The 144,179-nt window shown below is 35.9% G+C and overlaps 10 protein-coding genes across 19 annotated transcripts in view; 6 read left to right on the forward strand and 4 right to left on the reverse strand.

Moving 5' to 3' along the window:
- The first annotated feature begins 1,815 nt into the window (after positions 1 to 1,815).
- LOC306878658 (ectonucleoside triphosphate diphosphohydrolase 8-like) lies at positions 1,816 to 8,619 on the forward strand. The gene is made up of 10 exons (XM_079431126.1): positions 1,816 to 2,056; positions 2,320 to 2,454; positions 3,208 to 3,325; positions 3,654 to 3,804; positions 3,987 to 4,146; positions 4,867 to 5,097; positions 5,247 to 5,513; positions 6,057 to 6,167; positions 7,283 to 7,417; positions 7,777 to 8,619. The coding sequence occupies exons 2-10, from the start codon at positions 2,329 to 2,331 to the stop codon at positions 7,969 to 7,971; spliced, it is 1,494 nt and encodes a 497-aa protein (XP_079287252.1). The 5' UTR covers positions 1,816 to 2,056; positions 2,320 to 2,328; the 3' UTR covers positions 7,972 to 8,619.
- Positions 8,331 to 20,289, reverse strand: LOC306878640 (uncharacterized protein). Its single transcript, XM_079431096.1, has 10 exons — positions 20,220 to 20,289; positions 11,070 to 19,549; positions 10,896 to 10,966; positions 10,699 to 10,808; positions 10,489 to 10,611; positions 9,649 to 9,730; positions 9,452 to 9,566; positions 9,256 to 9,354; positions 9,094 to 9,170; positions 8,331 to 8,992 (listed from the first exon to the last, which is right to left on the reverse strand). The coding sequence occupies exons 2-10, from the start codon at positions 19,545 to 19,547 to the stop codon at positions 8,908 to 8,910; spliced, it is 9,240 nt and encodes a 3,079-aa protein (XP_079287222.1). The 5' UTR covers positions 19,548 to 19,549; positions 20,220 to 20,289; the 3' UTR covers positions 8,331 to 8,907.
- Positions 20,290 to 24,241: 3,952 nt separating this feature from the next.
- On the reverse strand, positions 24,242 to 28,391 carry LOC306878670 (serine/arginine-rich splicing factor 3-like). Of its 2 annotated transcripts, none has more exons than XM_079431150.1 (7): positions 28,195 to 28,391; positions 27,378 to 27,423; positions 27,031 to 27,241; positions 26,217 to 26,351; positions 25,032 to 25,070; positions 24,763 to 24,849; positions 24,242 to 24,680 (listed from the first exon to the last, which is right to left on the reverse strand). In XM_079431150.1, exons 2-7 carry the CDS (start codon positions 27,382 to 27,384, stop codon positions 24,653 to 24,655), a joined length of 507 nt encoding a protein of 168 aa, XP_079287276.1. In that variant the 5' UTR covers positions 27,385 to 27,423; positions 28,195 to 28,391; the 3' UTR covers positions 24,242 to 24,652. The 2 variants fall into 2 exon arrangements, with proteins under 2 accessions (XP_079287276.1, XP_079287275.1); XM_079431149.1 differs by lacking the exon at positions 28,195 to 28,391 and adding an exon at positions 27,897 to 28,013.
- A 2,562-nt stretch (positions 28,392 to 30,953) lies between these two features.
- Positions 30,954 to 48,125, forward strand: LOC306878659 (peptidyl-prolyl cis-trans isomerase FKBP5-like). Of its 4 annotated transcripts, none has more exons than XM_079431128.1 (11): positions 30,954 to 31,115; positions 40,896 to 41,028; positions 41,621 to 41,765; positions 43,217 to 43,359; positions 43,695 to 43,809; positions 43,927 to 44,083; positions 44,316 to 44,406; positions 45,125 to 45,208; positions 45,543 to 45,728; positions 45,812 to 46,051; positions 46,970 to 48,125. In XM_079431128.1, exons 2-11 carry the CDS (start codon positions 40,912 to 40,914, stop codon positions 47,063 to 47,065), a joined length of 1,374 nt encoding a protein of 457 aa, XP_079287254.1. In that variant the 5' UTR covers positions 30,954 to 31,115; positions 40,896 to 40,911; the 3' UTR covers positions 47,066 to 48,125. The 4 variants fall into 4 exon arrangements, with proteins under 4 accessions (XP_079287254.1, XP_079287256.1, XP_079287253.1 ...); XM_079431130.1 differs by having other exon boundaries at positions 40,988 to 41,028; XM_079431127.1 differs by lacking the exon at positions 30,954 to 31,115 and adding an exon at positions 37,718 to 38,085.
- A 2,548-nt stretch (positions 48,126 to 50,673) lies between these two features.
- On the reverse strand, positions 50,674 to 60,815 carry LOC306878653 (sodium- and chloride-dependent GABA transporter 2-like). Of its 2 annotated transcripts, XM_079431120.1 has the most exons (16): positions 60,593 to 60,813; positions 60,356 to 60,460; positions 58,164 to 58,363; positions 57,891 to 58,025; positions 56,914 to 57,054; positions 56,735 to 56,822; positions 55,488 to 55,620; positions 55,182 to 55,316; positions 54,464 to 54,567; positions 54,153 to 54,277; positions 53,955 to 54,067; positions 53,560 to 53,697; positions 53,288 to 53,390; positions 52,747 to 52,847; positions 52,448 to 52,618; positions 50,674 to 52,359 (listed from the first exon to the last, which is right to left on the reverse strand). In XM_079431120.1, the coding sequence occupies exons 2-16, from the start codon at positions 60,376 to 60,378 to the stop codon at positions 52,288 to 52,290; spliced, it is 1,782 nt and encodes a 593-aa protein (XP_079287246.1). In that variant the 5' UTR covers positions 60,379 to 60,460; positions 60,593 to 60,813; the 3' UTR covers positions 50,674 to 52,287. The 2 variants fall into 2 exon arrangements, with proteins under 2 accessions (XP_079287246.1, XP_079287247.1); XM_079431121.1 differs by lacking the exon at positions 58,164 to 58,363 and having other exon boundaries at positions 50,683 to 52,359; positions 60,593 to 60,815.
- A 1,886-nt stretch (positions 60,816 to 62,701) lies between these two features.
- On the forward strand, positions 62,702 to 71,607 carry LOC306878652 (sodium- and chloride-dependent GABA transporter 2-like). Its single transcript, XM_079431119.1, has 15 exons — positions 62,702 to 62,792; positions 63,596 to 63,786; positions 66,628 to 66,762; positions 67,257 to 67,397; positions 67,477 to 67,558; positions 67,702 to 67,834; positions 68,438 to 68,572; positions 68,668 to 68,771; positions 68,875 to 68,999; positions 69,282 to 69,394; positions 69,488 to 69,625; positions 69,755 to 69,857; positions 70,097 to 70,197; positions 70,495 to 70,665; positions 70,822 to 71,607. Exons 2-15 carry the CDS (start codon positions 63,597 to 63,599, stop codon positions 70,975 to 70,977), a joined length of 1,827 nt encoding a protein of 608 aa, XP_079287245.1. The 5' UTR covers positions 62,702 to 62,792; position 63,596; the 3' UTR covers positions 70,978 to 71,607.
- Positions 71,608 to 93,259: 21,652 nt separating this feature from the next.
- On the forward strand, positions 93,260 to 94,848 carry LOC306879430 (green-sensitive opsin-3; the record flags this gene model as incomplete). The annotated part of the gene is made up of 5 exons (XM_079432368.1): positions 93,260 to 93,620; positions 93,729 to 93,897; positions 94,118 to 94,283; positions 94,370 to 94,609; positions 94,735 to 94,848. The coding sequence occupies 5 exons, from the start codon at positions 93,260 to 93,262 to the stop codon at positions 94,846 to 94,848; spliced, it is 1,050 nt and encodes a 349-aa protein (XP_079288494.1).
- An 11,110-nt stretch (positions 94,849 to 105,958) lies between these two features.
- LOC306879429 (green-sensitive opsin-1-like) lies at positions 105,959 to 108,429 on the forward strand. Of its 2 annotated transcripts, none has more exons than XM_079432366.1 (5): positions 105,959 to 106,485; positions 106,629 to 106,797; positions 107,109 to 107,274; positions 107,364 to 107,603; positions 107,705 to 108,429. In XM_079432366.1, the coding sequence occupies exons 1-5, from the start codon at positions 106,125 to 106,127 to the stop codon at positions 107,816 to 107,818; spliced, it is 1,050 nt and encodes a 349-aa protein (XP_079288492.1). In that variant the 5' UTR covers positions 105,959 to 106,124; the 3' UTR covers positions 107,819 to 108,429. The 2 variants fall into 2 exon arrangements, with proteins under 2 accessions (XP_079288492.1, XP_079288493.1); XM_079432367.1 differs by having other exon boundaries at positions 106,037 to 106,485; positions 107,109 to 107,187; positions 107,705 to 108,145.
- A 6,690-nt stretch (positions 108,430 to 115,119) lies between these two features.
- Positions 115,120 to 120,819, reverse strand: LOC306878780 (synaptoporin-like; the record flags this gene model as incomplete). Its single annotated transcript, XM_079431305.1, has 5 exons — positions 115,120 to 115,431; positions 116,320 to 116,511; positions 116,647 to 116,845; positions 119,214 to 119,332; positions 120,796 to 120,819. The coding sequence occupies 5 exons, from the start codon at positions 120,817 to 120,819 to the stop codon at positions 115,120 to 115,122; spliced, it is 846 nt and encodes a 281-aa protein (XP_079287431.1).
- A 12,315-nt stretch (positions 120,820 to 133,134) lies between these two features.
- Positions 133,135 to 144,179, forward strand: part of LOC306879376 (calcium-dependent secretion activator 1-like) — a 77,102-nt gene continuing 66,057 nt past the window's right edge. For all 4 annotated transcript variants that reach the window (XM_079432251.1, XM_079432252.1, XM_079432253.1 and 1 more), the window contains exon 1: positions 133,135 to 133,714. In XM_079432251.1, the coding sequence (XP_079288377.1) occupies positions 133,376 to 133,714 (339 nt within the window). In that variant the 5' untranslated portion in view covers positions 133,135 to 133,375. The remainder of the gene's footprint in view (positions 133,715 to 144,179) is intronic.

Here is a 144,179-nt window from a genome sequence, read left to right on the forward strand (position 1 = left end):
ATTACAGCAAATAACAAGTCAGCAAAAAGTCACTAGTCATTCTACTTGTGGCAGCTGATTTTGCTGCTCATAATGAACTGAACTGAACTGAACATCATGTGGCTTAAGCAATGAGTCTCAAACCTGTTGACAATGTCTTGGTACCCACAGGATTATTGAACAGATATTTATGCACCTGCCATTTACTGCTATTACCTATCTCTATTGTTTGCAGGCTTGAATGTTCAAAATGTGAACATCTGAACACATAAGGGAGTGAGCAACAGGTGATTGCGTGATAGAGAACAACAGCTTATGACAGCAAAAGGTATTCATACCAGATTTAATTGGTGATTTACGATACGTCCTGACCGAACCATGTCTTTTTTCTCGCTAATTTAAAATTGAGCGTGACCATGAGCAATTAGTTTTCTTTGTGTGGAAATACATGGTTAGCTGCAAATCCCTCAATCAGGATGCTGAGGTGATTAAGCTAAAAGGACACACGAGAGTGTTTGTCACACGTGTTCTGAATCGAATCGGCCATTTCCATAGCAATGCACAGTTAAAGAGTTTGTTTATGCTAGTAATGTGGTTTCCACTTTAGATTATGCAACACTATTAGGTATTAACCAGTTGCTTTTCAGCATTACTAGCATATTGGTTGTTTATTAGTACTATTAGGACATATTAATGCCTTATTAATGACCATATTCTAGATCCCTTAACCCCACCTAAACATAACTACTACAACTACCTCATTGCCAATAAGAAGTATTTAGGAGTTTATTGAGGGAAAACTCTTGGAATATGTGTTCCAATCTACAAGAATATCAGTTTTTCCTTGTCAATTAAAGTATGTCTATAACAAATTAAAAGGTAACTTTTACATTACGTTTCTCATAGGAAAAAATGAATTCTAGACTGCATGCAAGTCAGTGAAGGAAATATCCATTCATCATCCAACTGCCGTTGAGTTTTCAATCATTTATTGATTTGTTTGTTTGTTTATTAAGAAAGAAAGAACTGATGAAAAAAAATTGACCAGTATATTTTAACATTAAGTCTGGAATTTACTGGTATTTATCAGTTTACCAGTATAACATAAAGTTATATTGAAGATTGTGTTTCGAATATCATCAAATATCATCTTTTGAGCCCCCGCAGAAAAATAAAGATCGTTATTTTTCCAGGGTTTTCACAGAAAAAAATCTTTGGTTTAGCAGTTTAGCACAAAAATAGTTAATGTCTAAGTTGAAAAGATGAGGTTTGAAAATAATATATTTATAACAGATAAACATAACTGTGACTTCATTAGAAATACCGGCTTTCATGTAACTGATTTGCAATGTATGCTGAGTCCTTTTGCTTCAACTTCTCTGAGTGGTATTCCCTCAAGTTTACTCAACTCTCTTGCTATTTTAAATACTTACTTAAACTTTTCTGTTTTAAATATGTTTATTCTAAGTCTAAATATAATATTTTAACCAGATTTCCTAACATTGTGAAAGAGATTCATCCAGTAACAATATTCTTCTAAAAAAAGTAATAAATAAACAATGGTGCTTTTCAGTAAAATCCGTCTGTGTAAATTTGCGAGTGCTCTATCTACAATGTTAAACCAAGGACTTTAACACAACAGAGTCAAAGAGAGATTAGTTATTAAGTAACAGTTGTGATTGGTGAATGAGGTTAGTGCATGCTTTCCGTTCTATTCAGATAAGGTTGTTTTTTAGTTCCCACATATCAGAGGACATCCTGTCAAATTCTTGAAGAAAACTTCCTGAAAATGATTCAACTTGTGACAAAAAAAATAAGAGAGGAATTTGGTCCAATGAAGCGTTAAGGTTGTAAACTTCAGGGTGTGTGTCTGAGTGTGGTGTAGTACCTAGTAACTGTGTGTTAAAGAGGAAAAGTTAGTGGATGTATTATGTATGTGTGTAATGAGCTGAAGATATACTGAGGAAGTGGGAGTATAACTTCAGTTCCCAGAGGTGTGAAGGTATCAACACACCAGTCTTCTGTATACGGGCACGTATAGCCACAGTGTGTTCAATAAGAAAGTTCATCCGGACAGGTAAAGCAGATCTGTTACTTTTATGTGTTTCTACCTGCCAATCAGCTTTAAAACGACAAAGATTAATTGAAGATCTTGGTTAATAATTGATTCTCTTGAACTTGTACAACTTGTAGACTTGAATGAGCATGTGAAGTGTACACAATGCTAAGACAAATTAATGTGTCTATGTGACTTTTAACTTTGGCATGCGTAAAATGAACTTCATATATTTGTGGAACATCCTTGTACCTGTAGTGCTTATTTGTTTTGTTTCTGGACAGATTGCAGATATGGCAATTCAGATGAAAGCTTTATTGCTGGGTGCTGCAATGGCAGCCGTAGCTTGTACAACCATCATCGCTTTGGTTCTTTCTCTTGCTGATCATCAGACTTTGGATCAGCCATACTCAACACAGGTGCAAAGATGTTCAACTCACAGTTACGATGTGCTTTTGTATAGATTTTAATGTGAGGAGTGTGTTTGTCTGTAAAAGAAATACTTCTCATGAATATTTTTCATGGCTGATTGCACTGCCTGTTTATTAAAAGTTGATCATCCAAAGCAGATGTCAATATTTGCTTATAAGAAAAAAACATGTTGGTAGAAGCTGATGACAGTTGTAGCTAGACCAGACTGCTGCCTTTGAAACATTTAAAATAAGTTCTTTTTTATGTTAAACTTTTCAAAGGTCACTGTTTGAGCTATGAATGTTTCATTTGTTAACATTAGTTAACTATATTTGTTAACATGAACTAACAATAAACCTTTGTATTTTTATTAACTAATGTTTAAGAAATATAAATAGGCCTACTGTAACAAACATATTGTTCATCATAGTTGAAGAATTAACTATGTTTTAAATAATCAGACATTACTGTAAAGTGTTAGCATAATTATGTAAAAGTATTGTTCATGATTACTTAATGATATCTAATGCATTAACTAATGTTTAGATGAGTTCATTCAATCATTTAGGACCACAATTATACCAAACAACAAAATAAATTCTACACAATTCCTCAACACAAACTATTTTTATGAATCCTATGGTATAATATAATTACAATAAAACATTTTCTCTCAGGATGTGTGTGTTTCTCTCAGCAAAGCACACCCACTAAATCAAGTTTCGTCCAAATTTATGGAACTCTTTGTTTGACTTCCTCAGTATGGGATTGTGTTTGATGCCGGCTCTACTCACACGGCCCTTTTCCTGTACCAGTGGCTGGGGAACAAAGAGAACAACACTGGAATAGTCTCTCAGAAACAGAGCTGCGATGTGGATGGTGAGTTGAGTACAGTGTGTTCTGTAACATTATAACACTTTGCAGCAATTAAATGATGTCTCATAAGATGTCCAAGCTGAATCTAATACATTAACAGTCAATCTAATGCCTTTATAGTCAATATTACTCCATTCTCTTTAAGTTTTTCAGAGGAATACAAATCAAATTGAAAGAAACTATAGCACATAGTTTCAATAGCACATCACAAAAAAATCTAAGTTTTTGTCTGCCAAATGACTAAATGTAAATGTAAGTTTTTATAGCTGGGTCCCCTGTCCCTGTGCTCAATGAGAATGCTCAACCGTCAAAACACTTTTATTGTTTTTAGGTGATGGCATATCTAGCTATGTCCAGAACCCTTCAGCAGCTGGAGAAAGTCTTAAGAAATGCTTGGATGTTGCCAAGGCAGCAGTACCCGAAGGACAGCGGAAAACTACACCTGTGTACCTTGGTGCCACCGCTGGCATGCGGCTTCTTAGGTGACTGTATTTATCAACAACTGACTGATGTGTCATATAAATGGAAAAATATTTGGCTATATTTGCAGAAATTATCAGTGTGCTGGATTACACCGATTTTAAAATGATCTTCCTAAGAAGTGTTTTGTCAATTTCAGACAACATGAATGAATAACTTTATTAAATTATGATTGGTTTCACAGCTTACAGAACAAAAGTCTAGCAGACAGCATCCTCGTAGAGGTCACCAAAACAATCCAAAGTTATCCATTTGATTTCCGAGGGGCCAGAATACTCTCTGGCACGGAGGAGGGGGCTTATGGCTGGATCACCATCAACTATCTCTTAGAGAGTTTAATTAAGGTGAATAATGGCATTCCAACATTGATGAAATTAGGATTGATTCGCTATTAATGCAGAGTTTTTCAAACGTAAAGATCAGTTAATTTTTTTACATTACAAACATACTTATTTTACAATAATAAAACAAATATTATTAATTAATTTATTTAAAAACTATAAATGTATTCCTAACAGACAATTCAATCGATTGTATAAAGATTTTAAACTTCTCATTTCAATATTTAATATTTACTAATATTTCTGTCTATATTATATAATATTTACTATTTTTTATATTTGTCTACTTTTGAAAACATTTAAAAATGCTTATTACACAAACATATATTTACTCATTTAGATTTCATTTTTGTATATACTTTTACAAAATGTTAAAAATGATTCAAATGTGTATACATGTATAGGACAATAGTTCATTACTTAATAATAAGTATTAAGTAATAAATACTAAATAAAACCAACATCAATTCGACATAAGTAATTTCAAAGTAAAGTTATTACCTTGTCATCTCAGATATCTTTATTTGTCATTCTTTCAAAGGACATTGAACATAGGTACGATGGAAGCTGTAATACTATATTCATTCTTGCTTTTCATGTTGTTTTGCCAACACAGACTCCATTAGGTCAATCAGTCAACAGTAGAAATGATACTTAATCACGCTTAATCGCTTTGCTTTTGTTAGAACATCCTGTGCCTCAACACTTTTCTTTTCCTTGCAGCACACATTTGAGGGCCAATGGATCCACCCTAAAGCAGGAAAGATCATTGGAGCTCTAGATCTTGGTGGCTCATCAACGCAGATCTCATTCACCCCGAAAGACCCAGTGAAAAACCCAGCTTCAGGTTTTAATCTCCAGCTCTATGGGTACAAGTATGAGGTGTACACACAGAGCTACTTGTGCTACGGCAAGGACCAGGCTTTGAGGAAACTTCAGGTCTACCTTCACAAGGTTGGTTTTTAAAGGGTTCACTTACATAATTCAATAGATTATGTAGGTTTTACCATACTAGTTTTAGCACAATGCATTTACTATATGTAGGTTTGAAAAGAAAGTGTCTACCAGTAAAAATACGGACACAGTGTCTTTGCTTTATCTAGACTGCTGGACCATCATCTGTTATCAGTCACCCATGCTACCATATTGGACATAAATCCAGTCTTACTTTGGATGACCTCTACAACTCACCTTGTGTGGTCAAACCAAACAATTTTAACTCCACAGCTACAGTCATTTTCTCAGGAACGGGTAATTCATCCCTCTGTCTTTCTCTAATGGAGAACATTGTTAACCTCACCGACTGTGCATTTTCACCAGAATGTGGCTTCAATGGTGCCTATCAGCCTCCGGTCAATGGCGAATTCTTCGTGAGTGTTTCTTACTTTATCAAATCATTTTTATTAATTACTAGTAGCATTAGATTTCAGTTAGAAAGAAAATAGTTAGCATTGAATTTCAGTTAGAAGAAAATAGAGAGGGAGATATGCAGTTAAATAAAAAACTTTTTTCATATGTGTTTTACATGGCCTAATGTGGACATGGAAAAACACAAACACTGCAACAAAATTTAATATACATTGCATAATTTCCTGCCACACCATAAAGATGTATATTCTACCTAGGTTGTGAATGTGAATTAGATATCTTAAAGGATTAGTTTTGTCATCATTTACTCAGCCTCATGTCATTTCAAACCAAAATATCTTCTTTTATGTCTTATTAAAAAAATTCAGCTTTGCTCAGCTGAATCTATCAGAGTGGTTACTGAATCAAAGCATACCGAAGTAGCTTACAAGTTACTATTTTATATGATATTCACATCAAAATCATCCGCTACTATCCTTTTTGCCTTAATTCATGTTTCCATGCCTCATAAGAAGTCTAACAGCTATATTTTATGTCCATCTCAGGCCTTTTCTGCATACTTTTACACCTTTGACTTCCTTGGACTTGTCCCAAAAGCTCCACTGACCCGGGTTCTTTCCACTATTGATACTCATTGCAACAAAACCTGGACCACTGTGAGTCCACAATTACTACAATACATTGTAATCTTACATTTTATAATAAAAAGCCTGGTGAGATGAGAAGTGATCAAGTGAATCACAATATGATTACATGTATTCAACACGGAAGTAAGCTGTTTTCTGTGAATGGGTGAGACTTCCGGCTAATTAGTTGTTGTAGGGAAATAATGACAAGAATAATAACGTGCATTAAACTGTAAAACTGTTTGCGCTTCATAGCAGTGTGTTCATAATTAAGATTACACATTAAATAAGGCAGCGGCTATTTGCACTAAGTGTAAATAGCAATGGATTCTATTTACCCCAAGTGAAATTAGCAGTATTTTTTAACGATATGCTATTTACACTAAGTGCAAATAGCTATAGATTCTATTTACACTATGTTAAAATAGCAAGATTTTCTGCTATTTATACTACTTATTGCAAATAGTGGCAATTATCTGCACCTCAGTATTGTAGTACATTATGAAACAGTACGCAATAATAATGTATTGAGTGTAAATTATAGTTTTAATTAAAATTATTAAATGGATGCCACTATATAGGGACAATAAAGCCCTCCCTACACCTACCCTAACCCTACCCGATACTTTTATTTTCAACTTTTTGATTATTTCCTTCATTTTTATTGAAAATAAATGCCTTTCCGATGCGATATAAGATTTGAAAAGGGCGAAAAAATGTTCGGCAAAAGGCAGATTCGAACTCGGGTCGATCGAGTCGAAAAGCATGATCCTTATCATCTATACCACTAAAACTGATGCTGAATAAGCGTTTTTTTTTTACTGTTGACTAATCCAATCACACATTGGTGGGCAGAGTTAGTGTAAATAGCCTTTGCCAACAAGGCCGGCTATTTGCACTTAGTGTAAATAGACACTCCGTTAAAGTAATATGGTAAGACACACCAGTTTGCAATATCAAGCAGCAGCGGTTTTGTACAGCTAAAAATAGCTTGAAGCGAAATCAGATACATAAAATTTACAAATAGCCACTCCCACTCTCAAGGGAAAAATAAGGTGGATAGTATATTTCATAATGCTGGTATATTCTTAAAACCATGTTCATGCCTTTTTTCTGCATTTTTTTTCTGTTATTTCGTTCTGCAGCTTACTGCTGAAAATCCAACCATCAAGCCAAAATACCTAAAAGATTATTGTGCTTCTGCTCATTATATTATGACTGTTCTCCTGAAAGGATATAAGTTCAATAACACGTGGGATCAAATCTCTTTTGAGAAACAGGTAAGAAACAGTTTCATCTCTTTAAATCCTTCCTTTACCACAATGAAGCTGTTCAGTAATATACATTTCATGCATACAGATCAATCCCATCCTTATTTAACAAATTGAATATGAATACTTAGTGATTCCTCATCAGAGACTATAATTTAACCCCAGGTTACTTGTACTGCTCAAGAGCACAGTGGAAGTAGCTCATAAACTGACATCATGTGCTCAACCTGATATAAATCAATATATCAGACGACCTCTGCTCCAGCAGTATGAGGAAACCTCTTACTTCTGGGAATCTCCCCGTATATGGCTTTTCCAACAGTATGATGTGGGGATTTGTACTCATATTTATTGTATGTTGGTTACAGGTAGCAGACACAGATGTTGGTTGGACATTGGGCTACATGTTGAACCTGACCAACATGATTCCCTCTGAACGGACCAGAGCGGTGACAGGGGTGCCACACAGTCAATGGGCAGCTCAGATTTTCTTCATCGTATCTGCCCTCTTCCTCAGTCTGCTTGTTATAGTCATCCTGTCTGTCTGTGATCTAAGCCACTGAGTTGTGTGTCATGAGTGTGTGTATACGTGAATATTTATTGCTTATATTTCAGGCAACAGATATTAAGATCGATAAGCAACTCTTTTGACTACTGTTTCAGATATGATTTGAGCTGAGACCTCACAAACAAGGAAGTAATCTATGCATTTTGACATTATGATGGCAAAATGAGATGGGGTGTCCTTTGTTTTTCTACCATTCTATACCATTTCTAGCAAAATGTAGCTTTTTGTGAGTTATTTAAGTAGTGTCTTGTTTTGAAGGCTGACTAGTACCTCAATGATTTAGTCTGTGCTAACTAATAATTCATGAAACTGAGTTACAGAGATTTTTTTCATTCATTCATAAACTCTTGAATTGTAAGAGTATAGTTTGTTTTATTTGTTTGTATTCATTTTAACTTCCACTCAGCACTTGAAGCACTTAACAGACATTAAATAAATGTACAATTATATTATGTGTGAAACCATTATTGTATTTTGTACATATTTATAAAATACAGAAATGACATTCTTCTTAAGCAACAATATATAAGTAGCTTTTTACAAAGTGTTTGTACATTACCTTCAAAAGTTAGGGTTGGTAAGATTTTTTTGAAAATATAAAGTCACATATAAAGTCATTTTTATGTCAAATAAATAATTTTTTAAAAGTTTTATTTATTCCTGTAAGGGGAAAGCTTCATTTATGAAAACTGTTTTAAACCATTTTTTCAGGATTCCTTGATAAACAGAAAATAAAAAAATAAAATAAAATAATCACTCATTTATAAATAGATAGTCTTATATATATATAGTTTTATATATAGTCTTTACTGTCACTTTTGATTAATTTAATGCGTACTTGCTGAATAATAGTATTAATTTCTACAAAGAAATATCTTACTAACCCAAAAGTTTGAATGGTCATGCATGTTGTGTGTGTGGGAGAGTGTTTTCAACAGCAACCAGATTTCTTCTGTGCCGGTTCTCTTCTCAATGTTGTGTGCTTCTGCTTCTGTGACTTGCGCTGCACTAACAACCTAGTAGCAATAAGAAATGAGTCTTTATGCATGGACAGAAAACACACATATATTTAACAAATAATAATTGGTGTGATGTTTTTTTTCGTTTTGAGTCTTACTCTGCAAGACTTCTCATGGATTCTGACACATTCGCCCCAGTTGCAGCACTGCACTCCATGAAATGTATGTTAAACTCCTAATGAAGGGAAAATACCAAACTTTTAGTAGAAATAAACTTAAGCAAAATAATTACTACTTTCGGGATCACAATGAACTCTTACTCTGGCCAGATCCGCCCCTTCCTGAATCTGGACTTCACGCTTTACAGCATCATTTTTGTTTCCAAGTAACATCATGATGGCATCATCAGGGGCCCTTTCCTGTGTAACATTGTCATAATACAATTTAGGGAAGGGGACGTTTCCATATATGTTGACTAAAATATAAGGAAAATTAAGAAATGAAAACATAAGCTACCCGAGCTTGAGAGATCCAATCTCGTACAGAAATAAAACTCTTTGAACATGCGATTTCATACATGAGCAGAATCCCATCAGCCTTGTGGAACACTTGTGTGGTGATGCTGTGAAACCTTATAAAGATTTTTTTGGGTTAAATAACACACCAAACAAACATCTTTTTCCATCATGTATTATTTTGTTCTGAGGTCTTACCTTTCTTGACCTGCTGTGTCCCATATTTGCAGTTTAACAGTTCTGTCAGGCAGCGCAACAGTCTGTTTACAGGTGTCAACACCTAGGTGCAAAAGAGTATTTACTATCTATGATACGCAAGTTTTTAACAAAGTATATAATATAAAATTGAACATATATAATATAGCTTTTAAAAAAATAGTTATTCTCTTTGCTAAATGCACACATTTATACACTTGGAACTGATCATTATAATTAGGCTGTCTGTTGCTGCATTTTTTCTTCCTAAAAATAATTTATATAGTATATATATTAATTTACTATATAGTAAATATGTATCTTAACACTTTTTACACTACTATTCCAAGTTTGAGGTCAATGTTTTTAAAAATATTTTTTAGAAATGAATATTTTTATATTTTCATTTCATTTTTATCTTTAAATGAATTTTAAAGATGCATTCAATTGGTCAAAAGTAATAATAAATACATTAATAAAGTAAAACAAAATCCTGAAAAAAAATATTAAGCAGCACAACTGTTTTCAATATTGATAATAATAAGAAATGTTTTTTGAGAATTAAATCAGCATATTAGAATAATTTCTAAAGGGTCATGTGACACTAAAGACTGGAGTAATGACTTTGCTATCACAGGAAAAGTGACATTTTAAATAAAACATACTAAAATAGAAAACAATTATTTGAAATTTAACAAGATTACTGTTAATACTGTGCAGTATTTTTGATCAGAGCATAAGAGACTTTTCTCAAAAACATAAAAAACTCTTGCTGACCCAAATTTTTGAATGATAGTGTATACCTGCTTTAGTATACAAGACAGCCTCCATCGCAACACTCACCAATAGTGGAGCGGTAATCCTCAGTGAACTGGCCTTCGTGGAAGCGTCTTATGAAGGAAGTCTTTCCCACACAGCTGTTTCCCACCATAACAACATTAAACTGAACTACTTCAGTATCTGAAACTATATTACAGAGTTTGTGTTTAGATGAGTATTAGATATTAAACTTTTAGGTATAATTACTTGACGATATTTTATCACTTTACTCACTCGTGTTCTTTAAATTCACTGTCTGCTTAGCTCCAGTGGTATCATGTTTTATGATTTGGTCCAAAGAAACGAGACCAGCACCAGTGCCTTTTGGAGCAGCTTCTTCATTTCTGGAAGGAAAAAGAAAAAAACTAAAAAAGTCAATTATTTTCTTATAACAAAGACATAAAGAACTCTTATTTAGCTCGGTGTCATACTTGGCTTCCATGTTCCTCTGCTCAGAAGCTGGTTGATTCTCTGTCTGTACGGTGAAGCACCGTTCACAAACCTTAACAAAACAGACATTTGTTAGTGATTTAAAGTAAGTACAATTTCCATTAAAAGCTGAAGTACAAAATATAAGGACATTTTCTAAACGAAGAGATACATACTGCTAAGTCATCACTGTGCAGCTTGTCCTTGACTTCAGAGCTGTCTGGTTTATGATCTCCATCTTCTAATTCAATCCCAAAATCAGAATCAGCCAACCGACCAAGGCCTTGTTTGCCCTTATTAGCACGTCTAGACCCAAACTTCCTTTTAGTTGATGGAGACGTCTTTTCTTGGCTAACAGGGTTATTCCTCTCTTCTAGCTGATTGCTACTTGTGTGTGCACTAGAGACATCGAGATACTCTTTATTCAGTCGGTTTTCAGAAATATTATGCACTACAGACACCTCAACTCTTTCAAGGTCCTTCTTTTCTTGCTTATTTGCCATTGAGTTCTCATCTATCTCCCCATCCTCTTTGTTTTCATCCTCCCTTTCTGCTTTGAGCTGCTGTCTGGGATTTTTGCGAGTTGAACCCATTTTTCTTCTTCGTCCTCCTGGTGAGTTCGGTTCACTGTGAGCCGATGGCACTGGCTGGAGAGATTTGATTTCTGAGTTTTCTGGCATATTGAGATCAGGAGCATTGGATAAGTCCTCTGGGTTTGGCTCTTTGAGAATTAATTCCCAATCACAACTCAATGAACTTTGAGATGTCTTATTTAATGCTCTCTCTATCTCACTGAGAAGTGAATCCTCTGACTGATTAGAGTAACCGTGAGTTGTTTGTTGTCCTACATTTTCTCTTACTAAGCTCATTTCAGAGTCCTGAGACATCTGCAGATTTGTGTCTTCAGTTTCTATGTCCTCATATCTATCTATTTTTCCTTGTATTTTTCCTTCTCTGAGATTCTTCCGAGTCGAGCCCATCTTTCTTCTCTTCTCAGTGGTAACAGTCTCTGACTGTGGATGTTTGGTAACATCAGCATTTACAAACTGATTATCACATATTTGAAGGGTATTTTCAGGTGTTGCAGGCACTCTTGGTCTAGAACTTTGAAGATGATCATTTTTAACTTTTAAATCAGTTGCACCAATGAGCATTTCTGATTCAAGATCTGTGGTACTGACTGAAGACACTTCCTTGGACTGATTGATGCTTAATGCTTCTTCCAAATCATCTGCTGCTCTCTTAGTCTCTCTATCCTCTGCCACACTAAGTACATCTTCATTATCAGCCATATTTTTCCCATGCATTGCTCGAGGATTCCTCCGGGTTGAGCCCATCTTTCGTCTCTTTTCTTGGGTGGCAGGTATTTTTCGAGAGTTGTTTTCATGAACAACATCATCCTGAGTGGCTCTTAGTTCTTGTGTGGGAATAACCTCATGTGTGTTTTCAGTTTGTTCAGGTTCTGACACAATCTGATGAGCATCTTCATGTCTAACTGTCAAGAAGAAAGTGTCCTTTGTCCCCTCATTGAGATTAATTGCCTCAGTCAGACTATTACTGTCATTTCCAGTATTGTCTATCCCCTTTTCCTCACTCACCTCAGATAGGTCATGGATATTCTGAGAAACTTCTTTCACTCCATGTTCTGGTTCAGGGAACATGTTTGAAGAAGCCATTGGATGAGAAAACTCAACTGGGAAGTTTTGTTCACCCTCTTCATTAAATTCAGTTTTTCTTGCACTAGATTCTAAATGTGGTTCTGTATCCTGTTCCTGTGTCATTCCTTCACTATCTCCATCCTTCTTTTTGAATTCTGCTATTCTTCCCTGCCCTTTGTTCCCTCTGAGCGTCTTACGTGTTGACCCCATTTTTCGTTTTTGAACAACTGGATTCAAGTTTGGTTGATCTTCTCTATGAGACTCTTTAGGAATGGAAGGTCCCAATGGAAGGTCTGAAACCATTTCAGCAGCAACATTTGAAGAACATTCAGATTCTATCAATAGTTTGGGATTTATGGTAGAGTTTGGATCGTTTTGTTCTGAGTTTTCTGCCAGCACATCTGATTTACAAACAATATCCTGAATGTCATGGCCTTCTTTATCAGCAGATGAACTGAACAGTTGCTGATGTACAGGAGATCCTGTAATGGCTTCTTCAAGTGTTAATTTCTCCTCTGACTTTGTGGTCTCACCAACAATTGTTGTATTTTCAGGTTCTCCCTCTTTCTCGTCAACCTCCTCGTCACTTACCATCCTCTTCCCTCTCTTCCGAGTTGACCCCATTTTTCTCTTCTGCATAGACTTTTTGGAGACTGGATTCATTTCAACCACCTCTGTTGGAGGAACATCATTAGATGACACATGAATTTGGATTTTCTTCATAAGCAGGGCATCAGACATGACCACATCAGAAAAACTATTATTGTCTCTCACAAAATCTGCAGTTCTTTCTTGGAATAAATGTGAGCCAGTATCATCCTGTGATGGACCAGTTTGTGTTTGAGATGCATCTGATCTTTGTTCCAAATCACATAGCTCCTGCACTGACATGTCCACTGTCTTCGTGGTCTTTCTCTCTTCATCTTCAACATCTCTTATATTAGTAATTTCTTGTGTCACATTGTAATCAACCACGTTATCCCGGTTTTGAATTTCTGTGTGTGTTTCTGTGTCTTCCTCTTCTGACACTCCTTCACTATCTCCATTATTTTCCTTGGATTCTACTCTCACTTTTCTCTGTTCTTTGTTCCCTCTGAGAGGTCTACGAGTTGAGCCCATTTTTCGCCTATGAACAGTAAGACTCAATTTTGAGTGTACCTCGTCTCCATGAAGATCTTTAGGAATGATGTTGGGAACACTTTGTTTGGAAATTGTGTCTGTTTTTGCTGAAATTTCATTCTCAGCAAATTCAGATATCAATGCTTCCGGTTTTACATCAGTGGAAGTGTAATTTTGAATCAAATCGGACCCTGTAGTCAAATCGGACCCTGCATCTCCAATAAACTCAACTTTTCTGTCTAAAGCACTAGCTACGCGGATGTTCTCTTCTGTTGCTTCTCCTTCAAATGCTGGCAAGTAAATTGTTTTGTTTTCTGAGTGTGATTCTGTGTCTCCCTCTGCTGGCGCTCTTTCAACATCTCCAGTATTTTCCTGGGACCCTGCATGAATTTTTGAGATGGTTTGTGAGTCTGAAATGTCACAGATGCTCACTTCAGTATATCTGGATTCATCTGGACTGGGTTCATCCTCCAAGGTGAAGATCTCTTTTTCATCATGACCTTTTCTTTGTCCTGTATTCCCTTTGAGAGGTCTACGAGTTGAGCCCATTTTTCTCTTGTGAATAACTGGACTTGATTTTGAGTGTGTCTCTTCTCTGTGAGAATCTGCAGGAATGATGCTGATGCCACTTTGTTCAGGAATTGTGTTCATTTGTCCTGAAACTTCTTTCTCAGAATTTTTAAATACTTTCAATGCTTCTATGTGTGCATCAGGAGAGGTTTGAAGATAATCAGACTCACTAGTCATATTACTCTCCACTGTAACTGTATCTCCAATAACTTCTACTTCTCTAATTAACGTCACACTAACATCTTGGATGTTTTCTTCTGTTTCTTCTGCTTCACTGGTTACTAAGTCATATGTTTTGTTATTTGAATCCATTTCTAATTGTAAGTCTTTGTCTTCCTCTGCTGCCACTCTTTCAGCATCTCCAGTATTTTCCTGGGACTCTACATTAATAATTGTTGGGGTTTGTGATTCTGTGATGTGACAGATACTTATTGCAGTGGATTCCTCAGACACTAAATCCGAACTACATGATGACTGCAAGAGAGCAGATTCAGACCCGTCAACAGGACCAACATCATTCTTCTCACATATTTCCATCTCCTGTTCTTTAACTTCATATTTTGTGCTTTGTAATGTAGATTCATCTGAAATGGGTTCATTCTCCAAACTAATTGTTTCTTTCTCTGCATCGATCACACTGTCACTGTCAAGTGTCTCATTTTCTTCATGATGTTCTAATTCTTTTCTTTGTCCATTTTTCCCTTTGAGAGGTCTACGTGTTGAACCCATTTTTCGTTTGTGAACAGCTGGACTTGATTTTGAGTGTGCCTTCTCTCCATGAGAATATTCAGGAATGATGTTGATATCACTTTGCTCAGGAAACGTGTCTGTCTGTCTTGATCTTTCAGTGACATCATCTTGCACAAGAAGGACAGAATCCGTCACAGCAGAAACACTCTCAGTGTTTTTAGATACTTTCAGTGCTTCCAGGTTTGCCTCATTTAAAGTGTCACTTTGAAGTAATTCTGACTCTGTAGTCATATTACTGTCCACTATAACCGTATCTACAGTAAATTCATCTTCTCTGACTGAAACACTAGCTTCAGAGATGGTATGTTCTGTTTTTTCTGCTTCAGATGTTAAGTCAATCATTTTGTTTTCTGGTTGAATTTCTGATTGTGAATTTCTGATTGTGTCACTTGAAAAGTCACTATCAGAATTTTCAGATACTTTCAACGTTTCCTTGTTTGCATCAGAAGTTTGATGAAAATCTGATTCAGTAGTCATATTACTGCCCACAGTATCTCCAATAACTTCAACTTCTCCTTCAAATGCTGTTGAGTCAAACACTTTGTTTTCTGAGTGTGATTCTGTGTCTCCCTCTGCTGGCGCTCTTTCAACATCTCCAGTATTTTCCTGGGTCACTGCATGAATTTTTGTGATGGTTTGTGAGTCTGAAATGTCACAGGTACTCACTTCAGTATATCTGGATTCATCTGGACTGGGTTCATCTTCTAAATTGAAGATTTCTTTTTCATTATGATCTTTTCTTCGTCCTGTATTCCCTTTGAGGGGTCTGCGAGTTGAGCCCATTTTTCTCTTGTGAATAACTGGACTTGATTTTGAGTGTGTCTCTTCTCTGTGAGAATCTGCAGGAATGATGCTGATGCCACTTTGTTCAGGAATTGTGTTTATTTCTCCTGAAACTTCTTTCTCAGCATTTTTAGATACATTCAATGCTTCCATGTGTGCATCAGGAGAGGTTTGAAGAAAACCAGACTCACTAGTCATATTACTCTCCACTGTAACTGTATCTCCAATAACTTCTACTTCTCTAATTAACGTCACACTAACATCTTGGATGTTTTCTTCTGTTTCTTCTGCTTCACTGGTTGCTAAGTCAAATGTTTTGTTCTGTGAGTCAATTTCTAATTGTAAGTCTTTGTCTTCCTCTGCTGCCACTCTTTCAGCATCTCCAGTATTTTCCTGGGACTCTACATTAATAATTGTTGGGGTTTGTGATTCTGTGATGTGACAGATACTTATTGCAGTGGATTCCTCAGACACTAAATCTGAACTACATGATGACTGCAAGAGAGCAGATTCAGACCCGTCAACAGGACCAACATCATTCTTCTCACATATTTCCATCTCCTGTTCTTTAACTTCATATTTTGTGCTTTGTAATGTAGATTCATCTGAACTTGGTTCATTCTCCAAACCAATTGTTTCTTTCTCTGCATCGATCACATTATCACTGTCAAGTGTCTCATTTTCTTCATGATGTTCTAATTCTTTTCTTTGTCCTTTGTTCCCTCTGAGAGGTCTACGTGTTGAGCCCATTTTTCTCTTGTGAGTAACTATGAATTTTGAGTGGGCCTCCTCTTTCTGAGTATCTTCAGGAATGATTGTGGTGTCCCTTTGCATGGGAATTTCATCTGTTTCTTCTAGAACTTCATGCACAGGATTGTCAGATACTTGTAATGCTTCCAGTTTTGCTTCAGAGGAAGTGTTATTTTGAAGAAAATCAGACTCAGTAGTCATATTACTCTCCACTGTAACTGTATCTCTAATAACTTCTACTTCTCTAATTAACATCACACTAACATCCTGGATGTTCTTTTCTGTTTCTTCTGCTTCACTGGTTGCTTTAGCTCCATCTTTTAAACTTTGTAATGTAGATTCATCTGAACTGGGTTCACTCTCCAATCTGAAAATTTCTTTCTCTACATTGATCATATCTTCACTGTCAAGTGTCTTATTTTCATCATGATGTTCTATTTCCATTTTTCGCTTTTGAACAATTGGACTTGATTTTGCGTGTGCCTCCTCTCCATGAAAAACTTCAGGAACGATGTTGATGTCATTTTGCTTGAGAATTGTTTCTCCTGAAACTTCTTTTTCAGCATTTTCAGATACATTCAATGCTTCCTTGTGTGCATCAGGAGAACTCTGAAGAAAATCTGACTCAGCAGACATGTTATGCTCCACTGTATTTCCAATAACTTTATTTTCTCTGACTAAAACACTAGCACCATTGATATTCTCTTCTGTTCCATCTGCTTCACTGTTTGTTGAGTCAAATGTTTTGTTCTGTGCTTCAATTTCTAAATGTTCTGCATCTCCCACATCTAATGTCAGGACTGGTGCTGCATCCATTTCCTTAATTCCATCTGTTACTTCACTTCTCTCATTGCCTCTATCAAAAGCTGCATTTTCTGATTCTACACTGAAAAGTATTTCTTCCTTTTCACTTTTCTCATTCACATTTTCTTGCAAGTCATAGCCTTCTTTATCAGGAGATTGCATAAACAGTTGTTGGTGTGCGTGAGATCCTCTATCTGTTGCTGAGTCTTCAAAACTAAACATTTCCTCTGACTTTGAGGTCACATCATTAACTGCAGTATTCTCAGTCTCTTTTTTGTCTTTTCTAACCTCCTCATTTTCTAGCATCTTCCCAGCATCATCTTGTGTTGGACTGTGTGTTAGAGATATATTTGATGAATAATTTTCTTGTCCTTTATATAGCTCCTTATTTTCAGTTGAAACATCACACGATTTCTGGTGTGAAATCCAAATAGTCTCTGTGCTTGTTTCAGTGTCTTTTTCATTATCTCTTACATCCATTATTATTTGTGTTACATTGTGATCTCTTACTTCACCCTGGTCTGTTGTTTCAAATGCATATTCTGTTTCAGATCCTCTTTCATCACCCATATTCTCCTTTTCTCTCGTTGCTAAAATGTGGGGATCTTCATCTTCTTTCGTAATAGACACTAAATCAGTCAGAGTATCACATGTTACTGAAGCAACATTACAAACATTAGTTTCATGTTTCATTTCTATACGAATCTCTTGCCTTTCTTCAACTGCATCCCTCATCTCATGTTGTAAATTGGTTGTTGTGGGTTCAACATGGCTAATATTAGACACAAGCATATCAAAACTTCTACTTCCTCCCACTATATGTTGATCCATAGAGCAATCATAGTTATTATCTAGAGTAGCTATGTCTTGCTGGCTTAATGAAGATTCTTGATCATGCAACGCAAGTTCCTCTAATTGTGGTTCCTCTTTCTGCTTTAGAACCACCTTCTTGGCTTCTGTGTCGTAAGATGGGTTTGTATCTTTTCTTGTATCAGACACATGTTGGCTGTTATCACTTAAATGACTTCCTGCTTCTTTCAAATCTTTGTTTAGAACATCTAAATCTTCAGTGTGTGAACCAAACTTAAAATTCAATGCCTCGTTCAGTAATGGAGTCCCATGGTGGCTAAATGTTTCGGGTAGGGGCTTTTCTGAATCAACAAGGGGAAAAGCAACTGATTGGTTCATTGTTTCAGTTCCAGCCGAAACATCAGGCTCTTTCAGCTCAGCTCCATCAGCCAGTAGAGACTGACTTAAAAGCAAAGCTGATTCTGTGTGGGACGATGGATCATCTCTTGCCACATCATCCCATGTTTGCACCATCTCTTCTGGCATTTTCAACTTTGCTTCGCCCATGACTTTTGCTTTACTTTCATTCCCTGTCATGTTTCGTGAATGTTCTTGCACACCTACATTTTCACCGTTTTTCCCTCCGAGAGGTCTGCGGGTTGAGCCCATTCTTCTTTTTTGTCCAGAGGTACTGGCTATTTGGGTTTCTTGGTGACTAGTTTTTGGTTCATTAAACATGACTGAATCCTCCCGCAAAAAATCACGTTCAGCTCCTGTGACTGCGATAGAATGGACAGATGGCCCCATTGCCTTGTCTATAGGAACATCACTTACTACCCCATGTGAATGAGAGGTTATTTCTTGATGGTGAATTGTATCTTTTTCTTTATTTTCTGAAACTGCAAACATAAGAGTTGTTCCAGACTCCTTTCCAAAACCAGAACTTTTGGTATGAAGGGATAAATCAGAAGGAAAACTTGATTGTTCTTCTTCTGTTAGAGAAGCATGTTGTTCCTCAGTGGTTGATGTGCTTGGTTGAGTTACATATTCTTCATCTAACTTTTCAGTGGTCCTCACGTCATCAAGTTTTCTCTCACCTTTAAACCTACCAGTACTCTTGCGTGTTGAACCCATTTTTCTTTTCCGTTCTGGAAGTTCAGTCTCCATGAGTGAATCCTTGTGACCCCTTGCATGTGGAGGACATTCTAAGGCAGATGTTTGTTGTTCAATACTTGAGCTTGGTGGATGATCAAACTGGGTTGCATGGTAATTACTGGTGGTGTGAAAATCATCTTGCCCAACCTCAGACTCCACAGTCTGCTGAAACCCATCATCATCATCATCATCTTTCTCAATATTTTTGTTAAGACCTTTAGGACCTCGTCGCGATGAACCAAGCCTCTGGTTCTTCTTGGATTTTCTGTCTGACATGGCTGTTAATGTTCATATGATGAAACAAATAATGGGGATAAGTCATTTCTAAACATCTTTGACACTTAGGAACATGATTAAAAAGGAAACTAGAGAGCATTAGTGATGCAGAAATGTATATGACTCATACTAACTGTCACACATGTGCTCTCAAATCATTGATTCCACTTGTGATGATAACGACAGTGAAAATCAGAGCACCCTAGCAAGCTGTTTTATACAGGCTAATAATAAAGGTCAAGAGTTTTATATATATAGCAAATGTGTTTATCAAAAACATGACACTTGCCATCAAACATTTCATTTGTCATCATGCCAATATACTTTACATCTCCCGTATAGATGAGTAATGACAGCATGCTTCCATCCACCCTAACATGTAATTATTTACAAACTGAAAATCAAAAAGTGCAAATACACGTTGTTGGATGGATGAAGGTTCTGTCATGACATTATCAGAAGAAAAAAATAATAATAATAATTTGAGACCAAGTCTTTACTCAGATGAACACAATGTGAATCAACATGACTAAGTAATCCAATGTTAATATGAATAATCTGAAGATGAAACTACATAATTTGCATGTAAAACTTTGCATTTCCAAATGCAAAATGACAGATGTGCCTACAACTTATGACACTAGGAAAGTACCATGAATAAACTGATGTTACCTTCCTGTGCCCTTTCAGGGATCCTTCCACTTCGCAGACTCGGGTGTTTTAGCAGAGCACAAAGCTGAACAGTTTTAGATGCCTGTGTTTCTCTTTTGAAGGAGGCTGAGCTCATGTAGCTTCCTTTTCGCTGCTACCCTCAACTTCCTGTGTTGTTGACACAAATTGCATCGTGAGTCAAGAGTGAACTTGAAGTAGATATTTCATGAAGAGCGCTGCTAATTGTTCTTGCTGTGTGAAAGACAAACAATTTTTTGTCTTACCAATGTTTTGATAGCACAGTCTAAGTGCATGTTTGAACCATGAGTAAAATGTTTTAGCTTTTTGACTCAAACATTTCACAAGCATGCCCAAAACAAACAGCACAGCCCTCTGTTGGCCCTTTAGTGCACATTTTAAAGCTACTAATGCAACCCAATTGCCCATGATATAATTTAAAACACAAAATGCTATATGACAGTCAAACGAACCAAAATAGGTTCATAGTAAGCAGCATTCTATTTTTACCTTGAAATAAAAGCATGAAACATTGTAATCATCAATGATTACAATGATCCCAAATACAGCAACAGAAACTGTTCAGGTGAAGAGTTAATGGTGAAATCAGCAATGTGTGAAGGAAGTCACAGCGTTTACAAAAGTCCATATTACGGCTATTAATTTTTTCTTTCTTTGATAATTAACTAATATTTTATTCAATAATACATTAAAAGATTGTTTTCAAGAATACTATCATATATTTCAGAGATAAAAAAAAATTATCTCGGGTAAGTGTATTTTTCCTTACTTCTCAGGCAGAATCAGGTAGGCGGTAATGTGTTTCCAATATATTCTTGCTCTCTCAACAACAATCTAACATAACATGCAGACAGCAACGCAATCAGGTGAACAGTTAATGTTAATTTAGTGACTTTATGAGAAGGATTACAATGAAATCTCAGAAGATGCAGAATTTAAATTCTCACATATTTCATGTAAACTTAATTTACAATCTCTCTCCGGGCCCAGAGTTGTCTATTATGTTGTCCACAAAGGGTGGATTATGTTGTTCATGCAGGTGAATCTCTAATATTTGATGTGGAATACGGGTGGAATAATATTTATGTGTAAGGTGTGGTGTGGGTTGGATGGTGACAAGCACGGGTGGGTTGCGGGTCCAATAACCTAGACTATTTTGACTCGGTCCAGTACACGCTGAGCAATGTAGCCAATCACGCTGCAACTGATTGACCGCTGCAGTGATTATATTAAAAGGAAGGGTCTTTGCTTGCTTTCTGTATTTAAATTTATTCACAATTTGAATAAAAGTTTTAATGAGTTTTGTCAACCTCATGTTGGAGATTTAATGCAGGTGCGGTTTGGGTCCCAGTTTTTATGTCAAATAGGTCAGGTATGGGATTAAATTAGTGTTGCTGTCAGATAACGTGTAGGGTTTTTCTGTTAATTACTGCGATTGTGGGAAGATCATTTCACCAGCCATGCAGGAAAGGTGAACAAAAATGCCTCTCTGGGATGTTGATAAGATTCAAACCAGTGGAGTGAAGATCCTGTAATGGTAGACAGGATAATCTGATGACTCACAGAGTCAAAAGTGGCAGATAGATCCAGCAGAAGAACTGATGATTTGGAATCAGCTTTCTCTATCTGCAGGACTGCAGTGGCCGACAGCAAAGTTGAATGGCCGCTGCAGACACCTGATTGGTTAAAGTTCAGTTGGTCATTCTGTGAAAGAAACAATGTAACTGTGTCTATAAAGGTGTGAACCAATTGGTCCATTCCATTAGAATAACAAAGGAACAGCATTCCTCAGGAACGTCTTTTAGACGGCAGGATCTCCAGCGGGAAGGTCCTGTTGTTTCTAGCCCTTTTTTTCCAGGTATAAAAGTCTATCCCACAGACAGAACTTTGTGAGAAGCTGGATTCATACAAGGGATTGTTTGGAGGAAGACTTGCTAACATTGCTATTGAAGAACTGCTATACTACCATCTTCAATAGATTCTTCTCCCCACAAAAATTTTGGTCAAGCCTACTTTTTTTTCTATTAGAGAAATCTAGTACATTGGTGAGCCACCCAAAAATACAGTAAAGATGATGATACATGGGGCAACTTTTTAGGTTAGAAGGGGTAGTATGCACTGGCTTGTCTAGACAGATATTGTCTTGACAAGAAGTTAAAGTGGATCATAAAGTGTCAGTTGCTGTATTTACATCCAGAGATGAGAAATGGGTGGGTGAGGGAAGAGAGGATGACACTACAGGGGAAAGATGGAAGGGTGAAAGAAAGAGTAGGTTTTGCCTAAAAGTAACTGGTAGAGAAATTGGTAGCACACAGATAGTAATATGTAGGTTAAATGTTATAAAGAAATGAGCAGAGATGTCTAGAGGTTTTACCAAATGTTGTCTGTGATACAATTGCATGTGTAAATTAAGTCAAGCTGGTTGCCTGATTTGTGCTTGTGGTGGTAAGCCATTTGAGATGAATCTAGGAGTGGAAGTGGAAGTCTGCAGTGTACGGCTTCTCCAGATGAATTTTTAAGTCACCAAAGACTACAAGTGGACTGCCATCCACAGAGAATGAGGACATCAGCCCATGCAGCTCCTCTATAAAGGATTATATATGACCAGGAAGGCGATAAATCATTACAATATGGAGTTTAACAGGAGCTGTTACCATAATAGCATGACATAATTTTTATTGCATAGGGAAGAGTGGGTTGAGTATTTCCAACTATTAGAAATGAGAAGACCAGTACCCTTCCAACCTGATGGGGCGTGTGAGAGAATGGGAAGTTGTTAGAGAGAACAGCAGTGGTTGAGTCTTCTGGACGAATCCAGGTCTCAGTCAAGCCCAAGATACTAAGAGTAGACTGAGAAGCAATGACCAGAATGAAGTTTGTGGACAGCTGACTGACAACTCCAGAGACCCAGAGAAAATGACAGAGGTGCAGATAGGATGCAGCTTAGCACGATTTCATTGCCGTCTGTGTGATGTTAGAGCATTGTTGAACAAGAATGTATTGGAAACATACTACCGCCTACCCAACTCTGCACTTAAAAAAATACACTTAAGATGATATTTGTTATATCTCTGAAATGTGACTGTATTCTTGAAAACAATATTTTATTGTACTATTGAACAAAGTATTAGTTAAGCTGGAGTGTGGTGGGCGTTCTGGCGCAATATGGCTGCAGTCGCATCATCCAGGTGGATGCTGCACATTGGTGGTAGTTGAGGAGATTCCCTCTTCCATGTAAAGCATTTTGAGTACCCAGGAAAGCGCCATTTAAATGCAACAAATCAATAATTATCATTTTTTTATTGTACTATTTAATAAAATATATTAATTATCAAAGAAAGAAAAAAATGAATAGCTATAATATGTACTTTTGTAAATGCTATGATACTCAGATACTGTGATTTCCTTCTCACATTGCTGATTTCACCATTAACTCTTCACCTGAACAGTTTATGTTTTTGTAAATGGTATCATTGACCATCAAAACACAGGGGTAGACATCACCTTTTCTGTGTTATCACTTATCATGTTTAGTTCAGGAGATATGACACAAAATACATAATTTGGTCATGGTGGAAAGTAAAATGGTCACCATGGCAACCACGAGGTGTTTTTGCAATGGCTCCATTTCTGAAAATGTTCGGGGCCCTAACCTGTATAACCGTACCAAGTTTCATGCTTTTATGAAAAAGTGAACATATCACCTCAAATTTTGCACATCACCTGGATTAAAATGCCTTTCTTCAAAAAAAAAGCCTCTACAATAAGGTTTAACATTTGTTGCATTACAGGTTAGTTAGGTACATTGAAGGTATATGTTAGGTTATAGGTTAGTTAATTCATCAACCTATTGTTCATTACTAGTTCATGTTTGTTAACGATACATTGTTTATTCAACTAGAAATAATTTAAAATAAAAAAATTATCATAAACTACATCAAATTTGCCAGTTTGATAATACCTAATATCACTACATATGCAAATGAATTGAATCTTACAGTAAAAGGGTTACCAAACTTTTTAATGCAAGCAACATTTGAACAACTAAGTGTTAAATGTAGAGAAAAGTCATACAGTGAATGCATAATGAGCTTCTTTTAATGGAAGTACAAACAAAAAAAGCATACAAAATCAGTTTCAAATAACCATCTAAGTCAGACTTGAGTTTTTCCAATCAGAACTTTTTTTACTGCCCAAAGAGCATAAAATTACATTCAGGCATTTAGGCATGATGAAACCATTGCTACCCATTAAGCACAGATATCTTAAGTAAAAAAAAGGATACTCAGAACACTATGGGGAAGATACATTTAAAAAGACTTAGGGGCAAAAAAAAAAAAAAAAAATCTCGGTTTCCAATCATCCTAGTCTGTTGAGGAGTGCACAGACATGCTTTCTCTGGCCTTGAACATTTCTCACTTCCGACCATTGGAACGTGAACGACTGAAAAGAAAGACAAATTGCATGAGCATTACTAATTACTCCAGCTGTACCATTACACAACTACTCACAAGTGTAAACCTACCTGCGTGATCTTGAGAAAGACCTTGAAGGTTTACAGTTTCTATCGCGGGACAAAGACCTCTCTCTTCTCCGCTCTCTGGAAAGGGACCTATAAAAGCAAAGTAAACAGGCATGAATATGTTATAGACACCTCATTACTAAGGAGCTGTAAGATAAGAGGCAAAGTTACGGTTTATATTCATAAGAACAGCCATGAATAAAAAAATGGAAATGTGGTTATGGAGTTGACATCAGTTGCAGAAGGGTTATAAAAACATTTAAGCAACTCACCTGCTCCGACTACGACTAAAGCTCCGCCTCCTAGGAGACCTATGTGCAGATGCAAGAAATACTGACAAGTCAGGGGTCAATATGGCCAAAAAAATATTCATGATGCATGAAGCATCACGAAATAGTGATTGTTTTGGAGTAGATACCAATTAGCCTTCGATGAAGGTCTTATGATGCCCAATATGGGTCAAACATTTTCAAGACAACTATCTGTAAGAAGTGCCTGTTCCAGATTCATTTGCCAATATTCATTTGTGAATAGATCAAAAAAGGCTTCCGTATGAAAACTACTGAAGGGATATAAATGTATTGTTTTGAAAAAAAAAAAACGTCACTCTTTGGATATTGTCTTATACTTATTAATACCACGAAAAAGGTTATATCTAAACCATCAAATAAACTAAATTCAATGTCATTAAGCGGGAGGAAAAGGCATTAACTTACTAGTTTGTTTTCAACAAGCTAGTTATGATGCAGTGAAGCTGAGTGCTGGTCAGGAGGGCGTAATTTGTGGGGAGATTTTGCCAGATGGTTGCTAGATGTTAAACAGCTATACAGTAGGTGGCTGAAGATGTCAGTTAGATGAGGACTGCTGAGGATATGTTGTCATGTAGACATTTGGGGAGGGGCATAAGACCCGTTGATTGGTTGTAAGTGTTAACATCAGGTTAACGTTGGAGGAGGTGAAGGAGCCTGAGAGAGGAATGCTCAGGAACCAATGGGCTGGTGGCCATGCTTGGATCATGTGAGCTGATTGGTGTACGCTGGTCACATGATGCTGAAAGAGGGCTAGTTGACTGACTCAGAGGTAGAGGAGTAGAGGCTTGGTGATGTCTCTGAAAGGGGGGGTGGGGTGGTCAGCTTCATTAATATAAATAGAAAAATGACATAAAACCCAAACAAAGAGAAGATTCTTTGGAAATCTTTAACTACAATTCAAGTTAATGAATATCCCTGAGCAAAAACTCAATGCACTCATTGTTGGTTAACCAATCGGAAGGCTGAAAACTGATCAGTGCAAGGAGAGTATGGGGAAGGTTTCTAGCAGCTTGGCCATATTTATGAAAAGATGCTGGTTTTGTCAGTCTCCACACCTAGACTCATCACTCTGCCCATAACTAAGCTTGCGGTGAAAGGGGTTTTAAGACATCTAGACTCACTGGAGAGCAGAAAAAGAAACCATACCGGCGTCTAGGGGGTGGGCTGCGGCGTCTATAATCATCACGGGGGCGGCGATTCCAAGAAGGAGGTGGTCCTCGATACCTTGAACGTTTTTCACCGCTGGACATTTCAACTTGCACGCGACAACCACACAGTGTTCTGAAACAGACAAACATGGGGTTATAAGAATAGTTTACAGAAAGAGCATGTCACATTTCTAGAGCATACAGAACAACCAAATGTAAATGTATAAATGGAACCACAAACCAAGTACACAAAGTAACAAACAGCTGCTGCTGTTGATGACATTGTTTTAAATAGCATATAAAACTCTGTTATTTATATAATGTATATACCATTATATCTTTTTAATACTTTGAATTACATGTTTATTTTTTATTTGCTACATTTGTATTTTTGCCATTTCTTAGTTTTTGATTAAAATGTCTATCATTATTTAGTTTACTTTTTTAATTATTTAATATTTAAACTAAATGAACATGAGAAATCTTGCCTTAGCTGAAATAAATTTAAGTTTATTTATATTTCTTTGTATTTAAATTCACTTTTCATTTTATTTAAAGTAATATTATCATTCTTCTGTATTACTAGGACACTAAAATGGATCAAAAGTTGCCTTGGCAACTAGCTGACAAAAAAAATAAATTAGATTAAACAATTTACGATCTTAGTTTACAATAATAACCCTGATACAACTACATGCATTTTTAGATAGTTTCCATCAAAAACACAAGACGCAATCCTTTGCTTAATTAGGATAATCTAATCTGCAGGACAATGCTGTTCCAGAGGACTGAATTTAAATAGATGTTCTTACCTTCCGTCAAGCTCCCTCACAGCATCGGTTGCATCTCTGGGGTCCTCAAACTCCACAAAAGCAAAGCCAGGAGGATTTCTTGCCACCCATACACTCCTCAGGGGACCATAATAGCCAAATGCTCTCTCCAACTCAGTTTTATTACCACTGTTGCCCAAATTGCCAACATAGACTTTACAATCCAGTGGGCAGTCCCGGCTTAGGGAAGGGTCTGTAAGGGGAAAAAAAACTGTTTAGTTTCAAGAATTATGATCACTCTGCATTTCCTATGTCTATTCCACCTCTTTTGACACACTAAACTGGATCATAGCTGGAATGGTTGTTAAAAGAATGGAATAAAGACTCACCTCCCATATCTTCACCAATCCCAAACTCAGCTGCACACCTAAAAAGCTAAAAGAAATTAAACAAACACAGAGACTATGAATATGCAATTAAACTGGATGATAGAAGCCTAACTTGTCAGTTTAGTTACGTTTAAAAGCTACAATAAGTAACGATCAAAACTGTTACGAACGAGGCTGAAAATGGACGTTGGAAACAATGAAAACACTAGCATGCAACGCTGGATTACTTCAAGGATTTATAAAACTCATTGAAAGCGGCTTTATGGGAAAAATAAATACAAACGACAGTGAAACTATTTATAGTACGCCAATGTTTAAACATTTAAAGTCTAATTAAAAGTAACACTAAATATATGTACCAAGCTAACAGGCTAACCTGAGCGTTTACAGGCCTAAGTTACACAAATCAACCACGCAAGAAGAGGAATATCAAACTGATTTAAATAAGCAAATTCGACTCCATTATAAACTACATGCACATTATACAGTTATTAAATAACGTATGCTTATTTTTCTTACCGGTAAATCTGCTGTGTTTGCGTTAGCGAAATCAAAAACGTGCCACTGCAGCTAAACACCGCGCTGCTAGCTCCCTAAATGTGACCGCAGGGCCTCGTGAGCAAGTCTAAATGTAAAGCACTTCCGGTTATCATCAACAACACGGACGTCGAAAGAAAAGCTCTCATATCGCTCTGAAACGGCCATCACACACATAAGACAATGATATCTGAAGGCAGCAAATATTTTAATAATTTACATCTCAGTGTCTAAGGATGAAATTTGACGAATATGTTATAAATAACACACCTTAGCCTACCTTTTCGTCCCTTCTATAATGAATGAACTTTCCCTTCTATCGCAGGTCTACTCCGTAGAACACTGAACAATGTTTTCATTAGCTGTTAACATTAACAAATTAATTATATATTTTTATTAATACGTTAAATACTTCCGTGTATAGGTAGGATATGTCTAGGCCTGCTAACTTTACTTGTTTTGATATTTTCTATAGCTAATATTTTACATGTACATTGTATTTGTACAAAAATAAATAAATATATATATATATTTGGAAACGATTAAAAAATCGAATAAAATACAAATTAGGCCTATACAAAAGTAAAAATACAAAAGTTAATTATTACTGTTATTTTGTATGTTACTCTTGGTGATATGAGATGTAATATGCGTAACAAATATTATAACCACTTTGATTAGCAAAATAAGGGGTCATATATGTGTCAGACCCTCAATAACTCATTTAGGCTAAATCTTGGGGGCAATAGTTCAGCCCTTGTTCTGGGAGTGTTATGTAACACAGTTACCTTGTATTCAAATAAAGAGCATTACGCTGACTGGCTTTATTTTTGTCTCACTGGGCAGGCCATGTTTTCATCTTCATCACCCGTATCATACTCCAACTCTTCTGGGGATATGTCATTTGTATTCATTGCTGTTTTCTTATACAATGTCGAAAAATAAAGAGCATCCCTCTGAGAAACCAATATATATTTTCCTCATAGTTATGTTAGGCTATTTGTATGCAAGACAATGTGAATTTATGTTACCACACACGGCACAGAATGTTTTTTCCGCCCAGATTAGTACTGCACATTCTGTTCTGTTTTGCTTCCTGATGACTGGTTAGCCTCCCATGAACCCGCCCTCTCACTCTCCATAAAAGCAAGATATACATACGCTCTGAAGCACACACACACTTTTTGTGGTTTGTGTGGCTTCATCAAAATGTTGATCAGTTACTTAGACTCACACAATGAAATGAAACTGATACTTAATTACATGGAATGTATATTTTAATACAATTACTGCAAAGTTCATTCATCTTACAGTTAGATGATGTTATACATTTTAGAGGCACTCAAAAAAAAGACATGGGATATAATCATAAGAACTTTACATTCTAATATCTGTTAAATGTTATTCTTCTGGTCTAGTTTAAAATGCAAACATGCATTGTAGAGGAATCAGGTTAGCTATTATAAATCTTTGTGAAAACCTTTGAACAGATTTAAGACTGCATTTCAAAAATCTCATATTGACTTACATTGATAAACCGTTCACAGTTTTGACTGAATTGTGATTTATCTCATCTGATTTGCTTACATAATGTATTTAGCATATAGTGCAAAACAGCAAGTGTCAACCTGTCAAACTGAATTTTTAGCAGCTATTACTCGAGTCTTCAGTGTCAGATGATTTAAAATATATTAAAACAGAAAACAGTTCTTTTAAATTGTAATAATATTTCACAATATTACCGTTTTACTGTATTTTTGATCAAATAAATGCAGCTTTGGTATGCATAAGAGACTTATGCAAACTTTTGACTAGTAGCAATCATACTATTTCTATGTATAGTTTGCAGAGTAGCACTTTTACATTCATGGACTACACAGATGACCTACTAAATTTACCAAAATATGCAATACAACAGAGCACACTGTGCAGAAAACTGTATCCCACAATGCAATACGTGGACTTGGCCTTCCATATCCTGTGTGACAAATGAACCAGAAGCAATATCAGCTCAATATCAGTTGACTCATTTCTAGACTGTACTGGTAAAATTTAATTAAAATTTAATTAAAAGCCCAAAACCACTTTAAAGCTCTGGACATCACTAACATTAATCATAATAAATGTTATCTAAAACATCAAATAACATCTGTTTTGCATTATTATTATTATTATTATTTTAAATAGAAGGCAGTCTGAGTAGTTTGAGAGTTTGCAATGCTTTATGGGAGTGGGTGGTCACTGTTGAGCTCTTTTGCCACTAATTACATTTATAATTCAATATGGCAACAAATTCTCTGATTTGTGGATTGCTTTTCTGAATTAGGCTATAGGGTTGGTACAGTTCTTTACTGGGAATTTGGCAAATAAATAATTTTTCAAATAAAGATGAAATCACATTTGTGCCTTATAGAGAAAGATATATCAATGCTTAATCTCCCAGTTTATGGTATGTGGTTTAATTAAAAACCTGTTAGTTTATGGAGAAAATTAATAGTATTTTTGCCTCCGGAACTCTTCTATTAGGCTGTATCAAAGTCTCTTTATAGTCTTTGGCTGTATCACACTAAGAAGACAAGACACGTAGTCATGACAACGTCAAAAGATGCATAATTTAATATACATACATAGAATCAAAGTAAAAAAATGAAAAGAAAAAGAAATGTAAATTCTACTTCCGTTGGGATATGAAAATATATTATTTAATTTTTTTCCCAGTTCTTTTTTACCCACACTCTTAATGACACACACATCACATTTATTAGTTCTAGCCTACACTTTCCTGTTATTGGTGACATAAATACATCTGGTTCCTTCCTTAGAATGCTGGTACATAGAAGGTTATTACCTCTCGCTTTGTCCTATGCCAAAAAGCAGGTCCGTGCATTCAGGCGAATAAAAACACTAACACATGCCATGTTAATTCCACTTCCCAGACGTTTGTATTAAATGTACTTAAGCTGCATGCTAAAAACAGACGACGCGTGTGCGCAAGACCAGGTTTGTTAAGTTCAGTACCACTTCTTACCTCCGTTGCGCAGATGAGTCAGTCAACAGAGCCTCTACCGCACGTGCCACTGTGAACTAGAACATTTAGTTCTTGACGAGCGGACCTATTGATCTGAGAAACCAGGGGGAAAACGAGCAGGATTTTTCTCTTGACAGTAACCAAAAAAAAAATCGACATTATTTGGCGACAAGGTGATACTACTATAATCACTCCTTATTGCATGCTATTGCTTACAATAGTTTCCATCCACAGTAATCCTCATGTCCTATCTGAAAATATGTTGTTTAATGTTTGGATACCATTGCATAGACTGTGGACCCATAAATGCTTCTTATAATTATGAAAGAGGAAGATGAAAGGCTATGTAGAAACTTATGATATGGATGGTCATCTAGATGTAGATTAAATGACAAAATAGGAAAAATGTGAACAAACTGACCATTGAATTTAGCTTTTATTTATATATTTGCCAAAAATCTTTGGAGCCTTTGAATGTTTTGCATCACCAAACAAATTATTCATATCCTCTCTAAACATCTGTAAATGGTGGGTGAATCACTGTGCTGTGAGAAATAATCAGTGTCCTTTCAGGAAGGGGTGTGAAAAGTACAAAGAAATTGTACGTATGTTGAAGTATAAATACAATGACAAAATTTGTTCAATTAAAAGAATCTAACTAAAAAGTGGTTAGCTTAAAGCATGTACGGCCCTAGAACACACCAGATGTTAATTGGAGTGAATTGAAACCAGTATCCTAAGACCTGTTACTTGACATATTTTAAATATTTCTAAAACTATGTGCTCTGCAGATGATGGAAAAGTGCACATAAATGCATTATACGTATATTTAGAAAACTGTATACATATTTTTGACATACTAGCACATCATTAAATAGTACCTCTGATATTACAGCATAGCATTTACATTTTTTGATGATTTGACACGCTAATTATTTAGCAGCTAATTTAAATCTCGCATAATAAACAGGATTTACAGTATGCAAATTAGGTTATTGCAAAGAAAAGGAAAAGAAAGGGAAAGGGAAGTGGTGGCCAAGTATGGTGACCCATACTTGGAATTTGTGCTCTGCATTTAGCCCATCCAAGTGTACACACAGTAGTGAACATACACCCGGAGCAGTGGGCAGCCAATGCTGCGGTGCCCGGGGAGCAGTTGGGGGTTCGGTGCCTTGCTCAAGGGTCTCACCTCAGTCGTGGTATTGAGGGTGGAGAGAGTGTTGGTTATTCACTCCCGCACCTACAATCCCTGCTGGACCCGAGACTCGAACCCACATGGAATCTATTGACAGGTCGTTGTGGTATATTACTATTCATTAATTGCTCTGTAAATGCTTTTTTTTTAACAAATTGGGAGATGAGTCAAACTTCAGTGGTTAATAAACCACAAGCCACAGATGTTCTTGATAGATCTCAACCTTAACCAAAAATATTACTTTAGCACATTAATGAGGTACATTTATTAAAGTACTTTATAACCCTTTGATAACAATTCCAGTTACTGGTATGCATTTTATTCAAGCAACTGTTTATGATCCATACTGAAAAAAGTCTAGATTTATAAATAAAGTATGATAATTTAAAAGAGTATAAGTTCCTTTATACTGTATGCAAATAAAACCACATGGCCTGTTCACCCTTTGACAGAAGAGTACCTTAATCATGTTTTGAATGTCATCACCACTAAGCCTTTAATAAAGAAAAAGGTTACAGTTGGGCAAAAAAGTATTTAGTCAGCCACCAATTGTGCAAGTTCTCCCACTTAAAAAGATGAGAGAGGCCTGTAATTTTCATCATAGGTACACTTCAACTATGAGAGACAGAATGGGGGAAAGAATCCAGGAAATCACATTGTCTGATTTTTAAAGAATTTATTTGCAGATTATGGTGGAAAATAAGTATTTGATCAATAACAAAAATTCATCTCAATACTTTGTTATATACCCTTTGTTGGCAATGACAGAGGTCAAACGTTTTCTGTAAGTCTTCACAAGGTTTTCACACACTGTTGCTGGTATTTTGGCCCATTCCTCCATGCAGATCTCCTCTAGAGCAGTGATGTTTTGGGGCTGTCGCTGGGCAACACGGACTTTCAACTCCTTCCAAAGATTTTCTATGGGGTTGAGATCTGGAGACTGGCTAGGCCACTCCAGGACCTTGAAATGCTTCTTACGAAGCCACTCCTTCGTTGCCCGGGCGGTGTGTTTGGGATCATTGTCATGCTGAAAGACCCAGCCACGTTTCATCTTCAATGCCCTTGCTGATGGAAGGAGGTTTTCACTCAAAATCTCACGATACATGGCCCCATTCATTCTTTCCTTTACACGGATCAGTCGTCCTGGTGCCTTTGCAGAAAAACAGCCCCAAAGCATGATGTTTCCACCCCCATGCTTCACAGTAGGTATGGTGTTCTTTGGATGCAACTCAGCATTCTTTCTCCTCCAAATACGACGAGTTGAGTTTTTACCAAAAAGTTCTATTTTGGTTTCATCTGACCATATGACATTCTCCCAATCCTCTTCTGGATCATCCAAATGCTCTCTAGCAAACTTCAGACGGGCCCGGACATGTACTGGCTTAAGCAGGGGGACACGTCTGCCACTGCAGGATTTGAGTCCCTGGCGGCGTAGTGTGTTACTGATGGTAGCCTTTGTTACTTTGGTCCCAGCTCTCTGCAGGTCATTCACTAGGTCCCCCCGTGTGGTTCTGGGATTTTTGCTCACCGTTCTTGTGATCATTTTGACCCCACGGGGTGAGATCTTGCGTGGAGCCCCAGATCAAGGGAGATTATCAGTGGTCTTGTATGTCTTCCATTTTCTAATAATTGCTCCCACAGTTGATTTCTTCACACTAAGCTGCTTGCCTATTGCAGATTCAGTCTTCCCAGCCTGGTGCAGGTCTACAATTTTGTTTTTGGTGTCCTTCGACAGCTCTTTGGTCTTGGCCATAGTGGAGTTTGGAGTGTGACTGTTTGAGGTTGTGGACAGGTGTCTTTTATACTGATAACGAGTTCAAACAGGTGCCATTAATACAGGTAACGAGTGGAGGACAGAGGAGCCTCTTAAAGAAGTTGTTACAGGTCTGTGAGAGCCAGAAATCTTGCTTTTTTTGTTTGTAGGTGACCAAATACTTATTTTACCGAGGAATTTACCAATTAATTCATTAAAAATCCTACAATGTGATTTCCTGGATTCTTTCCCCCATTCTGTCTCTCATAGTTGAAGTGTACCTATGATGAAAATTACAGGTCTCTCTCATCTTTTTAAGTGGGCGAACTTGCACAATTCGTGGCTGACGAAATACTTTTTTGCCCAACTGTATTTATTTTACATCAGATGTCTGTAAATTAAAAACATTCTGATGACTGGTTAGCCTCCCATAAAAGCAAGATATACATACGCTCTGAAGCACACACACACTTTTTGTGGTTTGTGTGGCTTCATCAAAATGTTGATCAGTTACTTTGACTCACATACAATGAAATGAAACTGATATTTAATTACATGGACTTAATGTAAAGTATATTTTAATACAATTACTGCAAAGTACTGCACTAAAAAAAAAAAGACATAGGATATAATCATAAGAACTTTACATTCTAATATCTGTTAAATGTTATTCTTCTGGTCTAGTTTGAAATGCAAACATGCATTGTAGATGAATCAGGTTAGCTATTATAAATCTTTGTGAAAACATTTGAACAGATTTAAGACTGCATTTCAAAAATCTCATATTGACTTACATTGATTGACCGTTCACAGTTTTGACTGAATTGTGATTTATCTCATCTGATTTGCATATAGTGCAAAACAGCAAGTGTCACACAGAAAACAGTTCTTTTAAATTGTAATAATATTTCACAATATTACCGTTTTACTGTATTTTTGATCAAATAAATGCAGCTTTGGTATGCATAAGCGACTTATGCAAACTTTTGACTAGTAGCAATCATGCTATTTCTATGTACACTGTAAAAAATGATTGTGATTTAACGGTAAAAAACTGTGAAAATGCTACGGTAAAAACCTGATACATGGTTAACGGAAACTTCCTGTAAAATGTACAGGGAAAAACCGTAAACTGATGTTCCCAGAATTCCCTGCGTTCCATTTCAAATTCTGTTTGAATTTGACGTTTTTTCTTTGAAATAACTATGTTTCTTCTTAGTTTTTTCTTATCAGTTATGTTTATTAGGGTTGTATGTTACATCTAATGTTGTTAAATTAATGTTTATAGCATATTTCATTTTAAGGAGTCTCACCATGATGGTGTTTAGTGCTTGTATGAATGACACTGCATCTGCACCTTCTGTAAATGCTATTGTTTAAAAGTTGCTTGTGAAGGGCTTTGGCTCATCATGTGACTTTCTCATCATCACCTGCATTTGGTGGTTATCAGTGTATTTCAAAAGAACAAAACAGATTTCAGTACTTTAATAGGTTGGTATATTAAGATTATATCAGTTAAAGAAATTACGGTATATAACTGTAAATTTAAGTTAAAACCGTAAAACCTAAAACATTGCTACTGTATTTTATACGGTATAATTCTGGCAACCACAGCTGCCAGTATTTTACCGTGAATTTGACAGATTTTTTTTTACAGTGTATAGGTTGCAGAGTAGCACTTTTACATTCATGGACTACACAGATGACCTACTAAATTTACCAAAATATGCAATACAACAGAGCACACTGTGCAGAAAACTGTATCCCACAATGCAATGCGTGGACTTGGCCTTCCATTTCTTGTGTGACAAATGAACCAGAAGCAATATCAGCTCAATATCAGTTGACTCATTTCTAGACTGTACTGGTAAAATTTCATTAAAATTTCATTAAAAGCCCAAAACCACTTTAAAGCTCTGGACATCACTAACATTAATCATAATAAATGCTATCTAAAACATGAAATAACATCTGTTTTGCATTATTATTATTATTATTTAAATAAAAGGCAGTCTGAGTAGTTTGAGAGTTTGCAATGCTTTATGGCAGTGGGTGGTCACTGTTGAGCTCTTTTGCAACTAATTACATTTATAATTCAATATGGCAACAAATTCTCTGATTTGTGGATTGCTTTTCTGGATTATGCTATAGGGTTGGTACAGTTCTTTACTGGGAATCAGATGTCTGTAAATGAAAAACATAACCAAAAGTGTGTTTATTTTTCTACATTTAATTTTCACGTCAGAATTGTAAGAAAAAAAAAAACAGAAAACAATATTGATGATGAATAAAATGAACAGAATGATTTTGATTGAGATCATATACATAATATGATCACAGAACATGAACAGGAGAAAGGTCAAACAAGTTTACATGGATTGTCCCCACTTGGACCTTGTTGGCAGTGACATATTCCTCTGAATCCTTATCCTTGAATGCCCCGCACTTGTTTGCTTGTACCATCTGCACTGAGCACTTTCACATTATAAGTAAGCTCTGTCACAGATCCCTGCTGCTAAGATACCAAACTGAGGCAGCGTTTTGTTCTACTCTCTTCCATGCTTGAGTACTTCAGTGTCCTGCCTGGATAAACCTGGAAAAGCTGCAGGCCTGTTAATATCATATTAAATTAAATACAATTTAAATTAATTACATTTTGGGCACATTTGAAAATGTGTGTATTCTAAAATGTATATCAAAATTACAAATCAATCAGATAAATGAACTAATTAGCATTTCTCTGGGTGATTTTGATATACTGAATCTGTACAGAATCTTTAATAACTTTAACCTCTTAAACAGATTTCATCATGTTCCTGAATTAACTATCCATCTGAAATTATTATCTAAAGAAAACAGGCTTGAAAAGGGAAATCAATCCCTTTAAATCCAGACAATCATGCATGCCACCTCTGTTGCTCTAGTGAGTCAGGAACATTTTGTAACAGTTCCAGCCTATAGACGCTTTTAAGGCAGGTAACATGTTGCCAGTGCTGCTGTTATTTAACATTTGGCATGCTAACTTGAAAGGCTGGATTTGATTTCAACATATTCACTTGACATGGAATTATTCTGTGTAGAAATTAAATCTTTAAAACATAATGTACTGAAGATGCTGCTTAGCTTTAAATGTCTAGTTTTACAAACTTAATACAGAATAGACAATGTATCATCTTAAACAGAAAACTGTAAAACCTGTTATCTATAAGTTACCTTACAAAAAATGTAAAATGTATGGATGCAAAAAGTACAAGTATGTGATTTATGGAGAAAATCTGCATTACATTTAGAAAACAGTAAAATTTTGTTAAAAGTACAACAACAACGTTCCCTTGCTGGAGACTTTACATTTTTAAATATTTTATTGAAATGATAAAGTTTCTAATGATTTTTGTAACGGGTTATATTGTGTATATTTATATTACATTTATGTAATTTCATTAATGTTTAGGCTTCTTGCATTATTTTAGTGTCGTGTGTCAAGTGATAAATGAACATCATTCTGATGAGCGTTCATTTTCTTCTCATCACCTGTTTTATTATGGTAGTTATGTAATCCAAAAATACCATCCAAACGTCTACCGTACATTTCTTTCAGCTGTCCGTGTCAACTTTGCCGCAACCGGATTTTTTTTCTTGTATTTATTTATTTATTTTTTAAGAATGCAATGCTTTCTATCGTTTTAAACTTTCACGTTTTGAAACATAATTTAGTCGTGTTATTTTTTCCGCGTATCGCTGTGCTCTGCTGTGTGGTTGTACATGCTGTTCCAAACTTGAGCTGTTCAGTCAGCACACAACGGGTTACGGGTCAGGGTGTCTACTAGGACACTGTGTTCTCATCAGCGCGAGCTACAGTACAGCCGGAACATTGTGTTACTTTGTGGACAGTTTCCAAGGCCTGCCCTTAATTTTTACACTACACTTCCCTCCCCCCGCGTTTACTCCTCCTCCTTTAGTCTCATTTCATTTTCCCCGTGTCTCGTAGAGGCGTATCGTGTTGATGATTATTAGTGTGGAGAAGTGTAAAATACTGCCGGTAGAACATCTAGTACTCTCGCGCTGAGAGGGCGGGCTCATTCCTCTTTAAGCCGCTAGGCACAGGTTGTATTCGCCGGTAAGACAAACTGAAGTTGCATACGGACGGATATATGGTCAAACACATGCGAGGAACGAGCAACAATAGGGAAATATTGTAAGTCTTTATTTTAAGCTTGTTTTTTTATTCTTTATGCATCACTTAATCTACGTTTTACATTTGAATCAGTTTTCTAAATGTGGTCACTAGTAAAGAGAAAGGCTGTTTTCTCACGGTGGTGTGCTTTACCTACAAATTCAAGTAAAATAGCGCGCTTAATTTAATTACACACGTCATTTAACAGTTATCTTGCTTTTTCTCTACAACTAATGAACCACTTGTCCAAAACGTGTACAAATGTGCCGTATATTTTAATTAAAATAAAGAGTAGATACTAATGTTGGAAAGAAATTGTAGCTGTAATCTTATTTGCATATGGGTTTCACATGCTGTTGCATCTGAGATGTATGGAAAATTGTACGAAACTGAGAGGACGTGAAGCACCGCTTTCAATTATGATGCTAGAGAAATTTTATAATTCTTTATACTGTATACACACTTTGCTTACTATTTCACGTACATACTCTCTTTCTCATTAATCCATCTTAAGGACAGATGTTCTTGGTGTTTATAATGTAGAGATGATAAATATGTTTGTGGATTGAGAATGTGTTTTCTGCCTTTGCCTTATTTATTTTGAGATGTGCTGGGAATTTAGGTTTTCTAGTTTTGTAAATTATGTCATTTCATGACCCCGACTAACCGTTGTACCACTGGCCAGGTGCCGCTCAGAGGTTAGTTACACTGACTGGCTTTCTCAAGCATGCTTTTCTAAAATCTGTTTAGATAATATTTAACATTTTAATGTAAATTGCAAGTGGGTCCTTGTGTCTTTTACAAGCTCAGAAAATCTCTTTTAGTGTGTAACCATGTATTCAGGTCTGGGAGGATCAAATATGATAATTTAACAATCAACCATTGAAATATTTCCCTTATCTGATTATTGGTGTCAGATACATCTATCTTTCACTGTTTACGTAGTCACACCCTTGATTTCTGTGTGAGAGAACCATGCAACCATGCAAAACCATCATTGGATCATTTAACTTGGATGTTTATGACATCTTGTATGTCATTAATACAGAAAGTGACTGGGTGTCTGACAAGGTGATTAACTCTGAATCTGTGTGAGTACATGTTGTGTTTAACTGCGAACGGTATGTTCAAGGATGGAATGAGTCAACTGTCTCCGAACGCTCATCTTTGTTACAGAAATGCCTGTTGCAATCTCACCACACTGCGGGCATCTGAGACGGAGCTCCAATAAGGGCTTAGAAAAGTCACACCACCTTTAAACGAGTCGATCACAGGAGAAAAAGACTGGAAAAGAATAAATAGATAACCAGGCATTGAGACAAACACAGGTAGACAAACAGACAAAGACAGACTGGTTGGTAGTGGGACAGACTAAAAGTGGAGATATAGACATGTGAGTTATCATAGGAGTGGTCCTTTAATAAAATTAGTGAAAATCAAGAACAATTTAATTTATTAAATGCAACAAGTGGTGAAGTACATGCCAAAATCTGGCTTTTTATGCAAGCATTCATCATCGTTACATCTTATGGCTGATTTTTAAGGAACATCTATTAGAGGAACTTCATAACATTTGATTCAGAGAAACTGTTAAAAAGGTTTTGGGTGATTAATTTCCCTAGCCCAGGGTCAGAATTTAGTTACATTTGTAACATTTAAAATGGAAAAATTCATAACAACAAAACCAGAGAAGCTTTTACTTCTTGTACAGTAAGATGTTTAACATAAAATTAGTTTGCCATTGATTCTGCGTCCATCACAGTGATAAAGCTTCCTGATGTTGCGGTTGTATCTGTGACTCTTTTTGACTTACATCCACCTCCTTCATCTTGGGTTTTCAGAATAAATCGTGCTCAAAGAACGACATGTTTCCACAGCAATGATGTTGCAGCCAGGATGGTAGCAGACTATTTTTGTAGATGTGTCTTCCGTGAGTCAAATAGCCTGGACTGTTAATTTTCACTCTGCTGTATTACCATTCCAAGACACAAGCCCTAAAATGATATGCACAGAGGTGAATATTTGTATTAATGAATATATTATACTTTCAGTGCTAAAAGATGTTAGTTATTCATTGATCAGTTTGACACAGCAGTTCCAGAAAAAAACAGACATAGACTTTTTTTTTTATTGGTGTCTTTATTTAGGTATGTGCTGCTATATCTGCTGTTATGCATTCATGAAATTTCCTTGAAATTTATTTGCTTCCTGTAACCTTCAGTGTGTGTGTAGATAAAAATGAATGTCTTTGATTGAGAGCCTTGTGTGATTGTAGTATCTCACCGCCTAAAGTAAAGTGGACTGGACTGAATGTTCCCTACTCTGTTCTGTTTTGTTCCCCTGCCTTTTTACTTGGTTTACTGACATAAATCTCACAAGACATCCTTCTCTAGAATCTGAATTTGTGCCAGGAATTCTGAATAAAAGGAACATAGTGTTCCGCCGCTCACGTTCACAATCTTTGGTGTACATTTAAATAAAAATACCCCAAAACGCTACATGCATCTGCTTCTATACACACACACACACACACACACACAGGTAACAACTGAATGTTTCTAGAAACAAAAACAAAACAATTTTAGGCAATCTTTTGAAAAATGACAAACACACAAAGATGCAAGCGTATGTGCACCCTTGCATTTTTGTGCATCCTTTTCATAACCATAAGGGAGCAGCACAAAAGAAGGATTACAAAATATTTTTCTATGAAAATGCCCTCAAGCTTATGTAGAAATTTGATTGTGAACATTTGCATTTGTCTAAAGATAGCAGTGCCTTATTATAATTTGCTAAAATTTAAAGGTAAATATTGTATTTTTGTTTTTTAGGGGAACACGGGTATGTATGAGTGGTGAGATGTCATCTTTAGAGGATATCTTTTCCACTAACCAGTGCCCAACTGATGTCTTTACCTCTCAAGGCACTGATGTCAGTCCAAATGGTGACCGTGGAGTATGTAAGGTAATCCAGTCATTAGTAACTCTATATCACAGCTGTTTACAAATTCTGCATTTTTCCTGTAGTCATGAATGATACAGTGGGTCCAAAAATCTGCAACCACTAGTGAAAGTTCTTCTATTTTATACTCCTTTCCAACTGAATATAATTTTTTTCCTAAAAAAAATAGTTTTAAATAAAAAAATGTAATTGAATTTATAAATAAATTTTAAAATAGTTTAATTGAAAAAAACAAAACAGGATGTCATTAGAATGTTCCAAAGAACATTGTGTCACTTATTGTATATGTGCAGGTTTAAATGAAAAAAAGTGACTTTAGACCTCCACTATTATTTGAATTTGCTAAAGTGATGCTATCATTTAAATTTCAAAAGCTTCCATAATTTGCTGTTACATTTTACATCCCCTTGTTCATGTATGCTTGTGCTGTTGATTCAAGAAGCTTAGTGCTTTATTGAAGTGGACTTGTGAGAGTTAGTGAAAACTTGACTTAAATCAGTGGATTTTGTTTCAGAATGATCTGCCGTTAACTTCAAATAATTATGAGGTTGTGTAAGGACGGATTGTTAACTATTTCTCCCTTGCGCCTCTAAAGATTGTGAAACAGCATGGTGTGGAAGGGGAAAAGCCGATGGTTGGGGACAGGGTGTACGTCCACTACACTGGCAGACTCCTAAATGGCAAGAAGTTTGACTCCAGTCTAGACCGCAAAGAGCCTTTTGTTTTCAATGTGGGAAAAGGTAATATATTTGATAGATTTATTTTTTAGACTAAATTTGATCATTTTACAAATTTAAAGTGTTGTAATTGAAACAAATTCTATGTTGAAAGAGGGCCTTTGCTGAAAGAAATCCAGTGTGACAAATGGATAAGCAGAAAGATAATTTTATGTGCTATGCTATCATATACATATTTTTCTCATTCATTAATCATACTATGGCCCACTATGCGGTGTGTAATTATTTGGCTCAGCTTGATTTAGTTGTGGACGGTGGTTCCATGCATTCGGTTTTTGATGGATTTGCTTAACCTTAAATTAAACTCCCAACTCTACTTAAATAACTTGTTTAGTAGAAAACCGAACTGAACTGAGTAAACCCTAATAAAATTAGACATTAGTCACATTAACCACTCTTGTGGTTAACTGCTAGCTAGCAATAGCGCAGTAATTGCTTTTCCAGTGAAGCAACATGGATCAGACTCTTCATGTAACCGTCCACATTCTAAATAGAACTCCACTCCGCTCCACATAAGAGGAACTCTTCTAAATATCAACATTAAAGGACATGAAACATTTTTCATCTCAAAAACACTTCATTTTAACATTTACCCATCCAGTCCCATGCATCCCTATGCAGTTTTAGCAAGGAAACTTTAAATTTATAATAAACTTTATTTATTATTATTATCACTATTACTACTACTGCTAATACTACTAATATTCGTTATTATTAAAAAATTTATTATGTAGCCCCAACACAAATACATTAAGCTTTTATTTTGCCCTTTAAATTCACTTCAAATAATTTTAGTTGTTTATTTGGATTACGCAAATTGAGAACGGAGCAAATCAAATATAATTTTAAAGTCTTGTAATAGATGACAGAAGTTTATTTAAAAAGAATAAAAACAGAAAATATAAACAATATTTTTTATTATTTGAACTGCACATGCAAATAGTTTATATTATACTGACATGTCTGTGAATTTTAGGATGCTACTCTATCAAAAGTGTCTGTTAAATGGAATGATTATACAACCTGTAAATTTCATTGTACATTTCTCACTAAAGAACAAGGCTGAAATTCCTCTTTAATGACATTTGCGGTTGCATTTAAAAAGGGGTGTAATTGCTGGTGTTGTTTAGACATGTGCCTCCCTTATTATCTGCTGTTTCATTCTCAAAGAAACAATTTGTATTTAATCTTAAAGGGTATTGACACAAATCATTAACTATGAAAATGAGCCACAATTTATTTTTTATTTAGTATTTAAAATATAAGTGTTTTTGAGTATCTGTGGATTATGAAGTTTTATTAATACGACTATTTATTTATAATAAGTAATATATTTGCTTATAAATGAAAAATATAACAAGTATTTTATACTTTTGTTTACTTGAAAGGTTTTTTTTTTCTTAGAATGACAGAAGCATTGAATTCATGAAGTACTGTCTGGTTGATTCATACAGGTCAGGTCATCAAGGCATGGGACATTGGCGTGTGTTCCATGCAGAAAGGAGAGGTGTGCTTGATGCTCTGCAAGCCTGAATATGCATACGGTTCAGCTGGCAGCCCCCCAAAGGTTCCTCCCAATGCCACACTTGTGTTTGAGGTAGGAACATCAAACACTTAAACACATTCATGGATGAATTGTGAAAATATCTTATTAATATCATTATTGTTGTTTCTTCAAGCTCGTTGTTTCTTCAAACGTTCGGTTGACATTTAAAAAATACTTTATTTTTAAATATAGTTTTTATGTGACTTTAATTTGACAAAAAGAAAAAAAACAATAAAAATCATCCACTGAGACATAAAAGTGTCAGAAACACTGTTATTTTTGTCTCTCTGTGATATATAAAATGCTAGACCCAGAACACAAAAAGCCTCTTTTAGTATAAGCTTGTTATCTTTAAAAGTACAAATGGTTCTGCTTCCCACAATTAGATTGAGCTGCTGAGCTTCAGAGGGGAGGAGCTTACAGAAAGTGGTGGGATCACGAGGAGAATAAAGGTCAAAGGCGAAGGCTATAACAATCCTAATGAAGGGGCCACAGTACATGGTACGTCTTGAGCATTTTGAATGTTCAGAATGTGGTTGTTATTCATAGAAAAGGCATTCACATGATCACTGCTTCTTTTGGATACACTATTAATGCTGTCTGGTTTCTGTTCCACAGTTCACTTGGAGGGGTGGTGTGGAGGTCGCTTATTTGATTCTCGAGATGTCACCTTTGTAGTGGGTGAATCAGAGGACGTGGGTGTTCCTTTGGGAGTGGACAGGGCCATGGAGAAAATCCAAAAGGGGGAATGCTGTTTATTATACCTAAAGCCCAAGTAAGACTGGCTTTTAATAGTTACTGTATTTACTATATATTGTTTGGTAAGGGTTAATATAGTATAATAACAACCTAGATTCAGCCATGTGTAAACTATTATAAAATATTTCCATGCCCAGTATCTGCATGTAACAAAGCCATTAACCAAACATAAAGCTGATAATATGACATACTCTTTCCTTTTTATATAGAACTATCCCCATCTTACACAGTCTATGTTATGCTTTCAGATACGGCTATGGCAAAGAGGGTAAAAAAGAATATGACATTGGATCAAATGCAGAACTACTGTATGAAGTAACACTGAAAGATTTTGAAAAGGTGAGATATTTCATTTTCAACCCAAAGTATTCAGTCCAAAAGCTTTCTGTTGTTCAGTATACAGTGGGGTTCAGAAATTGAAGTCCACTAATAATACTTGAAATAATCCATTACCATTGTATATAGCATCCATTATTTATATTGCATTTCCATTACAAGCTATATAACATCTTTTTGTACAAAGGAGCTCACATAGTCCATGTCAAATTAGCTTATTTTTTTTAGCAACCAACAAATTGCTTATTTTTAAATTCTATTTTCAGGGGTTTAGGGTCTTAGCACTGTGGTACATACCATGTGTGTGTATCTCCTTTAAAGTATTCAATTATTGTTTAATTTCATTAATATGGAATAAAAAAACAGGATTAAAATATTCATGTTAAAAATAGTTTTTGAACAATTATATCTTTTGAAATACTTAAAATATTTCAGGACTATATATCTTTAAATACTGTTAAAGGTCTAATTTATAACCCTGTGTGTTTGTATGTGTGTATATATATGATAGATATTTATTTATACATTTATGTAAATATACAGTTTTGTTACATTAATATGAAATTTAATAAGCAGGGTTAAAATATGTTTTCAAACAAATACGTCTTTGAAAAGGGAGTTGAAAATCCCAGAATATAGTTAACGTGCGCCCTCTAATGGTAATAGAGAGAATTAGAAGAAAATCTAGAAAGCCTAACACCACCTCATTTTGTTTCCCCAGGCCAAAGAATCCTGGGAAATGGACCTTAAAGAAAAACTGGAACGTGCGGGTTTAGTCAAACAAAAAGGGACGCAGTATTTCAAGGTTCGCCTCCATTTTTGTCTTTGGTACAGACACTACTGAGCTTCCCTTCTGAGTTGCTTTTTATTTTGTTGTAGACAAGCATCCTGCATTTGGTTTTTGCTTTTGTAATAGAGAATATATATAAAAGGAATAACTAGTTATTAGTAATATTAATAACATATGGAAAATGACTTGATTTTTACTACAAATAAACATTCTTTCTAAAAATTTTACAAATTTTATTCTATTGGATATTTTATAGTTTTTCATTTGCGCTCAAAAGCTACAATCATGTTTTGACAGTCTTGTTTTTGCAGTGGTCAGGCAATTGACAGTCTTTATACTGTGCATTCAGGCTGGACGGTACAACTATGCTGTAATTCAGTATCAGCGGATTGTAAACTGGTTAGAGATGGAGTGTGGTGCAGGAAAAGAGCAGCAACAAGCCATCCAGGCCCTCCTATTAGTGGCCCATCTGAATCTTGCCCTGTGCTTTCTGCGATTGCGCGAGTACTCCCAAACAGTGGAGAACTGCAACAAGGTAGACTCAAATAGCAGTGTACAAAATATCATCTATGTGTTTCAAAACTATTTTTTCTTACCGTGTCTTACTGTCATTACTAGGTTATGGAGCTAGACCCAGAAAATGAGAAAGCTCTTTATCGGCGAGGTGAAGCACGTCTGTTGCGCAACGAGTTCAGCATGGCCTTAATGGACTTCAAGCAAGTTTTGCAAGTCAACTCCTTCAACCGCGCTGCCCGCAGCCAGATTGCCGTCTGTCAGCGCAAGATTCGTGAGCACCATGAGCGTGACAAGAAGATCTATGCAAACATGTTTCAGAGGTTTGCTGAACACGATGCAAAGGTATGCCAACTATCACACTGGCCAGATGGAAAAGTTTATTCTTGACAAATTCACTCGTTGCAGTTTCAGGAATGCTGCATTAGGAAGTGCTTAATTCCTCACTTGAAGAAACAATGCCCTTGGTTGTACTCAACAAATCTAACCACATTCAAAAACACTAATAGAGCTGAGGCTCAGACATAATCTAAAGCTTATTGACATTTTGACATGCAGTATTAGTCAGGTTAACAAATACAATCAAATGTAATTTTTCAAAAAATGCAAATTAAGCCTCATGTTATAGCACTGCTCTTTTGCATACAATGAAAGTAATGGTGACTATTTTGTACAAAAATGATAAAAAAAAACATTAAATTACGTCAGTATGACTTGTTTTGCTATATTCAAAGTCTTCTGAAATTAAAGTTGTTACTAAGAATCTTCCCTTTTTGCTGTAGCTCTGCCTATATGAAATAGTAATTAACAATAATAAATAATCAATCAGTAATAATTATGTGTAAATGTATAACAAAATCGCCATAGTAAAATTTGTGTATATAATTGTTAATAAAATGGATGAGTTTTTTATGGTACTACCACATATGTTTATTTAACAATATATCAACAATATATATTTTATTTATACTAAGAAAAATGATGAATATTTTAAATTAACTACAATTTATTGTTGTGATTCCAGGACTTATGTTCTGTATTCCAGAAATAAAGTGTGTTTTAAAAAAATAAATAATAAAAATTATTGAGGGAAAATGAAAAGTAAGCATTTTATTTTAGAGGTTAAATCTAGGTTTGATTTATTTTAATATTTTAATTTGTGGGCAAACTACAATTCCTTTTAATAAGTGATATCTTGATTGTTTTAACCTCTCTGAAAACACTATTAGTTTCAGCATTTAAAAATGTTGTTTTTGTTTGTAGGTGGGCCGATTAAAAAGGAAAAAAGAAGAGAGTGGAATTTCAGATCAGAATAAGCAGGGACTTAAGAGACCTTGTCTCAGTCAAGATGGCTCCTAAAACTCCAGATGCTATTCAGGAGGCCCAAGCAAAGAGGTCAGGCTGTGGGGATTGCTGGTCCATCTTCAATTGAGTCATGAAAGAGGCAATGGGTAGAGGTGTGGATGAGCCTTCTATACACCTTGACCTCTGACCTCACTATTGCTCAGACTGAAAACAAATGCTGGGAAAGTTTCGCATAATGGTTTATAGACGTTGAGGAGCTGCAGACCTTAATGACATTCCCACAACGACAAAAACAAACAACAACAACAAAAACCAAAGCGCACGATTCTATGACCACCTGTAAACCTGTACGGTGCACGCCTCGGCTCTCAGAAAGGCATTCATCCGCTGCATTAATGCAAAAGCATTATAGACTTGAATACAACCTAGTACCTTACCATGTACTGTACAGTATTCAGTGTTATTGCATTGACTTTGTGCATTATCAGATAAAGAGTTTAAGTTTGCAGTGGAGGGGTGTGTACTGGGGCTTGATGTTTTTTGTACTATTTGTATAAGTGTGTCTGATATTTAGATTCAAGTGACCATAGTGGGTAGCTGGACCTAAAAGTGCAATCCTCCCTTTGGGGAAAAACCTATTTTGCGACTCTGCCAGCTGTATTCTTTGAGGAGTCGCGGCAGGCCCACATTCACAAACACACTTTTGATACTTTTGAGAGACTTGTGCATGCTTCTTTACTGCATCCTGGGAGAGTCCTCGATTTGGGACTGTATTTTAAAATATCTGCAGGTTAGTTTGGAACCCGGTAGATATACTTGACTGAAGTTCAATAGCTATATTTTTGAGCTGAGTTTCCATTACAGTTTAAAGCTCAAATGCTTTTTAGACAAATCTTTTGACATGATAGGAATATTTCAAAGAACTGTTCTCTTAAAACCCACTTGTTTATTTGATCAAATACTAACTTGTGTGGTTTGCATGTTTTTCAGTATGTTCCCCATGTTTCAGACAGTTTTAATAATATTAATAATAAATGGTTTGTTAACTTTTTTTCTGTTTACAGTTTGATGCATTACAGCAGGCCTGTCAATAAATATTCAACGAAAACTGTTTAACTGTCCTGTGTTTTTGTAGTTGTTTGCACAGGTCTGACGTTAGACATTTACACACTCTTAAGTTGAACATATAAACATGCTTTTCAGAAATATGTACACAACTGTTTGAAAATTTGGGGTAACTTTTTTTTTTAATTATTACTTTTATTTACAAGGACCCATTAAATCAACAAAACAAAAAAATAGAAAGAGTTAATACATTTATGAAGTTAAAGTTTTTTTTTTATTTCTATTTTATAATTTTTTAGAATTTTTTTTTTATTTCTTTTTATTTATTTTTTTAATGTTGTTCTTTCAAACTTTATCTTTAACTTTATTTTTATATGAAAAAAGTATCTTAATATATATTAAATATTAATATATATTAAAATAAGTAACTATTAAGCAGTTCAACATTGCTAATAATAATAAAGTTTCTTGAGCACCAAATCAGTATATCAGAATGATTTCTGAAGGATCATGTGACACTGAAGACTGGAGTAATGGCTGCTGAAAATTAATCACAGAAATTAATTATTTTGGAAAACATTAGTATAAAAGTTATTTGTAATATTATAACATTTAGTTGTGTGTGTGTGTGTGTGTGCGTGCGTGCGTGCGAAACTTTTTTTATGGTAATAGTAAATAAGTTTATCATATAAGCCGCTAGAGGGACCTTTTACGCCACATCTGGGACAAAACACCTCTGGAAAAACTGTAAGTGACTAGGGGCAATAGTTAAATGTTAAAGAATTGTCACTATGCATATACAGTATCTCCCAAAAGTGAGTACACCCCTCATATTTCAGCAATCATTTTAGTATATCTTTTCAAGGGACAATACTATAGAAATGAAACCTGGATATATTTTATAGTAGTCAATGTGCAACTTGTATAGCAGTAGATGTCCAGCATATCAGATATACATCTTTGGAGAGACGTATTGCGTCGGACCTCTGATCAGTTGTCACTAAAATAGTCATCAGAAGATATGCTTCAAGCTTGCGTCCATATGTGGAAATTGTCTAAGTTTATCTAGGTTTTAGAACCAATCAGAATTTTGATGACTTATGCATTGATGCAGTTAGCAACCTCTGTTAGGATATAATTGCTGGTGTTTTTGAATTGTAAAGCAGGTTGGTCTGCGAACTCCATCGCGAGTATTAAAGCTGACAATTCTGCGGATGAAACTGCAAACTACTTCTTCGGTAAATTTCTTTAATTAATCGCAATTTGACTCCTGGTCTTTGTTCATCATATCTGGTCCATGGGTTTTAACTGTTATTCCCCAACACCACAAAGATGGCCTAGGCTATAAGAAGTTCGGTAACAGCCTGGAACTGAGTTACAGTACAGTGGCCAGGGTCATACAGAGGTTTTCCAAGATGGAAAAGGCCTCGCAAGGGTCGATCAAAGAAGTTGAGTCCTCGTGCTGTGCGTCAGCTGCAGAAACTGGCTTCAAAAAAACAGACGCATGAGTGCTGCCAGCATTGCTTTAGAGGTTGCAGAAGTGGAAGGTCAGCTTGTCGGTGCTCAGACCATACGCCACACACTGCAACAAGTTGGTTTGCATGGTCATCGTCCCAGAAGGAAAGGCCTCTTCTGAAGCTGGCTCACAAAAAAGCCTGCAAACAGTTTGCTGAAGACAACCTGGCCAAGAGCATGAATTAATGGAACCATGTCCAGTGGTCTGATGAGTCTAAGGTAAACTTGTTTGGCTCAGATGGTGTCCCGCATGTGTGGCGACGCCCTGGTGAGGAGTACCGAGAAAATTTAGCCTTGCCTACAGTCAAGCATGGTGGTGGTAGCATCATGGTCTGGGGCTGTATGACTACTGCTGGCACTGGGGAGCTGTGGTTCATTGAGGGAAACATGGATTCCAACATGTACTGTGATATTCTGAAGCAGAAGATGATGCCCTCCCTTCAGAAACTGTGCTGAACGGCAGTTTTCCAACATAATAACGACCCCAAACACACCGCCAAGACAACACTGCCTTGCTGATGAAGCTGAAGGTGATGGAGTGGCCAAGTATGAATCTCTAGACCTGAACCCTATTGAGCACATGTGGGGCATCCTCAAGCGGAAGGTGGAGAAGCATAACATCCAGCAGCTCCATGATGCCATTGTGGAGGAGTGGAAGAGGATGCCAGCCACAACCTGTGCAGCTCTGGTGCAGCTCTGAATTCCATGCCCAGGAGGATTAAGGCAGTGCTAGATGACAATGGTGCCCCTACAAAATATTGACACTTTCGACACAGTTTTGACATGTTCACGTAGGATGTACTCATTTTTGTTGCCAGTTATTTGGACAATAATGGCTATATGTTGAGTTATATTTAGAGGACAGTAAATTTGTACTTCTATACAAGCTGCACATTGACTACTCTAAAATATATCCAAGTTTCATTTGTGTGGTATTGTCCCTTGAGAAGATATACTAAAATTGTTGCTGAAATGTGAGGGGTGTACTCACTTTTGTGAGATACTGTACTTTAAAATAGCAAAATATTTAGTATGATTTAAATAAAGGCTTATTTCAAAATAACCAATTTAGCAAAAATCTTAATCACTTTGGCATTTTATTACTCGTATACTATTCTGGGTTAGAAACCAGAAACTGTGTGCATGTATGAGCAACAAAGTGTGTACAGGCATAATTCACAAATTAATCTACATTGTATTGGGCCCACTTTACAAATTCATATCACAAGAAATCCATTCCCCTCTATTCCCCAGAAAAAGATGTTTAGCAGTGCAAACATTCTGCTCTTTCATCCTCTGCCAAACAGTGTTTGGGTGGCCTTTTTGGCCAGAGTGTCTATTTGCAAATGGAGGCCTTAAACCTTTAACCCAGTTGTTATATAGTTGTTTATAAGAGCACCATTTCATTCTTGAAAATGATGCAAAGTTTCAAACTTACTTAAACTTGACCATCCATCGCTATCATGATATATAGATTTAGCTTTCTCCGTTAACTTGCATATAATTTTAATCTCCAATGGTCATGCAAATAAGTGCAAATAGGATTTTCACCGACTGTCATTATATTAACTACAATGTTAAGAATTGACATTAATAAATCACATTAAGAGTAAAACAGTAAAACAGCAGTACTGGCAGTCTGTGATATCTGACAGCAACAACTTTAACCCAATAATTAAAAATTCAACCTGCTTTCACCTTTCACCTAGTTGTTTAATATTTGCTTGGATGCTTCAGAACAATCTTTAAAGCAAAAACAAGCTGCTGTCACCAACATATTTCAACCAGCAATCATTTTCAGTCATTCGGCAGTTGATTTGAACAAAGCATTTATTAGAACATTAACCACTGGCCTTTCTAGAGCATCAGTTGTAAAAATGTACATAAGCTTAAATGACCTATAGATATTCCCTTAAATTACACATTTGACTAAAACAGATTGTAGAATACATACTACAGACTGTACATCTAAGCAGATTTAATTAACAAAATATGGATCTATTTTCTTGATGGATCTTTTCTCTTGAATCGGTTACAATATTATTATATTGTAATATAATAACCCCCAACATAATTTACTTTCTGTAACACTTTAACCTTAAAAACATTAAAAAAGTTACTATTCTAAAATACTGTTACAAATTTTGATAGAAATGAACTAAACGTGCCTTGTACTTCTTTTACAAGGCATAAAGTTTGTTATAGGGAGCTGCTCTGGTTAGTCTCTCTAACACATCATCCAACATTTTCTAATCATATACCAACTGTAATGAACATTGGTCCATCCAAAATGGGGCTGGTCCACGCCCTCATGATAATAAACTTTTTTTTTTGCTATCTTCTTCAGAAGAACTGATATCTTGTGAATGTTTATGATACAGTAAGTTGCTTACGCCATCACACTTAATGACGTCAAACTGAGTTTTCCTCAGATACAGCTGAACGTGGAAGTTGAGCTTATTTTTCATTTCTAGTTTAATTCCACATTTAGTTGCTTGCATTTGAGGATCTAAGTCAGTAAAATTCTATAACTTATAAAACAGTAAAGTACAGTTAGTGTTTGTGCCTTCTTAAGATCTCATGAGAATGTGTATCATCAAATGCATTACTGATATCAAAAGTTGTTCAAAATACAGCCCAACGATGCTCCCCCCAATCTCTATCAGTCATGGGACATGTTGTACTGTCTGTTGGGGTCACAGGGTTTCTTTTTGTCTTTCTGATGTCAAAGGCAGATCGCTTGCTGGAGTGCAAAGGACACGCAGTCTCTAAAAAAACGTGAAAGCATATAGATGCAAGTTCAGTCCTTTGAACATGGCTTAGTGTTGTTTTCGGTTAAATCGTACATGGAATTACCTGTTTCAGTGTACCAGGAGTGATAAGGATGACATAGATCATCCATATGGGAACCATCAATGTCGAGGAGAGGGTGAACCACCAGCCAACAGCATAACCCCACCATGGGTATTCAAATGTGTTGTTAAACTTTAGAGGAGTGAATTTGACCAAAGAGAAGACAAATGTCCCCTAAAGAAGCAAAGACGTGTAATGAATTAATGTTGTTCATAAATAAAATTATTACTTTGGTGGAGAACTAGAATATCACTGTATTTTTTGCTTAATGTGACCAGTGAATGAGTAAATCATGCACTTACTATACACACAATAGGAGTGATATATTTCCAAGAGTATTTCATTAGTGTCAAAGGACGATAACCGATCATGTCTACAATATTTTCATACAGACGATCAGCACCTGAAAAACCAGAGAGATTGGAATCAGAGGTCTTAGAGGAGATCATACACAAAAAAATAAGGATGAAGTGACCAAGTAAATTACCTGCGCATATTAAAAGACTGTTTACCAGTTTTATGCTCAGTTCTTATTGTTTATGACACATGACCGAACTTTACTATAAACATGAAGCTGAAGCATGGTGGTGGCTTTGCTAGAAAATCGTGGCTAACAACACAAAAGCTGCAGCTTTTACATAAAGGTGACTGTAGCACCACAAGTGTCCTTGAAGAAGGCACTTAATGCACCAATTACTCTGGTAGAGTTGTAGTTTAGCATATTAGAAAAGCTGTACTATCTTTGAAAAAATAATATTCAGTTGTGCAAGGTATTAAAAGGTTTTAAATACTTTTTTATACAACTTCTGTGTTCTTAAGTGCCGATTCAGTATTATTACTCACCATAAAACCAGCCAATACATATTGACTGTGCAATGGCAAATAGGAGGAGGGTCATTCCACTGCAGGAATAGTAATCAAATAATTGGAAGATATACAGGCCACCCTATTGAATCAATGCAAAAAAGATCACATTGATCAGAGCTCAAATCTCAGATTTTTACATTAGTCATTAAGTGGTTTAATTTAGACAGATGAAAAACAATGATCAAACATTCAAATTGATTGAAAACAAAATAAATCCACAGAAATGTCCAAATTATGAAAATAATCACCTCGGTTACCATAAGGAGGCCAACAAGGAAGCAGCCCACACAAATAAGGAGGAGGAATAGTTTACGACGATGTCCTTGGAGGAAGAAGTCGGAGTTCATGTCTGTTATGGCTGTCATGAAAGATTCCAAACCCACAAACTGAAAAATAGAATGAGGTGTAATGACAGTGTTTTGTTTTTAATGTAGTACTGCCCTGAGAAAGTTACATAACACCTTTACTGCAAGTACACTGCATGCACAAAAGACATGAACAAAGGGTACTTTTTAACAGGATATAGTATATGAACATATCTGCTATGTTAAATAGCTTCATCTGGGCAGTAGTTAATAAAAACCTAACTGAAATTTTCACACAGTCAAACACATCATGTACTTGAGAGATGATGTGCTCTCACCTCACTGTCAAGCCCCAGCAGAATAATCATGAGGAAGAAACATATGGACCACAGCTGAGACAGAGGCATCATAGCTACAGCTCGTGGATATGCAATGAAGGCCAAACCAGGACCTGGCAAAACAAGTAAATTGAGACTTAATGTGTAGGAAATGACATAAAGGACATCACATAAAGAAGACACTGTTGTTTAAGTTACCTGACTCTGCTACCATTGAGATATCGACCCCCTGTTCGTAGGCCATGAAGCCCAAAACTGAAAAGATGGCAAAGCCAGCTACAAAACTGGTTCCACTGTTCAGGAGGCACAGGTAAACACAATCTCTACAAGCAGAAAAACAAAGCATGCTTTCAAAACCCATCACAGCGAATGTAATGTTCGACTGCATAATGTACTTCTGTTATTTAATCCTGCATATATACAGATAAGAACATCTATCGCCTCCACAAATACTTCTTTAAATGTAAACTGAATTTAATGCGATTTCTCATGACAATGGGTTTGCATACTTGTAGCAGTTGTTGTTGTATTTATTGTAGCTTCCCAAAGCTGTAAGGCACCCAATGCAGAGAGCGTAAGAGTAAAAAATTTGTGTTCCAGCATCCATCCATACCTAAAGACAATAGAAGGCAAGTTCACAACTACTGACCAATCCATTAGGTATTTAGCAACACATGATACATGAAGGGTCTGGTCTGGTTACACTCAGAAACATCCAAGTTATGTTTCTGAATGATTTTCTTTCACTAATGATTCGTTATTTAGTTATTAGTTATTTCAAAAGCTTGATCAGTTGGCCAAATAATTTCTTACTATAAGCGCCAAGTATTTTTGTGTCACTGGCTGATAAAACAATAGTCTTGTACCATTATAGTGGCACTGACAGATGTGGATGCATCTTCACATAGGACACTATTCACCAGAAAATCTGTTATTAATTTATTCCTCAACTAAAGATGTCCAATAATAAACTCGCAAAATAAGCAAGTTAAATGAGTAACATCAGACCGGTCGTGTGATCTCAATAATGTGGCCATCGTGAAAGGGGAACTAGTTTTTCTAGGCCACTGATTTGACTGGTCTGATGGTCATGTAAGTGTACATCGTTGTAAACAAAAGTACTGACCAAAGTCCTATTCATTTCTTTAGTTGCAAATGTCTTTAAGTGGAAAAATGCTTAATCATCTACTGCCATCACCACTCATATGAGACTTAAGATTTGCCTACCTGTGGGTCTGTAAGGCGTGCTGGGTTTGGGTAAAGGTAGAATGTGATGCCATCAATGGCTCCAGGCAACGTAACACCTCGAATCAGAAGCACCAGCAGCATAACATATGGAAATGTAGCAGTGAAATACACAACCTGAAAAATAAAGACAAGGGCACTCCCGTTTTAAAATCCAGCGTACCTGATTTAAATCTATGTAACAGTATTAACTGGACTATGTTAATAATCTAATGACAAACAGCCTACATGAGAACTGAAGTAACATCTCCACTGAGCCTGAAAAGTGCCTTTTCAGTTAGTTCTCACCTTGCCAGTGGACTTCACTCCTTTCCACACACAGAAGTAGCAAATGATCCAGGCCAGCAGGAGACACAGAGCCAGCTCCCATCTCAAACTGCCCAGCTCATTCACACTTCCAGTTATTTTCAATACTCGCCTCCTACAAAATACATTCTCTGTATTTCTCATAACTTTATTTCCAAATTCATGCATCAACAATAATTACACTTGCATTTAATATTATTACACTTTTGGTATTTAAAGGGATAGTTCACCCAAAAATGAAAATTATCCCATGATTTACTCATCCTCAAGCCACTCTAGGTGTATATGACTTTCTTTTTTCAGACGAATACAATTGGAGTTATATTAAAAAATGTCCTGGCTCTTCCAAGCTTTATAACGGCAGTGAATAGTGGTTGAGATTTCGAAGCGAACAGTGCATCTTTCCATCATAAAAAGTGCTAGACAGCTCTGGGGGGTGAATTTTGAAGTGAATCGATGCGTTTGTGTAAGAAAAATATCCATATTTAAAACTTATAAACCGTTATCTCTAGCTTTCGCTAACTGTCGTACTCACGTTTGCGAGAGAGTAGCATTCCGACGGATGACGTAGGATGTAAGCATAGCGTAAGCTCCAGACGAATGCAGAAGCGCAGAGGAGAAAGCAAAACAAAACACTGGTTGGAGGATTTCGATACAAGCCACTCTTTCATGAATGCACGTACGACTTTAGTCTTAAAAGTTTTAAATGTGGATATTTTTCTTACACAATCGCATCACTTCAGAAGGTCTTTATTAAACCCCCGGAGCCACATGGAGCACTTTTGTCGATGGAAGGATGCATTTATTTTGTTTCAAAATCTCAAACACCATGCATTCACCACCATTATAAAGCTTGGAAGAGCTAGGACATTTTTAATATAAATCAGATGGTATTTGTCTGAAAGAAGAAAGTCATATACACCTAGTATGGCTTGACGGTGAGTAAATGATGGGGTAATTTTCATTTATGGGTGAACTATCACTTTAAATGAATTATACTTGCACTACTTGCACTTTCAAATTATTATAAATGTGATTTTATAATGTGATTTCACCATAGTTAATTATTAAAGCAGAGCATAAGTGGAAAGTTTTATATTCAATATAGAACCTTCAGGACTCACAGTGAATTCCTGAAAGGCACTAAACGTTTAAGCTTATTTTAAACAAACAAACAACCAAACAAACTAATACTAACTAACTAACATTTGGGGGTTTTATAAACTTACTCCCAAAATTCTTTAACAGGCGATGATGCATTTTCCATAAAGCTCAGGTTTCTTGTTCCTCCAATTCGGTCAAACTCAACACAGTTCTCTGTAAGGATGAAGGGAATAGTTGTGTCTAAAAAAGCATGATCTATTCAATAATTAAAACTTTTCCCACACTAACTAGTTTTATAACATACCTGAATTCCACCAGTTCCTGCAGCTAGCCCATGGCAGTTCACCACTAAAAGAAGAGAAGAGATAGAAGAAAGCCCAGGCCAAAATGATGATGTAGTAGGCACTGGAATAGAAGACAACCACCTGACTCCCATAACCCAGACCTAAAGAAAAGCAAGCCAAAACAGTTAACCCCTTTTAGGATGTTTCTTTTGCTGACAATAACAGATCAGCCTTTTAAAACAGCCTGTGTTTGATGTTTATCTTAAATGTGTTGGAGAGATCCATATTACATACTGTCATGCAAGTAAAAGTTCAATAATTATGAATTTGATGAATTATGAATTAACAAAATCTTTGAACATGAAACACCAATTTAATTTATGCCTATTGCTTGACTTGGAATTACGAACCACAAACTTATTGAACAAATGAATTATTTATAGGTGACTTATTTTGGGATTTGGGAATAAGATTGAGAAATGAAAGGCAGGCGTGAGAGCAAAAAGCTTTTAACCTCATTCGAATGAATTTTTTTTGTTTTTGTTCTATTTTTGAAGCTTAACTTTGGATAAGTAATAGATATTTTGTTGAATATTATTGTATTTCGTAAAATACAATAATATTCCACAAAATAATAATCACATTTAATAATAATAATCAAATTTCTCAGATTTTTTGCGTGTGCAGTTTTCATCCTGACATTTTCTGTAAATATGGAGTCATTAGAATAGATGATACTTCAAGAAAGCAAAACAAATTTTGAAAGCATAAATAGAGGATGCTGACCCATTAGATAAGGAATATGTTCATAAGTTATTTAAACATACTCCTATGATAAAATTTATAAAATTTTGCTGGGTGTCTACTAAACCACTAATCTACACAACATGTTTACTACACAGTACACACATCTAATTTTACAGCACTGTGGTTCACATACAACATTTACTCTATTGTACATTAACAATGACATTAAAAGTGAAGAATGAAAACTAACCTTCAAATAGTGGGCAGATCTTCCTCCAACAGGTAACAGACCCTTGGCTGGTGTACTGACCCAAAGCAGTCTCCATAAGAAAAAGAGGAATGCCGCAGGCAAACAGAAAGACCACATATGGAATGAAAAACACTCCTAAAAACAGAAAAACGTAGCTGTTCTTAGAAAGTTTATGTTCACCACACTAGGCCAAAAAACAAAAAAAACATTGAACTCGTTCTACTGGATTTTTAAATAGAGCTCACAGTAATATAGTAAAACAATAATACAAACCTCCTCCATTCTTGTAACACAGATATGGAAATCTCCACACATTTCCCAAACCAATGATCTGGCCAGCAACAGCTAAGATAAACTCCACTTTGCTGGACCACTGGCCTCTCACTCGGGTTTTAATGCCTGTGTTTATTCTTTCTGAATCTGGATAAGCCAGTTTAAACTGCAAATCTAGATCATGCTGCATTTCCATGTCACTGCAAAAAAAAAAAAAAAAAAAAAAAGCAACCATCTGTCAAAACATTGATGGCAGAGAAGCACAAACAAAGTTTAGAACAGAGCGGTAACTGAAACACGTAAAGATCAAAAACAGCAATTGGTCTTTGTTCAGTCCCATCTGGTTGTTCCAGCTCTTACACCAGCAGTGAGGCTTTCAAATAATGATCTTCAAAGTTAGAACAAGTTACCACTTTTCCAAAGCAGTGTGACAGACATTGACCACACCTTTGTGGCTGGTCTTAATTTTTTGCATTTACCTTTTAGTGTGATATAGCTAGATAAGAACATATTTGCCACAATGGATTTGACTAGAGACATTTATTGAAACACCAGATTCTATTGTTGAAACAAATGATTTTCCATTAAAGTTGGGCATAATCTTTGGAAGAATACACACTCAAATTTTCTTATAAAGTCAAAGCTATAATTCACACCTATATTTAAATGCATTTGTCACTGTTTGTATATTATCTCAAAATAGCTTCTTCAGTTACTTTTGAAGACCATACCATTCTTTACAAACTAAATGTTGGCCCAGACATATAGCCTTGTGTGTCTAAAACAAAAATTGATAAGACAGACTGCAGAGTTCATATTTAATCTAAAGTAAAAACATTTTTGTTCTCAATTAGAATTTGTTGGTAGAGTAAAAATAATCTAGTCAAGGTTTTTTTTTTTTTTATTAAATGTAGAGGGCAATGGGTACATGCTGTTTGCCCAACCCCTCACAGCTGAAATAATCTTGTGTCCCCAAAACAGGAGGCACTGCTGGGTGCTTAGTCACATTCCCTTCTCTTGTCCTCATTTCTTGTGCTGTGACCCTTATAATATGTGAAGAAAATTTAACAGACCGCTATAGTTTCTTAATGATCCCATTGACACCTTGGGTCAATGAAGATACTCCAGGGGGTGCATGGAGATGATATATAATAAAAAAAGAATGTACATTTTCACTATTTCTCACTATTAAATAATTTTTTGAAATAATCATTTGTTAAGCTAAAATAATGTCACACTGGTGATCTTAAAGTTATGATAAATTTTGTTTTCGTTATACTACCAAATGGTCATGTGGATAAAATATTCTTGGTGAAAAAAGACAATATCTTGACAATATCAAAGTCTTGACAGCCTGTATTAAACACATTTGACATACATGTTCAACATCATTGCAACTTGTATGTGTCAGGTATTGCTCTAAATAAATTCAAAAGTATATTAAAGTTGCAATTTAAAGAAACAAACAAAAAAGTCTTCTATGAAGTCTTTTTTGTCTATGTTTTGATATTTTTAGGTGGTGTAACTGTTTGGAGATTGTAAAAAAAAAAAGTTGTTGGTTTTTGGCACAATTTATTATTTCTTTAAAAAATTTTTTAAAACAGTTAAACTATTTTGTTTTAAAACATTATTAATATAACAAAAAAAATATAAAAACGTCAAATCAAAGTAACAAGCCATGATTTTTTTGTCATGTGACAAAAGTGGTCCCGTTCAGACCCTCAGGACTGTGTTTCAAGGTCATTTATTTATTAATTATTACTATTATTTACCTTTTAGAGAAAAGGCATGTCTTAGGTCAAATGGAACAACATAAAAAAAAAGTCTTCTTGCGTGTGACTAAAACTGAAAAATAAATATCAAAATGACATTTGTAAAAATATTTTTTATTTTTAAATATATTTTGACAATTCAAAAATAAAATATTTATATACATATACATATATATGAATACAAATATTAAATTCTTGTGATACAGTATTTTCATTTTATTGTGACAGGTGGCATGTTAACTAGGATGAGGCAGGTTAAACACAAAGTCATACGTATTCATTTGTTAAATAACCTGTCTGTATATGTTTAATTATAACCACAAGCAGCACTTGAAGCAACCTTGACGCACGAACTATTTATCGTCACGGAGCAGAGACACTGTCCCTGATGATCTGCATACAGAGGAGGAGGAAACTTACTCAGTTATTGCTCTTTTGTTCATGACCTTTGGCCTACATTCAGCAGCGAACACTTGTGCTCTTCAACCCACGCTGAGGAGATGCCGGGTGCCAAGTGAAATACTTCTAAAAACAAAAACCAGATAGAAAACGGTTCAACTACGCAGTTAATCTCAGCGCTCAATTGAACCTCTTCAGTAAATTAGAAAGCAGTGGAAACAATGTAGACCGATAACAAAAGCTATAGAGCTGTGTTACCTGATGGAGGCGACTAGTCAAAAGTTCAGGAAGTCTACCGCGTTTACCTCGACCATGAAGTTATGCTTAATTCAGAGTGATTCGGTCGTTATAATACAGTCGCTGAAGCCCACCCCTCTCACACCCTCCTCCTCTCGTAAAGGGAAACGAGTCCATACAGAAGAACCGAGAGTGTAGAATCACATGTGTGTGTGTGTGTTTGTATTTGGCCGTGTGAGTGTGTGTCTTAAGGCGGGGCTTATAGCTCAGCAACTTGTATAGCAATAAATTACTGCATGTTTCTAAATACGTTCATCTTGTCATTTTTATCGCCACATTGCGTCAAATCATAAGGGGTATCACTTAACACGAATAAACAACTCTGTTTGATAATCTGTTATCATTTTTATTAATGCAGATAGGCATCCAGCAATAATTATGCAATATTATTCGAGCACGATGTGTTATATATTTTTTGTATATTATTTCTTCCGCAAACGAAAATAGTTCCAAAAGAAGCAAAGCATCAAACTTTTGGTCACCAAGCAACGCAGACCTTCATCTGGTCTGGAACACGGTAGAATGGAACGGAGCGATTGATTTCCCCTCCAACGTTCTGAAAATCAGTCACAGGAGTTCCACTCCGGGTTTTACTGCAGAAACCTGTTTCGACACGGGTCCACAGTCGTGTCTAGTTAATAAACCTGGTTCTGCAGAGGGAAATCAATCAAATACATAAAAAATACATCTGTAATACAATCATGCAAATAAATACAGTTCTTTCTCTGAACTTGTCATTGCTCTGTCCTTCCAGAGATTAAACCAGTGGTGCCCGAACTCGGTCCTGGAGGGCCGGTGTCCTGCAGAGTTTAGCTCCTCCAACCCCAATTAAACACACATGAACCAGCTAATCAAGCTCTTACTAGGCATACTAGAAACTTCCTAGCAGGTGTGTTGAGGCAAGTTGGAGCTAAAACATGCAGGACACCGGCCCTCCAGGACTGAGTTTGGGCACCCCTGGATTAAACCTTTCTCACTTACTTTGAGAAAGAGCAGAGCCCCTGCAGCTTATTTTTGTGTGTCTTCCTCATACTGTTGAAACTATTTTTATCTAGCCGGTGGTTAGCTACAAGCGTAAATTTGATGTTTGACAGTAGCAAATAAGTACGAGGGTTACCATCTAGACACGGCTAGGTGGAATTTGTTTTTAGAAACATGTTGGTTACGTTTACATCTTGTAATTTTTTTAATTAGTAAGAATTGCATTTTATGCAGGAGATCGTCTGCAAACAAGAGACAACCTGAGTCAGTGTATGTTTGAAAATAGAGAGCTAATATTGCAAAGGAGTCGATTAAATTTTCTGACGAATTTAAATGGGGAAAACGCAATTCTCATAGTCGACCACAAGAGGACACTGTTGAATTTGTAAATGGCGTCTTCACAAACCGTGTACGGATGCGATGTTTTCAAAGTACTGCGTGATACTGAAATAATGCCAGATTTTTACCAACAACAATTCTATTTCTCCTTAAATCTCCCCTTAAACTGTTGAAAATGGCACTGATTGTGATCAGTATTCCAGCATCTGTTATGTAGGCCTAATGTGTTTCATTTTGCTGAGTTCTACAAGCACGCACTTAAATGAGTAGCTCTGGAGGATTATGATGAGAGAATGGCAAATGGACTGTGCAGCAATTACACATTGCTTAATGAAGCACAAACAGGACATTTGATTCAGGTATTTCAGCATTCTTTCTTTTCTGAATGCATTTGACAATGCAAATGGCATGGTGTCCAGTTACTAGTAACTCAACTTTAGAGAGAACTGTGCTGATCTTGTTGCAAAATTGTCAGACAGGCTCAAAGATGGAGAAAGATATAGAAATACCCAGAGAGTAGGGTGAGAAAAAGAAACCCACTGGTTGTCAGTTACTCCACTGATAAGATATGTCTGTTTTATCTCTGAAAAAAACATGCAATAAAACAGGGGGACGCACAACACCTAAACACTTTCTGATCATGGCATAGTCTTGTTTACAACTTTTGAAAAGCAGAGAATACTAAACCTGGTTTTAGACCAACAGTCCTAGTTCAGGAGCGCTTGAAGCCGGTTTGGCCACTCCTCAGGCATTCTCTTTGAGGACATTATGTTGAACTGCTAACCTAGATACAGGCACTACATAAAAGAGACATACTAGACGGATTCTTCACAAACCAAAGGTATATTTTGATAACTCTTTTGTCGCATTATTACATAACACTTTCTTGTAGTGAAACAGCAGGTGTACTGTAGTTTTATAAAAAAGAAAAAGGCAGGCATGGTTTCAGCTGTACATTCAAAGTAAAACCATGCCCACAATATGAACTTTAACTTTAATGAACTTTAAGAACTTTATGAATTTTTATCCAATTCCTTTTTAAGCATATGTGCATCAGTTGTCATTAGCTGTAAGTCAGTTGTAGTTTTGAGCTGATTTGATTTTTAATATATAAATGAGACTTGTTGTTTTTTTAAGATAAGATTGGCATGTAAAGTTTTAGGTTTTTAATATCTGATTGTGGTGACAGGTGTAGAAGCACGGGATTTCTGAATGATATATTAAAGAAAAAACCTTGATAAAACAGCATACTAATATAAAAGTAATAACAGACTTAAATTTGTTAACTACAGTAAAAGTGAAGAAGTGCAAGTTTCTTTTTTTTTACAGCTGAGGATATTAAAGAGGAAACATGTAGACAAAACATTTATGGACAATATAAGATCTAATTGTGGACACATATTCCAATAGACAACACCTGCTCTATTATTAGTTTGTTGTGAGGTAAAGCACTTTTATAATATAATGTGCAGTCATGTGCAGCTGTTTGCAGAGACTAATGATGTTATCATTTGCTACAGATGAGCTCATGGGGCCCACATCTACCCCAAACACAAATGGGCCCCATTCTTCATTATGCCTTAAATATGTTATATGCCAGATATTTGGATATATAATATATGTTTATCAAACCATTATTAGCAGCATGGAGCATAGCTCAAGGCCAGGTGTGAAGTTAAACCTCATGAATGGTGCCGTAGTGCAGGCCAGACCTAAACCCCAGGCCAGAGAGCAGTGGGCTAATAAGTTGGAGTTTCTCTTGGCGGTGGCAGGGCACATCGTTGGCCTGGGAAATGTGTGGAGGTTTCCTTACTTGTGCTACAAGAATGGAGGGGGTGAGTGCAAATTTATATTTAATCTTGTTTTATGGTGCTTACAGTAAGTCCCTGAGTTGTCATATGTTCTTAATATAAAATAATGTTTTATCTTAAAAAAGTTCCAAAGTCTCAGATACACAGAAGATAAAATATACTGCTTTTTAGATATTAGGAAGGGCTTTTCTGTGGTGGTTTGTTATAATTTAATTATATTGGGATATGGGTCTCAGTGTCTTCGGGCTTAAGATCAGTGCCAGACATTCTGTGTTTTGTCATAAAATATACACACAAACACTGATCTGGTGGTGTATCTCTAGGGAAAAAAACAGCCCAATGAGGCTATGGACGAAGTTGTATAACTGTGAGCTCACATTTTTATGAAGATTTACAAGAAACTCAGTGTTATGAATACATAAACGAGTGTGCTGTTTTAAGAAAAAGAATCACTAACATGACTTATGTGTGTGTATATATATACAGTGTGTGTGTATATATATATATATATATATATATATATATATATATATATATATATATATATATATATATATATATATATATATATATATATATATATGCATATGCACATCTGGCCTAAAATATATTCTTATTAATGTACACTGCTGCTCTGAGTTTAGGGTAAATTTTTTTTTATTGAATAATTTTATTTAACGAGGTCGGAGTAAACTGATATAATTTATATTAAACTATACAAACACACACATACAGGTATATCTAAAAAAAATAATATCGTGAAAAACTGCATTATTTTGTAACTTAGAAATGAAAGTTTCACTTTTTGAAATATTTTAATTCATTAAATATAAAGTAAGACATTTCAAAAGTTTTTTTGTTTTAATTTTGATGATTAGAGCTTACAGCTCATGAAATTCAAAATCCAGTATCTCAAAATATTATAATATTTCCAAAGATCATTCAAAAAAGGATATGCAATGCAGAAAAGTTCAAGTTCTTTTAAAGTATGTTCATTTATGCACTCAATACTTGGTCGGGGCTGCTTTAGCACAAACTCCAGCATCAGTGAGGTGTGGCATGGAAGCGATCAGCCTGTGGCTCTGCTGAGGCACTATTGAGACTTCAGCTCATCTGTGTTGTTGGATCGCCTGTTTCTCATCTTTCTCTTGAAAATATACCATAGAATCCATATGGGGTTCATAACAGGAGGCATGCTGCTTGGCCAATCAAGCACAGTAATATCATGGTCAGCAAACCACTTGGAAGTGGTTTTGGCACAGTGGGCAGGTGCTAAAGTCCTGCTGGAAAAGCAAATCAGCATCTCCATAAAGCTTGTCAGCAGATGGAAGCACAAAGTGCTCCAAAATCTCCTGGTAGACGGCTGCATTGACTCTGGACTTGATAAAACACAATGGACCAAAACCAGCAGACGCCACGAAACACCAAATCATCACTGACTGTGGAAACTTCAAACTGGACTTCAAGCAGCTTGGGTTCTGTGCCTCTCCAGTCTTCCTACAGACTCCAGACGTTGATTTCCAAATTAAATGCAAAATTTAAATTTATCTGAAAAGAGGACTTTGGACCACTGAGCAACAGTCCAGTTCTTTTTCTCTTTAGCCGAAGTATGATGCTTCTGACGTTGTTTCAGAAGTGGCTTGGTAGCCTTTTTCTTGAAGACATCTGAGCTTGGTGACTCTTGATGCACTGACTCCAGCTTCAATCCACTCCTTGCGAAACTCTCCCAAGTGTTTGAATCCGCTTTGCTTGACAGTATTCTCAAGCTTGTGGTCATCCCTGTTGCTTGTGCACCTTTTCCTACCCAATTTCTTCCTTCCAGTCAACTTTGCATTTAATATGCTTTGATACAGCACTCTGTGAACAGCCACTCCTTTAAGTAATGACCTTCTGTGACTTAGCTTCTTTGTGGAGGGTGTCAATGATTGTCTTCTGGACCACTGTCAAGTCATCAGTCTTCACCATTATTGTGGTTTCTAAGAACAAGAGAGACCCTGAATTTATACTGTAGACATGGTCATTTAATGAAACTCAAATATAAATATTCTAATATATTGAGATACTGGATTTTGACTTTCATGAGCTGTAAGCTCTAATCATCAAAATTAAAACAAAAAAACTTTTGAAGTGTCTTGCTTTACATATGAATGTATAATATATATGAACGTTTCACTTTTTGAAATAAGTTACAAAAAAATAAATTTTTCACAATATTCAAATTTTTTGAGATGTACCTGTATATACATATCTCATGGTTTCCACAAAAATATTAAGCAGTTGTTTTCAACATAGATAATAATAATAAATGTTTCTCAAGCACTAAATCAGCACAATTAAGATTATTATTATTGACACTGAAGACTGGAGTAAGAAGTTTGAATATATTACATTTTATAATGTATACATTATTATATTAAAATTTTACAGTATTACCGTTACTGGATTTTTTGGGAAAAAAATGATAGTAACCCCAAACCTTTGAACAGTTGTGTATGTATATGCATTGTTGTCATGCTTACATTGCAAAATAAAAATAAAAAAAAATCTTAAATTTTTTATTAAAATTATCATTGTTGAGAGTCATATTATACTTATAAATACATGCTTTAGAATTGGTTGATATGGTATAATGGTATTTTTCAACATGTTGTTGTTTTGGCATATAAATTACTTGTGAACCCCCGTTTTGGGTTATTTCTTCTTTTTAGGCTTTTTAATTTTCTTTTATGGGGAGAGCTAATACTGACTAAATAAAATGTTCATAGTGTTTTGGTGTGTATTGCTGGAGTTTTGATACATGTATTGTTTATTGTATTTTGATATGTATAAGTTTGCTATGTGTTGATAAATTATTCTGTCACATAGGGGCATTTTTTGTGCCGTATGTGCTGTTTCTCTTCACCTGTGGGATTCCACTTTTTTTTTTGGAGACCTCACTCGGTCAGTTCACCAGTCAGGGTGGAATTACGTGTTGGAGGAAGATCTGCCCACTGTTTGAAGGTGAACAATGATCTCAGTCTCACGCGTTCATCGTGAGACACACGCATTTCAACCAGTTCACACGCTCACACGCCACACCTTGTATTTCTCACACTGAGAAGTAAGGGATAACTTGTCCCGTTAATTACTGTTCATTTGGCTCGTATTTTTATTTTTGATATATTTGTATCTTTGAAATATCAAACAATTAATTTTATTTGGATGAATTTGTTTGTCTTTTATCAGATTTACCAGTTGTTGTAATTTCTATTTGTGTTGGTCTATTATGAACAATAGGTCAAATTGAACTGCTAGCAAAAAATTGAGAGAATTGGGGCCGAGGGGCCACTGCTGCAAATATTTGAGTGGCTCCTCCCCAAACAGATGTAATCTCACTCCAAACTTTTGATAGAACTTGAGAGCCCTGAGATCATATACAGTGACTTTTCAATGTAAATGTATTACAGCTTTTTACTTTAGTACTTTGCTACTTTTTTTTTTCTTTATATTCACAGGTCTCGGTTATGGTAGCCAAGTCGTTGTCCTCTATACTGGAGTCTATTACATCATAATTCTTGCTTGGGCTTTCCTTTACCTCTTTTCATCCTTCAGTTCAGAGCTGCCATGGGCGAGTTGCAACAACTACTGGAACACAGGTATCTCACATATAACACAGTGTGAATTATCAGAAAACCGGGATATGTCATTTGAGTAACCATTGCCTTCTTTATTTAGAGAACTGCAAAGAGTTCAGCAAAAGCAACATCACTGAATATTCTCCAGAGAAAAGCACGTCTCCTGTTATTGAGTTTTGGGAGTAAGTTGTTGAAAATAACACCCCATTAAACTGGATACATGTTTATTAGAATTACGCAATTAAGGCAAAACAGGATAACAAAAATCGATGATTCTCAATAAAGGTTGTAAAACAGAATGTGATTCCATATGTTTTGCCTACAGGAGAAGAATTTTAGGCTTGTCTGAGGGAATAGAACAGATCGGTAATGTTAGATGGGACTTGGCACTCTGCCTCCTGCTGGCCTGGATCATCTGCTACTTCTGTGTGTGGAAGGGAGTGAAGTCCACAGGCAAGGTGAGAAATTTGTTAAACTTTTTAACAATATGTATCACAAAGTGAATGGTAAGATATGAGGTGGAAGTAGAATGTGTTTACAGTTTTGCTTGTTGCGTGTTGTACTCCATGTCATCTATTTGCTAATATCCTTTCTAAAAAATAAAAATTGAAGTAACTTTTACATGTATGCACATTTTTAAATCTTTCTCTTCCAGGAATTGATCTAAAAAAAATTCCATTGACTATCAATTACATCACATTATGTCAAGTTTACAAAATGTTTTTTTTAGTGCTATTCGATAAAAAAAAATCTAAATCAAAATTAAATGTGTATATATATATATATATATATATATATATATATATATATCAATATTTGTATATATTGTAATACATAATATTATAAATAATAATAGTAAATATATTTATATCTTAATGTGGATAAGCATACATCTCCCTAATGCTACATTCAGTGAATAGACAGATATTTGTTTTCCAGATTTTTAAAAACTTTGTGAATCAAAACATGGGAATTAAACCCATGACGTTGGTGTTGTCATCACCACTCTGTAGCACTTGAGCCAAAGCAACATGCTGAACAGTCTTCCTCTTATTTCACAGGTGGTCTACTTCACTGCTACTTTTCCCTATTTAATGTTGGTAGTGCTGCTGGTCCGTGGACTTACTCTTCCTGGAGCAAAAAAAGGCATCATATTCTACCTCTACCCTGATCCAACACGTCTCACAGACCCACAGGCACTGAGCTGCTCTCTTTTGCCCTTTATTCGCTGAAAATATTGGCATTTTGTGATGTTGATTTTGTGATTTTGATACATTATTTGATGTTTTAGGTGTGGATGGATGCAGGTAGTCAGATATTTTACTCTTATGGAGTTTGTACAGGGGTACTGACTGCTTTGGGAAGCTACAACAAATATGAGAACAACTGCTACAGGTACTTTAGAATATCTTATATCACACTTTCCACATCAATAGTACATTCATTGCAAATTGCACTAACATTAAAAAAAACATGTCTTTTACCATTTGTCTTTCAGAGACTGTGTATACTTGTGTCTGCTCAACAGCTTAACTAGCTTTGTGGCTGGTTTTGCGATATTTTCAGTCCTGGGCTTCATGGCAGATGAACAGGGAATGGATATTTCGATGGTTGCAGAGTCAGGTAAAAATCATATGTAAGGCTTAAGTCTCTTAAAGCAAGTGGAAGTTACTATATCATAAAATAAGCATACAGAAACATAAAAAAATCATGTTATGTCAGAGCTCTGTGTATAGTAACTGCAAAATGAAGCAATGCCGTTGAATACACAATTGTACTGCTGAAATCATACACAAATAGACCTTTCTTTTGTATTTTTAAACACTGCCATTCACATTACATATAGTGATTAGGTTGTGTCACTGGGCAGGGAGGGATTTGTTTAATGACTTTTGTTTGTGGCAGGTCCTGGTTTGGCGTTCATTGCTTACCCCCGTGCTGTAGCTATGATGCCCTTGCCTCAGTTATGGGCAATCTTCTTCTTTATCATGATCATATTCCTGGGACTGGATAGTGAGGTAAATACAGGAAGCAGTACAGAGGATTTTTCTATATTTAATTCATTATATAATAGTATGGATACCCTAAATCTTTTTCTATTAATGTATCAGTTTGTGTATCATGAAGCCCTGGTTACGGCTATCTCGGATATGTATCCTTCCTTCTTCCAAATTGGACATCGCCGTAAATTTCTTCTCCTCTTCATAAGTGCTGCCAGCTTCCTTGTTGGTCTGCTAATGGTAACAGAGGTGAGAGTCACAAATGAAAACACAAAGATGGTTGTTTGAAGAAGAAAAACGAAAAAAAAAAAACCCCCACACATCTGCAGTAACTGTAACTTCTGTCTGCAATTTTCTGTTTTTCTGTTTCACTCTCAGGGTGGCCTGTATGTATTCCAGCTTTTTGACTATTACGCCTGTAGTGGAATGACTCTTCTTACTTTTGCTATCCTTCAGTCCATCTGTGTTGGATGGGTATACGGTAAATAATTTATTTGACTCTGTAAAGAACAAGCAAAGTGAAGATAAATGTACACAAGTGGGACATGTTTTCATTTGCAACTCTAGTGACCCTGTTGAAATTTTTATAGAACAATAGTGCACGTAAGTCAAAAGTGCATTCAATTCTTAGTACATTAAAAGCGAGTTGAACACAAAGCAGTGTGATACAATGATTTCCAGTGTACTTTCGAGTTTTAAAACTTTTGAGTTTTATTTCAGGTGCAGACACTCTCTATGATAGCATTGAGGATATGATTGGATATCGGCCCTGGCCCTTCATGAAGTGCTGCTGGAAATATCTAACACCAGCTATATGCACAGTGAGTTTCATTTAAATCCCTTGCAATCTATTTCTGTGGCTTTTTAAAACCAGAACAAATGTGTCATTCTTTATTTTTATATTGTAACCACACACTATCCTCAGAGCAGTACATAGGGGTAGGAAGAGGTTTGTTTGCCACCTGTCATTTGTGTCTGTCTTTACACTGACAGCACTTCAAAACGCAAGAAAGACCTTCTCCTATTCTGAGACTTTGTGCATTGACTCAGTGTGTCAAAGCATACCAAACTAACTGATGGCTCCCCATTGCTCATTATTCTCTTTCCTGTCTATTCAGGGAACGTTTATCTTCTCCTTGGTTAAATACACCCCTTTGAAGTTCAACAATGTGTACGAGTACCCCTGGTGGGGTTATGTGATAGGTGGCTTCTTCACCCTTTCCTCCACCCTACTAGTTCCACTGTGGATGATTTATTTGGTTGGAACCACTCCAGGGTCTATGCGACAGGTACGTCCATAAACAAATTCACTGAAATTTATATCACATATATACTTTCAGATATACTTTTATATCGCATATATACATTTTATGCTTTATGTATGCATTTAATTATTTAAAACATAATGATCATGTTATTTCTGATTATCTCATTTCTCATATCAGAGAGTAAGAGCCTTGTGTACTCCTGCTGAAGACCTGCCAGATCCTAAACGCCCAAAACAGAAGCTAAACACCGTTACGTTTGAGACATTTACAGACCTATTGACTTTACGAACCGTTCATACACCCAACTCATTACCTTACAGAGACATTGTCTGATTGTCCACCATTTAGCCTCGTTTTTGTCCTCCTGATCTGTGACAAATGTTGTTAACCCATTGTCATTTGACTGGCATTGTAATGAACCAGGGCCATAACCACCACAGAGAGTGAGGGGGAAAAGTCTACACCAATAATTAGAAATGACCACATTGCCCCCTCCCCAAAATTTGAAATTGCACTCCATTACACAGCGCTCTGTTTGTTGTTAGAATGATTAAATGGTATTTAAAAGGTATTTTTGTAACTTAACTGCAAGTTACGTTTTAGGCTTGTCTGCCACAGCGTTCAGCAGTGCTTGTGAGTGTCAGAATGACTGAGATGTCCAATCAGATTTAAGCAGGAGAGGTTTACTGTTCACAGAAATAGAGCACAAATTCCATCATAAAGAGCCAGTTTTAATGTTGAAAGAGAGTGAGGTGAGATGAAAGTAGCAAAACATTTAATTTGACAACTGTTGTATGATAGAAAAAAACGAAAGTAAAATCCAGTGAAACAAACTACTCATTTTTTCCCTCCAATTTCAACAGTTTTAATTGAAAATATGGTATCATTTACATGATTTGAGTAATTCCTAACAGAATGTAATGAGAGAAGAAACATTTCACATTTTCAACATATTAGCCATACAAATAAGAGTGAATGTGCGTATATTTACAAATTGTTTCTAATAATGATATTGGAAAATTAGAATTTTCTAAACAATTATTACGTCCCAACTAGAATTTCCTTCACTTTTCTGTTTATATATATATATAAAAAACCATCACATGAGAGAGAGTAATATATATATATATATATATATATATATATATATATATATACACATACTCTCTCTCATGTGATGGTTAAGTATTGAAATATTCATCAAAGCAACAGTTTAATTGATCATGCTGTTACATGTTGAAGTTCATATGGAGAATGAATTCGTATATATGTGTGTTTAAAATGAATTGACAGGACAAGGCTTGTTTGCTTTTCAGAATAAGAATGAGCTTTATTGGCCAAGTATGTTTGCACATACAAGGAATTTGTTGTAGTGACAGAAGCTCCACAGCTTTTTATAAATGCATTGAAGTGTTACCACAAAAAGAGCCATTAAGGCCACCTGTTACGATTTCATCTTTTCCCTTGAGAGTGGAGTGTGTTTGTCTGACATGTAAAAAAAGTGTATAAAATGTGAAAATTACAAATGAAATTCGTTAGTATACAAATGTTCAAAAATAAAGTACAATTATTGTTATTTCTGTTCATGTTGTTTTTTTTTTTTACAAGATTAATTTTTTTTAAACAATTGTATTATTTTTAGTTTTATGTAATAATTTAATTTAATAAATTAATGACAAAAGATTTTGTCACTACACTTTCCTAGACTAACATGCCATCTGCTGGGTAACTAATGGCATTACAGCAAATACATTGACTTCTCAATCAACCTATTTAAACTTTGAATAAAAATATTGTTTATGTTCATAAGCTCAAACAGAAAAGGTTCATCAAAATCTGACTTCAAATGGACAGTCATGAACCTTCACATTCCCAGAACACAGACTGCATGGAACTGTTTTTACTTTTGGTGGACTTCAGTCTTAGTTTGAGCAAATGTGAATGAATGCACCATCTGCTGGACATAAAAAGTGTATTTCTGTCTCCATGTAAGTGAATTGCTATCCTCTTACTATTGTTGGATAGCTCTATCTACTGGACAATTTTTAGACCCAGGGCCATAACCACCACAAACACCAATATTTAGATTAGGTGCATAAAGATTTTGATTTTAATTTAATTAAAAAGAAAAATACATTCAGCAAGGATGAATTCAGTTGATCAAAAATTAGAGGTAAAGACTTTTAAATTCTAATAAAATATTTTATAAAATAATTTATATAAAAATGTATCATGGTTTGGTTACTTTAAGTTAGTTGAATGTCAATTTTAAAATGGCCAAATGTCAAAATCTAATAGCGACCCCAAATTTTTGAATGGTACTGTGTGTGCAGAAATCAAAGTGTTGGATTTTAAAACACAGTTATGGGACCCAAGAGTATTGTGATAGGAAGGCTATTAAAACAGCTGGGAAACAGTTCAGGGGGCTTGCTTGAATGTCCTTTTGGGCTGATATGCGGGCCATAGTGGGTAAATGTGACCACAGCCCCATAATGAGATCAGGAAAAGCTTGTCCCGCTTCTAAGTGAAGGTGACTAAACAGGGTGGTTTAGATGGCCCCAAACCAATCTCAGATCAAAGGACTTTTCCTCAGTCCAGTACAAATTGCTTCCATCTTTCCTCATCTGACACATGACATTTTTGAAAATAAAAAGTGTTAATATTTATGAGCTCATAGTTTTCTGCAAAATGTACACACAATGACCCAAAAAGCAGTTGGACACATCAGCCATTAAAAATGTCTGAATGTCATTGCAGTAGATAACAAAATGTCAAACCAAGTGGTATCTACCAAAATACATATTGAACAGCATACTTCATTTCAGACCTATTAAACTTTTTACATTTTGTCTGTAAAATAAATTCATATATTGATGCATGTGTGATTTAAATATCCAAATACTTCATGAGGCCACTGTAAATAATATGGGTAAATAAGAATGCTTGTAGACAGATTAATTTATTTATTTCTTCCTGTGTGTGTTTATGTACTGTAGCACTATTACAAAATAAATTCTTTGAAATGTTAGTATCTTTGAAAGACTGTTAAAAGGATAGTTCAGGCAAAATTGAAAATTTTGCCATCAAAATACTGACCTTTATGTCAATAAAATGAAAATTCCTTCTTTCTTTTATTATTTATTCACCATTGTTGTTGTTCCAAACCTGTATGACCTTCTTTTTTGTTCCACAGGAGGAGGAATGTCATACAGGTTTGGAACAACAACAGTCCCTTTAGCATAAATGTGTATTTGTGTCAGTTTAGTTACATCATCAAACAGGCACATGATGTAAGGTCTGCACATTCAACTGGGCCATTAGGGTAATTGCATATAGACTGGACGCTGACCTGGTTTGAGTCTAGTGCCTGGCACAACTTCCTGTTCATGATGGTGGCTTCCTTACAGAGTCGGATCTGTGATAAGCCCTTGAGCACTAAAATGCCAAACACACTGTTTAGAGGCTAATCCCTATTAAGTGACGTGTGACTTTTTACATTCTCTTCACACCTTTAACCTCCCATGCCGATTTTCTTCTCACCTACACCTAACTATCCTTTTTCTAACAGTTTTGCTAAGCTATTTCTCATTTGAGTCATTCAATATCATTTAATAGTTTAGGGTCAGTAAGATTTTTTTGTTAAAAATTCTTTATTTGCAAGAGTAAGATTCTGTTTATTTGAAAGAAATGATCAATTTTGAGTGGTACCAAAATAAATAAATACATATATAAAAAAAGAAATGCTGCTCTTTTGCACTTTCTATTAATCAAAGAATTCTGGGAAAAAAATTGTAGCATGGCTTTTACAAAAATATTAAGCAGCACAACTGTTTAATATAGGTATTTGTTTCTTGAGCACCAAATCAGCATATTAGAAGGATTTCTGAAGGATCGTGTGACACTGAAGACTGGAGTAATGACTGCTAAAAATTCCGCCTTGCCACCACAAGAATAAATTACATTTTAAAATTTTAAAATGGAAAACAGTTATTTTAAATTGTAATAATATTTAATGATATTACAGTTTTTACTCTATATTTGATCATATAAATGCAGCCTAACTGATAGCGTAACACTAAAAGCTTTTTTATTCCAAATCTTTGAAGGATTGTGCGTGTAAGTTTTGTATAATGCAGAAATTATTTTCAGCACTATGTGTGCTGTTTTATTTGGTGTGATATATGAGGGGTATTTGGGGGGGGGGAGTGTGAATAAATTGTGGAACCACTCCAGACATCATCGCAATCACGATTAAGTTTAGGCTGGCATCCAGGTTTTGAAAAAAATGGCTTTGGATTTGGCTTACATATCAGCACTGATGCCAACATTTGTCCATAATTGTAATGTGTGGATTTTGTAAAATTGTGGATGGTGTGGTTTCAGGAGGACATTACTTTAGTCAGGGGAACAGATGCCATGTGCATGCTTTGGTTTGGCTCTGGTCCTTCAGCATGAGAAAGGCTTTGCTATTGCGTAGAAGGTGTGAATCCAATCAGGCAGGATTGAGGCATTAAGAGAGGATGCAAACAGCAATGGTGTTAACAGCTTGTCAGGGCCTTTTTGTGCCTGTAATGGGATAATCACAAGCTACTTGTGGCTGCAAATCCTCCTTGAAGGTGTTGACACACTTCAGTTAATCTGACAGATGGGACAGAAGCTTTCCTGCTTGTCCACACTTATGTCCTGCTTAAGTGTGAAACTAATTTTCTTTAATTGTGACCTTTAAAAGTCATATGTTTGATATATGCAAATGCAGTCAAGACTGTGGATTTCTCAATTTGTAGAAAAATGTATAAATATATAGGTTATTATTTTTTTCAAGAACTAGAAGACTAGAACTATTTTTGGTTTTTCATAGTGTTTTTTCAGACAAGTGGAAAGAAAACATCAAATGTTAAGTGTTTCTTTTATAGCACTTTATCTATTTGTGTCAATAGATTTCAATTACAATACATATTTTTAAAGGCAGTTCTCTCAAAATGATTTTTTTCTCCTACACAGCCATAAATCTCTACTTCAGTAGCACTTACACACCAAACTTTACATTTGTATTCCTGTCTGTATCCTGAAGGTCTTTATAGAGGTATTTGGTCATATATAATTTGCTTGATTATATAAAACATTTTAGTCCCCTCTAAATTGTGAAAATATAGGCCTGGTTTCACAGACAGGGCTTAGACTAAACCAGGATTAGGCCATAGTTCAATTAGGACATTTAAGTAATTTTTATAAACATGCCTTAGAAAAAACATTACTGGTGTGCATCTTGAGACAAAATAATGGCACTGATATATTTTAAGATCAGTCAGAGCAAGTTTCTAAATCAGCTCCGATTTAGATTTTAGTCTGGGATTAGGTTTAAGCCTTGTCTATGAAACTGGGGGATAGTGTTTTCTGTCCGTTCTAAGCATTTTCTGAATAATGGAGTGACAAAATTCCCTCTGTAAAAACGTTTGACTCTAAGATGTCAAAAAAAAACAAAACAAGATTTTTCATCCAGTGATTAGATACAGAATCTAATCTAGTGATTTAGAATTTATGCAAATTAGTGCACATTTCATGAAATAATGAAATATCTAAGCATATCTAAGCCTATCATTTTAGAAAACTTGTAATACAAAAATTGTTTGCAATTTTCAATGTAATCAATCAGCTGGGTAAGGCGATTACTAGTATTATTTTTATTTTTTTATATTTTTTTACCCTATTCACCTGCAGTGTCTCGCCTAAAGTATACAATTTGAATGGAGGTTTATGATGGCCCAAATAAACATACATATTTTGCATAGTAAACTGTAGTTGAAATAACAGTGGAATTTATGGTGGTTTGCGCATTTACATGGTTCGGGAGCATTTTTTTTTTTTGGCAAATGTCACACTTAAGATTCATTTCATCAAATAAATTTTAATATTACACAAAGTTAATGCAAATAAATACAAAAATGCAGTTTTTAAATGATGATTTCATTTATTAAGGGAAAAAAGCTGTCCAAACCTACCTGGCCCTACGTGAAAAAGTAATTGTCCGCTCCTTTTAAATAATGAAAGAACTGTGATTTACCACATTATTTTAGAAAGCTGAGTTCAATTTCACTAGCCAAACCCAGGCTTTATTAATGCCAGACCTGTTGAATCAAGAAATCACTTAAATATAGAATCTGTCTGACAAAGTAAAGAATGCTTAAAGAGCAACACATCATGCCACGATCTAAAGAAATTCAAGAACAGATGAGAAACAAAATAGTGGACATGTATCAATCTGGAAAGGGTTATAAAGCCATTTATAAGGCTTTGGGACTCCAGCGAACCATGGTCAGAGCCATTATCCACAAATGGAGAGAACTTGTAACAGTGGTGAACCTTCCCAGGAGTTGGGCTGCCTACCAAAATTACTCCAAGAGCGCAACGACGACTCCTCCAGGAGGTCATTAAAAAACCCAGAACAACTTCTAAAGAACTGCAGGCCTCACTTACCTCAATTAAGGTCAGTGTTCATGATTAAACAATAAGAGAGAGACTGGGCAAAAACTGCATACATGGGAGAGTTCCAAGGCAAAAGCCATTGCTGACCGAAAAGAACACAAAGGCTTGTCTCACATCTGCCAAACATTTTTTTGATTATCCCCAAGACTTTTGGGCAAATATTCTGTGGAGACAAAAAGTTGGACTTTTTGGAAGGTGTGTGTCCCGTTACATCTGGTGTTAAAACCAACACAGCATTTCATAAAAAGAACATCATACAAACAGTTAAACATGGCGGTGGTAGTGTGATGGTCTGGGGCTGCTGGGACCTAGACGTCTTGCCATAATGGAACCATGAATTCTGCACTCTATCAGAAAATCCTGAAGGAGAATGTATGGCCGTCAGTTTGTGACCTCGAGAGCACTTGGGTTATGCAGCAGGACAATGATCTCAAGCACACCAGTAAGTCCACCTCTGAATGGCAAAAAAAAAATTAAAATTAAGGTTTTGGAGTGGCCAAATCAAAGTCCGAACTTAAATCCGATTGAGATGCTGTGGCATGACCTTAAACAGTCCATTCATGCTCAAATCCTCCAAAGTGGCTGAATGAAAACAATTCTGCAAAGAAGAGTGGGTCAAGATTCCTCCACAGCGATGTGAAAGACTCATTGCCAGTTATCACAAATGCTTGATTGTAGTTGTTGCTGCAAAGGGTGGCACAACCAGTTATTAGATTTAGGGGGTAATTACTTTTTCATGTAGGGCCAAGCAGGTTTGGACAGCTTTTTCCCTTAATAAATGAAATCATATAAAAACTGCATCTTGTATTTTCTCGGGTTATCTTTGTGTGATATTAAAATTAGTTTGATCTGAATCATTCAAGTGTAACAAATATGCAAAACATTAAATAAACAGGAAGGGAGCAAAAACTTTTTCACACCACTTAAATATAAATCTTGCAGGTAACCTGTTCATTACCAAGGTTTTCAAAACAAATAATACACCAGCAAATAATTTCAGTTTTGAACTATTTTTACATCCTTGCGTCAATATTTGTCAGCATTACAGACATCTTTACTAATTGTTTAATTCAGTAATAGCCAATTAGAAAGTCATTTTGCCAACCAAAGTGATGTCATTGTTTTGGCAAAGAAGAGCCTCTGTAATTCCTCTGTGATATTATTCCACTTTTTAATTTTCTTTATGTTTTATATTTCCAAATATCTCTCATAAACATTTTCACATAAAATGTCAAACGTGTGTTAATGTTGATTTTAATAGTGTATTTTTCATTTAAAGACATTGCATTAATAATACTATTTAACAAAATAAAATTATAAATACAGCTTTGCCATTCAAAAGTTTTTTTATTTTATGTGTCACTTTTGCTAACCAGTGTACGTAAAATTTTGTATATTGAAAATGTTTATCTTAATTTTAAGTGTTTTTTCAATATTTAAATGCAGACATTGAGTCATGTGCTGGGTCAAGGTCAGCTGATCCTTTCAGGGGTGAAACTACATTATTCAATGTGATAACAGTTAAAGGGTCTTCCAGCACTTGTTTAAATGTGGAGTAGTTCACCTAAATTTGTTAGTTCGTTTGAAAGTATCGTTTGAAGCAGTGATCCACACCAAAACAGATGGCACTTACAATTAAGTAAATTGCTGGCATCTTAATTGGCCAAAACAACGTTTACAAACATCAAATCACTCAGATGATTTTTCCAGTAAACCTAGAAAAAAAGTTTATAAAAACGTTTATACATAATGTCTTAAGTTGACCAGTGCAATTCATTAATCAGCATTTACTTTGGATTTATATTAAGACATTATTTGTAAGTAAAGGGACTTTCCAGGACTCTGTGATGGACTAGTCATCTGTCCAGGGTGTTTGCCATGCCTGCAGACCAAGATGCTTGTATAGACTCCAGCATCCCTGTGACCCAACAGAGGACAAGGGATTTGAAGAATGACTGGAGGATTGATGGATGGATAGACTGGACTTTTCAGGTGATTTTTTTCCAAATACAACTCAACATTTACAATACTAAAGATCAACAATGTAGGATCAGATCATTATCAAGATTTGGCCATTAGCCTCACTTCCACTAGTCAGTTTAATATATTTGAAAAGGGTCCAAAATCCAAAAAAGAGTTATTAATGACAGCTTTTTCATTTTTGGGTGAACTATCCCTTTAAATGAAACCATATTAAAATAATGTGAAACTTTTCGTGTGAAAATTTTAGTGAAGGTACTGGGAGTACAATAAAGTCACACAACACCAACATAAATAGAAATGACATATGTCTTTGCAGATTTCATGTGATGCAGGTGAATCACCACCTCCATGCTATTTGAAGAGCAAATGTAATTTGTAATGTTGTTAGCCCTTTGTAACGGGCTGTAACATGTTGAATTAGATTACAATTAAAACACATCCTAAGAGCTAGACCAGGGAAGGATCCAAAGGAAGTACTGCTACATGGAATAGACTGCTACTTGCATATCTGCATTAAATTAGACATTATATTACTTTATTGGCTCAATATTAATTTCTTCCCTTAGAAATTAGAAATAAAGAAATTGTAATGTTAATATTGTTTCTTTTTTCTTCAAATTTAGCCAAACAAAGTGATAATATGGTTGAATAAATTAAAGTGTATCATCAGTAAATAAAAAAACAATCCAATTTTTTTCATTAAAGAAGATGCATTAATTTGGATAAGGAGGCTAGCAGGCAAGACAATAAACCGTTTACTCACATTGAGCACCAACTGGAGAATTACATCTTGCCAGTTGCTATTTTACCAAGAAGCCACTGCATACTATTTCATTAGTCAAACAATAGATGATTGGCTAAAAAGAGAGAGCAAAGGGGGTGGGATAGAAAATTCACTAGAATTGGATAATTGGATCTATTACCTATGCTAGGGAGTTGTACTTCTGCCAGAAGTCATTGGTTAAGGATATTAGCTCAGTCGACACAAAGCCTAATTTCATTGCTGCAGATCTCTGATATTTTCAAGCAACTAGGAATAGCTGTAAAAATTCAATGCACAGAATAAATCAGTTAAGAGTCTGTGTAAAAACTTGTATTTATTCTTAGGCAAGCTGAGGGATCAATTAATGTACATTTAATACAAATAACACATAATCTGCACTTTAATCTGTATAATAATAAAAGGCTTATATATTATAATGATATATTCATTAGGAGTCCACAATAGACCTGGGCAGCGTTTCCCAAAAGCATCGTAAGCCTAATTTCATTGTAGCTCCACTGGTTTCAATGGGTCTACGATGTACTTAAGCTTATGATGCTTTTGGGAAACGCAGTCCAGAAAGTAAAAGTCTTTGTTGGCACTTGTCCCATTGACCTGACCTCATAATTATGGGAAATCTTGAGTTGCGAAGAACATCTTTCAAATCACATTTCCCCAAAATAATCTTCCACACTGTGTTAGCCAAACACTGATAAAATACCTCACAAATCCTCAACGGCACCTCAGTACACCCTTTCTATTTATCTGTGATTGATTTTCTGAGCATACCTTATGAGTGAATTTGGCAATGATTTTGGGAAGGAAGGTTAGTGTGTTAAAACAATTCACTATCAATCACGTAAAGTAGATAATTAAATCTAGGCTATTATTCTTGTCACAGATTGCACTTTGGCTAGAAGTCTTGATACAAGGGATTTAGCACACTGCTATGGCCTTTGGAGACACCTGTAGCCTTATTTTTTAAAGAATCCTGTATATCTTGTAAATCATTTTAGATGTAAAAAATAAATAAATAAAAATCTTTCCTCAGAGAGAGTTATGGTTTTATGTTTCAAGAACGTGCTACTGTAGGTCAAATAGCATGCTCTAGCAGTGGTCATGGGTCCTTGGCAATAACACAAGCTGATTACATGATTAGTGCAATTTATATCAATGGTTTGATTCACACACACACTGATTAGCCACAACATTAAAGCCACTGACAAGTTAAAGGGGTCCTATTACGCCCTGAACGTCAGCGGAGACCAGGACACCGTGATGAGCGCCAGAGACAGATCCCCAGTGAGGCCCCCGCCACTTAGACAGCCATCGGGAAAGACCACTGGAACCAGTTGAGCCCTTACAATCTGACTTTGCTGCAGTTGGAATTGAACCGCTGGTTTGTTTGGCCAGAGGAGAACTGCCCCCCCGACTGAGCCTGGTTTCTCCCAAGGTTTTTTTTCTCCATTCTGTCGCCGATGGAGTTTTGGCTCCTTGCCGCTGTCGCCTCTGGCTTGCTTAGTTGGGGACACTTCATTTCCAGCGATATCGTCGACCTGATTGCAAAGACACTATTTAAACTGAACTGAGCTGGATGATGACATCACTGAATTCAATAATGAAATGCCTTTAATTGAAAATCTTTTTTTTTTATCTTTTCATTTTACATTATTGACACACTATTTTCCTTTTTTGATATTGTGCAGTTGCTTTGACACAATTTACATTGTTAAAAGCGCTATATAAATAAATGTGACTTGACTTGACTATTATGCTCTTTTACAAAGTCTTGATTTTGTTTTGGGGGTGTACTAGAACATGTTCTCATACTTGGTGGTTCTAAAATCGCATTATTTTTCACATAATTTACATTATTACAATACCTTTTGATGAAGGCCCGCCTTCCGAAAAACAATGTGTTGTGATTGGTTAGCTGTCTCAGTGCGTTGTGATTGGCGAACAGCTTAGACGGCACTTCAGTACTGCCCTGCCCCTTGCCAAAGCAGCAAGCCATATCAATTCACATAGACGTATTATATCTATGTCAATTCAGAATTTTTTGGCTAAATCACGTTTTAGATGTTGGATGTCTGTTGGAGTAGTAGTAGAGAGTGAGGTTTCCCCGGTAACGCTGTACACAAAGCATAACTCTGCTCACAAATGCTGCTTTATCAGACATTACATGCAAGATGAAATGAAAATGACATCCATCCTTTTCTGAAAACAGACGGTTTCTATCAGAAATACAGTGATATAAAAACACCCGCACTGGGTTTTGATTTTGAAACATGCAGTGCTCAACCAAGCGTTCTCCCCACCCACCAATCATTCGGATTTCCGTAGGCGGGATTTATTTTTGTGATATCAAAAATACAGGAAAACAACATTGTAGTCCAAACGAGCCGTTCGTTGTAGTTCTTGAAAAGGGATTTTTAAAAAACGAAATATCTCCCTTTGTAGTGGACTTAGAGATTTGTTACTTTGTAGATCTATTTATGCCCAAACATACACACTGACTAAAATTCAAAAAGTGAAAAAGCATAATAGGACCCCTTTAAGTCAATAACGTTGGCGCCGATAGCGATTAGTGCGTCGACATACCAAAAGCGCTCACAGCGACCCGAGTTTGATTCCCACCTCAAGGTTTTTGCATTTTTTGTGATAGGACAGTTGCGAATGAGATATGACAGGAAGCGAGTGGGAGAGAGAGAGAGAGAGAGAGAGGGGGCAGGGTCAGAATGGTCCACAAGGTGAGATTCAAACTCGAGATACCCAAAGCGCAAGTGCGCCATATGTCGGCATACTGCCCACAAGGCTATCGGCACCAACTCACACAACAACGTTTTCTACTAAACCAGCATTTTGGGGGTCTGAAAATACAAATGACATTGCCACTTACTGGTCTGGCATAAGAAAAAACTGCATTTTTAGTCGTTTTCACAGATCCGTGTGAACAGGAACTATTTTGACAATGTATGCAAAACTTTTTAAAAATGCAAAAAATATACATCCTAGGTGTAGCCTATATGACTTTCCTCTTTCAGACAAATACAATCAGAGTTAAATTAAAAAAAAATGTCCTGGCTTTTCCAAGCTTTATAATGGCAGTGAATGGTGGTTGAGATTTTGACGCTAAATAAACTGCACCCATCCATCTTAAAAATATTCTCCACTCGGATCTGGGGGTTTAATAAAGGCCTTCTTAAATGAAGCAATGCATTTGTGTAAGAAAAATATCCATATTTGCAACTTTATAAACTGTAATCTCTAGCTTTCACTAGCTGTTGTACGCACATTCACGAGAGAGTGGCATTTCAGCCGATAACATATAGGACATGGGTGTAGCGTAAGCTGAGGTGAGAACATTCAGGAACACTTTTTTATTTTTCTTGCTTCAAATTTAGACCACCATTCACTGTCATTATTAAGCTTAAAAGACCCAAGACATTTTTTTTTAATTAACTCCGATTGTAGTTGTCTGAAAGAAGAAAGTTTGGGGGTGAGCAAATCATTTCATTTTAAATTTGTGGGTTTAACTATCCCTTTAAGATACACTGCTATGCCGATGACGCTCAACTCTACCTCTCATTCCTTCCTAATGATCCGACGATAGCTGCTCGCATCTCAGCTTGTCTAACAAACATTTCTTGCTGGATGAAGGACCATCACCTTCAACTCAACCTTGCCAAGACAGAACTGCTTGGGGTTCCATCAAACCCATCGTTTCATCACAATTTCACCATCCAGTTGGGCACATCAACCATAACAGCTCCTTCAAAAACAGCCAGAAACCTTGGAGTTGTGATTAATGATCAGTTGACTTTCTCAGACCACATTGCTAAAACTGCTCAACTCAATCCGAGCACCTGAGTCCTTAGCCATCTTCAAGAATCGCCTAAAAAACATCTCTTCCATCTTTATTTGACCCTCTAACTCTAGCACTCTCTATTCTAATTCTATTCTTTAAAAAAAACAAAACACCTTCCCCTTTTAGATTTGCACTTGCATTTACTAATGGCTTGTTTTCTTAAAGGAAAGAAAACTATAACACTAGCCTCTCTATTCTTTTTCAATTCTATCTCTTTTTTTTTTATTTGTTATATAATTAAAAAAAAAAACCTTGCTACGTGTACTACGTTAAGCTAACGGAGACTTGCGTATCATTGCTCTTTTACTAATTTTGATTACTTCCATTGTCCTCATTTGCAAGTCGCTTTGGATAAAAGCGTCTGCTAAATGACTAAATGTAATTGTAAATGTAAGATGGGTGGTATTCGGTAGAGGCCTTAAAGACAGTCAGATAGATGCTGCACTGCCAGAAAGGTCTGTACACTCTTGAGTACTTGGATTCAACTCTATCTACTGCCAGCTGAGGTTTAACCAGGAAGCTTAAGCTTATTACCACCTGGCTTGAAACCAATGTTCGGGAAGCTACTTCCAAAGATACCTAAACACTCACTGATATGAGACTGAGAGAACAGGTGCCTATACCATGAAGATGGTTTAGTTGGCTAGCCAGGAAAGTTTCAGATTAGTTTGTGCCAACCCTGGGTCTTAGGGACCATGAAAGTGGCTTGGATTTTAGTGGTGTTCATTGCCTTAGAAACTAAAGGCAAACTCACACTACAGGACTGTACAACACGTTTAACTACCTGATTTGCTCTGGTGATCACACTACACTACAAGGTTTCTTGTAATTTCTGCACAAACTACAAGACATTTGGTCAAAAGGCACATACATTTCTGTGTTTTCTCACATAAATTTCTTGCAAGAAGTCATGCAAGTGATTACTTTGCACTTTCATTGTCTGGATTAGTTCCCCCTGCCATTGCATACAACACACAATACAAGATAACGTGGAAATAATATCAAACAGGTTTGAAAATATTGCAGAAAATATATACAGCCTCTGACATAGATTATACTTAGGAGAAGACGACAGATTCATATAAAAACGTTTCATTGGCGTCAAGTAAACCCTATGCAGCAATTCCCAGTGAATCATTTGGTGATTAGGGTTTTTAGAAGACAATTTAAACATACCCCATACCTGATCGGAAAATAAAATATGCACATCCTCATTAAGATCCTTAGCCCAAACAGTAGTAACCGATAAAGGTTTGTATGAATGCTCAAGAAGAAAGAGATAGATGACTGAAACAGAGGAGAGATTCCTCAGAAGGAAGGATTAGTTTGCGCAAAGGGTCAACAGGCAGTTGAGAGTTCCAAGCCCCCCCATATGCCCGTAGGGCCGATCTAATGCGCAAATACATAAAAAAGGAGGTGGCTGGCAGATTATATTGAGTTTTAAGATTCTGGAAGGATTTTTAAACCACTAACATCATAGATATCTCCCAGAGTGTTTACTTTACTATGAGTCCATTGCAGACAATGAAATGGAGTACTGCCTGACAAAAGGTTATTATTGTGGAAAATAGGTGAATGCCTATGCCATTTTGTAGCTAGTTGTGAACGTCTTTCAACATCCCTCCTGGAGAGGAGGTGGGTTACAATGGGACCAAACCAAGATTTACACTGCCTAAGCGAAACTCCCGAAAAACAAGATGCATCAATTTATACGGATAAACAATAGATTCCTCAATTGCTCTCCAAGACACAGAAGCGTCAGGATCAAACCAAACTGCTAAAGGGCGGAGGGAAAAGGCTTGAGCATACAGTCTAATATTAGGGAAAGAAAGACCTCCATGTAATCTACATCGTTGTAAGGTATAGTCAGTTTAATACGAGGACGTTTCCTATCCCATATATACCGTGAAACACATGCATCTAGTTTGTTCCAGTAGCCAACCGGTGGAGCGAGAGGAATCATGGAAGAAAAGAAATTGATACGTGGGAGAACATTCATTTTAATCACCGATATACGGGCCTGAAAAGAAGTAGGAAGATGAGACGAATTTTCCAAATCTGAGGATACTTTGGCTAGAATACCATTATAGTTTTTTGAGACGATTTCCTGCAGGGAAGGAAAAACATCTATCCCCATGTACTTAAAGTTTTGAACCAATGGAATAGATATAGAAAGGGACATGGAATCAATTTTAGAATTGAGGAGAAGTAAACATGACTTACTCCAATTAATTTTAAACCCTGAGAGAGATCCAAAATGGTCAAATAAATTCAGCACAAGAGGAATAGAAAGTGACGGCTTCTCCAAAAACAATAAGATATCAGCAGCAAACAAAGAAATATGATGATGGGTATTCCGTATATTTATGGGAGAAATAATTTCAGATTGTCAGACTGCTTGAGCTAAGGGTTCCAAGGATAGGGCAAATAACAGAGGAGACAGTGGGCAACCCTGACGAGTACCTCGATGTATAAAGAATGGGTTAGAGTGAACAGCACCTGTGAGAACAATGGCTGCTGAATTGGCATACAGAACTTTTATCATATTTACGAAACTCGATCCTAGATGCTGTAGAACCGCCCATAAATAGTTCCATTCTAGCTGGTCAAAAGCTTTCATCGCATCTAGAGATAATACTGTGCAAGGAGAGGACAAACTATTATTTGAATTAATAATAGGATACAACCTGCGTAAGTTATCCGAAGCTGAGCGAGATTTAATGAATCCTATTTGGTCATGATGAACTAGCCTATTCATAAATTTCTCTAGACGACGAGATACTACTGTAGCATATACAACAAAAGTAGTATGCAATTCGATTGGAATGCCATCTGTGCCTGGGGATTTCCCCTTATTCATAGATCGAATTGCTGGCTCCAGCTCCTGAAGAGAGATCGGTTCAGCCAGGTATTCTGAATCCGAATCTGACAGCCTAGATAAATCAAGGTTGGTCAGAAAAGATGCAAAAGAGTCAGGGTCACCATCAGCGGAATACGTATAGAGACAGCTGGACCAGAATTAACTAATAATCACACTAAACGAGGACAGGAAAATATCCATATATGGACACAAGAGGGAAACACATGACACATGCAGGACTGACAATTACTAATCAAAAATTAAGTTTTGATGTATTTACAGTAGGAAATTTACAAAATATCTTCATGGAACATGATCTTTACTTGGTGTCCTAATGATTTTTGGCATAAAAGAAAAAATAATTTTGACCCATACAATGTATTTTTGGCTATTGCTACAAATATACCCCAGTGACTTAATACTGGTTTTGTGGTCCAGTGTCACATATGATCATGGAGCTCAAATAGAGTGACCACCAGGTTCTTGGTCACTGCACTAACCAAAGCCCTTCTCCATCAATTGCTCAGTTTGACCAGGAAGACCTACCTAGGCCAGCTCTAGGTAGAATCCATGATTGTCTCAAACTTCTTCCATTAAGGGTAACAGAGACTACATACTTCTGTGAATCTTCAGTGAAGCAGAATTTTTTTCTGAACTCTTCCCCCCAGTGGTGGAAATGGCCGATATTTACTGGGGGGACTCTAACTTGGGCGGGGGGGGGATTCACTCCGCCCCCCCGCGCCCCCCCCCCATTTCCAGCCCTGCTTCCCCCAGTATCAATGTTTCTCTGCTCCTATATTTTTTCAGGTTATAAGAGAGGTGATGAAGCCTAATTAAGAAAATAACCTTCAGGCAGAATAGAAGTGAGTCTCTCAGCATATTCTTCTTCTTTTTTTAGTGTGCTCAAGTTGCCCTTAACTTAAAATAACCTCATTGTTATCTTGTTTACTTGCTTTAACTTTAACATTAAAGGGTAATGCAAAAGCAAACACTCTAGGTATTGCAAATAGTCTGATGGCCTTCAGTTGGACTTCCAAAGGCTTTCAATTCTAGCCTGAATAAACTTCAGTAAAACAATGCTATAGAATATATTCAACTATTCTCCAGTGAATGTGGTTAATGAGATACCACCTTAATATTCAAAGTGTTCCATCAAAGTTTGTTTTGCTGAAGTATCTTCTTTGCCAGTCATGAATATAACATCACATAAAGGGAACATGCCCAGCAAAATTCACCTTGATGTTGTTGATGTTTGCAATCAATCCAACAGGTTGAGATGTAAGATGCTGTTGCAACAATGCAGGTACAATGTGGGCTGCCAGCTCATTGTTTTGGGTTGAGAGGATCACATGACTGTTACATGACTAGAACTCCAGTTTGCCCATGCCATGCTACAATGCGAAAACAGTGTTTTCAAATTTATTCACTTGGGAGCCCTTGTGAAAAAGAAGTGTGCTTAATTGCAGTGAAAGTGTACTTTTTGTGTACTTCAATTATTAAAAGTATACTTTTTAAAAAGTGCACTTGCAGATAATATAATCTAAATTAAAGGCCATTTAAGTGTACTTAAAGAGAGTACACTTTAATGACAATAGGTCTTAACATACTTAAGTGCACTTTTTAAAAATGCACTTTATAATAATGTCTAATTAAGTATAACTTAAACATACATTTTACATAATTATGATTTTATTGTGTTTTAAATAAGTACACTTATTTTGATATATTTATCAATATACTAAAGCACATGCAAAATAATTGATTTTAATGGCAACTTAAGTGTGTTCTTCAAAATTACATTTGTTAATGTATTTTAAATGTATTTAGTCTATAATATATACTATGGGCATTCATGCACTTGAAATATATATTTCTTCTAAACTTAAATACACTTTCTGGTCCCACTTTATATTAGGTGGCCTTAACTACTATGTACTTACATTTAAATTAATAATTTGATACAATGCACTTATTGTGTACATACATGTTTTTACATTGTATTTATATTTTTTAAAATACCTATATGTAGTTACATCAGTAATTAATTTCTGTAATTACATTTATAATTACACTGTTGACCTATCCCTTACACTTTAACCTGTCCATAATCTTACCCTTATCCCACCTGAATAGCAGCAGAAGTGTTTTACAATAAAATATGACTACAATAAGTACATTGTACTTATGTTTTGATGTAAGTACATAGTAGTTAAGGCCACCTAATATAAAGTGTGACCCACTTTCTTATACAGTATACTCCAATAAAACTTATTGTTAAAATTTTCATCACCAGCTCTTGCGCTATATGAACTATATGAAGTTTAATTTTCGACATAATATTTGACAGTGTCATTTATGAGAGTACTGTATTTGTATGTAATAGAACTGTACTTTGCATCTGTGTACAGAATACTTTTAATATCATTATGTTGTTAAACACACATTTAATTTCATTAATTGCAAGCAAACGTTTAACAGATCTAAAAATTAATTTGCATTCAAACACATTTGATTTTAATTACACTAGGCTACACTGCATTGTAAAAATGACTGATTTTTAGTTAGGTGAATGAGACATGAATGAGTCTAACAATAGTCTTTGGTCTAACTACACAATGAATTTGGACAACTTGAACTTAAACAGAAATGAAAATGGAAAAGTATCTCTTTTGTTTTATGCGCATGTGCCAAAAATACTACGTCATGATGGCGCACTACTTCAGCAGAGTTTGAAAAATGTGAATTGTTAAAGATCCAAAGGAAATAGCAAGCTACAGTGCCAATTTTTATAAGAATCTTTATAGTTCAAGGTATTCAGAGACGTCCTCATTTCTAGACTCGGTTAAATATGTTAAGGTTATTTTTTTTGTGATAGCATTGTTACTCTTGAGGAAGTACAAAGAGCAATTAAGAGTTTGAAAAACAATAAGTCCCCAGGGTGTGATGGACCTACAGCTGAGCTTTACAAATGATTTGCTGATGAACTTACTCCCTTTTTAACTCAGGTTTTTAGAGAAAGTATTGAAAAAGAGGCTTTACCTCCTACATTGATGCAAGGTATCATAACTTCAATTCCTAAACCTAAGAAAGGTCTTACTAATTTAGACAACTGGCGACCCATCGCACTCTTTAACAATGACTATAAAATTTTCGCCATAATATTTGCTAAAAGATTGTTTGGATACTGTTATAGATGAGACTCAGTCTGGATTTATGAGGGACCAACATATAATGAATAATATTAGATTAGTTTTAGACTTACTGGATTAAAGTGATTTGCTGGAACATAATAACATAAAGCTTTTGATTCTTATTTATTTTTACTAGTTTCCCAGATTCTTATATTTCTAATAGTGGTCTTCGTGGTATCTCTATTGCTGACAAACAGATACTCATCAGTCAGCTGGCTGATGATACCACTCTTTTTTTGCAAAATGCTAATCATGTTTCTTTAGCATTAAAGTATATCCAGCAATTCTCTAAAACATCAGGCCTGTTCTTGAACCTCTCAAAGTGTGAACTGATGTCCATCAAAGAATGTAATTTGTCAGAAATTTGTAATATTCAAATCAAAGATCAAGTATCTTATTTAGGTGTTGTTAAACAAAAATTGAATTAGAAAGATGCTCCTTAAATTTTAATCCATTAATTGAGAGTACTCAGAAAAAACTGAATATGTGGCTGTTGTAAACATGTTTGTAAAAATGTTATTTATCTTTAAAGCGCAGTGTCAGTGAAGATGGTGTGATCAGGAAATCTGGTATTTGTGGGAAATCTGAAGGAACATCTCCCAGCATTCTACTACGATGTTGCCCTGATGATTGAGGTAATTCACCTCTTAGGTAAGGCAGATGTGGTCAAAAGTTTACATACACCTTGCAGAATAACTGCTTCATCAGAGCAGAAATGGCAATTTTTTAATGATTCTACCCTTCTACCCTCATACTGCATAAATTATTAACATTTTGCAGATACTGCAAGGTGTATATAAACTTTGAACTGCAACTGTGTGTTGCTTTCACTCAACTGAACCATTTATAATGACTGGATATGTTTTATAACAATTGTTCTTTCTTTTCTCAAGGAATTTTTTTTTCTGTCTTTCCTGCCTCTTTTAAAATTATATTTTAAAGTATATTAAAATAGATAAACATTCTTTTAAATTGTAATAATATTTCACAATATTTTTTCTGTATTTTTGATCAAATAAAATGCAGGCTTGATGAGCATAAGACACTTTCATAATGCTGCATAATTATTACAAATGGTAACATGATAAAGTCCTCACAGAGCGTGCAATCTGATTGTGCTACCAATAATATATTTGCATTCTTTTAAGGGTAAGTTTAGGGTAAGGGTAGGTGTGGATGGGTAGGTTTAGGGTAGGTGTAGGTATGGACATTAAAAAAAGCCTCAAACCACATGAATAAGATGCTGGTAGCACAATCTGATTTTTCGCTATCGATTTGTGCTACCTATCTTTTTAATGGGAGGTAGCACAATCTGAGTGGGTAGCACAAATCATCAGAACACCGGCCCTGAGTCTATTATACATGATAAACGGGCGTTGATGAATTATGTGATATTCTAAAATATATAAATATATGGATTTTCCATATATGTGGTTTTCCGACATTTGAGCGATTAGTTACCATTTTGTACACATTGTCATGTTAATTATAATTCATATGCATTTTGTTTTATTGACTACAATATCATTGCTATTTGTCTGAGAGGGACACTTCTGAATAATTTTGAAAAAGGGCAGGGGCTTGAGCCCCCAAAGAACCCTCCCCCCCCCTCCCCTCTGCACGTGCCTATTTAGGATTTAATGTTGTGATTCCTCTTCATTTTTGTCTACAGGCCAGGTTTCTCTTTGGTCTCTGGTTGTGCTTATTGTGGTATGAAAGCCATTATGGAGCTTCAAATTCTCTTCAAACCATGCAATAGCAGGAATCATTTTCACAGTGTTCATGACCTGTTGCTGTTCAGTGCCTCCCTTTTTGGAATGGTCCTGGTAAGTCGCTCATGCTAATTACATACTTTGAATTAGAGGAAGAGAGAGGCTTAAATATTCATTTAAATTCTTCATTCTGATGGTTTTTGGCTTCTTGTTGAGGAGTCCTTATTTGCCAACTGTGTTTTCTCTATACTTTTAATGCTTTTCAGTCAACTGTCTTCAACAAGCATAAGTTCCCATGGATCAATCTTCTCTCCATGCCTTGGCACATTGTACTTTAAAGAAAATTTTTAAGACTTGACCTGATTCTTTTTTGTTAATGCAGACTTTACGTATATATCACATTTGGGCTCCGTACTCTTTAAATAAATAGAGCATGAGTAGATCAGTTTGTGCAAATGCTCAACACATGGTTTATCTCATTATCTCTCTACCAATGCTTTAAAACAAGGTATAGCTCACCACTAAATCTAAACATAAGCCTCTTTTGTAGACATCATCACATGACCAGAACTGTTTAAACCCACCCAAGGGTTCAGTGAGAAACATAATAGTTATGACTTTTTTAAGTCAATGACATCATGCCTGATTATATTAATATTATTGTTTTTAGCTGCTTTGTCAGCTTTTATGTATAAATTGAACCTTTAAACATGACATTTAATTCTAGGTTTTAGATTTTATATAAAGTAATAAGGAATGCATTTCTAAAATTATGAGACTAAAAAATTGCAATGCTTATGATAAGCTATACCTTGAAGATATGTGCATTCATGGAAAACTGTAATTTAATAAATATAGAAAAAATTATAAAATAAATATAAAATGGATGGATAAATACATACATACACATAAATATAGTACTACATTCACCATTGTTTGTAAACCCTCGCTATCTTATTTGACTTTACCTATCTAATAATTCTTAACCATCCTTAATGTTTTTGTTCATTGGAAATTTTTGTGCTTTGAATTTTGAGTTCTTCTCATATAATTCTCATATAATCATAACATTTTGAGAAAAATTACAATTGAGAAAAAAAATAAATAAATCATAAAAGCTATTTGACCAGGCTACGTTTTGCACACTGATGGCAACTATACCCATACATCTCATTGGAGTGATTTCGAATTGTAATTAATCTAATTAAGTTTGTAATTACTCTTCCATCAACCTCATTGCTGTAAACTTTGTATTACAAGATGCTACAGAATAAGTATTTGAACAAGCACTTTTAGACCAGAATCTAACTTCCACAACCAATTAGCAAAGTTATGGGACAACAGTTTACGAGTCTTAATCTGACAGGGAATCCCCCTTAAATGTTCTTGTCACTAATAACAGAAGCAAGTATTTAGCACTGAAAACAGTACATCAGACCACAATCACATTTTTTTATGAAATACAGTGCTGTGTATACTCATTCTGAACCAACAAGTGATTTAGTTTCTTAATATAAGAATCTCAAATGTCAAAAGAGTGTCAAGATCCAAAGCTTCACCTGATTAACTCAAAACTGATTATGTCTGCTCCTATCATTCAAATCCCACATTGCAACACCCTCCCACCTTACGCTCGTGGATTTATCCCTTATAAGGAACCTTAGACAGATATATAACACCACCTTTGCAAATAAATAGCAGGTCCACCACAGCAAATTGCATCCTCTCCCTGGTCTGGATCACTAGTGGGCAAAGATGAACGGCACTGAGGGAAACAACTTCTACATCCCCATGTCCAATAGGACAGGGCTAGTGAGGAGTCCTTACGAGTATCCGCAGTATTATCTAGCTGAACCATGGCAATTTAAAGTGCTTGCGGTCTACATGTCCTTCCTCATGTGTTTTGGATTACCCATCAATGGCCTTACATTGGTGGTTACAGCTCAACATAAAAAGCTTAGGCAACCTCTTAACTTCATTTTAGTCAACCTGGCTGTAGCTGGAACCATCATGGTTTGTTTTGGATTCACAGTCACTTTCTACACAGCAATTAGTGGCTACTTTGCTCTTGGACCAATTGGCTGCGCAATTGAAGGCTTCATGGCCACACTTGGAGGTGAGAGAAAATTATAGTACTGTATGTTTTTGGACTGGTTTAATCACTTATGTTTAGCTGTCCTATAATTTGGATGCAACTGATATCACTATTTTATTTGCTTCACAGGGCAAATTTCCCTTTGGTCACTTGTGGTGCTGGCCATTGAGAGATACATTGTGGTCTGCAAGCCTATGGGTAGTTTTAAATTCTCAAACAACCACGCTTTGGCAGGAATCGGATTTACGTGGATAATGGCCTTGTCATGTGCAGTTCCTCCTTTGGTTGGGTGGTCCAGGTCGGTCTAATAATACACAAACTTTCAATTAGTGGCAGTAAAAGTAAACTTTCCATAGCTGAACACACTGAAGTTTTGTACATTTTAGTGCTTTTTCATTCTTAGTAATTTTGCTTTTTTTTTATATTTTGTAAAATTACACAATTTTCTAAATATTGTTGTTTTTAAATGAGAGAAGACCACACTAAATTTCCTAACATCAGGTGCATTTCTTTGACAGATATATCCCTGAGGGAATGCAGTGCTCATGTGGCCCAGACTACTACACCCTGAATCCTGATTACAACAATGAATCATATGTAATCTACATGTTCACCTGCCATTTTATATTTCCAGTCACCACAATTTTCTTCACCTATGGACGGCTTGTGTGCACAGTCAAGGCGGTATGACATTTCAAATTAAATATAAATTCCCAGTTACTGGAATACTACGTTAAAATGACAATGCCTTGGTTATTTTAATCTCTTAGGCTGCAGCTCAACAGCAGGACTCAGCATCTACCCAGAAAGCTGAGAGGGAAGTGACAAAAATGGTCATCTTGATGGTGTTGGGTTTCCTGGTGGCTTGGACCCCTTATGCCAGTGTTGCTGCCTGGATCTTCTTTAATAGGGGAGCAGCTTTCAGTGCCCAGTTCATGGCTATCCCTGCCTTTTTCTCAAAGAGCTCATGTATATTTAATCCTATCATTTATGTGCTGCTAAACAAACAGGTAAATCACATATCAGAATTGCACGAATGAAAAGTCCAACACATTCCATTTCCTCTACTCCCCCCAATTATTAAAAAAGTGGCAAGTCTTCAAAAAAGCACTAAGTGAAACATTGTTCTTTACAGTTCCGGAGCTGCATGCTGACCACTCTTTTCTGTGGAAAGAACCCTCTTGGCGATGATGAGTCCTCAACTGTGTCCACCAGCAAGACAGAGGTGTCCTCTGTATCCCCAGCATAGACTTTCAAACTTCTCACAGATTATGTTCTTTTAGTCATTGACCAATCTGGGCATCTTAAAAAAAAAGAAGATTTTTTTTTTTTTTTTTATTGATGCATCTCAAATTGTTGTGTTCACTATGACTATTAAACTGGTGAACCCACATATATTTGTTAAATAAGTAAAAGGCTTTTTGGGTTATCAGTTAACTTTTTTTATGAACTGGCAGGATAGCATTTATATCTTTGGTCTAATATGCATATATATTTTGTACATAATGAAAAAGAATATATGGATAGAAATAAATATTGGCATTAACAGTGTCTTTGGTTTCATTATTTATGATTTAATCTCACACACACACACACACACACACACACACACATACACACACACACACACACACACACACACACACACACACACACCTTAGTTAAGCATTAGCATAGGTTGTGCACATTCTATTTTTAATTCAAGACACAATCCATGCAATACAATACAAACAAATCCACCCTACATTAAATTTGAAACAATTATCTCAGTAAGACTTGCATCAAGGACAACTGCTGTTTGCAATATTGGTAACATTGAGCTTTTACATATTCCAATTAAAGCACCTATGCCCCAATAACCATTCATTGGCTAATTGGGGGGTTTTAATTAGATCTTTAGTTTCAATAATTTACAAATCTACAGTTTCTTGATCATATTGTGTTTTGAACGATACACCAAGTATGAAATAGTAAAAGCACATTTTGCTATTGTGACATTAGAACAGGGTTTGGTTAATGTAATGTCTATTGCCATTATTTCAGAATAACTGAACAAGCAGAAATATTTTTTATGGTAATCAATCTTGTGCCACAAATGCTGTTGGTTAAACATATAACTTGTAGGCTACTGAATCCAGAATATTCAATTTTGCAGCAATGTGATCTATTTTAATAAGAGCTGATCAGGCTGAACATCAGCATTTCTCTTATCATTCTGATTCTGTCTAAATGTCTTAAAGTTGTGTCCCTTTAAATAAACTTTAAATACCAGAAAATCATAACATTTTTGTATTCTGTAGGGTAAACACAATATGTGCATTGTTAATAGTTAATTTTTTTGTTTTGTTTTAAATACATATTTAATTGAGTTTTACAGATTGCATTTCTAACAAAATATGGATGTTCCCACCATACCACAGAGAGGTACCATGGAATGTAATTGCAGCAATATACATTTTTTTATATAAATAAAGTGGGTATATATAGATTTTACTTAACATGTTATTAAATTGTTTTAAAAAATATATAATATTTTGTTTTCTTTAAGAAAAAAGTTCCCCAAATTCATGTCTGTGGTGTTACAAAAATGGATGTAGCCCCTTTAAGAAAAAGGAGGATTCTATTTGGACTACTTCCTGTGTGTAAATGTCACTGCAGGTGCTGGTTGATCTGAGAGGTGCATGGGGAGTACATTCTTTCTTATTAATTAATTCTGACATATTTTAATCCAAATTTTGATAAATACACTTATTAATATTTTCTAAAATGTCCCCTGATCTTGAAATCATCATGATGGCAGCCTGCATTTCAGAAAAGTCTGGATTTAGGCTGATTTGTCTGTGGTGTTATACTGTCTTTTCTGGTAACACCATTATATTACGTCTGTGGTGTTACTTCAAAATGACATAGACATAAGTGGCTGTGTCATCAGTGTTTGATTGAAATTATTTAAAAATCAAAACGTTCTGAAGCTTTCATTTTAATGGATATAGCATATTAAACTAATTTTAAATACATAGCAATATATTTTATTAGAAAAACAAACAAGCATTTTTACTAATTCTGCCTCTCATTTGCCACCCCTATTGAAGAATGACACATTTATGATGCTCAGACAAAGCACTATTGGCCAGACACAGGAGCAGAGACTTAAACAGGTGCTACTCCAGCACTTCTCTCTCAGTCAGAGCAAACACAGGTGACAGGTCAACAGCACCTTGGCAAGTGGTCCAATAACATTGTTGTTAATCAAATTACCTTGTGGAATCCAATAAGTAAATAAATGCACCCATCCATCACCATATATTATTTCACAATCTCTCATGCAGCAACTAGGGTTGTCACAATATCACAAAAATGTCTTCCGATACCAGCTGAAGTATCACGATACCATGCAGTATTGTGTTCATTTAAAATTCAATTCTACAAAACGAATCAAAACTTCATAAATAAATAGATGTAAATGAAAACAGACAATATTTTTCTCTGAATAGTTAATTAATGTGAATGAATGACTGGCTATTGTTATCCATGAAATGATGTAAACAAAACTCATCTTAGCACTGCACAGAAGCTGCATGAAGTGACATTTAGATGTGGCATTTATACATTTAGACTGTATTTATAATTGCATAAATAATGCTATGAGATTAATGTTTTAATGACTAAATTCTGAATATAGAAATATGTTGGAAAATAATGGAATATGCCTTCTTTTAGATGGGAAACTTAAAACGGCCAGCAAGTGGCAGAAGTTCGTGATTGAATCACTGATTCATTCAAACGATTCTTTCAAAACGTCTGAATCCTTCAGGAGCGAATCAAATGACTGTTTTTAGGGATGGCTTAGCCTTAGTGAATCAGTGATTCGGCCAAGACAACCCGGATTTGGATTCGAACACAGAAACGAAATAGAAACAACACTCTTGCTCGTGTCATATTGCGAACTGTCTAGAGCATGTTTTTGCTCGCATATCTTGACATTTCTAAGTTAGCAGCATGCATATTAAAACATAACATTATAAATGCATAAAAATATAAATATATAATGATTGATAAGAACCAAGTGCCGCTATGTTGATAAATGGAATTGCATTCGTGATCGCAAAGATGCTTCCAGAAACGAACTATTACACCTGTTCTAGAAGTAGTCAAATGAACTGCGAGAATACTTTTCTTGTAAGATATTATGATGTTGAATAAGTGATGCTTGAGCTGCTGTTTTTTTTTTTAATTACATCAGACAGTCTGAATCAGACCCTTTCTTCTGATAAACTGCAGCATGAACAAGTACGATCATTGCAAACTGAACTGAAGTGTCGGGAAACACTCAATACTATAGTGTATACCAGTGGGGATTTCTTTAAGACTGCAAGGGAAGCTCAGCTTCCCCTATAATGTAAAAAAATTAATGGTCAAACATGTACTATTGTGTTAACATTTTATTGATTAAAAATGCGTTAGAACACGTTCATCTCGAAGACGAGTTCGTTCAGAATCAGCTACATATAGCAGGTGACTCGATTTCCTTCTCATATATTCCCGTAGCATCAGTGTATTTGCCTGTTGAAGCCCAGCGTCCATTGACTTCAATGGGGCTGCTTTGAACAGTTTTTCAGTGCTTCAAAACTAGACGGTCATTGGATAAATGCTGCGATTATGTCCCGCCCCCCGGGACTTTTCAGACCACCCTAGTGACTTTTCAGACCACCCTAGCGACTTTTCAGACCACCCTAGCGACCTTTTTCCCCAAAAGTGACTAGCGACAAATCTAGCGACTTCTTTGACAAACCTTAGCGAGTCTCTGTGATCGCTGGTACTGCAGCAACGGCGCGAGGTCAGCGCGCACACGCACCTCTTTCTCTGTTCAGTGAGCGGCTGAGAGGAGCAGCGCGTTCAGTTCAAATAGATGTTGCTTCTCTAATTTTACATGCAAATATAGCCGAAATCACAGCACAGGAATTGTCTTGTCTTATCTTGTGTGTATTATTTGATTTCATCAGACGACGGCTCGATTATAAATTAGGATTTTTGTGCAGACTAACTTCTTGGAAGGGAGAGCTGGATATGTATTCTTAAAGGGCTGCGTTTCAGTCACTATTTCATATTTATCCCGTTGACTGACAACATAAACAGTAAAATATATAAAGGAGAACAGTTTTATTGAGAATTTGGCTGCATTAAAATACAGTATGAGCACAGAGAGACAAACAAATGTAAAAGGCAATATGACGCGATGACGTAATTAATATGCTAATTAGCGCATGACGTCATCTGGCGACATTTAGCGACTTTTCAAACTGGCTTTAGCTACTTTCCATCGAAAGAAGTTGGCAACACTGATTCGAGCTCAGTCCCATAGTGGACTTTGCAAGTGTAGTCAAAAGACAAACTGCTGCAATCTATTTCTTGATATTTGCTTGGCGAAATTGCTGGCCAATTTTCATTATACATTTCACACAATTATACACCACATTCCTTGTTTCAGTTTAACCTAATTTCCACATTTCCTCCGTCGAGTTTAATGTTTTTTTTAGACCGTTTGTTCATTCATTCATTCATACAGTAGGCCAGGCTGAACTAGCCAGCTAGCAAACTGCACACGATGGCAGAATTTACGTATAAATAAATGGACAATTTTTATGATGTAGGCCGAAAATGAGCTTCCCCTCTTTGAAAGACCAGCAGCCGCCACTGGTGTATACACAGACTATACTACACAGAGCACAGCAGAGTATGGCAAACCGTTTTAACATTTAATCTATAAGCCGTACTAGTATCTATTTTCATGCTAGTACTTATTTTTTAGATACTAGTATCTTTCCCATTAAGTACTAGTACTTATCCATTAGATACTAGTGCTTATTCTTTAGCTACTAGTGCGTATTCTTTAGGTAGTGTCTTTTTTAAAGTTACTAGTACTTATTCATTAGATACTAGTTCTTATTTATTAGATACTAGTACTTATTCCAATAGTGACTAGTATTTACTTATACTCTTCTTGTTAAGACAAAATAGAACTAGTTCTTATATTTTAGTTACTAGTACCTTTTTAGACCAGAGATATCCTGAACTTAATAGATACTAGTACTTTTAAAATTAGCATTTCTGCCCAGTATGCTAATCGTATGTTGAATATTAATGAACCAGCAACATATAGGAGAGAGATTAGACAAGAAACGGAAAGGAGATGAATGTACTTTTTTGTGGAAACCACATAGAAAAGAAACAATAATTTGTATACAAGCACATAGAAAACCTATTTTGTCAGTTTTGTAAACACTGTAATTACGTAAACATAGTAGTCTAATGTGTTTGTTGGTCATCGAGTGACCTCTAGTGGCAGGATGGAGATAAGACACCAATTTTATTATCTGTTATTTTCCTCTTTTTCCTCCAGTAAAAACAATAAATATCATATCAGGATTGTACGTTAATGTTTTTGCATATAACACTGGTGCTACAGACACTGAATGTTTTACATTAATGTTCTGTACAGGGCACACAAAATCCGAACCTTATGGTTTTCAGACAAACATTTTCTTTATTTGGAAAAAAAGGCCAAACATTCTTAATAAAAAATAAAAAAACTGGTTTTCTGTATGTGTAGGCCTGCACGATATGGTCAACAAATTAGTTTTTATATACCAAATAAAATAAAATAAAAACATTAAACAAAATAAGGAATTACTTTTGTTTTGATGCGTTTAACCCATCCAAGTGCACACACACACACAGCAGTGAGTAGTGAACAAATGCGCACACACACACACCGTGAACACTCACCCGGAGCAGTGGGCAGCCATGCTGCGGCGCCCGGGGAGCAATTGGGGGTTCGGTGCCTTGCTCAAGGGCACCTCAGTCGGTGGAGAGAGCGCTGTACATTCACTCCCCCCACCTACAATTCCTGCCGGCCGGGGACTCGAACCCGCAACCTTTCGATTACGAGTCCGACTCTCTAACCATTAGGCCACGACTTCCCCCTAATAACACTATTTCACTATAATATACAAAACTGAGTATTTAAGAATAAATATAATAATAAATATAGTTGCAAGAAAAGGGAAAAACAATTACAATTAAAAACATAAGGATTTGCAAATGTTTACCTCAAAGTTCATTTGAATAAGATTTTTATAAGAATAAAGTATGTTTAAAATGCAATGCTAATTGACATAGCCTTTATCACTGTAATAATATAAAGTGGCATGATTTCTGCCTCATTCTGTTTAATGAAACCATGCCAGATCACAAAAGGAACTTATTTCAAAGGCTCGACTGATGTTATGATGTGAATTTGGAGTAAAAACATGTCAATATGTTACAATATAACATGTAAATAAGTTTGTAATCTTTTCTTTGTGTTTTTATGGTAACCAATTAGCAAGGTAGGCTAACATACAAAGCTAGTTAGCCATACTTAACAATCAAATTAAATCAGCATATTAATGTATGTATGTACTCATGTTTATGTAATGATTTGTTTGAATTAAGATATCTCTAAATACATTCTTACTAGTTCTTTATGAGGTTGAAGATATCTCCAAATGAACAGGTAGTGGTAGTTATTCTGTTTGTGATATCATCTTTTGATTTCTGACTAGTAATTATTGCAATAGTGACTAGTATCTATTTAAATATTACTAGTAAGCATTCATTAGCTACTAGTACTTATGTTTTAGATACTGGTACTTATTCATTAGATACTAGTACATATTTAATAGATACTAGTATTTATTCATTAGGTACTAGTACTTATTTATTAGACACTAGTATCTTTTGTGATTACTACTAGTAACAATTCTTATCTTACTAGTCAGATCTGCTTTTTTACTCATCTTATGTTATGACTAGTCCAAATGGCTACAGAAGAGTTCAATTAAAAAATTTACTAGTAAAATAAAAAATCTTACTAGTAACATTTCGAATAAATACTAGTATCTAATAAATGTGTACTAGTATCTACTGAATAAGTACTAGTATCTATTTGATAGGTACTAGTATCTAATGAATGAGTACTAGTTTCTAATAAATAAGTACTAGTACCTAATGAATAAGTACTAGTATCTAATAAATAAGTACTAGTATCTAAAAAATAAGTACTAGTATCTAATGGATAAGTACTGGTATCTAATAATAAGTACTAGTATCTAATGAATAAGTTCTAGTGTCTATTTAATAGGTACTAGTATCTAATGAATAAGTTCTAGTGTCTATTTAATAGGTACTAGTATCTAATGAATAAGTAAAAGTATCTAAAAAATACGTACTAGTACCTAATGAATAACTACTAGTACATAAAAATTAAGTACCAGTCACTAGTGGAATACTTACTAGTCAAAACTGAATAGTTGATATCTCAATGACGGAGTCAATGGCAAAAAAATAAAATTTGTTACTAGTAACAATATAAGGTGAAGTGAAGTGAAGTGACATACTGCCAAGTATGGTAACCCATACTCGGAATTCGTGCTCTGCATTTAACCCAGCCAACGTGCACACACACAGCAGTGAACACACACACAGCAGTGAACACACACACACCGTGAACACACATTCCGTGAACACACACCCGGAGCAGTGGGCAGCCATTTATGCTGCGGCGCCCGGGGAGCAGTTGGGGGTTCGGTGCCTCAGTCGTGGTATTGAGGGTGGAGAGAGCGCTGGACATTTACTCCCCCCACCTACAATCCCCGCCAGCCCGAGACTCGAACCCGCAACCTTTGGATTACGAGTCTGACTCTCTAACCGTTAGGCCACGACTTCCCCCTATAACTATAACTAACTTTATAATAGTTACTAGTCACTATTGAAATGAGTACTAGTATTTAATCAATAAGTACTAGTATCTAATGAATAAGTACTTGTACCTAATAAATAAGTACTAGTATCTAATGAATAAGTACTAGTACCTAATAAATAAGCTCTAGCATCTAATGAAAACGTACTTGTATCTACTGATTAAGTACTAGTATCTAATGAATAAGTACTAGTAACTTTATAAAAGACACTAGTACCTAAAGAATAAGCACTAGTAGTTAATGACTACTAGTACTTAATGGAAAATATACTAGTATTTAAAAAATAAGTACCAGTAACATTAAATTAGATACTAGTGAGGTTTATAGATTAAATGTTAAAACGGCTTGCCATAAGCAGAGAGACATTTGGCAATGTAATGTTTCTGCTGGCATGCATGTTCACATGAACGTTTTAAACAGCGTTACTAACGTGCATACAACATATCTTTACGGTACTACCGAATGGACGATACTACCGTTTTAAAAATGCGGGTATTTTTAAGATTTAGTATCGCGATCCTACCGTATTACCGGTGTATCTTGCAACCCTAGCAGCAACGTCACAAGATCAAGGTCCATGATTAACAACGTTTAACAATTTTGGACAATTTGCTGTTAGACTTAGGAACATAGGCTAAAACTTTAAAGGCTTTATTTTGGATGTCAGTCAAAACTGTACAGCTCAACATTTGAGCTGTAATGATGTGCGCATGCCCAGTAGCGCCAGTATCCCTTCTAGCTTTATAACCGCGCGCGTCTGGCTTCCACCTCGGAGCTTAATGTTTGTATTTTGTCTCGTTGTTTTACTTTGATTTCGCACACTAATAAAAATGACATTCTTGGATCTCAACAGACTGCCCGCCGCGGTGTTTCCTCCACCCGCCGGGCACCTGCCTGTCTGACGGTGTTTGCAGCGCAGTTGCTTTGGACGGCGCGGCGGCATCTTTGACGGGCGGATTTTATATTAGTGTTGTGGTTGTCTACGTCGTCCTGTGTTCCCGTTTGCAGTCCTGCTCGTCTTGGCTTTGGGGAGTTGGACACAAGGGGCGACAAGGATGCCCTCACTTTACAACGGATTAGACTACTATCATCTTTACGGCTAATTTCGTTTGGATTTTGGGTCGGACATGTGCTGTTCCATGTTCTCAGTCGGACCTATGCGGTTGACTCAGATTTTTCTGAATTTGTGTGATGTTTGATATACATGGTGATTTTATTGTTTTGACCCTATGTTTATTGTTGCCTGTAAAGCGCTTTGAGCCATAGAAAAGCGCTATATTGGCTACATGTATGTCCAGCTCCTATTCACCCCAAAATAAAAAATAAAGAAAAATAAAATGTTTTGCTGTTTTCCTAGTTTGCATTTTGATATTTTCACTTTCAGATGTTAATGCGTCGGTTATCAGGTTCACAAAGAAAGGTCTGAAATATTTGACTGGCAAGTGCTGAACACCTTAAGTATTTGCACCAATGTGCCACAGCCAGTGCAGATCCAGAATAGATTTGTGAGGGGGTAGCATACTAAAGAGGGTTTCATAACTCTGAAGGGGTGCTAATTAAATTAGGGGAGACTGGGTCTGGTTGTAACATGGGGAAAGTTGTAACAGCACCATGGGATAAGGTAGGAGTCCTGTGATAATTTCATTAATTACTCACTTCCCCCTGATCTTATATGAATGGTTGTCAAGGAAGTAAATAGATATGTGCAGATTTGATTTTGGTGTAAGAATCATATTTTTTTGACCAAAACTATAGCTTATTTTGCTTAGTACTTAAACCGTTGCAGATTAAATCATAAAATTTACATTAGAATAAATTGTAGATTCTTAGGCAAAATGTGATATGCATTTTTAAACTGCTAATTTCAAACCGTTATGCTAATACAGCTAACTAAACATTGGATGACAGGGGTGGGGTAAGTTGTAACACAATTTAGCTTTCCCTTACATAGAACTGAGAACTTTCATGTTGTCTGAACTTTTTTGGCAGCTTCAAGTGTGGGTAAAATGTGCCCTATGCAGTTTTCTATGGTTAAAAACATTGGTTTGACACCATTGTGAATCTGATTGAGAAAATTCATACATAGACACAATCTCACACACAAAGTTACACTGTTTTTTTGTTAGACTCACCCACACGCACGCGCGCACGCGCGCACACTCCTGCATCGAACAGAAAGTGGATTGGAGATGTGGCCATTCATACAAAGTGCGACATTGTTTTGTATTGTTCTTTTAGATTGTTTCAGAAAACCTGTTTTTGAAGCAAACTTTATGAGGTGGCTGCTGTTTTTGCTTTTGTATAACTGTTAAAACTTACCACAGTATGTGTTACAACCTTTCCCATTGTAACAAAGGCACTCCATGTATTTGACATTAACTTGTAAGGGCTGTGATATTCATGCAGAGGTTTGAATTGGTGCCTTTTGTAGTAAACAAATGTGGGTGCTTGTTTTGTATAAACGTTTGAGGACTCTCAAAAATCCAGCAGATTACAGATACTGACACAAAAAGAGTTACAACCATACCCGGTCTCCCCCCTATAGCCTACATCCAAGCTGCACAGACCCGATCAGCACCACACAACTTTACATACAGCATAGCCCCAAAATGACGTTCATACATTATTTTTCTAAGCTAACTCATAGTTACGTCTACTGCCTTCTGCTATTTCAGTTTTGCATCTCTCATAAAATGAAAACAGACAATTTTCCTCTGTGAAACACATAATTTTCTCGGTGCTAATTTCCATACAACTATCCATAAAGAGTAGACATAACCCACTATAACGAGTGTGTGATAGCCTCATCTCATCGCTCCGACACACAGCGCAATGTGTTCCGAGTTCAAAGCATTGTGGTGCACTTTCTCTATGCGTTTCTCTCTACTACTTCGTTTCCTGTTCATTATATCCACTAAAGGCCTACTATCTAACAAAGACAGAAAATATTAAACAATTAAAAGAGATAAATATGTAGCCTAATAAAAGTGCAATAAAAATGACATATAACGTTAATAATATTCCAAGTCTTCTGAAGTCATATTGCAACTTATGTCAGGAGCAGACGATAATACATTTGTTTTTTATCAACCTATTCCCATTCAAATAATTTTCTGTTTTATAAACAATTTTATATGCTGGTTATTTTCTATTGCAAATGATAGTGAGAGTGAAAATTTAAAACATTATAGAATTCTATGCAGGTGGAGGTTCTGTCCACCCAAGTCCCACCCTACACAGCCACAGCTGTGACAGATGCAAAAGTTTAATATTGAAATAAAATGCAAATCAGCGGTGACTTTTTGTGTTATTTTAATATGATAATGACTGGACTACATCAGAAAACGATCACATTTCAATTACATTTTATCCTTGAAATAAATACAGCTTTGCTTATACTCACTTCGTGCTGACACCCAATATTGTGGCCTAATTTTATGATCCTAAAAACCTCCGAATTGAAAACTAAGAACTTCCGAAGATCCAAAGCTTTACCGGGTGATTAACCCAAAAGTGATTACGTCTGCTCTTATCATTCAAATCCCACATTGTAACACCCTCCCTATCTATGCTCCTGGATTTATCCCTTATAAGGAACCTCAGCGGGATATATAAACACTCCTGATGCATCATTGCAAGTAAAGAGCAGGTGAAGAGCAGCCACTCAGCTATACCATAGCAGCAGATTTCACCCTTTATCCCTCTGGATCGCTAGTGGACAAAGATGAACGGCACTGAGGGAAATAACTTCTACGTCCCCTTGTCCAACAGGACAGGGCTAGTGAGGAGTCCTTTCGAGTATCCGCAGTATTATCTAGCTGAACCGTGGAAGTTTAAGGTGCTTGCCATCTACATATTCTTCCTCATGTGCTTGGGTCTACCCATCAATGTCCTTACATTGGCGGTTACAGCTCAACATAAAAAGCTTCGGCAACCTCTTAACTTCATTTTGGTCAACCTGGCTGTAGCTGGAACCATCATGGTTTGTTTTGGGTTCACGGTCACTTTCTACACAGCAATTAATGGCTACTTTGCTCTTGGACCAACTGGCTGTGCGATTGAGGGCTTCATGGCCACACTTGGAGGTGAGGGAAACTGTGATCTTTTTGTTTTATTTTGACTGCTTGTGAGGAATTCTTGAAGTGAATGTCAAAGTATAGTGGATTGCAACTTGGTAAAACTTTCCTTGTAGTGTATTCATGCATTTTATATTTTATTTGCTACACAGGTGAAGTTGCCCTTTGGTCACTTGTGGTGCTGGCCATCGAAAGATACATTGTGGTCTGCAAACCAATGGGTAGTTTCAAATTCTCTTCCAGTCATGCCTTTGCAGGAATTGCATTTACATGGGTAATGGCCATGGCATGTGCAGCTCCCCCTTTGCTTGGCTGGTCCAGGTTGGTCTAATAAGAAATTATCAATTTGCTATCCAAACATTTCAGTTGAACATGAGGTATTTTCATGTTTTTATGTAAAAGAAACACGTCAGGCTTACCAATATGTAGAAATACAATATTGGTTTACTTTTAATTTAAAGCAGCAAATAAGGCTTTTTTCTCAGTTAAACTATCACACTGAACTTTTCTGCTTTTTAACTGACTTTTTTTTACTAAATGTACTTGATTTTATATGCCTAAATGCAAAAGAGAGCAAACTTTATGATTACCCTCACTGAAATTTACTAACATCAGGTGCATTTCTTTGACAGATATATCCCTGAGGGAATGCAGTGCTCATGTGGCCCAGACTACTACACCCTGAATCCTGATTACAACAATGAATCATATGTAATCTATATGTTCGTCTGCCATTTTATATTGCCAGTTACCGTAATCTTCTTCACCTATGGACGGCTTGTGTGCACAGTCAAGGCGGTATGAAATGTAAATTTAAACATTCCTGTAAATTCCCAGTTTAATACTATGTTAAAATGATATCATCCTTGGTTCTTTTACTCTCTTAGGCTGCAGCTCAACAGCAGGACTCAGCATCTACCCAGAAAGCTGAGAGGGAAGTGACAAAAATGGTCATCCTGATGGTGTTGGGTTTCCTGGTGGCTTGGACCCCTTATGCCACTGTTGCTGCCTGGATCTTCTTTAATAAGGGAGCAGCTTTCAGTGCCCAGTTCATGGCTATCCCTGCCTTCTTCTCAAAAAGCTCAGCCTTATATAATCCTGTCATCTATGTGCTGCTAAACAAACAGGTTAAACATTTATCAGACTTGTCTTACATATCCTATACATCCCTTCCCATTTCTATGTTATCTCTATAAAAACATGCTAAATGAAACATTGTTCTTTACAGTTCCGGAACTGCATGCTGACCACTCTTTTCTGTGGAAAGAACCCTCTTGGCGATGATGAGTCCTCAACTGTGTCCACCAGCAAGACAGAGGTGTCCTCTGTATCTCCAGCATAGACTTTTGGACTTCTCACAGATTATGTTCTTTTAGTCATTGACCAATTTGGGCATCTGAAAAAAGACAAAAAAAAAAAAAAAAGACAGTTGAATTAGTTTTTGATTGTGTTCACTATCACAATGAACCCGGAGAACGCAGAAGACACATATAATCGATGCGTGCAGACTTTAAAAGTATTTATTGGGTGATCAGTGAACATTGAAATTGTGGTTTTATTTTTATGCGCCGGGAGGCTAGCATTTGTATCTTTTGCCTAAAATGTATATATTTATTTTGTAAATAATGAAAAAGAAATTCATAGAAATAAACACTGGCATTAAATACTGTTTGTGTTTCCATTATTAATGAATTGACAGAATGTTCTATTTGCTCCCATATACTGTATATACGATATATGAGTGATATTTTAACTGTAGGCCTACTACAAGCAATAGTACACACCATATTTTTAAATTGAGAGAGACTATCCAGATAGTACTAGTATATGTTTTGTCTATAATGTACCCAGTATGAAACTCCTATGAAAACCAAATTCATCTATTCTAAATTGTGCTAGACTGTGGACTGAAGCAGGGTGATCTATTTTAATTAAATAAACAGGGTGAACATCAGTACCAATTTCTCATACCATTCTGAACCTGCCAAAAGATCCTGATGTGACCTCCATGATGCTAACACCTAATGCTATTGAGCAGACATTAACAGCTAATTCCAGGAATTTGTTTTCTCAAATATAAACAAGAACCACCAACCCTTTTGTCATCCACAAAAGTAGTATATGAATAATATATTTTTCAAGTCTATAGAAAAGTTGGTATATAAATAGTAGCTAGTAGTTGTTTTTTTCTTCAGTTTAGTATACTAATAAGAAAAATTTCATACGGGCTGTTATTTTGACTCCACATGATTCCATTGTCACATTCTACAGCAAGCATTCAAGTGCTTGAATAATGCTAAGAATTTTTTATATTAAATAAATCAAACCTCGTGTAATGGACATTTCTACTTCACTTTTATTTTAATTTGACATGTCTCATTTTCTTTCTGGTCTTCATAGAGAATTTTAAACAATAATTGTCTTATATTTTCAGTGGTGTCTGTTCTCCTACTTAACCAGAAAATGATGTCAGTAATCACGGCAGTAAGTCACTAATCCCGATTCTGAGAAAGTCTGTGACCTTTATGAGAGCATAACAGCAAGTGTTGCTTAAAGCAGCTTGACGGGGCAGCAAACTATGCCAGTAAGGTTACATTTATACTATATATAAAGCAAATCTGCTTTAAAATGAGAAAGGTGAAAATGACTACAATACCTTTATTTAATATCTTCAGTCAACTGCTGCCTTTGTTAAAATGACATATGGTCTCCAATATAAACAATTAACTCTCATAGTACGTTTGTTCTGGCTATCATTTTCACTTGCAACTTTCAGTTCATGCCGTTGCTGCCTATTCAACTATATCATCCATATCATGCTGCTCAACAAACAGGTACAGTATGCACTGGATACTTGTTTATTTCTAACATTTGACTCACTATATCATTTGTAAGCATTTTATGAAGTCATTTACTTAGTCATTTGCTTTATTGTAGCATTCTAATTTGTCAGACTGAAAGCAACAAGAATCCTCTTGGAGATATTAAATCCTCAACTGTCAACAAGCAAAAAACTGGAATTTGTCTACACATGTACTATCCCATACCTAGCCTTGCTTTTACAGTATACTGTCAAAATATTAATATTAATAATGTTAATGGATTTTTTCCTTTCACTGTCTGTTTCTATCTCTCCAGAACTTGTCCTCATGGCATCTTGGTGTCCTCATTGCACATTGCAGTCATGTCGTGTAAGTGTCACTCATCAAGCCCTGACACAACTAACTCTAGGATTACGAGATCAGGCTCTGGTAGTAGGAACAGCATTGACTTCTCAGTGGGCACGACTCAACAAGATAAAGATAAGACAAAGATCTGCTTAAGCCAATTTGCAAGGTGCTCACCCAACTGTGGTACTGAACACTAGCCTGGCTGCTCTGGCTAAAGGAATTATGGGTTTAAACAAATTGGTGTCTCCCTCATGTTGAGAAGCATGGAATACATTTACATGCAGTCCTGTCTAAGATAAAAGTTCTGTATATATTATGTACATAATTAAATAGCTAGATAAACAATAAGCAGCCCTGGAGGGAACACTTGCTTGGAGTAAAAATCTTTTTGTTTTCTCCCATAGCGCCTTAAATTTTCAGTGCTTCAGATCTGTATATATTATCCATTCCCAAAATCACATGTCAGCTGCACTTCTCAAATTACCCTCTAAATAATGTAATAGATTTTTCAATGACAACAGGCTTGTTAGTACAAAAATGTTCAGAGTCTGAATATTCATGCGCAAGAATCATTGCAGCTAATATAAAACAATTCTCCAGTGATGTGGTATGGTGGAAACAAAGTAATTACTTGAAATTAATAAAATGACTGTAATTATGGTGATGTTGCTGGTTTTATGTGCGCTCAGGGATGCAGATGGAAAACATGTCCCACTGTTGGGATTGACAAGAATCACACTAATACCGTGCTCTTAAATACACTATTGGAAACGAAAACAGAATGGGGTGATTGTAGTAGTAGAACATTTGAGGTTGAACATTGCCAAGAATTGTCATTTACTGATAAAGCAGTCAAGTTAAGTTCTAAACTGTATGTATAGATCAGTATCAGGAAACAACAAAAAGGTCATCACGTCCAAATTTTATTTAATATCATGTCTACTAAAATATCTATTTAAAACCAGCTTTAGATCCTTTACTGTACAATATCCCACAATGTTGTTCATACATTTTGGCAGTTCGTTGAAAAGTATAAAATAGCATCTGATAGAGATAGTGGTTAAAGGAGATACATACATTCATAAATGGCACTGCAGAATAATTATTAAATGTTTGTTTATGCCTAAATTTTAAATTTGTTTTAGCCTAGATTATGTTTTAAAGGTAGTCTGATTCTACTTTTATATAAAATCATATGATTTTAAAGATGTTTTATTTTTTAATTTACTCTACATTTCACTTTAGTTTCAGTTCTTTTTAGCAACGATTTTGACAATTTCATAAAGGTTTTATGAAGTCACTTAGTCTTTAGACTATATAGTAGCTAAAGTTCAAGGTGACATTACCAAAGTTTAGATTTACAAGTAGCAACATCTGCTACATCTGTTGGCTAGAGTTCACAAAACTGACAGCTGAGCTTACCTGCCAAGTAGCTAATATAGTAATATGAAATGTGTAATGTGAATCCAACGAAAAGGCCCAAAATCATTCCACAAAAGTGACATTGGCTACTTGAGGGGTGTTCTGATCCTTCCTACCAGCCATTCCGATTTGAATGAAGTCAGTTAATGTTATCAATAAGCCGTCTCACGTTACATGTCACGTTACACGTTACTTCTCTGTTTCTGATACAGATTTTATTAGCTGCATGCCATTTTTTCAGTATCTGAGGATAGAGTTGTAACATTCAGACATTCACATTGCTAGCATTTCTTTGGCGACACTTCTAGGTAGCAGGTTGAAATGACAGTGGATACTATACAATTTACTATAGTATATAAATAGCCTACTATAAATATATAATTGATTGTACCTAATATACACTCTTAAAAATAAAGGTTCCAAAAGGTTTTTCTTCACAGCGATGCCATAGAAGAACCAGTTTTGGTTCCCCAAAGAACATTTCAGTGAATAGTTCTTAAAAGAATCATGTGTGTATGAAGAACATTTTTAATAATCTAAAGAACTTTTTTACACTGTAAAGGACCTTTTGTCGATTGAAAATTTTCCATGGTTGGTAAAGGTTCTTTGTGGAACCATTGATGGCAATAAAGAACCTTTATTTTTAAGAGTGTATCTGTCTTCTTTCCCATTTTTTTCACACAGACAAAATGCATCCAGACCATTTTCTATGAACTCATCCTTCATTCTAAAGTCAAGTCTAAAACCCTAACCTGACCCTTGGAAAAGAGATAAGAAATACAGGTTTAAAAAGGCATGGAGATGAGCACTGTGTATAATAACAGAATTTTTGTGATGTGAAGACTCGTAGATAAATAGTTTTAAACTCCATGTTTGACACTGCTTAGAGAAGCATTAAGATTTAAGTCTTGTCAGCAACATTTAAACAGCAAAACACAAGGATGCAAAAGGCATGGGATGCTTACGAACCTTGTAAGAGGATTTGTGTGAAGGACAAGAAACATGGTGATAGCAGAGCAGCAGGAACTGGAAAGTGAAAAATGCTTTGATCATATCTCATCCCCTTCTGTGAAAGATGCACATTTATGCCAGCGTCCTGCTATGCTATGCACATCATTGGCCCCGTTGTGTAGATAATTATGTGTGTATGTATTTGATAGTTTCTTCATGTTTTACATGCGTTTTTTTATTTTATATGAAATTTTTGGGTCAAAGTGAGTATTTGTATTTGATCTGGCTGCTATAAGAGAAAATGTCATAATTGAATATGAAATATGAGTACAAAATAAAATATGATATGATAACACTTGTTCTTCTTAGAAAATTATTTACAGAAACTCCTACAATTATGTAATATTTAGAATCGCTTTAAAGTTAAATGCATAAAGTTCTGAATTTTGTACAGTGTGTACTATGGTAATTTACTGGAATAATTACTTCTATAAATCAAGACAAGCATTTATTTGTGGTTTTAGGTTTAGATAGTGGTGGCTGCAACTAAACTCATGTACTGTATGTAGCTGTAGCGTTATGCCTATGTAGCCTATGATCATGACCCTGTTGAAGAGCCAGAAGTGACAGATGGATGAACAGAATGACAAAAACTGGATTGCAGTAGAGGCACAGCGAGGGTCAGTTCAGCCTCCTCTTCAGTACACTTGTACCTCCTAATATCAAACACCATGACGTCTTTTTATTTGCTCAGCCGAGTCTATGATTATCTTAGACTGAGTAAGTTCCCTAGAGTAAAACATAATTGCCACTGCAACATCATCATGGTGTCACCATGTAAGATGTTAATTCTGCCATTATGTAATTAACTGACTGTAAGCGCTCTTGAAAAGATTACTTCACAAAAATAAATAAATAAATAAATAAAAATGAAATAAATACTCACCCTTAGGTCATCTAAGATGTAGATGTGTTTGTTTCTTCATCAAAACAGATTTGGAAAAATGTAGCATTACGTCAGTTGCTCATCAATGGATCCTCTGCAGTGAACGGGTGCCGCCAGAATGAGAGTCCAAACAGCTGATAAAAACATCACAGTAACGTCTTGTGAAGAGAAAAGCTGCATATTTCGTAATAAACGTTGATCATAAAGACATCTTAAACTTCAAACCATTGCTTCAAGCTAAAATGCGAGTCCTCTATCCATAATATTGCTTTCTGTAGTGAAAACGTTGCCTCATCTGAATCACGAGAGAAATATAAAGCAATGTTTACAAGCTTTTTTATGTACAACAGGGGATGAACGTTTTCATTGGAGGACGAGTTATTATTAATTATGGTATTTTTGTCAGAAGCAACAAACATGCAGTTTATCACTTCACAAATGTTCATTTGGATTTATGTGGATTACTTGTGGATTATTGTGATGTTTTTATCAGCTATTTGGACTCTCATTCTGACGGCACCCATTCACTGCAGAGGATCCATTGGTGAGCAGCTGATGTAATGCTAAATCAAATTTTGAACAATTTTGGGTGAACTATTCCTATAACTAGCCTTACACTGTAATGTAGTATTCACAGTATTTACAGAATACAAAATTCTGTTACATACTGTAAAAAAATACTGGCAATATTTACAATGTACATATTGTTTGACACCTGTTAATCAAAATTATATATGCATTACTGCCTTTCCATTGTCATGTCTCTCTGTGTTCTACCAAGCTCTTTAAATCACGCTCATTGCACTCTTTTAGTCCAAGGTCTGTAATTGAACAGCTGTAGAGATTCTCAGTGGTAACCTTTAATTTGGCACAAGCAACATGCCAGTGGCTAAAATCTCATGATCACCTAAAAGCTGCAATTTGGATCCTAGGCAGCTGCAAGCAGTTAGCTTCACTGCAGTGCTGGATATACTCTGTAGATATGGAGATGTTAACCACATGGCTCTGATAGGAGTCTGACAGGCCAAAAGATCCTAATTGCTCCCTTACACCCCTTCATTAAAAGGCTTAATGGGGAAAACAAGTAGCTTCAGCCATGGAGGTTGTCTCTTTTGTAAAAGATGCCACAAACAAAGAAACTGCACAAGCACTGATAGAATAAAAGATAATTCACTTTAAGTCCCCAAATGGGGCTGTATCTGTGTTTCTTGTTTTAATTTCCACTAAGATTGTTCATTTAACAGTCATTGTTCCTCCAAGAACGATCTGAATTGGTAATGGTAGCATTTAGTGTGATGAAATACATAAAAACAATAACCATTTAGAGGAATAAGCATTATTTTATTACTTAATTTTATGACGCAATCAGTATAACATAGTAACATTTATACAATTTTGAATACTACAATAAATTGGAACAACAGACTGACTTTATTGCATTGTATTTTATCTAATCTTTTTGCATGCATTTCTCTGAGCACTGTGTAAGGTTAGACAACATAATTCATTAAAAAGATTCCAAAAGGGTTTCCATGCCATTCTCTGACTTAAGCCATTTGGTTCTCTCAGGCGTCTACTGGTAATTAAAAAAACATAACAATAAGAACACCATATCTTGTCTGATACTATCTGATACCATGCTATTCTTGAAAATACCTTGGGAAAGCTAAAAAATAAAAGGCATTTCTAAATATAGGCTATATCAAAGAACCATAGTATTGCGATCCAATGTGTTTACCATGGTACTGTCATTGCACTTTTTGTAAAGGAAATATTTAAACACAAAACATAGACTATTAGAATATAGGCACACTATGCTAAATGCCATCAGAAATATCACAGAGCCATATCTGACCATAAATTAATTTGTTCATATGCATATGTGTATATGTCTATATATGTGTGTATATATATTTATAAATATGCAAAAAAGTGTATATACTATATCAAGGTAGAGCTTTCAATTCAATGGCACTTAATTATACAGTAAACAAATAAATAACAGTATGCAGACTGATATTTACAAAAATGTCACAATTTCTACATCACATGATAGAAATATCACATTCACAACAGTAAATTATCTGTTATGACTGAGAAAACAACAGTGTTTCTCTTCTCTTTTCTTTCTTTGCTCCACACTCACACTCTCTCTCACATCTCATTAACAAATATGAGAGGGCCTCTGGATGTGGGACTCCCCACCTGTCGGTAAAGCATCGGCTGTCCTAGATTGGTTTGGGGTAGGCTGAAGCCTCCGCTTGATAAGTCAAAACTCCCTTGATTGCAGAGCGCCTGGCCAGATCCAGATTGATCAAAACTGGTTTGACTGTACTGCCTGAAGCTGCCATGTTTCTCAGAGGGAGTTCTGGAGGGACAGCGCTGAAAAGACTTATGCAAGCCTGTCTCTTTGTAGGCAAACCAAATATTACCAGCCCAAAGGAAGAAGTTCAAAAAACCAAAGGCCTGTAAGCAAACAAGGAGGAATTCAAATTATGGAATATAACATTTTCTATTTGTAAATTGGTCATTTTTATAGGAATAGAAATATGTTAAGACATACTGGCTTGACTAAGTCTTGCCTGAAGGTTTAAAACATTTGTAAAAAACATTAAAAAGTCTGAGAGCAGTTGCTAGGCTGTTGTGGATGGTTTCTATGTTGTTGATAGGAGGGTGTTGGGTGGTTGTAGGGTGTTCTAGGATGGCTGCTAAGCTTTTGTGGAGTTCTTGTAGGTGGCAAATAATGTGAAACCCATAATTATGCATATAAAATGTACACTACTGTTCAAAAGTTTAGGGTTAAAAAGAAGTTTTGTGTTTGTGTAAAAAAGTCTCTCAAGTTCAAGTACAAAAAAATACATTCCTTTAAAAATCCAGTTAAAATAATAATCCTGTGAAATGTTCATACAATTTAAAATGACTGTTTACTATTTTAATATATTATAAAATGTAATGTATTCCTGTGATGGCTAAGCTGAATTTTCAGCAGTCTTTAGAGTCACGTGAGGCTTCAGAAATCATTCTAATATGCTGGTGAAAATGAAAACATTTCTGATTATTCTCAATGATGAAAACTGCTTATTATTTATTTTCATATTTCTATCATTTTTATTTTTGTGCAAGCCATGATACTTTTTTCAGGATTCTTCTGCCTGAATAGACAGTTCATAAAAACAGCATTTATTTGAAATAAAAACGTTTAGTAACATCACAAATGTCTTTTTTAATCAATTCAGTGCATCTTTGCAAACTAAAAGTATTACTGACCCCATATTTTTCAATGTCAATTGCTAATGAATTGATGTGATTTTTTTTCTTCCCCATATGAATACTGTGTAAAAATAATCTACTTACCGCAGACATGTTAAGATTCGTCCAGATGGGCTCCTGCAAGACCTCACATAAGTTCTCCTGGGCTCTGCAAGCAGACATTAACAGCAGGATTTGATGCACATCAGTGGCTGTCTTCACCCCAGATAGAGTTTTAGCCCAGGCAATTGAGCTTACCAGCCACAGGCTAGAGAACGCTAAAGTCACCAAGAAATCCTATGGGGATTGAAAAGAAGAAGAGTATAAACAGAAAGAGTTCTTGACGATTCAGTTGAGTTATATTGAGCTTTTCAGCACAGACTTTTTCTTTTACAGCAGACATTTCTTACAGAAATTCTGAAATGCACTCACAACTATTGGACCTCTGTTCTTCTCTCTGTATTTGTTCTGATAGAAGAAGTAAACAACTGTGGCCAAAAGGGAATAGAGAAAAGCCAGGACCGACACAGTGACGAAGAACTGTGCAGATGAAGCATAATCCCCTTCAAGAAAGAGAGTCTCTTTCCTGGTTCCTTCACATAGAGGAGCACTGAAGTGTACCTGTTGGAGTCTGGGAAGAGGAAACAGGAATTTGCTCCTTTAACATGTTTCAAGCACATCTTCTTTTTGTTTTGAGCACAGTTTCTTTTTGTAATCTTTTAAAGTCGAGACTATGCAATGGGATGCCATTAATATGTCAAATATCTTCTGAAAATAGTCACTCAATTTAATTACATTTACTGATGGCATTTTACATATTTGGTTGTTAGCTATGATTGATTTATTCTACGAGTGAAGTCAAGACCTGGGTGTTACTGAGATAAAGGGAATAATATTTGGCTGGTCATATGAATTCATAATGGCGGCCTTTGTGAGATGACCAGCTTTGGTGTCATTATTAATTAAAAATTTTAGTTTTTCTAAATAAAAAAAATACATAATTAGGCTATTAGATGAAAAACATAACAAAAAATAGGAATGTTGTCTTACAAATTAAATACGTTGCAGTACTAAAAACTACAACTAAAATAATAATAGAAATAGAAATAAACAAAATCAAATACACCAAAACTAATAAAATAAACAAAAACTTAAACCAAAATGAAAACTGAAAATATAAAATAAAGACTACTTTGAAATATTAATAAATACATAATAGCATATAAATACTAAAATTAAACCACTATGAATCTAATAAAACTATTTATTTATATTAAAAAAATTTATGAGGAATGAAATTACTGATTGCACAATAGGTTGTAATTTGTTCATGTCTTTGACTTTATATTTTAAACTATCAAGTTTATTTAAAAAATATTTATAATATAAAATAAAATATAAAATATAATATAATATAATATAAAAATAAAAAACTATATCAAGTCAAGTCTTTCAGAATCTAATAATACATGCTTACAGTATCACATGCAGTATAATACTTACAGGTACATCTAAAAAAAAGTTAATTTTTTCTTGTAACTGTCATATATTTTAGATTCATTACATGTAAAGTAAAACATTTCAAAAGTTTTTTTTTTGTTTTAATTTTGATGATTAGAATTTACAGCTCATGAAATTCAAAAATCAGTATCTCAAAATATTATAATATTTACATATGAGTTTCAATTAATGACCATCTCTACAGTATAAATTCCGGGAATCTCTTGTTCTTTGAAACTACAATAATGGAGAAGACTGCTGACTTAGCAATGATCCAGAAGACGAACATTGACACCCTCCACAAAGAGGGTAAGTCACAGAGGGTCATTACTGAAAGGAGTGGCTGTTTACAGAGTGCTGTATCAAAGCATATTAAATGCAAAGTTGACTGGAAGGAAGAATTTGGGTAGGAAAAGGTGCACAAGCAACAGGGATGACCACAAGCTTGAGAATACTGTCAAGCAAAGTTGATTCAAACACTTGGGAGAGCTTCACAAGGAGTGGACTGAAGCTGGAGTCAGTGCATCAAGAGTCACCACGCTCAGATGTCTTCAAGAAAAGGGCTACCAAGCCACTTCTGAACCAGAGACAACGTCAGAAGCATCTTACCTGGGCTGTGGAGAAAAAGAACTGGACTGTTGCTCAGTGGTCCAAAGTCCTCTTTTCAGATGAAAGTAAATTTTACATTTCATTTGGAAATCAAGGTCCCAGAGTCTGGAGGAAGAGTGGAGAGGCACAGAATCCATGTTGCTTGAAGTCCAGTGTGAAGTTTCCACAGTCAGTGATGATTTGGGCTGCCATGTCATCTGCTGGTGTTGGTCCACTGTGTTTTCTGAAGTCCACAGCCATCTACCAGGAAATTTTAGAGCACTTCATGCTTCCTTCTGCTGACAAGCTTTATGGAGATGCTGATTTCATTTTCCGGCAGGACTAGGCACCTGCCCACACTGCCAAAAGTACCAAAAGCTGGTTCAATGACCATGGTGTTACTGTGCTTGATTGGCCAGCAAACTCGCCTGACCTGAACCCCATAGAGAATCTATGAGGTATTGTCAAGAGGAAGATGAGAGATACCAGACCCAACAATGCAGATGACCTGAAGGCCGCTATCAAAGCAACCTGGGCTTCCATTACACCTGAGCAGTGCCACAGGCTGATTGCCTCCATGCCACGCCGCATTGATGCAGTAATTCATGCAAGAGGAGGCCCAACCAAATATTGAATGCATAGAAATGAACAAACTTTTCAGAAGCCTGACATTTCTGTTTTATTGATCTTATGTAATATTCTAATTTTCTGAGGTTTTCATTATCTGTAAGCCATAATCATCAAAATTTCAAGAAATAAAGGCTTGAAATATTTCACTCTATGTGTAATGAATCTATATAATATATGGGTTTCACTTTCTGAAATGAGTGACAAAAAATATTGACCTTTTTCACGATATTCCAATTTTTTTTTTAAATGTACCTGTATATTGTGTTATTAAGAACACTTACCGGAATGGGTAGTTGAAACTGAGGCTGATGTTGCTTTGAGTTTTGTTCAAACATTCTACTTTAACCATTATCTGGCCAGAATATCCCCCACATGTTGCAAATGCTAAAACAGCAAAAAGCTGTAGGAGAAAAAAAAGCAAATTATTAGTGAAAAGATGATGATATAAGCCTATATGTGGAGAGGACAAAGATAATTTCTCTTGACTATCCATCGGTAGCTTTACTTCATCACACAAAGTCAAGACAAATTAACCTCACAGAACATTAAAATATTCTGTTTTAATTATCCTCTTATTTTCTGATTTGAGGTCAATTTAAATGACCTTTCATCCAACTGCTGCACAATTAATCGTGCAAAATAAGAAACAGATGCTTTTTAAGTGCACTAACCCTTGCAGTTACTGTAGACTTGATGCCAGGCACTAACACGTTTGTCTGACACAATTTGAATATTTTTTCACTCATTCAGTTTTGCGTTGGGCATAATGAATGAAAAGGCTGGAGGTTTACTGGACAAGAGCCAGGGCTTTATTCTCTGTGGACACAGGTGTTTGATAAGAAATGTGTCCAAGTCTCCCGCTATTCTCTCCGCAGTCCGTTCCTCTATTTCTGTTTCTGATAATATGATACAGCAGGTGAAAAGAAGCAGACCATTTCAATTATGATTTAATGCCTTCACTGTATATATTAATTAAATGCAGTCTGGAATACTTATGCTATGAGTGTGTGGGTCTGTGTGGGTCAAAGGAAGACAGAGACACAGAAGGATGGAGAGTATTTAAAAATGTATTATGCTATTTCTTTCTCCAGACTATATGAACATTGCTTTGGAAATGTGTGAATATTTAATTAATATCACATGTGCAGACATCCCATATAACATATATTAACTATGCTTCTTTGATGAGTCTCTGATGAGACCCAGTGAATTATGCAAAGGTTACCCAGGGGTTGCCAGCATACCCAGAAACACACGCACACATACAATCATATATATATATATATATATACACACACACTAATTACTTCTTATTCACATAAATATGCATGTACATATAGTATGTGCAAATACAAACATGCAATCATGCTGCATTTAGCTCAGCTCAGATTCATCATTAAAGTCTGTCTAAGAGCTGGATGGCATCGATCTTTTGCACATTTCAACAAGAGCAGATGAATTATTCAAGCAAGAGAGACTACAAACAGAGAGCCGACGCTGCGACCTCAAAGAGCAGCTAATAATTAAATCTGATTCCTGATAGACATATTTGCATTTTGAGAATGCGACCATGAGAAACTGCACAAAATACTGTTCGAACTTTACTTTCATTAGACACTTTATCTTGTGACAGTCAAATTATGAGCTAACACTTACTGACACACTTTCAAATCATATTACATTTCTAGTCGGTCAATACTGAATAGAAAAAAAAAAGATACAAATAATTGAAAAAAATTAAATAAACAATACATATGTTATTTTAGCTTTAAGCAGTGTTTGAAATAAGTGGTATAATTGAAAATAAATTTTGGTCAAAACAATTCCTAATACTTGAAGGTTTTAGAATAAGAGAGGTCTTACCGGAGCAAATATGACCATACACATTGATAAAACGGATTAAGTATCAGCCTGTGAGTCTGTCTATGAAGGAGTGTTGAGCTCCTCTGCCAGCCAAACCCAGAGATACTGAGTGAGTGAACAACATGGAGATGCTTCTACAAGGGAAACTGGCACTGTGTGTGTCTGCTCTGTGTGTCACACATGTACACACAAACACACACACACACACACACACACACACACACACACACATACACACACACACACACACACACACACACACACACACACACACAGATGCACATAATAAGGGGCACACATAATAGTACACATAGACGCCTGGTAGATCATATAAATGCAAACCTGTTGCACATGTGTATATGTAAATATGCACATATTCTGTACATACACTCAGACTCAGTCACTGAAAAATATGCAATTAAGAATGTAATAATCTAGATCACCTTCACATTGAGTAAACCTTAACAGATGTATTGGGTACATTACATTCATTACCTCAGTGTTTTACATGCAGGACATAAATAATTATGATTATAAACAATAAATCTGCCACAGTAATGGCCCTCTATTTTAATTTATTATTGCAAATGATTAAAGTGGAATCTAGACTGTTGGTAAATTATTTTTTACCTGCACATTTTTGACAACTTGATGACTAAATATCTTGACTGTGAATGTGAATGATTCAAGCAGGAGAATTATCACAGTCCAATAAGCTATTTAATCACACAGGCAAGATTTGTGATCAAAATTGACTTAAATTTAATAAAAAAATATTATTTTTGTTTTATTTATTTTAGGTGGAAATATTTGTAGTCACTCCATCCCAGCCAGCTTTAAGGACACAATAAAAGTATTATAATGAATACAACACATAGGTGTCATTTCTTTCCTGTAGCCACCTTGTGTCCTTTTATATGTCCTATTATAAATGCAAGTCATGAATAAAAAACAGTGCCCTGAATGTATCAAACAAAGGTGGTATTGGTGGCTTCATACGATCTGAGCCAAATAGTTCCTTTGATCAGTAAAATGTTCATTTTCAGAGCCATTAGATAATTAAAAAAATCATGAAACACTAATACACATTTGCAGTAGAAAGAAAGAAAGAAAGAAAGAAAGAAAGAAAGAAAGAAAGAAAGAAAGAAAGAAAGAAAGAAAGAAAGAAAGAAAGAAAGAAAGAAAGAAAGAAAGAAACTGGTCAAGTGCTTACACATTCATACCCATTGAGTAGTTATGTTGTTATACAATGCTGCCATCTGCTGTTTGAAGCTACTCATTAAAACATTTAGAATTCATAGTTGTTATTTTAAATGTATAAATATTTTACTCATGATTCTTATAAGAGTGTCAAACACTCTTACAATCAGGGGCTTTCTTAATACTAGACTATCACTCCTGTGACTTCTCTGTGCTTTCTTTATACTGTGTGTACCTCTTGATTTATAAGGTGCTTTTACTTTAATTCTCCACTAGGAGGGCTGTTGTGTTTGAAATGCCTTTAAAGCTAAGATTTAAACCAAATGTATGGAGGCTTTTTACATTGAAATACCAGTTTCAAAATTAATCTGATGGGACACTAAGTTCCAATAATTGTTCTAAGTTTGGTTTCTTATGGTTCCTTTTTGCTGTTTTTAATAGTGGATGATACACAATGTAGAGAGGAAAGGAGAAACATGATGAGGAAACAACACAAACCAGCCCTGCATGTAAACAGCAGCACGGAATGCTAAAAATTGCAGTTTTTCTTCTGATAACAGTCATTATGTAGGCACTAGGTGATGGTGATGATTATTTTTTAAGAGTGACTAAGTAACGTGAAGTCCTGAACTGTGGCTTCCTCATCTTTCCTGTCTCTTTTTTTAATGAAACACGTTGACATGAAAACGTGTGTCATAAACATAGTAGTAAATGGCCCCAATTATGACATTATTTCACAACTGTCTTGTTCGCCATCTTCTTCTCCCCCACCCAATGTCTCTCTCTCTCTCTTCGGCTCACTGCTTTAGATCTCTCAAATGCCAGGATCCACTCAAAGCTAATTTAATTCTGGCTTCCTATCAGCTCTTTGCTCACATACAGTGGGATTTTTGCATGAAGGTAGGCAACAAATGGAGCCCAGAATGGAGCCAATGATGCAGGAAACCTTTGGCAAGAAAACCCCTTACCTACACTGGAGAGAAACAAAACTAAATCATGGACTGCTTAGTTACAGTAAAAGAGATTCAGCAGAAACAGCTTACAAGCAAGCAATTCTGCAACACAGACAGAGACTTTACCTTTAATATTCCTATGAAATGATAATGTGGTAGGTCTAAATGTAATTAATTATGCTTGTACTGAATATCACAGAAGAAAAATGAATAAATTGATAATACAAAAAGAATTTCAGAGTGCCTAATTAGAGGTGTCGTAATATGCAGCCAACAATAGGGGTTTATTATGCTGCTGAAAGGAGAAAATTGCAGGTAATTTTGCAGGTTTGCTTTATCTCATGTATGCACTGCTGCACTGTTCAGCGAATCAAAGCACTTGGTGTCTTTAGGCATGTCAGCTGTATTAATCTTTTATGAGGTGATGACTGAGTAATGGGTAAAGACTGATAAATTGCATTGTGTTTATAATTGACAGAAAAACCATAATAGCTTCCTACTCATCCATGTATGTTCATCTAAACGCCCTGTGTTCAAATACTTGCATATATCCCAGCTTATGTCTCTCGGAATAAGGAAGGAGTTAGTGTTTCCCAGTGGATGGCAGGTCTGAAGCTCTGACAGCAGTGAGTTTTCACTACGCCTGAAGTGCTGCTTCTCTTCACTGCATATTTAATGACTCTTTTTCTGGCTTTTTCTTCTCTCCTGTTCCTGTCTAGCCTAGGTACAAGAGGGAGAAGAAAGAAAAAGACTGATTACATGCTGTTAAATAGCAGACAAACAAAATGCATGTTTCAGTGTAATTAAACTGTGATCTAAACAGTATTTTTAAACCTTTTGTATTTATACAGTCCCATCAGTATGGCCATTTCAACACCAAACCAAACTTGAGTTGTTTATATATATATATATATATACATACAGGTCCTTCTCAAAAAATTAGCATATTGTGATAAAGTTCATTATTTTCTGTAATGTACTGATAAACATTAGACTTTCATATATTTTAGATTCATTACAACACAACTGAAGTAGTTCAAGCCTTTTATTGTTTTAATATTGATGATTTTGGCATACAGCTCATGAAAACCCAAAATTCCTATCTCAAAAAATTAGCATATTTCATCCGACCAATAAAAGAAAAGTGTTTTTAATACAAAAAAAGTCAACCTTCAAATAATTATGTTCAGTTATGCACTCAATACTTGGTCGGGAATCCTTTTGCAGAAATGACTGCTTCAATGCGGCGTGGCATGGAGGCAATCAGCCTGTGGCACTGCTGAGGTGTTATGGAGGCCCAGGATGCTTCGATAGCGGCCTTAAGCTCATCCAGAGTGTTGGGTCTTGCGTCTCAACTTTCTCTTCACAATATCCCACAGATTCTCTATGGGGTTCAGGTCAGGAGAGTTGGCAGGCCAATTGAGCACAGTAATACCATGGTCAGTAAACCATTTACCAGTGGTTTTGGCACTGTGAGCAGGTGCCAGGTCGTGCTGAAAAATGAAATCTTCATCTCCATAAAGCTTTTCAGCAGATGGAAGCATGAAGTGCTCCAAAATCTCCTGATAGCTAGCTGCATTGACCCTGCCCTTGATAAAACACAGTGGACCAACACCAGCATCACTGACTGTGGGTACTTGACACTGGACTTCAGGCATTTTGGCATTTCCCTCTCCCCAGTCTTCCTCCAGACTCTGGCACCTTGATTTCCGAATGACATGCAAAATTTGCTTTCATCCGAAAAAAGTACTTTGGACCACTGAGCAACAGTCCAGTGCTGCTTCTCTGTAGCCCAGGTCAGGCGCTTCTGCCGCTGTTTCTGGTTCAAAAGTGGCTTGACCTGGGGAATGCGGCACCTGTAGCCCATTTCCTGCACACGCCTGTACACGGTGGCTCTGGATGTTTCTACTCCAGACTCAGTCCACTGCTTCCGCAGGTCCCCCAAGGTCTGGAATCGGTCCTTCTCCACAATCTTCCTCAGGGTCCGGTCACCTCTTCTCGTTGTGCTGCGTTTTCTGCCACACTTTTTCCTTCCCACAGACTTCCCACTGAGGTGCCTTGATACAGCACTCTGGGAACAGCCTATTCGTTCAGAAATTTCTTTCTGTGTCTTACCCTCTTGCTTGAGGGTGTCAATGATGGCCTTCTGGACAGCAGTCAGGTCGGCAGTCTTACCCATGATTGCGGTTTTGAGTAATGAAGCAGGCTGGGAGTTTTTAAAAGCCTCAGGAATCTTTTGCAGGTGTTTAGAGTTAATTAGTTGATTCAGATGATTAGGTTAATAGCTCGTTTAGAGAACCTTTTCATGATATGCTAATTTTTTGAGATAGGAATTTTGGGTTTTCATGAGCTGTATGCCAAAATCATCAATATTAAAACAATAAAAGGCTTGAACTACTTCAGTTGTGTTGTAATGAATCTAAAATATATGAAAGTCTAATGTTTATCAGTACATTACAGAAAATAATGAACTTTATCACAATATGCTAATTTTTTAAGAAGGACCTGTATATATATATAGTTATTTAACATTATTTAAACACTCATTACTTTTCACTGTATGGACAAAAAAAAAATTGAATCATTTTTTAAAATATCTTCTTTTGGGTTAACTATCCTTATAAGTACATCTGGTTGAGAATCACAGATCATTCATCATGTGATCTAATCATCATTCTTCTTCATTTGCTGTAATTATGGCGATGGAAAGAGGTGAGTGCTAAGATGACACTCACTTTAGAACGAGAAAACTTAGTGCAGACGTAGCCTTTGGTGTCACTGCTGTTCTGCCTGGTGTTGTACCAGATCAAGGACCAGTGCATTAAAGGGCTCTATATTTAGAAATAATGGTCCTCTTAAACCCGGCTCTGTTCTAGAAAAGGGTAGAGGTAAAAGACAGATGCCTGGGAGGATGCATGTAAAGCTGGTCTCATCAAATCAGTGTCATCTTTGATGAGCCATATACATCTGAAAGATGACTGAAGCAAAAGTGAGGGGCTGTTGTGAGTTGTTCCACTTAGAGTAGGTCTAACTCTGATCAATAAGACCTGAGGACTTGAATATAGGCTACTGTAGGTCTGATGAATATAGATCTAAAAGTCTGCACAGACGTACATGTGGTCATGGAAACTGAATAATAGGTGCATTCATCATACTTGTAAATACGTGTCCTGTTTCATCAGTTTCGTTCGAACATAGAAAGAAAAGACTGAGGGAGAAAAAGACAGAGAGACTCAAAGTGTTTTAATACTATAGAGAGCATTACAACCACGTCTGTAAGCACTCGGACTCAGCCTTTGCCATTGACCCACTGATATTCACACATCCGTTCATTTTCCCATGGCTCTGACTTGTATTTTCACACCCTGAACACACACACACACACATTGCTTAATAATGTCACACAGTCAAGAAGAAAGGCTAAGCTTTTTCAGATGTTCTTTACTCCGTGACATTATGAGTTAAAGAAACCATGAAATGGCTTGATGAGTGCTGTTTTCTTTCCATTACTGATGTATTTCCTATTGAAACTGGAAGATATATCAAAGAAAAAATAGTTTTTGCTACAGTAATGAGTGATATATGGGGAAGGACATTTTATTGGACAAAAATATGAAAAAAACTCACCCCCAAATGCAAAATGATATCATCAGTATCTTTCAGTTTTCATGCAAGAGTTAAAACTGGTTTGTTTAAGAGACTGAACTGAACCCCACTTGACAATCTATTTATCAATACATGTGCATATGTTCACTGTTTAAAATCCATCATCTGAGGGAGGTGCTTTTGAGGTGGAGGGGTGACTTGATGAAAATGCAAATGATGCTTGTTCAATTGATTGATAACCAGAACAGTGCACCTCTCCCCAAACTCCAATCCCCTCTGTGTTGTTTAATTTCAGATCAGTCTAATTGCCTTACACAGAGCAAGGAAACAATGTTTAGAAGGAGATGTTTGTAGAATGAACGTGTCTAGCATGTCTGAATCTAGTACACATGTGCATGCATTTTGAGAGCTTGTTTATGGTTGTACAGGCAGAGAGAGGGAATGCGGCCTATATATCAGACTCTTATTAAAATATAGGACTGCATACAGAAAGAATGCATTTAATTATTCATATTTGTTACAGTTCTAAGTCATATTTAGAGTGATATTTAGCAATCGACTGACAGGAAAACATAGATGAACACAACAAGAAATGTTACTAATTGTCAACACTAAATCGTTCCGGGAACAACTTTCCTTTTTTCTTCATCCACTGAAGAAAAAAGGAACGGAGCGAAGATGTGAAAATGGCAGGGTCAAGGCCAGCTCAAATCATTCTATTAATAACCCAACATTTCAGCAGGAGAAGATATGGAGAGAATAAAATGAACTGCTTCTGCCTCTATTGTCAATTAATCACTGACATATTGTCAGATTTTGATATCTAATTTGAAATCATGTAACATATACACACAAACACCAAATGAATAAAAAACATACACAAAACAAGCTCTTTGACTTTATATTATTTATAGCCTATTACTGTACATACACAAGGTGTGGTCTTCAAAATGTTTAATGCTTTAGATGATATAATGGAGTAGCATGAGCTAACTTTAAGAATAATATAAATGCTGTAAAAACAAATATATACAAAACATCACCAGAAATGGATCTGTTCTCCAAGCCAAAAACACAGCAAGCCAATATTAGCTTTACCACACAAGTTCCTACTACAGAGAGATGGCGAAACATACATTTAAGCTGAAGTAAAGCAGGGCAGAGAGAAACTCAATCAATTATTGATGGTTAAGATGCAGAGAGAGTGCTGCTGCAGATGGAGTGGGGGGGGGGGGGGGGGGGGGGGGGTCTGTGGGGGGTTCTGGAGAACCATTTGTGCCAACATCCACTGAAGAAAGCCTGAACAGGAAGTGCTAGCATAGCAGCACTGTTCAGGAAACACCAGGGGTGGTTCCTGTGGTCTGGAATGCAGAATATCTGTGCTCCAGTACATGAAAGCAGACCTCCAAAGACAATCTTTCATGGCCTGTATAATCTGATGATCCAATCTCCTGACTGAACTAGACACAATGCAGTCATTTGGTTTGAGAACAGTTTTTTCTTTAAGTATTACTAAATGTATAGCATTCAATTAGTGAGTGAGTATTTGTTTGATAGGTTATCCTTACATAAAAAAGTGGGTTGTTGTGTGTATTGTATAATTGCTTTTGTTGCAGCAGGACATATTTTCATATCAGTTAGGTTCATCAACACATTCGAGGAGTGTGATTATTCTCAAATAAACCGAACACTTAGCTATATTTAGCAAATGTGTGAACATGCAGACGTGTTTTTGGAGAGCACCACTTTTACTGAACATCTGGTATGATAGTCGGAACCATTGGGACGTTATATTTATAGTCATAACTGCTAATTCTCCAGCAAGCCCTGTGGAACAAAGCGCATTTTACAGTTGAAGGGTATTTCTGTTTGCCAATTTTTATGAAAATTATATTTTTTTCTTTTTTACTATCCTCTTTCTTAGAAGAAGTCCAGAAGTCTTTGTCAAATGCTGTCTATCTGTTGCTTTACTTTGATTTCACAGTGGGTGAATAATCTGGATAAATGATCAAAATGCAGTCAGCATGATTGGAGTAAATTTCCCCATCCATCAGGAAAATTCCCATAAGCCGTTCGATATATGACCACACATAGCCAGGGACTAAGTCTTGCCACAGGGCCGTGTGTGATGATGACATTTATTATACATAAAGAATATAATGAATATGTTACAGTTTCAAAATCATATTTTCACTAAATGATCAGAGTGTTGTTTCGGTGTATTTGTTAGCAATCCACTGAAAGGAAAGCATATAGATGAACACAGTAAGAGATTATTCCTTTCAATATTGAGTAGTTTCAGAAACAGTGTTTTTATGATTATAACTTTCTCATGCTTGAAACCTTTTTGTTGTACATTATTATATAATGCTGCAGCTGTGACGTTAAACCCCAGAAGACTTTTCCTATGGGTTTTTATAATGGAATTTTTTAATTATATGAGCAAATCAAGGTTTGTGGTTAATTGAATAGCTTTGCTCTAAAATGTAAATTACACACACCCATATATATAAATGTACACTGATCATTATTATTTCTTTTATTAAAATGAAGTGTCCAAAGTCCAGTCCAAAAGTATCTCTGTATAATCATTATGCAATTGTCATGTTAAACACTGTCTATCTGCAATATTGCTTTTGATTTAATAGTAAGTGAATAATCCTGATAAATGATCAAAATGCAGTCAACACGATTGGAGTATTTCGCCTATCCATCAGGAAAATTCACATAAGCCTTTGGATATATGGCTATGTGACTGTACATAGTCAAGGATTAATTCTTGCTACAGGGCTGTGTGTGATGATAAAATTTGTCACAGCCTCAAAATGGCAAGAATATAAGCCAATAATGTAAAAAATTCAGTGCTGTCAAAAACTAACTGAAATATGTATTTGTTTTTGAAGGCAACAGATCCTAAATCTTTTACCGTGAATGTTGTTTAACATGTCATAGTTGAGAAAGAGCAGGTCTCACATAAGGGTGGGGCTCATCATAAATCCTTTTATCAGCTGCCACCTTAATTTATCTGATTTTCTTTCTTTGTGTCTGCTGTTTATTGATTTTGTCCCTTGTGGATACAATTGGAAACACCTTATGTTGTGATTTTATTGCTTTACGACTTGCTGCTCCTTCAGAAAAGCCCCCAAAACGACCTTAAGACATGTTGCTTTCTGTAGGAAAAAAATACAAACAAAACCCCCTACCACCAATGTGCCCTTGAGTCAAACACTTAACCCCAGGTTGCTCCAGAGGGACTGTTGCCATAGTAAGGGAAGTTGCATTGGGTAGAAAGGCTTCTGCTAAATGGCAAAGCTTGTGAGGACTGTATGTCTCTCTGAGGTGTAAAAAATAAAAGATTTATGCCTATCTATATTTAGCCAACAGTGCAAAACTACTGGAGAATGTCATGTCTACTTAATAAATAATAATTATTAATATTAAATAAATAAATACATTTTTATTCATTTTGGCTTTCTGACCTTTAAAATCACATTCACTGGTGTAACGTATTCAGGTTGATTCAGTCACATCAAATGATCATATTTTGACTAGAATACAGCCAATGAATTTTAAAAAAATAGTTACCACAAGAAGCACAATTTTAAAACTTTTAATACCTCTAATACCAAAGTAGTACATATATATAGAATACCATCTGTATACTCTCAGTGTGATTTTGATTTTGTGTTTAGAGATAGCATACTAATCAAATATTTCTGTTTATGTTTTGTGTAAACTGTAAAATATTGTTCGATGTTGTAAATAAAACTAATAATTAGAGTATGTTTTACAAGAAATTACTTTTCCAGTCTTTAAAAATTCAGGTTTAATTCAGGGATACTGGCAATTTCTGTGTCATTATTTATGAAATTGTGAAGAGTAAAAGCATTAAAAATGACATAATAGCCTATATAGGCTATTTTATATATTATGTTTTAGGGATAGCCAGTGTTGGGAAGGTTACTTTGGAAATGTAATGGTTACAGATTACAAGTTACTCTGTCTCAAATGTAATAAGTAGTGTAACTAGCAACGCCAAGGTCATGGGTTCGAGTCCCAGGGAAAGCAAGAGCTGATAAAATGTAAAAACTGTAACTTGAATGCAATGTAAGTCGCTTTGGATAAAAGCGTCTGCTAAATGCATAAATGTAAATGTAACCATTTCAATTACTTTATTAAAGTGTTGTAACTGAATACATTTACTTTTCTTAATTTCTATTGTTTCAACTGTTAATCATTTTCAAATATGTAAACCAGACAGGGTTAACCTTAGTACACAACACTGATTACTGTCAGATTTACGAAATCCATCACTTGAATTAAGATAATAATAATTTAATTTTAAAGCACAGCCACCACAAAACCAGACTTTAACACCTTTTCACTTTGGGATCCTTCTGATGTTAAATACAGATTTAGAATCATAACAAGAAATAGTTTAATAAATGTGATATTTTGTCAAATCGCATAGTTATGATAGGAAACATTGGCATCTAATAATGCCTTTGGGAAAAATAAAGCATACACAATCCTAAATAGGAAATAAAACAGTTATCGAATGAGCATATGTGTAACGGAGCCAACGGGACATGAGGCGAAAGGATCCAAATGCAAGCTTTTATGAGTGCACATAGTCAAAACACAAGCAGGGTCAAACAACAGCAAGCGGGTATAGCACAGGCAAGACACAAGAGTAATCGTAGGGCAAGCGTGGGTCTTTGATCGGTGAACAACATCCAGAGGGCTTGACAAGAGGGGTAGTCCGATAACGTGAGCAATAATCCAGAGGCAGAACAAACAGAGTCTGAGCGGCGAGACAAGGATTAATCCAAGGGACACGAGCAGGAATCAGGAAACAAGGCGACATAAAAATGACTAAACTAAGCTAAAAACTAGGCTCAGCAAAGCAGCTATCACTTGGAGAGTGATAAATGTAGAACAGTACTAGAGACTAAACAGAAAACACACACACACGGAATGGCTTGGTATAGTAGCTAGCACTAGGAGAGTGCTAAATGCTAGAAAATACTTTATGTAGTGTGTGTAATAGCTCTTAGGTGAGCGCGTGATTGGTGACAGCTGTGTGCTCAGTGCATTCAGCTGTGTATGTGCAATCAGTGCATTCTGTGTGTGTGTCATCAGTGCAATGGATGATGGGAAACGCAGTCCAGTGTGATGTGTGGTGTGAGAGTCAATATGATGGAGAGGCGACCTCTTGTGGCAGTCGGACAAAAGACCACGAACCAGATTCGTGACAATATGTCCTATTCTGTGTACTAAACTCCTGAAACATTGGTGTCTCATATTTTAGAGCAGTCACTGCAACTTATGAAAGAAAACAATTAAATCTGTATGTGGGTGTGTGTGAAAAAAACTCAGATGTAACCTCCTTTACATTTTCATAAGTAACTGTAATATAATTACACTTTTTTTCTCAGTAACTGTAACTGATTATAATTACATTTATTTTGCAATTCAATTAAGTTTGAAACAAACATTATTGGGACTATTTCTGCTGTTTTTGTTTCCACAGCTAACAAGGAATAAAATGCAAAGAATAAAATGTTTAAAAATTTGTTAGTTTTTTTGTAAGGTGTTTAAATATTCCTGACCCACTTTGGCTGAATGTGTTTGATAAAGTGGGCCGGTGGGATCCAGGTAAAGTGGGCTGACTTTTAACCTTCAGTAATAATACTCAAATTAATTAAATAAATTGACATTCATTTGTTATTTTATAGTTGACATATATCTTTTTTTTTTTTAGAAAAGAGAAAAGAGTCTGCAGTCAGGAATTTCAAGTCAGAGACGGAAGAAGGGAAAGAGATAATAGAAAAGTCAAGGCATGAAGTTCAAACTGTGGAGTGAAGAAAGGATGAGAGGAGCAAAATAGCTGCAGAATAAAGCTTTAAAATATGGACACAATTAAAATGAATTTAAAGTGTTTAGAGAACATAGACAGAAAACATTTTTACATATGGTTACCATTTCAAATGTTCCTTTAATTATTGTTATTTTTATTTATTTTTTTCTATTTGTTGTTGCTGTATTCATGAACTGTATTCAATTTGAAATATTATAGCTGGACCTTAAAGTTAACAAAAGTAAAAAATAAAATAAATAAAAAAAATATATATGTAGGCCTATCTAAATTACACTTTTTACAAAGGTGGCCACTTTACCTTAATTCACCATACATAATTTACTTACATGTAACTAGTTACACCCCAACACTGGGGATATAATAATTACATAAATAGCTCACAATTGTGATGATGTCTAGTAAAAATATCGTTAAAAATAAAGCACACGTCTAATGTGAAATATGGTTATGTAATACGGCAAGTCCCTGCCCTGTAAGTGAAGTCCAGAGGTCAAATGAAATAACAGCACATTTTCGGTGTCAACTACCCACACCATTTTTGCGACCGAAATGACCCGCTCTCTCATCCAGTACCGTGGACAGCGCCTGCGTCTCACGCGAGACTCAGCAGGAAGTGGCCATCATTCGCTCTTTTCATTGCGCGCGCCCCTCCCATCTCCGTTCCTCCCGAGTCCCTCTCAATGACTGGCGAACGGAGGCACAGCACGGAACACGTATGCAGCAGCAGCAGCAGCAGCATCTTTGCTCTGGCCGTGTGAAGAGATTGCAGTGACTGCTTCCGCACCCGAAGTGTTTCAGTAGATTAAACATTCACCGCCAGTCGACCAGCCCTCTGAATGCCGAACGCTAAGTCACCAAACTGATACGTTTCCACGCCGTAAACATCTAATCGTGCGTTTAATTCGCTTGTACGCTTAGGCGAGCGCCTCCGAGAGCAAAAATGTTGGATCCATCCTCCAGCGAAGAGGAATCGGACGGGATAGTGGAGGAGGAAAGCCGAGAGGTGATGGCTCCTCAGTCCGGATCCTCTCGCATCTCTCCCAGCAGGACCAGCGAGAGCTCCGATAGGCTCCAGCTCGCCAGCCGAGGCTCCAGTGCGCGACCATCCAGCCCAAGCCCGTCGGCCGCCAGCGAGCAGGATAAGGAGGACGTGGAGAAACTGCAGCGGGAAGAAGAGGAACGAAAGAAGAAGCTGCAACTCTATGTCTTTGTGATGCGGTGCATCGCCTATCCTTTCAACGCCAAGCAGCCGACCGACATGGCAAGGCGACAGCTGAAGGTAAGAGCGCGAGGTGTCCGGATCTCACCTTGAGAAAAACGTTATGCATCATAATGCACCTTTTATGTCATGCAATCACCAGCAAACATTGCACTGAAACCCCGTGCGTATGTCAGGTGATATTACTCTTAAAGTGAGGGAGCATTTCTAAAATCACCGTATCCTGCATGGGACACCTATAAATTCACAGCCTTCATTTTAGGCTGCTTATAAGCTCTAGAGCTCCTGTCGCGAGACCCCAAAAGAGAAGGAATTCGTGCACGTTCGGTCAAAATCGGCCGCACGAGACGAGCTCTAATTATAGATATTCTTCAAGAGTCTGATGGACCAAAATAAAGCGGTGTCATTGCCGTAGTACGGTCATGTGACTCGTTCGCATTGGAAGTCAGTGTTTGTGTGCAGTCTTGCGGCCATAGGATATTCAGTTCCATTTGCGCCATCTCTCGCGCCACTCATTCATCTTCCAAGGTGACTTTTGGTGTAACAGATGCGAACGCGGGATGCACTGTTCAGAAGGTCGAAAAAGCACATATTTATCATGTCACCTAATTATGGAATTACTTCGTCTTATTTTATCATAGTAAATTCAAACACGATTAAGTAAAGACGACTTCATCGTAGTTCACCATATTTTGGTTTCGTTGCGTTCTTTTATTATGCTATTTTACTCAAAAGCCTGTTAATAAACAAGTCTAAGTGAAATGCAACAAATCTGACTCGTGTTCAGAAATAGGCTACCTTGAGAGTTTTGTTTGCATATAATTAACTTAAGCCTGGAAGAAACAAAAGAAACCTGTTATAGCCATCCTACCATAAAAATGTTTGCTTGTTCAGAGAGGTGTCTTTCAGAGGTGACATTCAATTTCCCTCAGTTATTGATCCGAGCTGATCCCTGACTATTTACAACATGCTCTGAAACCACAGTTAACAGCTAGAGTTACTGCTATAGTAAGTGACAAAAGAAAAAAATCTGTTCTTTTGTCCATTCTTATTCTGACAATCACATTTGCTATTGCACGTTATTAAATAAATAAGACAAAGCTTAAAGCTTTAGAAAATCAAACAAAGAATGTTGTCTGTATGGATTTGACCTAATTATTGTTATTTTCACAGTACATGAAAAGAGAAAAAATTTATAGTGAACATGCATTTTGGGACATGCATGATGTGTTAAATAAAAAGCCATCTGACATTGTCAATGTAGCAGCATATAGTCCAAGATATGGCTTAGTCAGATGTGAACACAATAGACCTCAAAAACTGAATGCACTTGTCCCACAGTATTGTTATTCAATGCTAGGCAGCCTCACGTGAGGTCAAACAGGCCATTATACATGTAAAAGCTTTGATCAATAACATTGCATTGGAGTACCTGCTGTTTGTCATTACAAGAAGTCAAAGCTCTGGTCTTCACAATGCATGCTGGTTCAGATGGGTGAGACAGGGCTGGTGGAATTTGGGTCATTACAACGGTTCTCAGAGTTGAGTCACTGTTCGGGTCTTTTAGGTTCAAAAGAGTCATTGCAGTCAATCATTTCAGTGACTCAGAATTAGTCTTGTGAATCGACACAAAGGACATCTATCAAGAGCATAGTCGAAGGAAGGGTTTAATTCTGGTTTTGTTGACCGAATTTAAGAAGGCACTAACATCTTTGAGAGGTATGGTGAATGGTAAAAGACTGAGTTACAAGAGGCTTTTAAAAAAGGCTATTCTCTAATACATATATTGATGCATCATGTTGTGCTATAGTAGTTTTAAGATGAACTTTTCCAATATAATTCATACAGTAAGTTAATAAGATTCAATTATTGCTATATGACAGCATGACATTTTTCTGTTTACTCATTGAATATAAATCTGAACATAAAATCATTGCATATAGGCCTATATAGATAATGGATGGAAAATTAACCCACATACTGTATGTACACATTAATGCTCATTTTATACAAAATAACATACTAAAGTTGAAAATAATTTTAAATAATCAAAAAGACAAAAAAAGCTGTTTTTCTGGAGTGTTAGGTGAAAAAGATAATTTGATAATAAAAAAAAACCCCTGCAAAAAATGGATTTTCAAATTAATTGTGGGTTATCATCACTAAGATTCATTAAATGTTTTTTTTAACTCTTCGGTTTGTGCTACTTTATTTGCAGAAAGCTTGACTACTAGTTTTATGGGTACTTATTCAGCTAATGTGATATCAGTGGAGCTCAGGGGATTGAAGGTAATGGCTGTAGCATATGTCTCATTAAGTAATCACAGTTTTTGTATCATGAAGAAAATCAAATCTCCTTCATGCATTATTTCTAATGTGTATGTAGTAGCTTTCAGTCTCTCCTGTATGACTGTAAAAGCAGGGACATAGTATATGTCCTTTACTATGTTCATGTTCAAATGTTAGTTAATGTTATCCAAAACATTATGCATGGTCATTCTGAATGTCTTTAAAGGATAACCAAAGCCATATCAATGGACATAATAATCTATTTTATTAATATAATGCATTCTGTCTCACCAGAATTCCAGTATTCCACATTTTTCTCTTTCACTTATAAATCAAAACCATACATTGGGTATATTATTATTAAATTTGCTGTCAATTTTACACCTGTTTCTACTCCTGGATATCACTGAGGGTAGCTACTGGCTAATAACAAAACTTATTACATTTTTGTTTATTCACAAAATACCTTAAAGCATCCAAGTATTCAGTGTTTACAACAGCAAGCATTCAAATCCAGAATTAGATTTAAATCTTTGTTCTTCTAAAGCTTGGATGAGTTTTTCATCTAAGTTTGGTGCATCTAAAGGACTTATCATGGCTCACCTCTTCAGCAAACTGTTCGTTACTCAGCCTTCCAATGCTCAGCCAGTTCATTATAAAATTCAATAATGTTGAATGACAGCCTCAATGTTTCCATATGAATCATATTTCTAGTTTAAGTCCAGGAGGTAACTTGTACAGTGTGTGCTTTGTCTTGGACTAATTTGTATGCTATCAGCAGCATCTCCTGTACTCACCCTGTATCTGCTCTCAAGAGCCTCTGGTCTGGGCCGGGAGCCCTTGCTTGAACCCCAGATGATACAGGCACACGATAGAGATCTCTCAGCAGTTTTGTTCATAGGCCTTGGGGGAGGATAGAATTTCAATTATCTGTATCCTTCCTGTGTTTGATTTATTCACTGATGGATGGTAGATTTCCCCTCATTTCAGCAGATAAGGTGGTCTCGTAACAAGGGCACATCAGAGGCCCTTACACACTCCAGACCTTCTAGCTTTATGACGCACCTATAAACTGAAGTGTAAGGATTTTCATTAGATCAGTACATACTTCCCTATGTGTACATCGTGCTGAGAGATCACACCTCCTAGAATAGTACTGGCAGTGATAGCTTTCAAGGGCTCATTGCCGTTTACTTAGCTGGTTAAGCAAATCTTTGTGTCATTTCAGCTGAACTTATCTGCAGATGAGGTTTCCTTTTGTACCCTTTTCTCCTTTATCTCTTTTTCTGTGTTTTAACTAATTACTTGGTATTTTGGGTCACAATTACCTGTTTCCATAATAGGATCTGCTTTCAGAAAGGGCCATACATATATAAATGGACAAACAAATAAATAGACATACTCTAAATAGTTAGTTCTGGCCCTTGTATTTCATAATTTTTATCAGCATCTTCAAGCTGCATTGTCACACCAATACAACAGTGTTTGTTTGGATCATTCATTCAAATGATCCCTTAAAACATGCTGATTTATTTCGGAACCAACCAATAATGAGTGAGTCATGCAGCTGTTCAGTCAATCATTTCAACAAAACTGATTCATTCATTCATTTAAAAAAAAAAAAAAAAAATCTCTACTGTGTTTTGCTTGGTGACTCACAGTGGTATTCTGCTGTAGTTTTGTTCATAACTGTTTTCATTGGTGAAGAAAAAAATAGACTAAATAACTGCCTTTATTGTGTCTAAAATGGAAGTTGAAATGGAATATTAATGCTTCTGAATCTTGTTGAATCTTGTTGATTGAACTGGTATTATAAAGCACAAAGCAGCAAAGGTGGAGGAAAATGTCTTTGTATTTTGCAGAATAAAAATATTTTATATTTACATTTATAATTTTTCATCTGCATTGTTTTTTGCTTGTGTGTGCATTTGCGTGTGATATCACATGTTGACAGGCTTCGCTTGACTATTGTTTGTGTTGCACAGTCACACCTTGTAAAGGCTGTTGACCTTGTGATAAACAGCACAAAGGGACTGCAGTTTTATACTGTCACTCACAGCTAGGCCTTTTATCTATGTTCAAGCCTTTAGTAGATGCGTATTTGAAATCTAAAACCCATGCTGTTTTGATATGCAGAATGAGGAAATATACTGTATATGCATACAGTAAATGTGCGGATTGTATCACACACAAAGGGTTATGAATGAATAAGATGGAAATATACTGAACTGCTGGTCTCAATTGAGATGCATCACCTAGAGACTTTTATTAATGCAATGTCTAGTGTTCACGTATTAAAATGAGGGTCTGTTTATAGCATCTATCTAGAAATAATGCCTGTCCCACATAAAAGGCTTTACAAACCAGTTAAATGTCTGCATTGCTGTAGGACTTACAAAAGGAGATACCGAAAGATTTTTCCATTTATTACAGGAGGCAAGTACAAGAAAGATGGGTAAATGAGGAATGAACACAAACTTTGTGTTTCAGAGCGTTTAGCACAATCAAACCCAACGAGAATGACCCAACAGGGCTCCTCTATGGTCTGAGAGCCCCACTGGGTTGGCCTAGCTGGCCACATGATTTCATTCTTGTTCAGACAGGAAGGAAAATCAGAGCAGCTTTGTGTGATGGATGAAGTTACCATGCCTGTATCGAGTTGCCAGGCTCACAAATTCAGTTTCATTCTCCACTGATTTCCAATTGAGGTATTTTACGGAGCGACACTGCCAGCATGTTTTGTGTGTGTGTGTGTATAAAACCTCTGCCGCAATCCCACATGCACATGTTGAAAGGCAGCAAAAGGAGAGCTTCTGGTCATTGTGAAATATGAAACAAGGAGACGACAAGACAGAAAAGAGGGGGAAATTATTTTTTAATAAAATGTCTGATGGAAATTTAACTAAATTTAAGACTAAATATTAATGAAACAAATTGCTTGATACATTTCCATTAGAAGTTCATGAGGATTTTCAAAAAACATATTTAAGAAAATCTCTGAATAATGCAAAATATGAAGTAACCAGCTTTCATAAATCAACCATAAATCAAATTTATAGAGTAGTGAAAACTAAAAAATGTGAGGGAAGAAAAACATAAAAATACGTCAAGAAAAATAGTCTCTTTTGGTCTTGTCTGTGATGGGCTTTGTTATAAAAAACGTAATGTAAAACTGAATTTGCATTAATAAGCTGAAAAACATGTTACTGGAAATTTAAATTCAAGTGATGCTTTGTTTTCTGGCAAAAAGTTGCACATATGAAACAGTCAGTAACATCAGTAATACAGACAGTGTGGGTTGTGATTTTATGAGTGATTTAATTTAAAACAGGTCAGTGAGGATGAGAGAGATTAATGGATCCGCGTTATATTTGCTATTTTGCTGTTAAACAAAACCAATAGTTTGCAGTATGAACAGACACTGTTCCAAAACCCCACCCTCAAAGATTGATTAAAGATAGAGTAAGACAGCAGTAGCAAGTCTCAGTGTTGTCAAAAAACAACAGAAGGAAAATAGCATTCCTGCATGACAGACAAACAACTGACAATGAAAGTAAATATGGCATTTAATGTTTCAGCTACACTATCAGATTCCTACGTCCCATATATTTGCAGCATAAACGACCAAAATGATTGACAGGCAGAAAGCACATCAAAGTCTTCAGACTGGCTTAGCAAAGAATTCTTACCTATTTGGCCAATGTAGAGACATACATTTGAGAATTGTCCATTACAAATCACTTAAAGGGCACGATGTATGAAACTGGACCAAGTGATGATATAAAATATTACAAAAATAGTCTGCTGGATGTTTATGGAGATTTCAATACTTAAGGAAAAATATATTTGTTTTCTTTAAAATAATAATAAAAAAAACATAAAAAAATCTTTAATTCTAATGCTTAATAATACAGAGAGGGGAATATATAAGGTATAGGAGAGACATAAGGGTCTGTAGTGAAGGGAACAGGTTGAGGACAGGCAATGACAGCGACAATAATAGAAAGAGAGTGGAGGTCAGACAGGAGATTAGGAGAGCCTGAGAGACGGCAGCGGTTATGGCAGCTGGATGGAGCAGGAGTTAGGTGAGGATCCTGTGGAGATAAGAGGATGTTTGATTGAAAGGCCAGAGCTGGATCTCCTCAGAAGAGATTTGGAGATTCTGAAATTACCTTATTAATATAACAGGGTGAGAGGGATGGAATTTATTGGTTCATTAAGCACATTGAGAGAAAAGGACAGGTAAGGAGAGGAAGAGAGCGTGAGAGACTGGCAGATTCATTTAGTCAGAAGTAATAAACATCCAGCTGGAAGGTCCTTAAACCTCCTTTATATAGCAGGTCATTCACATTTGAGTGTGAATTATTAAATAGTGGAATAAATGGTGGCTTATGACCCATGCTCTGGAGTAAATTTAGCCTAGCGCTCTTAAAATGATAAATTTAGATTTCGGAATGATATTGATATATCAATACATAGATGAATAGACAAAAATATGAATATAAATGTACAAGTTTTATGATTTTATATTGTCTGAGTATAAATATAATATAGAAATAAATATAATATATTACAAGGACTAATATAATACTGTTCGAGGTCATTTCAGTGTAAATGTGGACAACAGAAAATGTTTGCATCCATATGCATTAATCAATGCTCATTTTGAAAGCTGTGTTTGAACTTTTGGAACAGTATATTTACATTTATAAAGAGCCAGAGCAGTGTGCGTTTGCTTTTGCTGAAAAAGTGTTGATTTTTATTCATATTTTTAGGGGCATTGCAGTATGTGTGGAAGTATGCATTTGTATGAGTTTGTACATGTGTGATTTTTCATGGCTATTTAGATAAGTGTTGCTCTGAGAGAAGTCTGAGAAAGACTAGATGAGGGACATCTGCTCGAGCAATGGGAGCACTTTTATGTAAATATTAAGACTGAATAAGAGACCCAAGGAGACCATAAAATGCATTTACATAACAGAGATGAGACGGGATAAAAGGTGATGTTTTTTGCTCTCACATGTGCATTTTTCTTTGTTTTGATGTAATTAAGATGATACCTAATCATAAATGTGCAGTCACACTTATATTTCAGGAACTATGGATAACTTACTTCGTCCCTAATAAAGCTCCTAATGAGACTTTCATTATTCATATTCATATTCATGGAAATAAAGTGTCCTGCCCATGATCAATTAGAGGCAAAACTTATGTTTAATTTATGTTGCTATTCGGCACTAATTGGCTTCTCATATTTGTGCACTTTGAAGATATAGACGGCTCAATTAGGGGTGAGAAAAATAATAACAAGCCTCTAGTTTTTACAGTGCGGAAGCAAACCAAAACTAACTTTGATTTGGCGTACAAAGGAATATGTTGATTTTTTGTGGCTTTAATGTACAACTAAAGCAAAAAGATTTTATCCAGAGTTGAAAAACAGGACATTACGAACTAAAAAGGACACTTAAAGTTGTGTTCACCATATAGCATTTAACTATTTAATTCTAAATGTAGGATATTTACATGTAAATTATATTACCTGTTAATATGTTAAATTTCACTTGGCATGCAAAAGAGTGTGTTTAATTTGTATGTTTTTAATATGCTTTAATGTGCAGCTAATGCTTTTTTTGATCCAGAGCTGAAAAACAGAACATTACGAAATAAAAAAGGTGACTAACAGTTGTGTTCACCGTATTGTATAGTGTTTAAAGAAATGATTTCTTTATAAATTGTTGGATGTTTACATGTAAATTATACTATCTGTTAATGTTCTAAACTTTGATTTACACATTTTAAATAAAGATACATTACAATATTTTCTCAAAATTCACTAAAATATTTCAATTAATTCAAATGTTTATTATAAATTTTTAAGGCTGTTTGTAGATTTTGGACACAACTGACACAAGGAAGAGTTAATTAGCCAAGTGGGAACAGTTATTGGCTGTCTGATGCTGATAATCTCAAAACAGCCAGTTAATCAGTCTGGCCAATATAGGTCTATCACTAGCCTTGAGCCAGAACAGTTGCTTAGATAAGTCTGCAGGTTTTTTCGCCTAGAGGCATGGAGAGTTGGATGAAAGGAAGTAGTATTAGCCGGAGTGGAAGAGGAGGATGGTGTCACAGTCTAGTGTGATGAACAGTAGCTACTAGTTGTTGTGGCACTACAGCCGTGTCTCTCTAGGAGAGCTGCCTGCATGGGCCCTTATTCTAAATCATGTGACAGACTTTTCTCATGCCATCACCGCCACTCACACCCACTCTCCCTCTTGTAAACCAGAAGACACACACTCTTTATTTCCCTTCCTCCCTCCCATCCAGCTTTTTCCATATCCTATAATCCATTAAGCGGCACTAGCACTCCTTCCTTTCGCTCCCTGTCTCTCCCTCTTCCTTTATTTCCTGGCAGGCCGATATGACCTTCTGTTTTTCTCAAGGTCTTTATTTCGACAGTGAACATGTGAAGAGAGCATCCATTACATTTTAGCATGAAAGCTCCCTCTAACCCCTTTTATCCTATTATTTTTAAGGGGGGAATAGATGCAGTCTTGGCCCATTTTATGGCCTAGAATAGATTATATAAGACATGGCCAAAGGAGAAAAATACAGTTTGTTACAACTTAGTAGTTGATCTAGTGTTTTTTTGTTGTTGTTTTTTTCAGTTCGATTTGTACATCAGTTGTACCATCTAGGCATGTATTTTTGTATTTGGGTATGTGATTAAACGTATGAATGAAACAATATGAACTTACTGACAGCATCTGAAAAAAATAAAAAATAAATAAATTTACGTGTACACAACTTTAGAAAAGTACAAATTATTTATACTATATTTATATTATACTTATATTTGTAAGGCACATTTTATTATTACAAGATATTTTTTTATTGTGTTCGACGGATTAACTTTACCCCTACCTCTAAACATAACCATTTCTTGAAAAAGCAAAATAAAAACTAACAGGCAGATATATAATGTCAGATTAGGTAAATTTGGTGTCACCGAACATGTTTAATTATTACATTTATTAAATGCAATAAAATCAACCTATTAATTTAATTAATTCAAAATTCTTTGAATTTAAATGGATTTGTAAACATTTGTATGTCTCTAAAGTTGTTCATATATAAGCTGCATTCGTTTAACATATTAATACTTAAATTATGTGCATTTCATCGTCTATATAAACATATAACCTCTGTTCAGTAATAAATACATTTACATTTTTTAACAAATATTTTACAATTTTTAATTATAGAGATATTTTTGATTCTGTAACCCAACCTAACCATTTCTTCATTTTAAACACACACACACACACACACACACAAACAAATGGGCAGTCTGTTGTTTATAGAACTCTTGTACAAAAGCAAAAATGAGTCTTAGTAACAGCCGCACTGACATTCATACTACAGCTCTTTTGCTGCCTCGCAAGCACTGTAATAAAATATTCCTTTGTAACAACCCTAAGCATATACAGAACTTTAGCAGAAACATAAAGCCTAAAGCAACAGAAGCTCGTCTCAGAGCAGTAGTGTTAGAGGAAATGCAAACGGATTACTTTGCATTTGCTTACACAAAACTTCACAACACACCATAATGCCTTTTTAAATATGTTCAATTAAACCCCTGGACCTCATCTCATATGTGTGTATGTGTCTCTTTGTGTGCGAACATTGTCTGTCTAACACTCTATCGGCGTATTGACAGCACAATAAGACTGTGATGTAGGATTTGGGTGCGGGTGAAGTATCTATCGGCAGAACAGAGTATAGCAATAGCGCTATATTGTGAAAGCATAGCATTTTAATCACACTTCCAAAAGACATCCCACAGCCAGCCTTTTCTTTGACAGAAGAGCGCTAGGCAAGAAAAAGACATGTTCAGAGTTAGTAAGGGAGTAAAGTGGGGGAAATGATGGGAAAGGCTAAAAGTCTCATGTGATGGAAAAACAGAGAGAGTGCCTTTAGAAGGTTTTGGTGCTTCTATGTGAGCTGAGAGGTATCTAAGTACGAGACAGTGTGTGTGACAGAAAAAAGCTACAGCATGCTCAGTATTAGAGTTAATGGGTGTGCGTGTCTGTCTCAGAGAAAACTAACGTGTGTGTGGGTGAAAGCACTTGCCTGAAACTCCACTAATCCAGCTAAAAATAAGAACTTGTGCCATGTGACACACAGAGTCTGTAAGATGGCTTCCTCCCGTGAAGAATTAATGCTACTCTGACAGAAA

The sequence above is a fragment of the Barbus barbus genome (genome assembly GCF_936440315.1).
Source record: "Barbus barbus genome assembly, chromosome: 13".
In the NCBI taxonomy this organism is placed as follows: Eukaryota; Metazoa; Chordata; class Actinopteri; order Cypriniformes; family Cyprinidae; genus Barbus; species Barbus barbus.

What these genes read in the sequence shown, in the direction of transcription:
- LOC306878658 (XM_079431126.1), top strand. Translation starts at nt 2,329, where the DNA reads ATGGCAATTCAGATGAAAGCTTTATTGCTGGGTGCTGCAATGGCAGCC. An exon ending in TTCAGGTCTACCTTCACAAG is followed by an intron (nt 5,098 to 5,246) that starts GTTGGTTTTTAA and finishes TGCTTTATCTAG; the next exon opens with ACTGCTGGACCATCATCTGT. An exon ending in GCAACAAAACCTGGACCACT is followed by an intron (nt 6,168 to 7,282) that starts GTGAGTCCACAA and finishes TTCGTTCTGCAG; the next exon opens with CTTACTGCTGAAAATCCAAC.
- LOC306878652 (XM_079431119.1), top strand. Translation starts at nt 63,597, where the DNA reads ATGGAGCATAGCTCAAGGCCAGGTGTGAAGTTAAACCTCATGAATGGT. An exon ending in CACGTCTCACAGACCCACAG is followed by an intron (nt 68,573 to 68,667) that starts GCACTGAGCTGC and finishes TTGATGTTTTAG; the next exon opens with GTGTGGATGGATGCAGGTAG. An exon ending in TATGAGAACAACTGCTACAG is followed by an intron (nt 68,772 to 68,874) that starts GTACTTTAGAAT and finishes TTTGTCTTTCAG; the next exon opens with AGACTGTGTATACTTGTGTC.
- LOC306879429 (XM_079432366.1), top strand. Translation starts at nt 106,125, where the DNA reads ATGAACGGCACTGAGGGAAATAACTTCTACGTCCCCTTGTCCAACAGG. An exon ending in CTTCATGGCCACACTTGGAG is followed by an intron (nt 106,486 to 106,628) that starts GTGAGGGAAACT and finishes TTTGCTACACAG; the next exon opens with GTGAAGTTGCCCTTTGGTCA. An exon ending in CCTTTGCTTGGCTGGTCCAG is followed by an intron (nt 106,798 to 107,108) that starts GTTGGTCTAATA and finishes TTTCTTTGACAG; the next exon opens with ATATATCCCTGAGGGAATGC.
- LOC306878640 (XM_079431096.1), bottom strand. Translation starts at nt 19,547, where the DNA reads ATGTCAGACAGAAAATCCAAGAAGAACCAGAGGCTTGGTTCATCGCGA. An exon ending in TGCACAGTGATGACTTAGCA is followed by an intron (nt 10,967 to 11,069) that starts GTATGTATCTCT and finishes TGTTTTGTTAAG; the next exon opens with GTTTGTGAACGGTGCTTCAC. An exon ending in GACACAGCAGGTCAAGAAAG is followed by an intron (nt 9,567 to 9,648) that starts GTAAGACCTCAG and finishes AATCTTTATAAG; the next exon opens with GTTTCACAGCATCACCACAC.
- LOC306878670 (XM_079431150.1), bottom strand. An exon ending in AGCCCACCCCCTAGACGCCG is followed by an intron (nt 25,071 to 26,216) that starts GTATGGTTTCTT and finishes ATCTGCACATAG; the next exon opens with GTCTCCTAGGAGGCGGAGCT. An exon ending in TCTTTCTCAAGATCACGCAG is followed by an intron (nt 24,681 to 24,762) that starts GTAGGTTTACAC and finishes CTTTCTTTTCAG; the next exon opens with TCGTTCACGTTCCAATGGTC.
- LOC306878659 (XM_079431127.1), top strand. Translation starts at nt 38,042, where the DNA reads ATGGTCAAACACATGCGAGGAACGAGCAACAATAGGGAAATATT. An exon ending in CACTGAAAGATTTTGAAAAG is followed by an intron (nt 44,407 to 45,124) that starts GTGAGATATTTC and finishes TTGTTTCCCCAG; the next exon opens with GCCAAAGAATCCTGGGAAAT. An exon ending in AAGGGACGCAGTATTTCAAG is followed by an intron (nt 45,209 to 45,542) that starts GTTCGCCTCCAT and finishes CTGTGCATTCAG; the next exon opens with GCTGGACGGTACAACTATGC.
- LOC306878653 (XM_079431120.1), bottom strand. Translation starts at nt 60,378, where the DNA reads ATGAACAAAAGAGCAATAACTGA. An exon ending in AACAAAAGAGCAATAACTGA is followed by an intron (nt 58,364 to 60,355) that starts GTAAGTTTCCTC and finishes TTTTTTTTGCAG; the next exon opens with TGACATGGAAATGCAGCATG. An exon ending in TCACTCCTATTGTGTGTATA is followed by an intron (nt 52,619 to 52,746) that starts GTAAGTGCATGA and finishes TTGCTTCTTTAG; the next exon opens with GGGACATTTGTCTTCTCTTT.